A 144,179-nucleotide genomic window follows, 5' to 3' on the forward strand; every position below is an offset into this window, starting at 1 on the left:
TACACAGTAAGGGGAAATTCACCTCATCCACCACTACTGATGTATAGAACCCATCTGGGTGATGCCATGCAGCCATTCTGAGCTAGTGTCATGGAGCTGGTGTCAGTCCATGCCTTATAGGCTGACCTGCCTTATTAAATAGGCCTAAGGGAGTGGTCGAAATTTACACAATTGTCACCTGGAGGAAAATGGAGGGTCATACTTTTTAAATGTCAGTCAAGGAGAGGGTTTAGTATTTTTTTTATTTAGTCCAGAGGTTCGTGATATAATTTGTAATCAATTCACACCTGTACATAGCTCATCTGTAAATAGCCCATCCAACTACCTCATCCCCATACGGTTATTTTATTTTTTGTTTATTGCTCCATTGCACTCCAGTATCTCTACTTGCAGATTCATCTTCTAAACATCTATCACTCCAGTGTTTAATTGCTAAATTGTAATGACATAGCCACTATGGCCTGTTTATTACCTTACCTCCCTTATCTTACCTAATTTGCACACACCGTATATAGACTTTTTCTATTATGTTATTGACTGTATGTTTGTTTATTCCATGTGTAACTCTGTGTTGTTGTTTGTGTCGCACTGCTTTGCTTTATCTTGGCCATGTCGCAGTTGTAAACGAGAACTTGTTCTCAACTAGCCTACCTGGTTAAATAAAGGTGAAATAAAAAACAAAATAAATAAATAAACAAACCTAATGCTGGGTTTTCATGAATAAACCTGTTGTGGGTGTGTCGAGGCTTGGCCCCTCACTGGCCAATCAGAACGTGCTCCATGGCTAAATATGTGGTTGCTTCAAGTTGTGTATTTCTAGTTTTTATGTTGCCTTGGAATCAACTCCAATTCCAATGTTAGTCCTTTATAGTTTGTTAAACAATTTACAAAATGTATACTCATCTTGGCTAAATATGTTAACTTGAACCAGTTTGAAGTCAACATTGTTCTAAGTTTTTGCATGGCTTCAATGTAGAAATATATACAGTACTAGACAAAAGTTTGGACACACCTACTCATTCAACGGTTTTTCTTTATTTTACTATTTTCTAGATTGTAGAATAATAGTGAAATAACACCTATGGAATCATGTAGTAAGCAAAAAAGTGTTAAACGAATCAAAATATTTGTTATATTTTAGATTCTTCAAGGTAGCCAATCTCTGCCTTGACGACAGCTTTGCACACTCTTGGCATTCTCTCAACCAGATTCACCTGGAATGCTTTTCAACAGTCTTGAAGGAGTTCCCACATATGCTGAGCACTTGTTGGCTGCTTTTCTTTCACCTTGCAGTCCAACTCAGCCCAAACCATCTCAATTGGGTTGAGGTCAGGTGATGGTGGAAGCCAGGTCATTTGATGCAGCACTCCATCACTCTCCTTCTTGATCAAATAGCCCTTACATAGCCTGGAGGTGGGTTGGGTCATTGTCCTGTCGAAAAACAAATGATAGTCCCACAAAGCACAAAGCAGATGGGATGGCATATCGCTGCAGAATGATGTGGTAGCCATGCTGGTTAAGTGTGCCTTGAATTCGAAATAAATCACAGACAGTGTCACCAGCAAAGCACCCCCACACATCACACCTCCGCCTCCATGCTTTACGGTGGGAACCACACATGCGGAAATCATCCGTTCACCTACTCTGCGTCTCACAAAGACACGACGGATGGAACCAAAAATCTACAATTTGGACTCATCAGACCAAAGGACAGATTTCCACTGGTCTAATGTCCATTGCTCGTGTTTCTTGGCCAAAACAAGTCTCTTCTTCTTATTGGTGTCATTTAGATGTGGTTTCTTTGCAGCAATTCGACCATGAAGGCCTGATTCACGCAGTCTCCTCTGAACAGTTGATGTTGAGATATGTCTGTTACTTGAACTCTGTGAAGCATTTATTTGGGCTGCAATTTCTGAGGCTGGTAACTCTAATGAACGTATCCTCTGCAGCAGAGATAATTCTGTTTTTTCCTTTCCTGTGGCGGTCCTCATGAGAGCCAGTTTCATCATAGTGCTTGATGGTTTTTGCGACTGCACTTGAAGAAACTAAAAGTTCTTGACATTTTCCAGATTGACTGACCTTCAAGTCTTAAAGAAATTATGGAATGTCGTTTCTCTTTGCTTATTTGAGCTGTTCTTGCCACAATATGGACTTCGTCTTTTACCAAATAGGGCTATCTTCTGTATACCACCCCTACCTTGTCACAACACAACTGATTGGCTCAAACGCATTAAGAAGGAAAGAAATTCCATAAATTAACTTTTAACAAGGCACACTTGTTAATTGAAATACATTCCAGGTGACTGCCTCATGAAGCTGGTTGAGAGAATGCCAAGAGTGTGCAAAGCTGTCATCAAGGCAAAGGGTGGCCACTTTGAACAATCTCAAGTATAAAATATATTTTGATTTGTTTAACACTTTTTTGGTTACTACATGATTCCATATGTGTTATTTAATAGGTTTGATGTCTTCACTATTATTCTACAATGTAGAAAATAGTACAAATAAAGAAAAACCCTTGAATGAGTAGGTGTGTCCAAACTTTTGACTGGTACTGTACATAGCATTCACACTGATATAGGGACTAGGCCTACAGTAAATTGAAATATGGCTGAGCATGGACATGCCAAACATTGTCAATAAACAAGATAACATTCATTATTGATACATTTTTAATCAAATTGTAAACAAAACAACAACTTGTTTTAAATAGGGTATGTCTAACTATACTTAAAGGCATCATAATTTGTGCCTGTGGGCATATAATATGAAAACAATGCAGACAATGGAGGGTTTTACACAACATCCAAACATTTCACAGCAGCTGGACAAAGATCCAATATAAATAGAAAGGGAGAATTTTCCACTTACCATTATACTGCTCCCAAATATAAAGTTTTATATACGTATTGGAACCATCTTACAGATCGCATTCACACTTCTCCAGAAGTTGCAGTCCATGCGTGCCACGAATGTTCTCACCATAAAATCAGGACAGTGTCAATCCTTCTAATAAGTTTGATTTTAATACAATTCTACAACAAACAAGCAATCTGTTTGTTTGTTTCAACAACAACAATAATATAAAAATTTTGTAAAATGTAATGATTTTTATTTTGTTTATTTTATTTCACCTTTATTTAACCAGGTAGACCAATTGAGAACAAGTTCTCATTTACAACTGCGACATGGCCAAGATAAAGCAAAGCAGTGCGACACAAACAACAGAGTTACACATGGAATAAACAAACGTACAGTCAATAACACAATAGAAAAAATCTATATACAGTGTGTGCAAATGAGGTAAGATTACGGAGGTAAGGCAATAAATAGGCCATAGTGGCGAAGTAATTACAATTTAGCATTTAAACACGGGAGTGATAGATGTGCTAGTAGAGATACTGGGGTGCAAAGGAGCAAAAAAATATAACAATATGGGGATGAGGTAGTTGGATGGGCTGTTTACAGATGGGCTATGTACAGGTGCAATGATCTGTGAGCTGCTATGACAGCTGACGCTTAAAGTTGGTGATGGAGATATGAGTCTCCAACTTCAGTGATTTTTGCAATTCGTTCCAGTCATTGGCAGAAGAGAACTGAAAGGAAAGGCGGCCAAAGGAGGAATTGGCTTTGGGGGTGACCAGTGAAATATACCTGCTGGAGCGCTTGCTACGGGTGGGTGCTGCTATGGTGACCAGTGAGCTGAGATAAGGCGGGGCTTTAACTAGCAAAGACTTATAGATGACCTGGAGGCAGTGGGTTTGGAGACAAGTATGAAGCGAGGGCCAGCCAACAAGAGCATACAGGTCGCAGTGGTGGGTAGTATATGGGGCTTTGGTGACAAAACGGGTGGCACTGTGATAGACTGCATCCAATTTGCTGAGTAGTGTTGGAGGCTATTTTGTAAATGGCATCGCCGAAGTCAAGGATCAGTAGGATAGTCAGTTTTACGAGGGTTTGTTTGGCAGCATGAGTGAAGGATGCTTTGTTGCGAAATAGGAAGCTGATTCTAGATTTAATTTTGGATTGGAGATGCTTAATGTGAGTCTGGAAGGAGAGTTTACAGTCTAACCAGACACCTACGTATTTGTATTAATCCACATATTCTAAGTCAGAACCCGGAAGGAGAGTTATGGCTTTGAAGCTCGTCTGGAGGTTAGTTAACACAGTGTCCAAAGAGGGACCAGAAGTATACAGAATGGTGTCGTCTGCATAGAGGTGGATCAGAGAATCACCAGCAGCAAGAGCGCCATCATTGTATACAGAGAAAAGAGTCGACCCGAGAATTTAACCCTGTGGCACCCCCATAGAGACTGCCAGAGGTCCGGACAACAGGCCCTCCGATTTGACACACTGAACTCTGTCTGAGAAGTAGTTGGTGAACCAGGCGAGGCAGTCATTTGAGAAACCAAGGCTGTGGAGTTTGCCGATAAAAATGTGGTGATTGACAGAGTCGAAAGCCTTGGCCAGGTCGATGAATACGGCTGCAAAAACCAGGTTTTGGTTAGTCTTAAATATGCCCATCAGTGAGCACTGGCTTTAACAGGTCGAAATTACAAACTAACGGGGGTTTGACAAAAGTGCTGCCTTAACACCAGCCGGAAATAGAGGCCTGAATGTCATATTGCTCAGTGTTTGAGAATGAGTTGCTTATTATATCTCGATGTTTGCCCGATGCTGCCCCTCATCCCTGGATGCGCAATATCAAGTGCGCCTAGTGTGGTCTCAATCAAACAATCCATTGCCTATACTTAAGCAATAATGCACTAGGAGGTGTGGTATATGGCCAATATACTGTGGCTAAGGGCTGTTCTTAGCACGACGCAATGTCTGATATACCAAGGCTGTCAGCCAATCAGCATTCAGGGTTAATATCAAATCACTTGTCAAAATCAGTGAAAATGCTTAATTACAAACCCTTAACCAACAATGCAGTTTTAAGAAAAATACAAAAAAAAAAAATAAAGAAATAAAAGTAACAAATAATTAAAAAACAGCAGTAAAAGAACAAAATGGAGGCTATATACAGAGTCAATGTGCGGGGGCACAGTTTAGTCGAGGTAATATGTACATGTAGGAAGAGTTATTAAAGTGACTATGCATAGATAATAACAGTCAAATCAGTGTAAGAGGGGTGGGGGGGGGGGCAATGCAAATACAGTGCCTTGCGAAAGTATTCGGCCCCCTTGAACTTTTCGACCTTTTGCCACATTTCAGGCTTCAAACATAAAGATATAAAACTGTAATTTTTTGTGAAGAATCAACAACAAGTGGGACACAATCATGAAGTGGAACAAAATGTATTGTATATTTCAAACTTTTTTAACAAATAAAAAACTGAAAAATTGGGCGTGCAAAATTATTCAGCCCCCTTAAGTTAATACTTTGTAGCGCCACCTTTTGCTGCGATTACAGCTGTAAGTCGCTTGGGGTATGTCTCTATCAGTTTTGCACATCGAGAGACTGAAATTTTTGCCCATTCCTCCTTGCAAAACAGCTCGAGCTCAGTGAGGTTGGATGGAGAGCGTTTGTGAACAGCAGTTTTCAGTTCTTTCCACAGATTCTCGATTGGATTCAGGTCTGGACTTTGACTTGGCCATTCTAACACCTGGATATGTTTATTTGTGAACCATTCCATTGTAGATTTTGCTTTATGTTTTGGATCATTGTCTTGTTGGAAGACAAATCTCTGTCCCAGTCTCAGGTCTTTTGCAGACTCCATCAGGTTTTCTTCCAGAATGGTCCTGTATTTGGCTCCATCCATCTTCCCATCAATTTTAACCATCTTCCCTGCCCCTGCTGAAGAAAAGCAGGCCCAAACCATGATGCTGCCACCACCATGTTTGACATTGGGGATGGTGTGTTCAGGGTGATGAGCTGTGTTGCTTTTACGCCAAACATAACGTTTTGCATTGTTGCCAAAAAGGTCGATTTTGGTTTCATCTGACCAGAGCACCTTCTTCCACATGTTTGGTGTGTCTCCCAGGTGGCTAGTGGCAAACTTTAAACAACACTTTTTATAGATATCTTTAAGAAATGGCTTTCTTCTTGCCACTCTTCCATAAAGGCCAGATTTGTGCAGTATACGACTGATTGTTGTCCTATGGACAGAGTCTCCCACCTCAGCTGTAGATCTCTGCAGTTCATCCAGAGTGATCATGGGCCTCTTGGCTGCATCTCTGATCAGTCTTCTCCTTGTATGAGCTGAAAGTTTAGAGGGACGGCCGGGTCTTCGTAGATTTGCAGTGGTCTGATACTCCTTCCATTTCAATATTATCGCTTGCACAGTGCTCCTTGGGATGTTTAAAGCTTGGGAAATCTTTTTGTATCCAAATCCGGCTTTAAACTTCTCCACAACAGTATCTCGGACCTGCCTGGTGTGTTCCTTGTTCTTCATGATGCTCTCTGCGCTTTAAACGGACCTCTGAGACTATCACAGAGGAGGTGCATTTATACGGAGACTTGATTACAAACAGGTGGATTCTATTTATCATCATTAGTCATTTAGGTCAACATTGGATCATTCAGAGATCCTCACTGAACTTCTGGAGAGAGTTTGCTGCACTGAAAGTAAAGGGGCTGAATAATTTTGCACGGCCAATTTTTCAGTTTTTTATTTGTTAAAAAAGTTTGAAATATCCAATAAATTTCGTTCCACTTCATAATTGTGTCCCACTTGTTGTTGATTCTTCACAAAAAATTACAGTTTTATATCTTTATGTTTGAAGCCTGAAATGTGGCAAAAGGTCGAAAAGTTCAAGGGGGCCGAATACTTTCGCAAGGCACTGTAGTCTGGGTAGCCATTTGACTAGATGTTCAGGAGTCTTATGGCTTGGGGTTAGAAGCTGTTTAGAAGCCTCTTGGACCTAGACCTGGCTTTCCGGAACCCCTTGCCGTGCGGTAGCAGAGAGAACAGTCTATGACTAGGGTGGCTAGAGTCTATGACAATTCTTAGGGCCTTCCTCTGACAACGCCTGGTATAGAGGTCCTGGATGGCAGGAAGCTTGGCCCCTGTGATGTACTGGGCTGTACGCACTACCCTCTGTAGTGCCTTGCGGTCAGAGGCCGAGCAGTTGCTATACCAGGCAGTGATGCAACCCGTCAGGATGCTCTCGATGGTGCAGCTGTAGAACCTTTAGAGGATTTGAGGACCCATGCCAAATATTTTCAGTCTCCTGAGAGGGAAAGGGTTTTGTCATGCCCTCTTCACGACTGTCTTGGTGTGCTTTGACCATGTTAGTTTGTTGGTGATGTGGACACCAAGGAACTTGAAGCTCTCAACCTGCTCCACTACAGCCCCGTCAATGAGAATGGGGGCATGCTTTTCTTGTAGTCCACAATCATCTCCTTTGTCTTGATCACATTGAGGGAGAGGTTGTTGTCCTGGCACCACATGGTCAGGTCTCTGACCTCTTCCCCATAGGCTGTCTCGTCGTTGTTGGTGATCAGGCCTACCACTGCTGTGTCATCTGCAAACTTAATGATGGTGTTGGAGTCGTGCCTGACCGTGCAGTCATGAGTGAACAGGAAGTACGGAGGGGACTGAGCACGCACCCCTGAGGGGACCCCATGTTAAGGATCAGCGGATGTGTTGCTACCTACCCTTACCACCTAGGGAAGGCCCGTCAGGAAGTCCAAGATCCTTCTATTCCAAGATGGCGTAGCAGTCGGACATGTATTTTTGTCTTGTCCCTTCCTGTCCCTTGTAAACATCGTTTTTCCTTGTTTTTTTTCGTATACATATTTAATATTTTAATATCACTTTCTATCTACGGACTGAATATACTCTCCTGCAACCCGCCTCCCCCAATGTGTTACGGATCTGCTATTTTTATACTTAACTCATCAACTCATCAAAAGCTAGCCAGCTAACTGGCTACCAGCTAACTGGCTACTAGTTAGCCACGGCCCGCTAGCTGTCTAAAGTACATCAAACTGTTAGCTTAAGAGGCCCATTGGACAAATTCTTTGGCCACTATACCCACCATAGAGAGCCCTGCTGATCCGTCGTCTAAACTGGAACCCCAACAGAAGCTAGCCAGCTAACTAGCTACTAGTCAGCTAGCGGTCATCAGCCACCTCTAGCACGGACAACTCTCGCCAGCCTGCACAGCGTGACTCAAACCAGAGCAAATCTGTCTTATTTTTCTCCATATCTCCAGATTCCTACCGTTAGCTCTGAACTTTTTTTTCTTCATCTGGATCATCGCAGCTAGCTAGCTGCTATTCGAGTGGCCACTCCTGGCTAACGTCACTGTCCCGAAGCAAGAACCAATTATCCTGGAGCTAGCCTTGCTAGGCCCATCTCCCGGCTAGCCAAAGAGGTCCATCAGCCACTACTTGGGCTACAATACCTATTTTTGCCAACTGCCTTGGACCCCCGCCGCCTCATCACGACTGGACCACCGACGTGATTTGCCCGATGGGGTTTTTCTCAACTGGCTCCGCCGTCGCTTCGTCCCCTGAAATCCCATCCGCTAGCATGCTAGCTGTGGCCTGCTAGCTGTCCAGAGCACATCAGACTGTTAGCTTAAGAGGCCCACCGGACCAATTCTTTGGCCACTATACCTATTCTGCCAATTGGCCTGGTTTACCCCCTCGTGTAATTAGCACGAGGGGGCCACAACAGACTTTCTTCCGTCGTAACGTCTCTCCAAGGCCCTTCTGTTAGCTTGCTAACCCCGGCCCGCAAGCTGCCTGAAGCCACTCACTGGACTCCTATGATCACTCTGCTACTCATGCCTCTCACTAACATCAATATGCCTTGTCCATTGCTGTTTTGGTTAGTATGTATTGCCTTATTTCACTGTAGAGCCTCTAGCCCTGCTCAATACGCCTTAACACTTTAGTTCCACCTACCACACATGCGGTGACATCACCTGGTTTAAATGATATTTCTAAGGACAATATCTCTTTCATCGTCACTCTTGCACAGGTTTACCCTCACTGTATCCACATCCTACCATACCTTTGTCTGTACATTATGCCTTGAATCTATTCTACCGTGCCCAGAAATCTGCTCCTTTTACTCTCTGTTCTGAACGTACTAGACGACCAGTTATTTTAGCCTTTAGCCGTACCCTTATCCTATTCCTCCTCTGGTGATGTGGAGGTTAATCCAGGGCATGCAGTGCCTAGCTCCACACCCGTTCCCCAGGCGCTATCATTTGTTGACTTCTGTAACTGTAAAAGCCTTGGATTCATGCATGTTAACATTAGAAGCCTCCTCCCTAAGTTTGTTTTATTCACTGCCGTAGCACACTTTGCCAACCCAGATGTCCTAGCCGTGTCTGAATCCTGGCTCAGGAAGACCACCAAAAACCCTGAAATTTCCATCCCTAACTATAACATTTTCCGACAAGATAGAACTGCCAAAGGGGGCGGTGTTGCAATCTACTGCAGAGATAGACCTGGATAGTAAGACAGAACTCTGCAGGCTGTACCCAAACAACTTGAGCTTCTACTTTTAGAAATCCACCTTTCCAGAAACAAGTCTCTCACCATTGCCGCTTGCTATAGACCACCCTCTGCCCCCAGCTGTGCCCTGGACACCATATGTGAACTGATTGCCCCCCATCTATCTTGAGAGTTCGTGCTGCTAGGTGACCTAAACTGGGACATGCTTAACACCCCGGCCATCCTACAATCTAAGCTTGATGCCCTCAATCTCTCACAAATTATCAATGAACACACCAGCTACAACCCCAAATCCGTAAACAAGGGCACCCTCATAGATATCATCCTAGCCAACTTGCCCTCCAAATATACCTCTGCTGTTTTCAACCAAGATCTCAGCGATCACTGCCTCATTGCCTGCATCCATAACGGGTCTGCGGTCAAACGACCAACACTCATCACTGTCAAACGCTTCCTAAAACACTTCAGCGAGCAGTCCTTCCTAATCGACCTGGCCCGGGTATCCTGGAAGGATATTGACCTCATTCTGTCTGTAGAGGATGCCTGGTCATGCTTTAAAAGTGCCGTCCTCACCATTTTAAATAAGTATGCCCCTTTCAATTTTTTTTTTTACCAGGAACAGATATAGCCCTTGGTTCACTCCAGACCTGACTGCCCTTGACCAGCACAAAAACATCCTGTGGCATTCTGCATTAGCATCGAATAGCCCCCGTGATATGCAACTTTTCAGGGAAGTTAGGAACAAATATACCCAGGCATTTAGGAAAGCAAAGGCTAGCTTTTTCAAGCAGAAATTTGCATCCTGTAGCACAAACTCCAAAAAGATCTGGGACACTGTAAAGTCCATGGAGAATAAGAGCACCTCCTCCCAGCTGCTCACTGCACTGAGGCTAGGAAACACCACCAATAAATCCACTATAATTGAGAATTTCAATAAGCATTTTTCTACGGCTGGCCATGCTTTCCACCTGGCTACCCCTACCCCGATCAACAGCCCTGCACTCCCCACAGCAACTCGCCCAAGCCTCCCCCATTTCTCGTTCACCCAAATCCAGATAGCTGATCTTCTGAAAGAGTTGCAAAACCTGGACCCCTACAAATCAGCTGGGCTAGACAATCTGGACCCTCTCTTTTTAAAATGATCTGCCGAAATTGTTGCAACCCCTATTACTAGCCTGTTCACCCTCTTTCGTATCGTCTGAGATCCATAAAGATTGGAAAGCTGCCACGGTCATCCCCCTCTTCAAAGGGGGAGACACTCGACCCAAACTGCTACAGACCTATATCTATCCTACCCTGCCTTTCTAAGGTCTTTCGAAAGCCAAGTCAACAAACAGATTACGGACCATTTTGAATCCTACTGTACCTTCTCCGCTATGCAATCTGGTTTCAGAGCTGGTCATGGGTGCACCTCAGCCACGCTCAAGGTCCTAAACGATATCATAACCGCCATCGATAAGAGACATTACTGTGCAGCCGTACTCATCGACCTGGCCAAGGCTTTCGACTCTGTCAATCACCACATACTTATTAGCAGACTCAACAGCCTTGGTTTCTCAAATGATTGCCTTGCCTGGTTCACCAACTGCTTCTCAGACAGAGTTCAGTGTGTCAAATCGGAGGGCCTGTTGTCCGAACCTCTTGCAGTCTCTATGGGGGTGCCACAGGGTTAAATTCTCGGGCCGACTCTTTTCTCTGTATACATCAATGATGTCGCTCTCGCTGCTGGTGTTTCTCTGATCCACCTCTACGCAGATGACACCATTCTGTATACTTCTGGTCCTTCTTTGGACACTGTGTTAACTAACCTCCAGACGAGCTTCAATGCCATACAACTCTCCTTCCGTGGCCTCCAACTGCTCTTAAATGCAAGTAAAACTAAATGCATGATCTTCAACCAATCGCTGCCCGCACCTACCCGCCCGTCCAGCATCACTACTCTGGACGGTTCTGACTTAGAATATGTGGATTGTGGTTTCTGTGGATATGTGGATTGTGGTTTCTGTGGATATGTGGATTGTGGTTTCTGCAGCCAACGACTGGAACGAATTGCAAAAATCACTGAAGCTGGAGACTCATATCTCCCTCACTAGCTTTAAGCACCAGCTGTCAGAGCATTCCACAGATCACTGAACCTGTACATAGCCCACCTGTAAACAGCCCATCCAACTACCTCATCCCCATACTGCATTTATTTATCTTGCTCCTTTGCACCCCAGTATCTCTACTTGCACATTCATCTTCTGCAAATCTACCATTCCAGTGTCTAATTGCTATATTGTAATTACTTCGCCACCATGGCCTATTTATTGCCTTACCTCCCTCATCTTACCTCATTTGCACTCACTGTATATAGATTTTCTACTGTATGTTTGTTTATTGCAATATGTGTTGTGTGTGTCGAACTGCTGTGCTTTATCTTGGCCAGGTCGCAGTTGTAAATGAGAACTTGTTCTCAACTAGCCTACCTGGTTAAACAAAGGTGAAATAAAAAAAGTAAAATCCAGTTGCAGAGGGAGGTGTTTAGTTCCAGGGTCCTTAGCTTAGTGATTAGCTTTGAGGCACTATGGTGTTGAACGCTTAGCTGTGGTCAATGAATAGCATTCTCACATAGGTGTTCCTTTTGTCCAGGTGTGAAAGGGCAGTGTGCAATAGAGATTGCATCATATCTGTTGGGGTGGTATACAAATTGGAGTGGGTCAAGGATTTCTGGGATAATGGTGTTGATGTGAGCCATGACCAGCCTTTCAAAACACTTCATGGCTACAGACGTGAGTGCTACGGGTCAGTAGTCATTTTGGCAGGTTACCTTAATGTTCTTGAGCAGAGGGACTATTGTGGTCTGCTTGAAACATATTACAGACATGGAGAGGTTGAAAATGTCAGTAAAGACACATGCCAGTTGTGGAGTGCATGCTCGGAGTACACATCCTGGTAATCCGTCTGGTCCTGCGTCCTTGTGAATGTTGACCTGTTTATAGGTCTTAATCACATAGGCGTTGGAGAGCATGATCACACAGTCGTCCGGAACTGCTGATGCTCTCATGCATGTTTCAGTGTTACTTGCCTCGAAGCGAACATAGAAGTAATTTAGCTCATCTGGTAGGCTCGTGTCACTGGGCAGCTCGCAGCTGTGCTTCCCTTTGTAGTCTGTAAATGTTTGCAATCCCTGCCACATCCGACGAGCATCGGAGCCAGTGTAGTACGATTCGATCTTAGTCCTGTATTGATGCTTTGCCTGTTTGATGGTTTGTCAGAGGGCATAGCGGGATTTCTTATAAGCTTCCAGGTTCGAGTTCTGCTCCTTGAAAGCGGCAGCTCTACCCTTTAGCTCAGTGCGGATGTTGCCTGTAATCCATGCCTTCTGGTTTGGGTATGTACGTACTGTCACTGTGGGGACGACGTTATCGATGCACTTATTAATGAAACCAATGACTGATGTGGTGTAGTCCTCAGTACCATTGGAAGAATCCCGGAACATATTCTAGTCTGTGCTAGCAAAACAGTCCTGTAGTTTAGCATCTGCTGCATCTGACCACTTTTTTTATGTACCGAATCACTGGTGCTTCCGTCTTTAATTTTTCCTTGTAAGCAGGAATCAGGAGGGTGGAATTATGGTCAGATTTGCCAAATGGAGAGCGAGGTAGCGCTTTGTACGCATCTCTGTGTGTGTGGTAAAGGTGGTCTAGAGTTTTTTTCCCTCTGGTTGCACATTTAACATGCTGGTAGAAATGAGGTAAAACGGATTTAAGTTTCCCTGCATTAAAGTCCCGGCCACTAGGAGCGCCGCCTCTGTATAAGTGTTTTCCTGTTTGCTTATGCCGTATACAGCTCATTGAGTGTGGTCTTAGTGCCAGCATCGGTTTTTGGTGGTAAATAGACAGCTATGAAGAACATAGTTGAAACTCTTTAGGTAGATAGTGTGGTCTACAGTTTATCATGATATACTCTACCTCAGGCTACCAAAATCTTGAGACTTCCTTAGATATCGTGCACCAGATGTTGTTTACAATATACATAGACCGCCACCCCTTGTCTTACGAGAGGCTGCTGTTCTATCCTGCTGATTCAGTATATAACCCGCCAGCTGTATGTTATTCATGTCGTTCAGCCACGACTCGTTGGAACATAAGATATTACAGTTTTTAATGTCCCATTGGTAGGATATGCATGCTTGTAGTTCATCCACTTTATTATCAAGCGATTGTACGTTGGCCAATAATACCGATGGCAAAGGCAGATTAGCCACTCATCGCCGGATCCTCACAAGGCACCCCGATCTCCTTCCGCGACACCTCCGTCTCTTTCTCCTGCGAATGACGGGGATGAGGGCCTGTTCGGGTGTCTGGAGTAAATCCCTTTCGTCCGACTCATTTAAGAAATATTATTTGTCTAGTTCAAGGTGAGTAATCCATGTTCTGATGTCCAGAAGCTCTTTTCGGTTATAAGAGACGGTAGCAGCAACATTATGTACAAGATAAGTTATAAACAATGCGAAAAAACGAACAAAATAGCACTGTTGGTTAAGAGCCCATAAAATGGCAGCCATCTTTTAAAATAATATAGGCTATAGGCCTAGGTGAAGTGCATGCTTGAAGAAGCACAGGGCAAAGTTATATTTCTAAGAGAATGTACTTCAAGAGTTTTTGTACTGCTGGATTTGGTATATAAAACTAAGTTGCACTGCATTACTCACAGCAATGGATAGGCTATCCCAATTATGAACCCTGGCCAAAAATGTAATATCTGTGTGCCCGGACAAGGCCTACTGATGTCCTGTTCAGTTTGAGAGGGAGAGCATGAAGATGAGGACCACCACCAGAGGTGAGCTTACGACTGCTATAACAATATGTTTCGTTGCCCATAATGAATATATTTATCAGTGTTATTGACCTCACAATAAGGCATATTCAAGTAATTTACATAACTATGAATAAAATCAAATGTATTTATAAAGCTCTTTTTACATCAGCCTAAAACCCCAAACAGCAAGCAACGCAGATGTATTAGCATGGTGGCTAGGAGAAACTCCCTGGAATGGCAGAAACCTTGGAAGAAACCTAGAGAGGAACCAAACTCTGAGGGGTGGCCAGTGCTCTTCTGGCTGTGCCGGGTGGAGATAAGAGTAAATGGTCATTAAGGCCAGATCGTTCTTCAAGATGTTAATAGATGACCAGCAGGGTCAAATAATAATCACAGTGGTTGTAGAGGGTGCAACAGGTCAGCACCTCAGGAGTAAATGTCAGTTGGCATTTCATAGCTGAAAATTCAGAGATCGAGACAGCAGGTGCGGTAACGAGAGGGCAAGAGAGCGAGAGAGCGAGACGAAAAACAGCAGGTCCGGAACAAGGTAGCACGTCTGGTGAACAGGTCAGGGTTCGACACACCACCAACTTACTACCCTGAGACAAGGCTGAGTATTGCCCACGATGATCTCCTCCAACGCACAAGACCTGAGGGGGTGCAAAACCGGACGTCAATGACTCAACCCACTCAGGTCGAGTATAGCGGGGGAAAAAAGCCTGGCACGACACGACGCACAACTCCTAGAGACGACATGGAAGAGCACTAGTAAGCCAGTGACTCAGCCCCCGTAACAGGGTCAGAGGCAGAGAATCGAAGTGGACAGAGGGAAGCCGGCAGAGACAGCAAGGGCGGTTCGTCTCTCCAGTGCCTTGCCATTCACCTTCGCACCCCTGGGCCAGACTACACTCAATCATAGGACTTACTGATGAGATGAGTCTTCAGTAAAGACTTAAAGGTCGATACCAAGTCTGCATCTCTCGCATGGATAGGCAGACCATTCCATAAAAATTGAGCTCTTATAGCTCTATGAAGCGGCAGCCACGGAGATGGACAGCGCATGGGTGCTGAAAGTAGGCTAATTTTAGAAGTCCTAACTCATTCAAACAGTCTTCATTTTAATTTGACATTTTGACTTAAAGCTACTAACAACAAGTGGGCTTTGTGTTGGAGCCTATTTATTCCTATTCAAGAAATAAGAGGCATGCCTACCTGTTTGACAGACTAAATTATAGTCTACTGTCGATATTGTCAGTCAATTACTTCAGTCACCATGCACTCCTTAACCCTCCGGCTGTGTTCCGGTTGAATTGGACCAATTTACAAGTTCTCTCTGAAAAATGTAGTTCATTTAATCTGATTGTCATAAGGTTCCATGACTTTGTCCACACAGGGCATCTGAACATTTCATTACATTTTGGGTGTTTTATTTAACTTGTGTACATACACCTGTGGTGTTCCTGTTCAAAAATGACCGGTCATTAGAAATAAATGGGTGAGACTACTATTAGTGTATAAAATTGAGTTCAGGCACATGCCCATTCATCAGATGGACACACTTCGTCTCCCAGACCCCCAAATGCATGCGCGTTTGAGCACACACACCTCACTCCCTTTCTTGGCAACCCCCACGGGAACCTTTCCCCAATAGAATCTTTCCCCCACGGGAACCACACCTGTTGGCATTCTCACAAACAATCGCTACATTGTTTCAGTAATATATAAAACTTATCTTGCAGCTCTGGTATATTAAGATTTTTTGAGACCTTGCTCACAATTCATTCTGTGGCAACACAATGACCAAAGGATATACTGTATGTGAGGCTCTTGATCATATCTTTGATCATGACACTGGTGAGGAGGAGAGTCCTTGTTAAACTTTGACAAAATAGTCTGTGATAAATAGCACAGCATGTTTCATCTGAGTATTTGTTACAGTCAAAATAATCCATACTCAAAAACGAGTTGTATGAGCGCAGGTCAATGAGGCCTACAGGCCATAAATGGCAAATAGAAGTTCAAAACTTGTAATGTTCACAAGAACTTAAGTTGATACAAAGATCTAACACAACATTAGGTGATAATATATGAATTATTGTAGATTGATAATCAGCTAGAATGGACTGGGAACACAATAATTAACATGAAACGAACCAAACAGGATAGTTAAATATCTCAGTGTCAGTGAGCAAATGGCTTGGTGTGTTAAGTTAAAACCAGGGCTAGAAACAAGCTGTAAAATAGCGAGGAAAGACGTGACTCTGATGTGTATGGGATATCTTTGGTTTGTCTCTTTGACATTCAAAGACTGCGCTAAAACCTATAGCTTAGGAGACAAAAAATGTACTTTGCTTGGGAAGTAATGTTTGATTCTGTCACTATTAATTGACGTGCAACATTTCAACAGGTTATTAAACATGCTAACTCTAAATCAGTCAGGAGCAAGCTGGGTAGCCTATGAAGGAACGAAAATAAATTATTTAGGCTATATTATTATTACTATTTCAAGGCTATGCCTGCCATTTATGAAATAAATTGCGACGTGGAACCACTGCTTCCTACACAGGGAGGCATTGGCAACGAAGGACATGGTGCCTGAGCTCCACGCCACTCTCCAGGATGTGATCAAGTGTGTCAACTATATCAAAAAGAGTGCCAGGAAAAGCAGGTGTTTCCAGGCCTTCTGTAGGGATATGGGGAGCGAGCACCAGCATGTGCTTTATCATGCAGAGGACCGCTGGCTTTCCAGGGGTAAAGTGTTGGGTCACATTTATGAGCTTCGAGCTGAGATTGCTGCGTTTCTTTCAGAAAACAAGTCATCTCTGTCCGCACATTTCGATTGTGAGGAATGGTTCACGCAAGTTGCCTACCTGGCAGATATTTTTGATCATCTGAATTTTCTCAATGTGTCAATGCAAGGGAGGTGGCTGTCACGATAATTTTCAATCCCAATGATGATAACTGAACAATCACTTAAGCTTTGACCAATTCCCCGAGGTTGTAAGGCCCGGGTTTAATAGAAGAATTAGACAAAGTCTCAGTCTGCAATAGATCAATACTTTATTCAGAGAGTACTCTGACTTCAAAATGAAAACACTCTTCTTATAACACACACACACACACACACATCAGTAGAAACTCCACCTCTCTTTAGGTGGGCTGTATTTTTCCACAATACTAACACATAGTTTCTCATTATCTTCTGCAAGCCATTTCTAACAGTTACTCCCCTACCTAGATTAGAAGGGCCTCTTTCCTGTTGTCAGTTTTCAGAGTTATAACTAGGTAATCTGTAGTTCAGTTGTCCTTTGTTGTCTCAACTATACATTTCTCACATTGCTACATAGTGACACAATGGCCTAGTCACACACACATTTCATACAATTATATGGTTTCAGGGTGGAATAGTTTAGTCATTACCTTAAACATATAAATTCCTTTATCAGTGGCACAATCGATTTGAACAGAGGGACATGCCTTCAAGATGAAGCTTACCGTTTGGGCAAATTGACATGTTTCCCAATGCTGATTTCGAGATTCAGAATCTGATCAACAAAGCGCACAGCGACACACTGAAAAAACCGTTAAACAGCATCTTGTCGAACTGCAGGGAAAGTTTTGCGACTACTTCCCGGAGGAGAACAGGAGACAAGACGAATGGATACGGGACCCCTTTCAAGTGGAGATGGGAAGTGTCACGTTGCCAAGCAACGAAGAGACTGCTGTTGGAGCTGTCGTTTGATCGCGGACTGAGCATGCGCTTCCCGGAAATGACACTGCCAAAGTTCCGGAGCAGCGTAATGGGAGAGTATCCTGCTCTCGTCTGTCATGCAATCAGAATCATGCTACCGTTCAGAACTACCTATCTGTGTGAAAGTGGCTTCTCTGCTTCTGTGCTGAAAATTAAAAGCAGAAACAAACTGTACAGCCAGCATGACCTTCGAGTTGCCCTGTCAACCAAACGTCAATAAACGTATCAAACTCAAGAAACCCCCCCAGCTTTCCTACTGATAGGCCACACACACACACACAATACATAAACAGGTTCATGAGTTATTGTTCTCTATGTTAATTATTACTGTTAATTAATTCTGACATTCATCTTACATTTTATTGAACTGGTAAAAACGTACACCTTTAAAAACACTTTAAGGTTGTGAAACTATTGCCATGATGATGATTAAGAATTCCTAATGCTTGTTGTTTTTTCAATTTTAAACACTGGTATGTGTTACTATTCATTAACATTATTGGACTGGTTTTGATGTCATGTTCTGAGTCTGATCATTTATTACACCCCACTCCTGAACTGGTCGCCTAATTAAATGGCTTATTCTCTTGAATTGATAACAAATGTTTTCTCAGTTTATATGGCTGTGTAATGACTTTCTTTAATACCATAATTGAGACAGAGTCTATTTTGCAAGTGAAACCTGCCCAAGAAGGCAGCTGCAACACAACAGTATAAAATGTAATCATCAAACAGTCCATAATATTGGGTTGTGACTCAATTGTCATTATCAAATTTGGGTCCCCGGGCAAAACCAGTTGAGAACCACTGACCTAAAAGACTCTCAGACCATGAGAAACAAGATTATCTGGTCTGATAAAACCAAGATTGAACTCTTTGGCATGAATGCCAAGCGTCACATCTAGAGGAAACCTGGCACCATCCCTATGGTGAAGCATGGTGGTGACAGCATCATGCTGTGGAGATGTTTTTCAGTGGCAGGGACTGGGAGACCTGTCAGGATTGAGGGAAAGATGAACGGTGCAAAGTACAGAGAGATCCTTGAAGAAAACCTACTCCAGAGTGCTCAGGACCTCAGACTGGGGCGAAGGTTCCAACAGGACAATGCCTCTAAGCACACAGACAAGACAATGCAGGAGTGGCTTCGGGACAAGTCTCTGAACGTCCTTGAGTGGACCAGCCAGAGCCCGGACTTAAACCCGATTGAACATCTCTGGGGAGACCTGAAAATAGCTTTGCAGCGACGCTCCCCATCCAACCTGACAGAGACGGATAGGATCTGCAGTGAAGAATGGGAGAAACTCCACTAATACAGGTTTACAAAGCTTGTAGCGTCATTCCCAATACGACTTCGAGGCTGTAAGAGCTGCCAAAGTTGCTCCAACAAAGTACTGAGTAAAGGGTCTGAATACTTATGTAAATATGATATTTCAGTTTATTTGCAAAAAATGTATAAAAACCTTTGCTACTTTGTCATTATTGGGTATTGTATGTAGATTGATGAGGGGGAAAAACTATCAATTTTAAAATAAGGCTGTAACATAACAAAATGTAGAAAAAAAACCAAGGGTTCTGAAGACTTTCCCGAATGGACTGTACGTTTTACATACATGGTACTTTTATATGCTGCAATCACATAATACATTACCGAACATAAGCTCTAATCCCACCCCTCAGCCACTCTCAGCCCATCCACCTATCACCATAGATCACACTCATTTGGTTTCCATATGTCATATATTTTTTCGATTGTGCTGTTTTACATAAATGTTGAACCTTTCTAATTGCATAGTATCCACAGATTGTGAGCTAAAGATGAAAACCTTTCCTACGAGTATTATTTGACTGACTATGGCTTTCCAAATCGCCCAACACTGCTACTTATATTCCATTGTCCTAATGGAAGGTGAACCTCCGTCCCAGTCTCAAATCTCTGGAAGACTGAAACAGGTTTCCCCTCAAGAATTTCCCTGTATTTAGCGCCACCCATCATTCCGGCAATTCTGACCAGTTTCCCAGTCCCTGCCGATGAAAACATCCCCACAGCATGATGCTGCCACCACCACGCTTCACTGTGGGAATGGTGTTCACGGGGTGATGAGAGGTGTTGGGTTTGCGCCACATATTGCGTTTTCCTTGATGGCCAAAAAGCTTATTTTTAGTCTCATCTGACCAGAGTACCTTCTTCCATATGTTTGGGAAGTTTCCCACATGCCTTTTGGCAAACGCCAAACGTGTTTGCTTATTTTTTCTCTTTAAGCAATGTTTTTTTTTCTGGTCACTTTTCCATAAAGCCCAGCTTTGTGGAATGTACAGCTTAAAGTGGTCCTATGGACAGATACTCCAATCTCCGCTGTGGAGCTTTGCAGCTCCTTCAGGGTTATCTTTGGTCTCTTTGTTGCCCCTCTGATTAATGCCCTCCTTGCGTGGTCTGTGAGTTTTGGTAGGCGGCACTCTCTTTGCAGATTTGTTGTGGTGCCATATTTTTTCCAGTTTTTAATAATGGATTTAATGGTGCTCCGTGGGATGTTCAAAGTTTCTGATATTTTTTTTATAACCCAACCCTGATCTGTACTGATTCACAACTTTGTCCCTGAGCTGTTTGGAGAGCTCCTTGGTCTTCGTGGTGCTGCTTGCTTGGTGGTGCCCCTTGCTTAATGTTGTTGCAGACTCTGGGGCCTTTCAGAACAGGTGTATACATACTGAGATCATGTGACACTTAGATTGCACACAGGTGGACTTAATTTAACTAATTATGCGATTTGTGGATGGTAATTGGTTGCACCAGATCTTATTTAGGGGCTTCATAGCAAAGGGGTGAATACACATGCATGCACCACTTTTCCATTTATTAAATTCTTTATAATTTTTGGAAAAGTTTTTTTTTCACCAATTTGTACTATTTTGCATATGTACATTACATATAATCCAAATATAAATCAATTTAAATTACATGTTGTAATGCAACAAAATAGGAAAACTGCCAAGGGGGATGAATACTTTTGCAAGGCACTGTACCTGACGAGGCGTTGTGTATATTCCACCCAGGGTAGCTGTGTTCTCCAGGAGGAAGGGTTAGCCGAAGTCACACAGCGTAGGGCAATCCATCTCCTGGTTGGCCCAGTCGGTCTGGACGTTGGTCTGGGGGTGATATCCAGATGAAGGACTAACATTAATTCCAAGTACTGAACAGAAGGATCTCCATACCTAGGATGTAAACTGGGGTCCCCTGTCGGAAACGATGTAAGTGGGAATGCCATGCAGCCGAAACACATGGGATGCCAGCAGGTTCATAGTCTCCCTGGAGGACGGAAGCTTGGAGAGAGGAATGAAGTGAGCCGCTTTGGAAAATCTGTCGCTAATGGTGAGGATGAGTTACCGTTAGATGGGGGAAGGCCCGTGACGAAGTCCAAAGCTATGTATGACCAGGGGCGACCGAGTATGGGAAGAGGGCAAAGCAGACCAGAAGTGGGTTTAGTGGAGGTTGTTCCGGGCAAAGACCGGAGGTGGAGGTGAGAGGTGCTGCCAAATGGCTGTAATTACGGATGAAACGTCTGTAAAAATTGGCAAACCCCAGGAAACACTGTAGCTGCTTAAGATTCAAGGATGCAGGTCACTGACTGCCCTGACCCTGGCAAGGTCCATCTGTAACTGTCCCTGTGCAATGATGTAACCCAGGAAGGACAGAGGAAGCATGAAACTCACATTTCTTAGCTTTAACAAAAAGCTTATTCTCCAATAGCCGTTGGAGAACGTGTTGCTGGTGAGCCTCAGGGTCCTTTTAAAGAAATCAGAATGTCATCCACATAGACAAAAAAAAGTCCAATCACACCCCTCAGAACATCATTAACCAGGCTCTGGAAAACAGCAGGATCGTTAGTGAGACCAAAAGGCATGCCCAAATACACAAGAGCAGACTCAGACGAGGAGATTTGGAAAAGGTATCCAAGGTTATTGATTGAAAAGCAGGGGAAAGATGGGGTGCAGGCCAGAGGAAGCTTGGGTGGGTTGCAGGAAGCCAGGTTCTGAGGCTGATGCTGGAGCAAGGGGAGTTGGGGTTGGGTAAGTACATCCGGAGAAGAATCCAAGGAAGCAGTGGAGTGGGTGTTCTGGGCAGGGTGGCAGAACTGAAGAGACGTGGGGCTGGACACAGGGACCAGAGCGGACGGAACTGTAGCGGAGAGAAAACAGCATCAGGTAAAGGCAACCAGGCTATATGCATGAGCCAATGGCTAAAACGCAGACTAACTGAGCAGAGGCTACGATCTGGCAGCGTGGAAGTGGCAGTATTTGTCGAGGTCTTGATTATGGAACAGGTTGCAGCTGGTGGGGATCTGCTCTGACTCCAGTACACCTGTCTCCGCCAACACAATCACACACACACACAGAGGGAGAGAGCACTGGAGGAGTGTCGGCAGGTCAAGGAGACACAGGATAAGCAGTAGAGGGCGTGGCAAGAGCAGATGTAATAGTAAATGAGAATGTGTTACATTATTTCATTCCTTAAGAAATAGGCCTATTATTTGATGATTGGTTGTAAATGGTATGGTCCTGGTGGGATGTTCCTAGCTATTTAAACATAGTCATTTCTGTCTTGATGAGATAGGGGTAATGCCGCGTTCACATGCTAGTTGGAATTAGGAAACTCTAACATTTTCGACTTGGAAACTCCTTGTAGAAACATGAGCTCAGAGTTTTCCACTTGAAAGTACCAGAATCAACAAATAGGAAGCTTTATGCAAATAACTTACATTAATTTTGACTCTAAGGTTCTGAGTTTCCGATAGCACATGAATGCAGCATAATGCTGCGTTCATGACAATTCAGAAACTCTGAAATTTCTGACTTAGAAATTTGTTGTATCAAGATGAACTCCGAGTTTACCACTTGGAAAATATCAGAATCAACCAACTGGAAGCTCTACACAAAAAACGTACGCACATTTTTACTCTGAGGTTCCGAGTTGTCTTGAAAGCACCATAAGGTTGGCATACTGCTGGTTTAGTTTAGTCATTATTGAGGCCTGCTTATTATGAGCTCAACTTATTATTTGCTTTACTTTCAGTTTACCTGTACAGTCCATATCATGTTTGTTGTGAACTACTGTTCACTGTAAATATACAGTGAACACTTTACCATCTTTCCTGCTTCTCACAGAAACCTTCTCCGCTAAGAGCACCTCCCTGCTTATCAATGAAACCTTCTCCACTAAGAGCACCTCCCTGCTTCTCACAGAAACCTTCTCCGCTAAGAGCACCTCCCTGCTTATCAATGAAACCTTCTCCACTAAGAGCACCTCCCTGCTTATCATTGAAACCTTCTCCGCTAAGAGCACCTCCCTGCTTATCAATGAAACCTTCTCCACTAAGAGCACATCCCTGCTTATCATTGAAACCTTCTCCACTAAGAGCACATCCCTGCTTATCAATGAAACCTTCTCCACTAAGAGCACATCCCTGCTTATCATTGAAACCTTCTCCACTAAGAGCACATCCCTGCTTATCAATGAAACCTTCTCCACTAAGAGCACATCCCTGCTTATCATTGAAACCTTCTCCACTAAGAGCACCTCCTTCACAGCCAGAAAGCTCACCACACATAAGCTATCACAGAGGTGGGGAGTGAATCATGCCAGTAAGGAAGCAGTGGATGATTAGATGGTCAAGACAGAGGTTGCGTTCCAGGCCGACTACATGCATTGCATCAACCAATGGTTATGTGCCACGTTATTGAATGGGTAGTCGGGCCTCAGATTGATATATCATATGTGGTTATCTGATATGTTAAACACCTATCCAGGCGTTGTGAGATCTGGCATGTGTCAGAAAAAAAGTATGAAAATGTAGGCACTCACTACTGTAAGTCGCTCTGGATAAGAGCATCTGACAGAATGACAAACAAATACAAATGTGTCTTCAATGTAGTCAGCTAAGAACGTGACCAGAAAAAGGGGCATGTCTAGTGACTTGCCTAGTTAAATAAAGGTTAAATTAAAAATGAAAAAGAGATTCATCACAACTGAAATATGTTCATGTTTCAGTCGTCATAATTCCTCCTGCAAGCTCGCGTGTACACACAGACACACACATCTGATCCCTGGGTCACACATTGATGTTCACACACTCGCTGGTGACGCATGTTTCTCTCTCTTGTCTGAACACCAGAGGGTGGGGGCGGTAGGCTTCACTGCTTCATTCCCAAACCCAACTCTTCTGATGAAATGCCCTCAACACGTTCCACATATTACGTTGGAAGTAACCTGTGCTATAAATGTTGTTTTATATTGAGCACCATATGCTCATGTGATTTTTCACGTTTTACTGATATTATATAGAAATATATAAGCAGTTTTTTCCATGTTCCAAATGAGGAGCATTTAAGCAAATGTGCAAACGCTACGAAATGTCTGTTGGATTAAATCAGTGACACCATTGCAGCAATTGGCCAAATTAAGACCTAAACAGTGTTTTGGGGGAAAATGGTAAGAATATTAGCGTTGAAACAAATAAAAGTAGAACAGTTAAATGGTGAAATTGCACCACCCCCTGGACAAAACTCCCATGCTGCTACCTGTGGAAGCATCGCTATACCTACAGCCAATTACTGTCTTTTATCCGTATACCTAGGACTATCAGTCTAACACCTTAGCCATTACACCAAGGGTGTTATTGAGTTGTGAATTCAAAGTTATATTTGTAAAAAGGCTTTTGTAGGCTACCCAAATGAAGTCGTACATAAGACACAACACCCCTTACGGACTTTAAACCCCAAAACGCTTCCGTTTTTTTTAGGAAGCTTTATCGTAGGTGTTTGGGTTGAGAATATAACGATTAATTTGTGAATTTAGATCAAATGTGTGGGAATATCCATTACGAGACATCCCCGCGCCAACCAGTATCATTGAATACCACCAGGGGGCATAACCGATAGAACTCCTACTGGGAGCGTAATCAAAACAATCGTGGTGGTGACTACGTTCTCTGTAATTACGGGGTGTGGATTCTCACTCTGGTCTGAAAGACTGTAAAAGCTCTAGGAGTATGTTTACAACCGAGAAAACTTCTCTTTACATTTAGTAGCCTAATTAAAGAAAGAACAATCCACAATCTAGATTAAAGACAACTGACTACTAGACCAACAATACACTAGTGAAGCTGTCATGAACAGCATGTGATTGCATATACATAGAGCCACATCAGTTGTTTGATAGATCAGATATATGTTCCCATATAGATTTTTGTATTTATTTAACTAGGCAAGTCAGTTAAGAACAAATTCTTATTTACAATGACGGCCTACACTGGCCAAACCCAGACGACGATGGGCCAATTGTGTGCCGCCCAATCACGGACAGTTGTGATACAGCCTGGATTCAAACCAGAGTGTCTGTAGTGACACCTCTAGCACTGAGCTGCAGTGCCTTAGACCACTGCGCCACTCGGGAGCCCAAATGTAACCTCTGCTTGAGGATTTGGCTTTGACCCTTCCCTGTTTGACTTTTTTACTCCACTAAACACATGATTGGGATGTGGTTTCAAATTAGGCTACTGTGTATGTGTTATGGGTGGTTTGTTGGTTTGTGGTTTGTATTACAGTTACTGGGGAACTACAGCAAGGAAGGGTAATATCTGATAAGAAACTAAAGACAAAAGCCTCAGTTTCGTAAAGTGTTAATCAGCAGTTGATGCCTGTTTCGGTAAAAAACTGGGGAATGGGGCCGGAGAAATGTAACTACTCTCAAATTCATAGACAGAGCTATGGATGCAAGGACTGACCATCCATGATATCAAACTTATTGTTCTAACCATGTTTTGAGGCTGTATAGTGTTTGTTTACATTTATTTTGTTTACAAACACTGAAGTAAAACAAGGTATATTTGGGGTTCTGATTGGGTACTACAGTTGAACTAAGCTCATGAGGCATTTATATTCTTCAAGAATCAATGGGTACATATCATTCATTTATAAGTAAAACATTTTGATGTAATAACCGGATATTGCCCCTTTAAGCACTTAAACCCCCTGATTTACTCACACACATACACACTGACTTCATTTGAGCTAATAGATTGTGTCATAGGCAACGTAACAAAAACATAGGTGAAGAAATAGTTATTGGCGGGAGGGGCAGGTACTTTCCTACCACAGGGGCAGATTTGACTCATTCTGTTTACAGAAGTATATCTGTTGAGCCACCGTTAACTTTTGGCAATAAAAAAGAAGATATTTGCGTTCCAGCAATGCCGCGAAAAAAGAGAAGCCATGCCCATCATAAAAAGTCACAGGGGGTGAGTTTTCCGTTTAAAATTCTTGTTGCAGGTTAGGCTACTTTTTCAGTCAACTTTTTAAAATAAAGAGACCTAGACCTAGAGGTGGCCATAACTGTGCAATCGACAAAGCAACGTTCCAACATATGCATGTGTTTAGATGTCCGAAGAGTAAGCGCAAGTTTTGCCTCAATTGGCGTCATCTAACTCGTAGCCAGGTAGAGGTCATTGTTACAAAAACTAACTTTGAGAAACGATTGGCTGATATCCTTATGGAAAAGGGAATAGGCTATATTACAAGAATTTGGCTTTGTTTGAGGCTTTTTTTTTTTTTTTTAAACGTGCTTTTGCATTACGCACGAATTGCGCAACCCAAAACACGTATTATGGTTTTGGATGAAAGGCTATGAATACAGTTTAACACTCGACTGTCAATTGGTTATTCGGAAACGATAGACTCATCGGTTAAACTTATCTAAAAAGACAAAGCTATATGCCGTAGAATAGAAACCTAGCAGTCTCTTGACATCACCACAACCGCCCCATATAGACACTTCGTTTAGGGTAAACACTTCGTTATCAGTCAACTGTAACATTGTTTGAACATAAGGGAGTGGTTATGTTCCCGAAACGCATGGGAAATAATTCTGCTTAAAAAAAGACACGGGAAACAGGATAAACTAGAGGCTACACATGTTCGGACAGAGGTATCCGTAGGCTACAGTCGATTCTTCTCATCTTAACTGCTTCTCACCGTTTTTCCCATGGCGTATGCTGCCTATTCAATGAGCCTTGTGAGTACATGGCTATTAGCCAACTATTTGTCATTCAACGTCAAAATTAACATAACATCCTTCAGGCAGTAATATATCTGGGCATGTGTATCTCCATCTGAGGCAGCATTATTTTAGACACTTAAAATAGTTCCACTGTTGGAAACAAAACAGCCATTCCAACTATTGTCTTGGTAAAGTTGATGTATTAGTTTACAATGAGTAGTCGAATACACAAGAAGCCTATTGATGTGAAATAAAGGACATGTTATGTAGCATAAAAAAGGGTTGGGACACATTTCTTGGCAGGCTAGAACATTATTTAGTAGGGTGTGTGACTGTTTAAACATTAGATATGATAAAATACACATTCAGCTGCTGGCACCATTGCTTGGACTTTCAGAGGTATGGAGAGACATTGGTGTTGATCACTTGATTACCTTTAACTCTTATTTGGATAAAACATTACAGCATATCCAGTCTCTGAACATCTCCTGAGTGTGCAAGTTCAAGTTGAGACAGATTCATTATTTGTTATTTACATATTCACTTGCATATATTGGCACATAAGGAGATAATTTGTGTTAATAAAGGTTAAATTAAAAAAATATTTGTGACACCAATATGGCAGTTACATACCACCATCTGAATTTTGATTGAACGTTTTACAGTGTAATTTGACAGGGCTATGTTAGTTGGCTTGAAGTTGGTTGTTATGACAGGTAAATGTCACTCTTAGAATATAATAAATGGGTATAATAATAATAACAATAATAATATTAATAATAAATGGCATTTTGCAGATGCATTTATCCGAAGAGACTTAGTCATGCATACATAGATTTTTCGTACGGGTGGCCCCAGCAGGAATCAAACCGACGATCCTGGCTTTCAAAGAAAATGGAGCATCACTTCATTGGCTTCACAACAATTATGGCTTTACTGAAAGTTAGGGACTTTACTGTAATATCCAAAACAATGCTAGTAACCTATCAGACAACAATAGGTGGAGATGACCACTTCCTTCCCAGACCCAGGTGGTTTTCTGTGGCTGTAACGGAGTGCTCGGGTAGATAGCCAACAACAACAGCAGACCTTAGAACTGCCTTTCTAACCGTGCAGTTAGTTATTGGATTTCAATTTGAATTTCAACAATCTTCATTGAATTGGAATTTAATTGGAATTAAACTGTTTGGACTGTTTGAATGGAATTGTAAAAACATTTAATCTGTGAAATTCAATTGAATTCAATATTTGTACAATTCCCAGTTAATAGAATTAATGCAGTTAGTATCAAAAATGTACTTCAGGGATTTGTTTTAAATAATTTCAACTTGTATTTATATATTTCCAGTATAGCTTTCTGAACAGGGACATGTGTGTGTCTTTTGCAGCAGAGAACAGCTCCTAGTACCACACTTGGAGAGCAGCAGGTGGATGACAGGCCCTATAATACTCAAGCTGCTGCAGCCTCTAAGGCTCAGGTAAGACCCTTCTAAACAATGTTCACATCATGGTGCGGATACACATGCCAATTACCACTGTTAGTGCAGATGTGGTGCACTCAACTACACTAATGTGATGAATAACTGACTGAGAACTAAAGACCTACAGTGTCGTGAAAAAGTTGTCACGCGGAGCGGAACAGGTGAACCCAAGAGCAGACTCAGACGAGGAGACTGGGATGAGGTAACCAAGGTATTTATTGAAACACAGGGCGAAGATTGAGTGCAGGCCAGGGGAAGCTTAGGCGGGTTGCCAGAAACCAGGTGCGGAGGCTGAGGCTGGAGCGAGAGGTGTTGGACCACGGTAAGCAGGTCCGGAGTGGAATCCAAGGGAGCGTAGAGTGGGGAATCCAGGACAGAGTAGCAGGACTGACGAGAAGTCGGACTGGAGACCGGGACCAGAGTCAGAGCGGGCAGAACTGTAGCAGAGCAGAAAACAGCATCAGGCAAGGGAAACCACACACACACACACACACACACACACACACACACACACACACACACACACACACACACACACACACACAGAGTGAGAGAGAGTACTGGGGGAGTGGCGGCAGGTCAAGGAGACACAGGATGAGCAGTAGAGGGCATTGTAGGAGCAGATGTGACAGGACAGTGAAGCATTTTTTGTTCTTTTGGCTGTAAACTTATGGGACCAAATACTTAATTTTTTACTACTTTAATACACATAAATTAATTTGTCCCAATACTTTTGCTCCTCTAAAATGGCGGACCATGAACAAAAAGTGCAACAAATTTGAAGTTTTGGAATGGTTTAGTCAAAGACCAGACCTAATCCTGATTGAGATGTTGTGGCAGGACTTGAAACAAGTATTTCATGCTTGAAAACTCACAACTATCACTGAGTTAAAGCAGTTCTGCATGGATGAGTCAGACAAAATCCTCCACAGCGACGTGAAAGACTGATCAACAACTACAGGAAGCGTTTGGTTGGAGCTAAACGTGGCACAACCAGTTATTGAGTGTAAGGGGGCAATTACTTTTTCACACAGGGGCATTGGGTGTTGCATAACTTTGTTTATGAAATAAATGAAATAATTATGCAATTGTTGTGTTATTTGTTCACTCAGGTTCCCTTTATATTAGGTTTTGGTTGAAGATCTGAATTTCAGTATCAAAAATATGCAAAAGTAGAGAAAATTAGAAAAGGGGCAAATACTTTTTAGCCTGGTAGTCAACAGGCAGACTTTAACTCTGGAGACTTTATCGCCCTCGAGTGGGGTAAAGAGGCATGTGCTCAGTTACAGGAATGAGTGGGGCAACAGGTGGTCATGCAGGCTGCTAATTTCACCATCCACTTGACTGGATCCCTTTCTTTAGCCATCTCAGTGATTTGGTTTCACAAGGCTCTCTGGGACTTTGTTGTTTTGGTTGTTACTTCTGTAAAAGTTGTTAGTCTAAAGCTGTTATCAAAAACTATTATACTGAACACAAATATAAACGCAACATGCAACAATTTTAAAGATTTTGTTGAGTTACAGTTCATATAAGGAAATCAGTCAATCTAAATAAATAAATTGGGCCCTAATCTATGGATTTCACATGAATGGGCATGGGCCAGGCCATGGGTAGGCCTGGGAGGGCATAGGACAACCCACTGGGGAGCTAGGCCCAGCCAATCAGAATTAGTTTCCCCTACAAAAGGGTTTATTACAGACATAAATACTCCTGTATACATCTGTATTCATTTCTAGCTGAAGGGACTTAAGAGGGGACCTGGGGACTTATGACATAGCGTTTGGCAGTGGTTCCAGGTCTGGTGACACGAGCAGTATGGGACTGTGATGAATGACATGTATCTAAATATAGTGAGGAGCCCCACTTCACCCGGGACTCCAGTTACACAGACAGAAACACACAGCCCAGGCCAAGGGAACACAGCCCAGTACAGATGTAGGGTATTAATTTGATCACTCTTTTGTCACAGATAGTTTTCTGCGCATCAGGAAATTCAAATGAGCTTGAAAACCTACAGTTTTCTTTCCGTGCAGGGGCAGTCGAGTCACTCGGATCAGTGCCAGCTGGTAAAAAAAAGCACAAGACAGATTATTAATACATGTTCTACTGCTATTGCTGGCCAATCGGTCATGTTTCAGCAACATTCCAATCAACACAAATGCATCCATACACATTAACATGTGGCGTTTTATATAGCTAAATAACACAAGATAGATAATGGTGTCCACTACGACATACAGGTGTCAAGTGTATCCAAAATGCAGCCGTACAGCAGGCTACACCTAAACTATAGCCTACCGTAGCCTATCAAAACAAATTACACACAGGCCTATAATATCAGATGTAAGATAAGATGACATTGAGAATAGTGAGGTAGCCTACAGAATGGAGCGCAATGCCGCATGAAAGAGTTGCTTTGAAAAATAACAAAATTGACTTGACCTAGTTCCACATTTTAAATATGGACAGTACAGGGATATTTTACCCCCGATCTTGATAAGAAATGACCATACCAGACACTTTTATTTTAAAGACAGTTGTATTTAATGGATAGAATATATAGGAAACAAATAAAATAATAACAGTAGGCTTCACCAACATAGTTTCATTCATACAATGTGTTGGGTAAATTGCCACAGTAGATTTGCCCTGGTAAACAAGGAAATACTTTATTTATATTGTAAGGAATGCTTGTCAAATAGATAAATCATCCTTAGTCTGTTCCAAAATAACTAACTTGTTCCGATGATAATACCAACCAGAGGGCGAACATATCTTGAAAGACTTTTGATGCAAGCAAGACTAACACCGACAGCATCTTGTAGGGATCAGTAATGAGGTGACCAATGATGTTTGCAATTGAGATCAGCTGTGCCGGTGAATTTATCACGTATTGATGGTTTAACAAGACATCAGCTGGCGTTATTCTAGTGCCATCGATGGTTGCAATATCCCCTTTGTTATTAGATCATATCCCAATTCATTCTGTAGGCCAGCCATTAGCCTATCCATTGTCAAACAATGAAAGGTGTGAAAAACAATAATCGGCTACTGTTTGTGATTCCCTGGCCGAGTTGATAAGCTGATTTGGGCAATCAGGTGATTGACTGCTGTACTTTCAGTTTGATGCCGGCATTTGATGTCATCCTTGTGGAATGAAAGCCTGTATTATGAGGCTTTAATAATGCATTTTATAAAGCTGTCAAGATATTTGTGCATTTGAGCTTATCCAAAAACCATTTTGTTGATCTTAGATTGGAACCCATGTCGACTCTGGCATATGTGTGTGCACTGAGGCCACCAATAATGTATTCTGCTTATTGCTTGCCTTAAACATATACTGAAAAGAAATATAAACGCAGCATGTAAAGTGTTAGTCCCATTTTCATGAGCTGAAATAAAAGATCCCAGAAATATTCCATACGCACAAAAAGCATATTTCACTGAAATCTGAAGCTGATTAAACAGCATGATCACTACACAGGTGCACCTTGTGCTGGGGACAATAAAAATCACACAACACAATGTCACAGATGTCTCAAGTTTTGAGGGAGCGTGCAATTGGCATGCAGCCTGCAGGAATGTCCAACAGGGCTGTTGGCAGAGAATTTAATGTTCATTTCTTTTTCATAAGCCGTCTCCAACGTCATTTTAGAGAATTTGGCAGTACATCCACTAGCCTCACAACCACAGACCACATGTAACTAAGCCAGTCCAGGACGTCCACATCTGGCTTTTTCAAGTGTGTGAACGTCTGAGAAGGGGGTGGGGGGTGGGGCTGATTGATATTTCTGTCTGTAATAAAGCCCTTTTGTGGGGAAAAACAAATTCTGATTGGCTGGGCCTGGCTCCCCAGTGGGTGGACCTGGCTCCCAAGTGGATGGGCCTATGCCCTCCCAGACCTACCCATGGCTGCACCCCTGTGAAATCCATAGATTAGGGCCAAATTCATTTATTTTCTATTGACTGATTTCCCTGTAACTCAGTAAAATCTTCGAAATTGTTGCATGTTGTGTTTACATTTTTGTTCAGTATATAAAACAATAATAGAAAAATGCATCTACCCCCTACAAATATGTCAATTTATTATAATCCACATGAGAATTCACACGAGACGGGCAATAGCCTGCATGTAGCCTACATAGGCTACTTGAACTGACGCCCCAGTGGACTTTCTGTCTAAGGTACAATGTAGGAAGCTACGGTACTACATTGTATACAAACACCGCTTCCAACTGCCCCATGGCGGCAATTCAAAATATTTATTCAGATATTCAAGTCCTCCTGCTGCAGGATTATTTTCCTCCTGCGACAAAATGCGTCAAATTGAGAACCGACATCTGTGCTCTCATGAGATGGTTGAACCTGTCACGCCCTGATCTGCTTCACCTGTTCTTGTGATTGTCTCCACCCCCTCCAGGTGTCGCTTATTTTCCCCAGTATATTTATCCCTGTTTCCTGTCTCTCTGTGCTGGTTCGTCTTGTATGTTTTCAAGTCAACCAGTGTGTTTTCCTGTGCTCCTGGTTTCTATTTTCTTTTTCTTGTCTTCCTGGTTTTGACCCTTGCCTGTTTTTTCTGGACTTCGTACCTGCCTGCCTGACCCTTCTGCCTGCCCTGACATCGAGCCTGTCTGCCACTCTTGACCTCTCTGACACAGAATCTGGTTTTGACCTTTTGCCTGTCCACGACCATTCTCTTGCCTACTCCTTTTGGATTATAAATAAACTACAAAGACCCTAACCATCTGCCTCCTGTGTCTGCATCTGGGTCTCGCCTTGTGCCCTTAGTACGAACTGGCCATGACAGACCCAGCAGACTTGGACCAGCTCCGCCATGCTGTCTCACTATTGGGAGACACGAGGAGCTGTTACAGGACCTTCTGGAAGGGCTCCTTCCTTCACGGAACGCCATGACCAAGGGTTTAGGGAGATTATGGAGAAAATCAGGGCGTTAGCTCAGAGGCTGCCTGCTACCTCTGAGAAAGCCCAACCACCCAGTAATTTCTTTTCCCTATTAGTGGTGAGCTTGTACAGCCTACCCCGGCTCCCCGAGAACCCCGCTTACCACCTCCGGAGCGATATTCTGGAGATCCTGGTACCTGCTGGGGTTTTCTTGCTTAGTGCTCTCATATTTTTGAGCTACAGCCATCTTCGTTTCCTTCAGCCCGATCTAAGATAGCGTCTGTTATTACACTAATGTCGGGAAGGACGCTCTCCTGGGTTACGGCAGTTTGGGAGCAACAATCCGCCATTTGTTGTCATCTAGAGAATTTCATGGCAGAAGTGAGGAAGGTATCCGGGAGAGAGGCGGCCAGTGAACTTCTTGTATTACGTCAACTCCCGTAGCGTGGCAGACTACGCAGTTGATTTTCACACGTTGGCCGTCGAAAGTGCCTGGAATCCGGAGTCTCTTTTCCATACCTTTCTTCACGGACTATCTGAGGTGGTGAAAGATGTGCTAGCTGCTCGGAACTACCAGTGGACCTCAATTCCCTCATTGCCCTCACCATTAGAATTGATGGACGCCTAAGGGAACGCAGGAGTGAGAGGTCTGGTCTCGGGCACACTATCAAATCAATCAATCAATCAATCAAATCAATCAATCAATCAATCAATCAAATTTATTTTTATATAGCCCTTCGTACATCAGCTGATATCTCAAAGTGCTGTACAGAAACCCAGCCTAAAACCCCAAACAGCAAGCAAAGCATGTGAAAGAAGCACGGTGGCTAGGAAAAACTCCCTAGGAAAAACTCCCTAGAAAGGCCAAAAACCTAGGAAGAAACCTAGAGAGGAACCAGGCTATGAGGGGTGGCCAGTCCTCTTCTGGCTGTGCAGGGTGGATATTATAACAGAACATGGTCAAGATGTTAAAATGTTCATAAATGACCAGCATGGTCAAATAATAATAATCATAGTAGTTGTCGAGGGTGCAACAAGCACGTCCGGTGAACAGGTCAGGGTTCCATAGCCGCAGGCAGAACAGTTGAAACTGGAGCAGCAGCACGGCCAGGTGGACTGGGGACAGCAAGGAGTCATCATACCAGGTAGTCCTGAGGCATGGTCCTAGGGCTCAGGTCCTCCGAGAGAAAGACAGAAAGAGAGAAAGAGAGAATTAGAGAGAGCATATTTAAATTCACACAGGACACCAGATAAGACAAGAGAAATACTCCAGATGTAACAGACTGACCCTAGCCCCCCGACACATAAACTACTGCAGCATAAATACTGGAGGCTGAGACAGGAGGGATCAGAAGACACTGTGGCCCCATCCGATGATACCCCCGGACAGGGCCAAACAGGCAGGATATAACCCCACCCACTTTGCCAAAGCACAGCCCCCACACCACTAGAGGGATGTCTCCAACCACCAACTTACCGTCCTAAGACAAGGCCGAGTATAGCCCACAACGATCTCCGCCATGGCACAACCCAAGGGGGGGGGCGCCAACCCAGACAGGAAGACCACGTCAGTGACTCAACCCACTCAAGTGACGCACTGTCACGTCCTGGCCAGTATATAAGGTTAATTGTTTTGTAGTTTGGTCAGGGCGTGGCAGGGGGTATTTGTTTTATGTGGTTCGGGGTGTTGTGTTTGTGTAAAGGGTGTTTGATTTAGTATTTCCGGGTTTTGGTTTATGTTTAGTTAATTCTATGGTTAGTCTAGTGTGTGTGTTTCTATGTTTGGTTGATTGGGGTTGGGACTCTCAGTTGAAGGCAGGTGTTGTCTATCTGCCTTTGATTGAGAGTCCCATATATTAGGGTGTGTTTGTATGTGTTATTTGTGGGTGATTGTTCTGTGCTTAGCCGTGTGCCTAGTCAGACTGTTATTGTCGTTCGTTCGTTTTCGTGTTTGTTATTTTGTATGTTCATTTTGAGAGTAATTAAAAATCAAGATGAGCATTCACGTACCTGCTGCGTTTTGGTCTTCCATTTCTACCAATGACAACCGTGACACGCACCCCTCCCATGGACGGCATGGAAGAACACCAGTAAGCCAGTGACTCAGCCCCTGTAAAAGGGTTAGAGGCAGAGAATCCCAGTGGAAAGAGGGGAACCGGCAAGGCAGAGACAGCAAGGGCGGTTCGTTGCTCCAGCCTTTCCGTTCACCTTCACACTCCTGGGCCAGACTATACTTAATCATAGGACCTACTGAAGAGATAAGTCTTCAGTAAAGACTTAAAGGTTGAGACTGAGTCTGCGTCTCTCACATGGGTAGGCAGACCATTCCATAAAAATGGAGCTCTATAGGAGAAAGCCCTACCTCCAGCCGTTTGCTTAGAAATTCTAGGGACAACTAGTTAATCCGCAGTGGCTCGCTCACCTCTGAGGGAACCCGGAAATCCCCGAGGATGGGTGTTTCCGAGAGGATCCGAAGCCACCCAAGCTCCCTCGAGAATCATCGATGACGGTTGAGTCGGATACACCAGAACCTATGCAACTGAGAAGAGCTAGATTATCGCCTAGGGAACATTCACGTAGGCTAAGCTCCAGTCTGTGCTGCGGGGCATTTCATTGCTACCTGTCCAGTGAGGAGACCTAGACCATTAGTAGGTACAAGTACTCTGGTGAGTAAGACTGGGAATTCCCTAATTCCTATTTGGAATATTGCAGCCAAGCGCATTAACTCTAGGCAGACCTGGTGGGCTCTGTTATTCACTAGGTTTAATTGCACCATCTCCTACAGCCCAGGGTTAAAAAATGTGAAGGCGGACACACTTTCCCGTCTGTACAGTTCCGCTGCCACACCCTCGGAATCAGAGACCAATCTCCCTGCCTCATGTTTGGCGGCTGCGTATTGAGGCTCTGTTTCGCAAAGCACAACATTCCCAGCCGGACTCTGGGGAGGCCTGACTAACCGGATGTTCGTTCCTGATTTGGTCCCAAGTCCTGGAATGTGCTCACTCCTCCAGGCTTACCTGTCATCCTGGTGCTCGTCGTACCCTGGCTTTTCTCCGACAGCACTTCTGGGGGCCCACCATGGCTCCTGATGTCTCAGCCTGTGTCGCCGCATGTATGGTGTGTGCCCAAAGCAAGACTCCGCGGCACGCTCCGTCTGGTCTCCGTCAGCCACTTCCTCTTCCTCATTGCCCCTGGTCCCATATTTCCCTGGATTTTGTCACTGGGCTTCCTCTGTCAGTCTGTACGTGTATTTAGTTGTCATGCTAGTGAGGGCCGAGAATCCACTCTCACATAGGTACGTGGTTGCAAAGGGGATCAGTGTCTTAACAGTGCGATTTACCAAGGCAGGATACTCTGAGCGGAGCCCAATCTGGCAGTGGCTTCTGATAAAATTTTCACAGAGCCGCTTGTTGCAATTTCAATGAGGCTCTCTTGTTCAGATATCGGTAAGTGGATTGGAGGCAGGGCATGAAAGGGATAACAAATCCAGTTGTTTGTGTCATCCGTTTTGGGAAAGTACCTGCGTAATTGCACACAACTCACTAAGGTGCTTCGCTTTATCATATTTGACATTGTCTGTAAGGTTGAGTTCATTTGCACACAAAAAAATCATACAATGATGGAAAGACCTGTGTGATGTCCTTGTTAATGCAGACAGAGAAGAGCTCCAACTTCTTAATCATAGCCTCAATTTTGTTCCACACATTGAATATAGTTGCGGAGAGTCCCTGTAATCCTATATTCGGATCATTCAGGCGAGAAAAAACATCACCCAGATAGGCCAGTCGTATGAGAAACTCGTCATCATGCAAGCAGTCAGACAAGTGAAAATCATGGTCAGTAAAAAAAAAAAGTAGGCTCGTCTCTCAATTAAAAAAAACGTGCCAATACTTTGCCACTTGATAACCAGCGCACTTCTGTATGTTGTAAAAGCGTTATGTGGTCACTGCCCATATTGCATAGTGCAGAAAATACACGAGAGTTCAGGGGCCTTGCTTTAACAAAGTTAAACATTTTCACTGTAGTGTCCAAAACGTCTTTCAAGCTGTCAGGCATTCCCTTGGCAGCAAGAGCCTCTCGGTGGATTTGCTTGCACGCGTTACCACTCCACTATGTCTCCTTGTCTTGGTTTTTGCACCATCAGTACAGATACCAACATGAGCAGCAGCTACGTTTGACTACATACAGACCGTTAGTGGAATTCCCGCGAAAGAGTAAAGGTTAATGTAATTGGATGTTAATTATTTGACTAGGCTACCTGTATTTGACATTGTCTTGTTATTTCGCTGAACACTAGATGGTTTAATTTTATTTTTGGCAGTGAAATGAGGCTACTCAGGCAAGAAAAAAACTCACCCAAATGTATAGCCCCGTTGGAAAATATAAATGGACTGTTTGAAAATGTGAAGATTTATTTTTATTTTTTAAATGTTAGAGCTGCAATCTGACTTTGTTGCCGTACAGAAAGCCCTGGTTGGTTTAGAAGTTGTACTTAATGCGGGCAAGACTAAATACATGTTGTTCTGTAATTCTTGCAAAAATGTTTCTGATGGACTACATATTTATTCATTGGATGGTTCTCCCATCGATTGGGTTCCCGCCTATAAATATCTTGGCATTTGGATTGACAAAGATTTTATGTAAAAAATAAAATACAGCTGAGCTAGTTAATAAGCTAAGAATTAAAGTGGGGATTTTTTTTTAAAGAGATCTTGTCTGTCCCTAAATAGCAGGAAGCAAAATTCCTGCTAGTTCTTGACTATAGTGACACCATTTATCAGATTGCAGCAGCCTTAAACCTTTGGAATCCATCTGCCATAGCGCCCTTCACTTTATCACAGGTGACAATTTTAATACTCAACACTGCATCCTGTATTAAAAGGTTGGCTGGTCCTCATTAAAGTCCCGTAGATCACTTCATTATTCCCTTTTTGTTTACAGAGCTCTACTACACAAGCTTCCGACTTACCTAACTTCTCTGTTAAGATATAAAAGATACCAAACCCGTTCACAAGGTTGGTTAACTCTTGAAGTTCCTCGGGTCTCCACTGAACTAGGTAAATCCGTTTTAAAGCACCTCATTTCTGGAACCAACTAAAAAATACATGTTCTGGTACCACTCTGACCATTTAAAATATAGATTGGGGACCTTCTGATTGAGGAATGTAATTTTTTTCGTTGAATATTTATGTTGTGGTGTATTTTAATTGTTTTTATATTGTATTTGTTTTTACATTTTGTATAAGAAATTGTGTAGGCAAGGCTCCCTTGTGAAAGAGACCCTGGTCTCAATGGTGACTCCCTGCTTAAATAAAGGGAAAATAAAGTAAAAACAAAACAGGTTCCAGAATGTCTTTGTTGTTCCCCTAGGTGCAACAGCTGGTTTTACAGGCTTGGTGATCTTACACAACAAATCTTTAAAGGTGTGTCTGAAAGCGTGAGTGTGCTTGATGATGGGTGGATAAGACAAGTCTGGAATGTGTTTGTGTGTCTCAGTGTCTATCTATGTATGTTTGAATATGTAAGCTGTAAGAGTAGTGAGGCCACATTTTGATGCAACTGGTGGCAGAAGTTGGATCTGCAATAGCAACAGGTGCCTCCAGGTTCTAAAATGGTTACTCTGGCTGCATTTAGACAGGCATCCAATTCTGATCTTTCTTTCACTAATTGGTCTTTTGACCAATTAGATCAGCTATGAAAAAGATCTGATGTGAAATTATCTGATGTTATTGGTCAAAAGATCAATTATTGGAGAAAAAAAAAACAATTGTGTATAAATCCCTGGATGACTGACAGGGGGCGCTGTATTGAAGCCACCACAGTGATCTTGGCACTCCTCAATTGTAAAAAATATTTTGGAAGCTATAGAAATGTATTAGAAGTGCTAGAATGCTAGAAGTATTAGAACTGCTCCTAGTAGTTTAATACTGAGACTACACCTAGCGAGTAGTTTAATACTGAGACTACACCCAGCTAGTAGTTTAATATGGAGACTACACCTAGTAGTTCACTTCTGAGGGACGAAGATTACCCAAAGATTACCCACAGGAACATAATGGATTAGGTATATTTCTCTGCGATAAAATGGAGTGAGGGGATTGTTCTGTGCACTCTCAGCAGTTTATAATTACACCACAATCTTGTCTTGCGTTCTGTTTTTGGCATGAGGGAAAGATAATAGATACTAGAACGGATGGCTTCACGTGCAATACCTGCATGCAAGGCCGGTGGATATTTACATTTATGTCTAACTACAGTCCACTCAAAGCACATTGCATTGTATGCGGATGTGTAAGGTGAAAAGGTTCTCTATCTTAACCAGGACTAATCATTGTAGGCAGATGTGTTAGTTAGGTCAAACAGTTCTCTATCTTAACCAAGACTAATCATTGCTGGACTATGGACCATACGAACTATTCACATTTTGTGAATTGGCGTCATATTGAGGACTCACATCAAATTAAAAGTTGTTTGCTTAAGACAAATGAGTCGAATGAAGGCAGGTAAAGGTAACACCCATACTTCCAGTCCTCACAGAGCTATTTGTTGCAGATCTTTGCACACCCAAGAACTAAGCATAGCTACTGAGAAACTGCAATAGAAGCTATGTGACTTCTTTGTTTTGATTCTCCTCCATGGGATTTCAGTGCTAGTCTCCCGACAGTGGAATGCTATCCTCTTCCAGGAGCCTCTAACCATTGGTGGTTATGATAACACAGTCTACAAAGTCAAAGTTGAACTTGGCCACACTTTGATAGAAAAAATGCCCCTGCCTCCTCCTCCACGTAATGAGCTTGTCCTGTTGTTTGCACAACTTATCTCTTGTTGCTCAGTGATTGTGTGAGTTGTATTCCATGTGGAAGAGTGCTTTTCCTCTGTGGATAAGGCTGTTTGCTGTATAGGTTTATGTGTGAATTTATGGTTTTATGGGTTTATTTCCTGTCAGTGCATTTTAGCACAGTGCGTGTATGCATTATGCACATTTGTGTGTTTTGGGTGTGTTCATGTATGTGCATTTTTATTTATTGGTGTATGTGTGTGCTCACACATGTCGGTCTTCTCTGAGAAGGTACTCAGATGTGACCGGTCGTCAGGCAGCTTCACTCCTCTATCAGAGTCTTTCCCTTTATAGCTCAGGCTCTACTGAATGCAGACCTGGGTTCAAATACTATCTGTCATCTTTTAAATACTTTTGAGCGTTTACTTTTGTCTACCTGAGTGCCAGATGGGCAGGGTTTGCAGTCTTTGACTTTTTTCATTGGTTCTTTAAGCCATGCAAGCTAAAAAAAAAAGGATAGAAAAATGATTTGAAATGATTTGAACCCAGGTCTTACTGACTGCTATGTGTGCCTTCCCTTTACCCCTGCTCTGCTCCCTGTCCCTCCCCTTTTCTCCATGTTCCCTCCCCTTCCCCTTACCCCTGCTCTGCTCCCTGTCCCTCCCCTTTTCTCCATGTTCCCTCCCCTTCCCCTTACCCCTGCTCTGCTCCCTGTCCCTGCCCCTTCTCCATGTTCCCTCCCCTTCCCCTTACCCCTGCTCTGCTCCCTGTCCCTGCCCCTTCTCCCTGTTCCTTCCCCTTAACCCTGCTCTGCTCCCTGTCCCTGCCCCTTCTCCCTGTTCCTTCCCCTTAACCCTGCTCTGCTCCCTGTCCCTGCCCCTTCTCCCTGTTCCTTCCCCTTACCCCTGCTCTGCTCCCTGTCCCTGCCCCTTCTCCATGTTCCCTCCCCTTCCCCTTACCCCTGCTCTGCTCCCTGTCCCTGCCCCTTCTCCCTGTTCCCTCCCCTTCCCTGATCAAGGCTGGGAACCATGCTGCAGCTCACAGAGTAGGTACAGAGTAGGAACAGAGTCAGACACATACACTCACACAGACAGACGGTGAACATGGGCCAGTTACTCAGCTCGATCCGAGATCCTCGGGACAATCAGGCCATACAGGATGTGGCCGTGGAACAACAGGTGAGCTTTCATAATGCAACTCTGCTCATAGGTTAGAGAGGAGTGTGTGTGTGTGTGTGTGTGTGTGTGTGTGTGTGTGTGTGTGTGTGTGTGTGTGTGTGTGTGTGTGTGTGTGTGTGTGTGTGTGTGTGTGTGTGTGTGTGTGTGTGTGTGTGTGTGTGTGTGTGTGTGTGTGTGTGTACAAGTTGGAGCGAGTGTGTTTTATGCATAAAGAAAGTTTGCGTCTGTGAAAATGTGTCCATGGATGCGTGTGTGTCTGTATTTGTGAATGTAGTGTGTGTGTATTGTTTTGTATGTTTAGTAGCGGGCTTATAAGGGAAGACAAGTCAGAAAAAAAGGTTTTGTTGGCATTAATCCAAGTCAGAAGTCTTTCTCTTGGGTGTGTTCATTATGCCGATTCTGTTGCAAAATGTTTTGTCTGTAGCAAAACATTTTGCAACAGAAACAGTTTACTCCAAATGGAAAATGTTTTGCAACTAAAACAAGAGTTTCTATTGGATAAATTCTGGTAAGTCCCTTCCCGTTTTGTTACGTTTTCTCTATTTGCTTCCATTTGGTTCTTAAACGGTAAAAGGTTTCCGTTGCAAGACGTAATGAATACACACCCCTGCTCGAGCTTAGAGGAGGGAAGAGAAGTGGCATTGGAATACAGAACAGTCTGTATTATATTAAACTCAGACAAATACAAAAGCTTTGCTGTGCTCTTCACATAGCACCAGCAAAAGTATGTGTTGCTTCCAGTTGTGTCAGTGTGTCTATGTCTGAAGCATTGAAAGTCATGGTAGTTGAAGTCTGTCAACCTCTGAACAGAAGAACAGTACAGTCTGTACTGTTGTCATGGATAGAGGATATTGCACCAAGGTGAAGACAAGGTCTGTGCTCTTCACATGGCCCAGCAAAGTGTGTTGCTTCCAGTTATGTCAATGCGTCAGTCTCTGTAGTTTATTTATTTGCCAAGTTGTGTGTGTGTTGGTTAGGGTATGATACAATCAACCAATCAAATATATTTATAAAACTATTTTTACCATCATTATTATTATTACCTGGTCATACACTAATACCTGGTCACACACTATTACCTGGACATACACTATTACCTGGACATACATTATTACCTGGACATACACTATTACCTGGACATACACTATTACCTGGACATACATTATTACCTGGACATACATTATTACCTGGACATACACTATTACCTGGACATACACTATTACCTGGACATACACTATTACCTGGACATACATTATTACCTGGACATACATTATTACCTGGACATACACTATTACCTGGACATACACTATTACCTGGACATACATTATTACCTGGACATACACTATTACCTGGACATACACTATTACCTGGACATACACTATTACCTGGACATACATTATTACCTGGACATACACTATTACCTGGACATACACTATTACCTGGACATACACTATTACCTGGACATACACTATTACCTGGACATACATTATTACCTGGACATACATTATTATTATTGGGGTGGCAGGTAGCCTAGTGGTTAGGGTGTTGGACTAGTAACCGGAAGGTTGCTAGATCGAATCCCCAAGCTGACAAGGTAGAAATCTGTTGTTCTGCCCCTGAACAAGGCAGTTAACCCACTGTTCCTAGGCTGTCATTGCAAATAAGAATTTGTTCTTAACTGACTTGCCTAGTTAAATAAAGGTCAAATATAAATAAATGACCTGGTTATGCATTATGCATTACCTTGTGACTTAAGGGCCAGTATGAGCAGCTAATGTTATATTCCTTAATGTTTGTTTATTTGTCATGGTGCAACATTGAATAGGTGTTTATGTAAGTACCTGACAATAGACACATTAACCAATAGAAATACATTGAATACATATTTCTGCAGTGGGAAGTGGAAACATAACCAACCCTGTTACATGTGTATAATTCTAATAGTGGAATATGTTCAGGCATGTTTTTGATAATAGTTCCCATGTTTTTATTTTGTTACAGTTGCTTATGAGTTGGGTATGTTTGTATTTGTGCATGTGCATGTGCATGTGTTCTGGTAGTATTTGTATTTCATACCCATCAGTTTTGTGTTATAAATTTGCCCTTGTGACTGAGTAGGCTGCAGTCTTATATCTCTGTTTCTTGTGTTTTGGGGGATATTCTTGGCTCTGCTTTGGGCTAGTTGGGGTACTTTCCCAGACTTCTGTTGTCAACATACTGACTGTGCACTCTGCCATTCAGGCTCAGAATCATCTGCTGCTTTCATCACACACACAGGAAACAGCCACAGGGGAAACGTATCTGTGATACACATACACATACCCAATACATTTCCTAATCACACATTCAGCATGTAACTATATAACTTTAAGCTGTACAGAGCATACTTTTCACAATATATGCTGTATGTATTTAAATCTGTTGCGTCTCTAACATCGAATATATCATAATATATCGACACAGTATTGTTTACATGGATCTCAAGTCATGTTATACAATGAATATAGGAACATATTCACACCAAAAATGTAAAGGCCTATTATAGATCCAGTTAAGTAAAGGTCAGTTTTGTGGCAATGTGTGGACGTGTCTGTAGTATTGACCAGAGCTCTAATGTGTGGAATGTGTACATTATATTGACCAGAGTTCTAATGTGTGGATGTGTCTGTTGTGTTGACCAGAGCTGTAAAGACGGGAGGGATCTGTATTCCAGCATGTGGAAATGTATGTGATATCCTGAGGTGTGTGTGCGTGTGTTTTTGTATTTCCCTTTGAATACATTCAGTACTATGTGTTTCTGTGTGCATCAGAAAGATAGTCCAGCCATTAGATTTCTCGTTCCACTGTCAGTTTGGCTTGAGCCTGACTGATGATCTAATAATGACATGCTCAGTGGCTCTCTCATGCTCTGGTTGTATAAAAGCACCTCTGGGAGGGTTTCCAAGCCTTTGGGCTTACCTGAGAATGTGCTGTTTACCAGGGCGTTGAACAACATGGCATTTGACTATTCGCTTGCTCGTTTGTTCTCCTGTCTATTTCAATCTATTATGGTTGAGGCAAACCCTGGCTCTGTCCCAATACTCTAAGATAACTTCCTTTCCTTGCTTCCTTTTGCATCCTTCCCTTGTACCTTTGCTTCATTGCCACTGATAGGTGATCTTGGCAAAAGGACAGCTCTATTTGCTGGTACCAGATATATTTTAGTTTAACAGGAATGGACAGGCAATGTCCTGAGTAATCACACAAATCACACCCTGCAAAGTGTTGAGGTAATGCAGGTTGGCATTTATTGAAATGACTCATGTACTGGAGGCAGCTCTGTGGAGTGGTCACTAGCTGGCACAGCCACAAAGTCATCAAATCTGATTTTAAACTTAACCACACTGCTAACCCTGAATTCAATTAACCTCTATGGGCTAGGTGGGACGCTTGCGTCCCACCTACTCAACAGCCAGTGTAATCCCGTGGCGCGTTATTCAAATTCCTCAAAAATGCAAAAACTTCAATTTTTCAAACATATGACTATTTTACACCATTTTAAAGACAAGACTCTCGTTAATCTAACCACACTGTCCGATTTCAAAAAGGCTTTACAACGAAAGCAAAACATTAGATTATGTCAGCAGAATACCCAGCCAGAAATAATCAGACACCCATTTTTCAAGCTAGCATATAATGTCACATAAACCCAAACCACAGGTAAATGTAGCACTAACCTTTGATGATCTTCATCAGATGACAACCCTAGGACATTATGTTATACAATACATGCATGTTTTGTTCAATCAAGTTCATATTTATATCAAAAACCAGCTTTTTACATTAGCATGTGACTAGCATGTGACTAGCATTCCCACCGAACACTGCCGGTGAATTTACTAAATTACTCACGATAAACGTTCACAAAAAGCATAACAATTATTTTAAGAATTATAGATACAGAACTCCTCTATGCACTCGATATGTCCGATTTTAAAATAGCTTTTCGGTGAAAGCACATTTTGCAATATTCTCAGTAGATAGCCCGGCATCACAGGGTTAGCTATTTAGACACCCAGCAAGTTTAGCACTCACCAAAGTCAGTTTTACTATAAGAAAAATGTTATTACCTTTGCTGTCTTAGTCAGAATGCACTCCCAGGACTTCTACTTCAATAACAAATGTTGGTTTGGTCCCAAATAATCCATTGTTATATCCAAATAGCGGCGTTTTGTTCGTGCGTTCAAGACACTATCCGAAAGGGTAAATAAGGGTGACGAGCATGGCGCAATTCGTGACAAAAAAAATCTAAATATTCCATTACCGTACTTCGAAGCATGTCAACCGCTGTTTAAAATCAATTTTTATGCAATTTTTCTCATAAAAAAGCGATAATATTCCGACCAGGAATCTGCGTTTAGGTAAACAGACGAAAGAAAATAAAGCATGGGGTCGACTCGTGCACGCGCCTAAGCCCATAGTACTCTGATCGGCCACTTGCCAAACGCGATAAAGTGTTTCAGCCAGAGGCTGCCTCGATATCGTTCAGCTTTTTCCCGGGCTCTGAGAGCCTATGGGAGCCGTAGGAAGTGTCACGTTATAGCAAAGACCCTCAGTCTTCAATAAAAAGAGCCAAGATGAAACACAACTTGTCAGACAGGCCACTTCCTGCACGGAATCTTCTCAGGTTTTGGCCTTCCATATGAGTTCTGTTATACTCACAGACACCATTCAAACAGTTTTAGAAACTTTAGGGTGTTTTCTATCGAAAGCCAATAATTATATGCATATTCTAGTTACTGGGCAGGAGTAGTAACCAGATTAAATCGGGTACGTTTTTTATCCGGCCGTGTCAATACTGCCCCCTAGCCCTAACAGGTTAAGACAGCCACACAGCCAGCGAGAGAGAGAGCGAGAGAGAGACACAGACAGACAGACAGACAGACAGACAGACAGACAGACAGACAGACAGACAGACAGACAGACAGACAGACAGACAGACAGACAGACAGACAGACAGACAGACAGACAGGCAGACGTGGCCCTCTTTGGGTATAGCGAGTACCATCCCCCTCTCTCTCACCACCTCTCTCTTCCCCCTACACCCAGGTTCTGTTATCTCAGGTTGTACATTCCTAGAGGAGACTCTCTCCTCATAGTCAGACAGTATAGAGCGAGAGAGTTTCACAGTAGAACAAAGGAACTTCTTCTACATCACAGAACTTGAGAACTGAACAATATCCATGTTTTGGAGAATGTGTAAACGGTCGGTGGAGAAGCCAGCTACGACCGGTCCGTTTTGTTTCATGTTTGTGACCTTATGAAAGACAATACAGCCACATTACCATAACTCTGTTTATACAGGAGCCTCCGTTATGACGTTTGCATCTAATTATTGTATAAAATGAATGAGTAAAGATGAAACTATTTGTGAAATTATGTAAGGTGATGTTGAACCATTAATGTGAGAGAATTGTATTCCCTTCAAAGTTTAACTAAGTCATTGGCCCGCCCCCGTGAGCACAGACATGATCTGACGTCATGGAACAGCCCTTTCCTACTGTTCCGAATAAAACCCGCACCTGAAGAAATCCTCTTTAGACCATGCATACCCTCGGTCAACTGAGGGAGCGAACAGACAGACAGACAGACAGACAGACAGACAGACAGACAGACAGACAGACAGACAGACAGACAGACAGACAGACAGACAGACAGACAGACAGACAGACAGACAGACAGACAGACAGACAGACAGACAGACAGACAGACAGACAGACAGAGACATTGACACTTGTGTAGCCAGTCAGTCTGCTGTCATATCAGTCAATGCATGTTCAACAGAAGGGGATTTTTCAAGACAATTGTCTTTTGAGTATTCACCTGCATGACAGAACTACACATATGTGTTTTATTTACTTATCAGAGATAAATGACTTGACAGCGGTGGCAACATGTGAATACTGACTAGTGTGTGTACATTTTTAACCTTTATTTAACTAGGCAAGTCAGTTAAGAACAAATTCTTATTTGCAATGACGGCCTAGGAACAGTGGGTTTACTGCTTTGTTCAGGGGCAGAACAACAAATTTGTACCTTGTCAGCTCAGGGATTCAATCTAGCAACCTTTCAGTTACTGGCCCAACGCTCTAATCACTAGGCGACCTGCCGCCCCAACACACATTTGTGTGTTTACATGTGTGTATTCTGTGTTATTATTCAATACAAAATATAAAAAGTATACTTATGTGTACTTATGTGTTTGAAAGTATGTGTGCCCATTGTGAAATTGGGATTCTTTGTGTGTATTTAGGGTGGCACTACCTGACAGGCAACATACTTATTGTTATTTATGGTGTTGCACGTACATGAGCCACATATAGTGGCCTGACTGGCTGTACTGTAGGAGAGGGCTGTAGGACAGCTTGTATCTATTGTTGAACAAGGCTGGTCTCCTGAACAGGTTGAGTAACTTCCAGTTTTCTCTATGAGAAGAATGCTCATCCCTTTGTTCCCAATGAAACACACATTTTGACCTGTAGAGATACATATATTAGATATATTATACATATATGTTGTATTTTATTCTGTGTTTTGTTGTATTTTAATCTGTTTTGTTGTATTTTATTCTGTGTTTAGACCCTCATTGACTGTACTTTGTTCCGGTCCATGATTGTTACGCTGGGGTATAACATTGCTGAGTTCACACTGTTTGCCTAGTGTCTCCCTAGAAACAAAACCTTATCGACTGGACCCTCTCACCTGCACTGATTTGTTCCTGATGCAGGCCAAGTAATCTGATTTGTCTACTCCCCTGGGATGGGTGGGCCATGCTTTGGTTAACCACTCAGTTGTCAACAGAGATAAGGGGTGCATTGGAGAGCATCAATATTGTGCAGTCGCTAATCAGCAACTTTCAATGTGTGTTGCATTATGGGGATAAAAGTTATCGAACTACATCTGCATGAGCGTTACAAGAACCACATGATTGAGGGTCATGCAGTTTTTGATGTTTGCTGCAAGTTTCTGCAGTTGTTCCTCATCAACAGCACCCAGCATCCATCGCCTACATAATGGCCGTGGTCGACGTCGACTGCAGACTGACTCATGTATCCATCATGAATGTTATGCTCTCGAACACAGTCAATGAGAGGCACAATTGTCTCCAATAACTAGGGGGTTTGCTCGACCCATGTGGATGTGACTGAAACAGAGCAAACTTTCTAGCGAGATTTACAAGCTATGACAGATTCAAATAAGAAACCTCTCTCGCCAACCATTGTGATTTCCAGTTTGTTAGTGTGTTAGGATAATATGGAGGTTAGAGAAGAGTTTATTTTGACATTCTAACAAAAAACTCTTAGAAACAATGGAAGCATATTACCACTGCCATGTTGTGAGCCTTGCTGTTAGAATACAACTAACCAGCAACTTTTTGTTTCTCCCTTGACTGCAACAGCCTGCTTTTGACTGCTGTCAATGCTTTAAGAAAGCGCCCAAAGGTTACCAAGAGTTACCGAGTGAGTCGTTCCCACCCGAGTTGTTCCACCCCAGTGTAAGCATGCCACGCCTACACACATGCACGCATGCACACACACTAGTGGAAACGCACAGGCTGTGTACAACGCTAGAGTCAGTAGGGAAGATAAAGATGGAGACGATTTTTCCTCAGATCCCTCAACACAAATAAAACACAAATAAATGCTAAGGGCGGCGACTACATAACAAGTAGAGAGTTCAGTGGTTCGTTCGGTTTTCCTTTTAAGGAAGTTTTTTTTTGAGCCAATCCGGTTGGAGGACTACAGACACAATGCAGAGCCTTCAGATCCAGGACAAACGTCTGGGGAACACTGCATAGATATTACATTATTACATGATGTTATTACATAAAACAAGTGAAAGGCATGGCAACAGCAAACAACTCACCAGGGTGTGAGCTTTACTTGGGTGGAACCTTTCATCAGCTCCCCTGTCTGTAGCTGCGTCATCATAAAACCTCCCAGAGCAACGTGGACCACCCAAAACAAGTTCTGCCTGATCTGTCCATTTTCATCTAGCCCTTTCTATCTTCCATGTTTCATTGTCAACAAACGTTGGCTGAGAACATTTAATGTATTGTACTTTAGATTATATCTTTAAGTGAAAATGCCCGAGAAGCTGGTGTTTGGAGGATATATTGGTCAGATGGAACAGAGTAAATAGGCATTTTAACACCATAGATTTTTTTAGTTGGTGGAAACTTGTGGAATAGACTCTGTCTGGAATGTGGTTTTAACTAATCAGCATTTAGGATTAGACCCACCCATTGTATAATTGTCATTAAAACACCTTCACAGATACAAAGTAACAATCACAAATTAAGCTTGAAGGGATAAGGTGCATTGAAGGGGTGTCACACTACAATGGTTCTGAGGATTTCCCTTTAGAATGAAATAGAATTTGTTCACTTTAAAACACACTCATATCTGTAGTTTACAATAACTTCCACTCATTTTGCCCAGGTGCCATACTGTGTCTGTACACTAGGGGGAGCCCCCCTGCTAGACAGTCTCTACTCAGTTTTACACTTTTACATATAGTGGTTCCTCATCTTAGAAAATACATTGTTTAAGAAGTTGCCTTCTATCTGAGGAGTCAAGCAAACAAGTTTTGCAATATGGAAGTATTAAACAGTTTATTAATCAATTAAATCAAAGCTCATATGACATGGTAGTGTGTAAACATGTTGTTCCACACTCTTACATAAGGCTTGGCTAATATCCCATCGCAGCATTTTCCTGTGTGTTTTCATAGTAGCTACAACAAGGTCTTTGACAATTGTTTTGCATAGAGAGACAGCGTGGCTGTGCTTGTGTTTGGGTCTCCATTATTTTCTATAATTTCCTCTCTCTCATCCCCCCTCCAGTCCCCTTGCTCTCTTTCCCCTTCCTCCCTCCTCCCTCTTTTCCTTAGCATACACTTAGCTCTGCTCTTTCTCTCTCCCCCCAACCATTGCTCCTCTGTAAAAAGGGTGCAGTTTGTGCTAGAGGCTGCATGCGACGCTCCCTCTCTCTCTCTTTCACTTCCTCTTTCTCTCTCATTTTGTCTCGTTCTTTATATCTTTCTGTCTGTATTTATATGCCTCTCTTTTCTCCCTCATCATGTTCTCTCACTTTCTCCCACTTTTCTCACTCTCACTGTTTTTTAGTCACTGCAGTTCAGATTCCTAAGCAGTGAGTGTATCAGACACACCCTACTGCTGCCAGACAGACAGACCTTGCAGCAAACCACCTCCACCCAGACTGCTTTGGCTACACCCATCTCTCGATTACCTTCACTCCACATAGGATTTGGTCCTCTGTAGTTTAGTTGGTAGAGCATGGCCTGGCAACACCAGGGTGTATGAAATATGTATGCATGTAAGACTGCTTTGGATAAAAGTGTCAGCTAAATAGCATATAATATTTTATTACTTGTAGGACTACAGGTCAAAAAAGTATTCACTACTTTATCATCATGGGCAATTCCACAGTAACGGTTCAGATTTTTCACTTTAAAATGTATACCAAACAAAAAACATTGATTTCAAAGTTTAACAAAAGCATACAACTCTACACACAATGACTACTTTTAACAATACACAGAACATTTTACAAAAGCACATTTACTGGAAGAAGTGTTTAGGTGCAAAGTTTGGAAACAGAATTTAGTTCAAATCTCCCTCAGTTTTTTGTGTCCACGTTTTCCAAAAACTTCAATATCTGCTCCGAACTAAGATTCAACGATGTCTGCAGATAGAATGGTGTCAGCTATGACATAACAAATGGACTTTGAAAAAATATATATTGGTCATTGAACTACAGTAAGTGAATTGGATTTACACCCGGTAACAGAATTGCTGTAACGAAATGAGATCATGGGTCCTTGATCTGTACTACGCAGAAATGCATAATTATGCATATGAATGTCATTCTCTTCATGGTGATGTATCCTAAATAGGTACACAAAGGTGTAAATATGCAATATCCTACTTTGTGCATATTTCTGTATTATTCTAAACACTGGCTATTATGTTAATGAGCTCTGTTCCAAACAAGACCAAATTTGGTTGGTCCGGACCAGACCAAATCGGAACCAAGTTTCATAAGTTTGGACATCAAAGTACAGCACAGCACATAACAGTAAAGTAGATTAGAGTTCAGTACAGTAGATTACAGTAGAGTATAGTACAGTAGAGTTCAGTAAAGTACAATACAGTAAAGTAGAGCATAGTTCAGTACAATACAGTACCTTATAGTGTACTCAACTCGTGTGCTCTACTGTGTACAATACTCTACTTTTCCTTACTGTACTCTGCTGTCCAAACTTGTTAACCCAACTGTTGTGATTACTATGATTTCCCATTGTAGCCAATTCAATTGCAGAAATTCCGTTACCTATTTTTGAAAAAAATTGGTTACGAATCTTGAGTTTTAATCAGTTAAAAATTCATAAACAAAATTGATATCAGTAAAAACACTAATGAATTGCTAGGTTTACCTTTACTTGTTACTACTGTGAACCTTCCTTATCCTCCCTCATGAGGGAGAGACATTAGAAAATATCTGTAAGATGTGGGTTTTTGGTAACGGAATTTCAAGGCACAAGACAATGTTTCACTTACAGAAGGCAAAAACATTTATCAAAACTAAATATAAGTGTTGATATTAGTTGGCAGGGGTCTTTCAACATTATTGTTTTTTGATGTATTTCTAAAACCTTTTAAGACTTTTTTTCTGATAACCGCCCCTTTTAAATCTGACCCAAAATCAAAGCCTTTGCTGTTCCTTATTTTTAGGATGGAAAATGGTTGATATATATATGCCTTAATTAGAAAGAAAGAAATAGTCTCTTAGCTCTCATTTGACACCCAATTTGACATGCTCCCATGAACTTCACGTTGCTGCTCATGGGACCTATTACCTGGAAGTGACATCATTACTTGTTTCTACATGTAGGCTGTTGTATCTGGGTGTGTGTGCGCCATATACGCACACACACCCAGTCAGAAGACCCAGCCCAAACTTTCCCTTTCAAATGGAAACTGACGGGTCTTGCTTGTTTTTCCTGGCTAATCAGGTCCAGGCTGCGTCACTTCCTTGTTGGAAAAGGGGGTGGGGATTGAACAGTGTTGACCTGTCGGGTTTATCCTAGTTGGAGGAGCAGAAGTTTTTTTTTCTTTAGTCTGTGTTTTGTGTGTCAGTAGTATACTTAATTCAAAATGTATCTAAATTAACCAAGCCTCGGGACAGTTTGGGATTACCCAGATAAATACAGGATACACTCAAATCTATGGTATGTACCTAAACACAGTTTTTCAGTGTGTGTGTTGTGGTTTTCTCTCTTCGTGCCAGCCCTATCGCTTTAGTTTGAGGGTTTGTGATATCACCGGTTGCAGACACTTCTGATGAGTGACGTTCTAGTTTATCTTTCATGAGCAGACATATCCACCACATATGTTACTTAAATCACTCAGACGAGACCATGGGGCTTCTGATCTGTACATGTCCTTTACATGTTATCGAAGAAACTTGGCAAAGAGCTCAATACAGCTGGACGTGACCTAGGGGAAAATACAGAGATGTAAATGCATTGCTTGGAGGCAAATTGCGTAGGTATTCAATTAAACTCTAGCAGACTTGCTGTCATCAGAGTGCTACTGAAGGTGTAGATATTGTGATCTATTAGTGAGATTTTATTTACACATTTACACTAAAAAAACATTCTCAACATTCACAGATTCTAGAAATTCAGACAGGGCAGAGACAACTGGAGCCTTTGAAACTAAGAGCGAGCATAATTTTATTTATACACACAAATTCAGACTGAGTCAATTACCTTATTGCTGATGTGACATTTTGAAGTACGAGACAATCCATTGTGAAAAATAATATTAATATTAATTATGCTTATGACAACAGGAAGTAGGGTGGTTATAATCTGTGAAACGTTCTAACCGGAATCTGTTCCAAAAACTTCGTAAATAACAAGGTTGCTAACAAACAACGCATACATAGTTGTTTTGCGGCAGAATAAGATACCGGGTGGGCAATTTTGATACGTTTTTCACTCACCACGTTTATTCCGAAAAATGTCTGTCCTCACTCTGGTAGCCTATGGACAAACATTAAGAATTAGTAACGTGGTGAGTTGATGCCTATTCGGCAGCTAGTTAGCTAGGTGAATTGATCATGCTACTTTGTATGCGTTGTTTGTTGGCATCCTTGTTATTTACGAAGTTTTTTGTAACATATTCCTGTTGGAACGTAACACAAATTATACCCATCCAAGGAAGTATGCTGTGTTTGACAGTCAAATATTACTGAATGACATCTTTGCAAGACAAAGCATGCGTCCAGGCAGTCATAAGCTCTCTCATGTTGAATGCATGTGACTATAGGAGTGCATTCTAGCCATTGATGTCTATTTTCCAATTTACTCCACTATTTACATTAGCGTAGCTATAACACCAACCAAATTAGTATATGACACAACTAGACATCATTGTCCCTAAATAGTTTAGCTAGGTCAGTACTTTGTAGCCTACCTGATTAGCCAACTCCTTTGAAATCACTGTAGCAGCTAGCCATGTTGAGATTAGGGTTTGGGTCAATTTCAAAGTAATCACATACATTGTGCCCAGGTTAGCCAACTGCTTTGGGATTAGTGTAAATGTAACCTTTATTTAACTAGGAAAGTCAGTTAAGAACAAATTCTTATTTACAATGACGTCCTACCCCGGACAACGCTGGGCCAATTGTGTGCCGCCCTATGGGACTCCCAATCACGGCCGGATGTGATACAGCCTGGATTTGTACCAGGGACTGTAGTGGCGCTTCTTGCACTGAGACGCAGTGCCTTAGACCGCTGCGCCACTCGGGAGCCCAGCTAGCCGTATTGCTAAAACCAACCCTTTTCACGTGTCGTTCTGTTGGGTGGGGCCCAGTATTAGTAATCAGTTTCATAGCTCAGCTCAGTAGAGCAAAGACAACCTCTTTCAACCCTATTGTTGAATAAGCTCCTATTAAACTCCTAGGAGGAACAAGCCCAACAAATCAGCCGGGCTAGACAATCTGGACCCTCTCTTTCAAAAATGATCTGCCGAAATGTTTGCAACCCCTATTACTAGCCTGTTCAACTTCTCTTTCGTATCGTCTGAGATTCCCAAAGATTGGAAAGCTGCCGCGGTCATCCCCCTCTTGAAAGGGGGTGACACTCTAGACGCAAACTGCTACAGACCTATATCTATCCTACCCTGCCTTTCTAAGGTCTTCGAAAGCCAAGTTAACAAACAGATTACTGACCATTTCGAATCCCACCATACCTTCTCCGCTATGCAATCTGGTTTTAGAGCTGGTCATGGGCGCACCTCACGCTCAAGGTCCTAAACGATATCATAACCGCCATCGCGAAGAGACATTACTGTGCAGCCGTATTCATCGACCTGGCCAAGGCTTTTGACTCTGTCAATCACCACATTCTTATTGGCAGACTCGACAGCCTTGGTTTCTCAAATGATTGCCTCGCCTGGTTTACCAACTACTTCTCTGATAGAGTTCAGTGTGTCAAATCGGAGGGTCTGTTGTCCGGACCTCTGGCATTCTCTATGGGGGTGCCACAGGGTTCAATTCTTGGGCCGACTCTCTTCTCTGTATACATCAATGATGTCGCTTTTGCTGCTGGTGATTCTCTGATCCACCTCTACGCAGACGACACCATTCTGTATACTTCTGGCCCCTCTTTGGACACTGTGTTAACTAACCTCCAGACGAGCTTCAATGCCATACAACTCTCCTTCCGTGGCCTCCAACTGCTCTTAAATGCAAGTAAAACTAAATGCATGCTATTTAATCGATCACTGCCCACACCTGCCCGCCCGTCCAGCATCACTACTCTGGACGGCTCTGACTTAGAATACGTGGACAACTACAAATCCCTAGGTGTCTGGTTAGACTGTAATATCTCACATTAAGCATCTCCAATCCAAAATTAAATCTAGAATCGGCTTCCTATATCGCAACAAAGCATCCTTCACTCATGCTGCCAAACATACTCTCGTAAAACTGACCATCCTACCGATCCTCGACTTCGGCGACTTCATCTATAAAATAGCCTCCAATAATCTACTCAACAAATTGGATGCAGTCTATCACAGTGCCATCTGTTTTACTACCCACCACTGCGACCTGTACGCTCTCGTTGGTTGGCCCTCGCTTCATACTCGTCGCAAAACTCACTGGCTACAGGTTATCTACAAGTCTCTGCTAGGTAAAGCCCCGCCTTATCTCAGCTCACTGGTCACCATAGCAGCACCCACTCGTAGCACTCGCTCCAGCAGGTATATCTCGCTGGTCACCCCCAAAGCCAATTCCTCCTTTGGTCGCCTTTCCTTCCAGTTCTCTGCTGCCAATGACTGGAACAAACAGCAAAAATCACTGAAGCTGGAGATTCATCTCTCCCTCACTAGCTTTAAGCACCAGCTGTCAGAGCAGCTCACAGATCGCTGCACCTGTACATAGCCCATCTGTAAACAGCCCATCTGTAAACAGCCCATCTATCTACCTCATCCCCATACTGTATTTATTTATCTTGCTCCTTTGCACCCCAGTATCTCTACGTGCACATTCATCTTCTGCACATCTACCATTCCAGGGTTTAATTGCCATATTGTAATTACTTCGCCACCATGGCCTATGTATTGCCTTAACTCCCTTATCTTACCTCATTTGCACTCACTGTATATAGACATTTTGTTTTATTTTTTCTACTATATTATTGACTATGTTTTGTTTATTCCATGTGTAACTTTGTGTTGTTGTATGTGTCGAATTGCCATGCTTTATTTTGGCCAGGTCGCAGTTGCAAATAAGATCTTGTTTGGTGGAGGAAAAAAGCCTATTGTTGAATAAGCTCCAATTAAACCACTAGGAGGAACAAACCATAGAGATAGAGCACTCTGGTGCCTGAAAGTCTGTTTTAGCATGGACAGAACCATTGAGGACTTTTACCATTTTGAAGTAGTCAACTGGATAGGACTTCCTATGGGTAAAGGAAGGATCACATAATTCCGGAGGGATCAGCCAATGAATTATACTTGTGAGCAAACATTCCATAACTGCAGGTGGCAGTAAATCGCCAACCTTGCCTTTATACCTGTTCAAACAATACACTCCAGGGGTGTATTCATTAGGAACAAAAATAACCAAACGGAACAAAACGGGGAGGGAGCTACCTGAATTTGTCCAATAGAAACTCTCGTTTCCGTTGCAACCTGACCCACCACCAGGATTTGGTCCAATGTACCAACATTTAAAATTGTGTTTTTTACATTGGATAAAAGTAGAAACTCAGAGCTAGAAAATTGTACATCATACACTGCAGTTGAGGAACAATGGGAAAGTAATTATTCTTTGAAAGTTGATAAACTTGCAACCCCATTTTTGTTTTGGTACACTTACTGGAGAGCTCTTCTTTGTCTACAGTAGGGCTGTTGCGGTGACCATATTACCGCCACACCGGGGGTCACGAGTCATGAAGATAGTGAAATTCCATGTGACCGTTTAGCCACGGTAATTAGGCTTCTTCAAGCGCTGATGCTGTTGATGGTTATTAGTAGCCTACCATACTTGCTAACTGCCTGGTACTCAGCACTCTATTGTCCCTAATCACTCTGACATGAATGGAAATGTTATCAGAAATCTAATTAAACACTTCATGAGCTCATGTTGCACATTTCTATAGGCTATGCAATTGTGCAAGATAACAGAGGGATGGCCTCTATTAAAAAAAAAGGATCCCATCAGCTTTCTATAGGCTAGGCCTAATATATTTATTTCTCAACTGTCCTAATATTAAGCACACTAGGCTAACCTGATGGGTCATGTAATCATCTGGCGAAGTAGAGTCTTTTGTTTAGTCATGTAACTAGCTAGCTAAACAATGAACAGGCATTAACCCAACTCATACTACTACCAATAAATACTGATTGTCAAAGTTGTCGTATGAATCTGTAGGTAGCTAAAGCTAACCAACTAGGTTCAATGTTAGCTAGCTAGCTAACATTAGGCTATAACTAGCAATGCAAATGGATTTCTGATTTGAATAATATTACTACATAGATCATACATGTAATGTTAGCTAGCGAGCAAGCAAACTAACGTTCGCGAGCTAGCTATCAATACACTTTAACTTGCAATGAAAACAACTTTCTGGCAAAATTTGAAATGTATAATGCCCGTATACATGGATGAACGCTTCATGGCAGACTGGAACCATTTAACACAGTTTTGTTTCTAGCTACAGCTTGTTTGGCAAGCATTGTGTCAAGTCACACCGGTTCACACTGACCGTGGCTTGTGCAGAAAGTAGCCCATCACAACTTTTTCCAACTGATTTGTTGTGTTGATAGCACCTGCTAAATTCAGGGCATCAATGTAGTTGAGAAAAGTAGTAAAACCTTTTGTAGTTCTAGATGGCTAACGTTATATCTTTCAAAAAAGCTGCGGTAGAAAGGATTATCAATACATACTGAGCAGCTCACATTATAGACAAAAGCATGCTACATGGCAGATCAATCCAAACTCAGCTCCCTGGATGTCCAGCTCATCCATTATCTCAGCCAATCATGACTAGCGGGAAGGTTCCTGACTTTTTCTGTGGCTAAACCAACTAGGCTCGTAATTTAACAATTGTATTCGTATTTTCAGATTAAATACAAGTTTGTTATTAAGACACATGAAAGTTCAGAGAAGACATTTCTGCCCAAAAATGCCTCTCCTGTGAAGTAGTGACGTGCGACATATGCCTAGCTTCCTGAAATGGGTCACAAATATTTTCAGTTTTGAGTAAATAGTTTCCGTTGCAAACATTTGACTTATGACTACACACCAGGTGGCTGTATGCACCCTTTCAGTTTGTTTACCAAGACCATAGAAGTAGAAGAATAAGAAAATGTACTACTTCAAAATGGAGATGGCCTCAATGTCGCTGCCCAGGCTCTCACACACGCCATAATGGGACCGATACAATGTTACGTCCTATAACTATCTCTATGGAACAACCCTATTTCCTACCAGTTACAGACTGATTACAGACTATATTATTAACTAGGGCCAGGACGACACCAGTATCGCAATAGTTTTTCCATGGCAAAAATGAAAACACGAAGCAGATCACATTCTTTGCTCCTTTAAAAACCTGCTGTATATAAAACATTGTGTGCTATAGCGTGGAAAATAAATCTCTGTGACTCTGGATGACAAGATAATGATGATTGTTTCCAACATTAGGGCTGTTTTCCTAAAGATGTTAAATCCACTTTGTGTTTTGTTTCCTTGCCACGATACTAACGAGTATCTCTACTGGTATCGTCCCGGCCATAATATTACTCTCAGCAGCCCATTGGCTCCTGAGCAGCCCATTGGCTCTTGTGTCATGCTGGCTGCCCCTGTATGCAGCAGTGGTGCCCTCTTAAACATTTCTCTGATGTTTCTGTGCCACCATTTCATATACACTCTCCTTGGGTGTGGCTATGACTCTGACATCGTTTTGAATGGAGGGGTGTGTGTGTGTACGTGCGTATAGATAGGCAACGGTTTAAACTGGTTTCAGGGTAACTGGTCCTTAACACAGCCCCATGTCTATTTTGGCCCATGGTCACGTTTTGGTTGCGGGTGCCGGTAGCTCCCTGGCTTCCCAGAAGCAGTGTCACTGTCACGCTGATATTGGTGTCTAGTTATCAGCTGGAACTGTATGCTTGTTGTTCACTGGTTGCTATCCACAGTAACTATAACCCTTAGCTTTACACTGCGGTTCACTAGTGTGTGTGTGTGTGTGTGTGTGTGTGTGTGTGTGTGTGTGTGTGTGTACTTGTTCATCTGTTTGTTCACCCGCCCGCAATTGCTAATCGCCCGGCTATATGTGATTTAAAGTGAAAATCTGAGGCAGCTAAAATAGAAAATGAGCTGTACAGTCAGATGCGGAACAATTTTTTGACAGGGGGTGTGGGATTATTTCTTTTTTTAAGCCTAATTTAGATAAGACTATGTTTCTGCTCATAATTTCCAGCATTTGGTAGGCTATTTGTTAGTCAACTTGTCTATAATTCGATCACAGGCGGCCGGTGGCACCATAATTTGGGAGGATGGGTGGTTGGAACGGAATAAATGGAATGGTATTGAACACATCAAACACATTGTTTCCAAGTGTTTTTTACCATTCCATTAACTCTATTCCAGCCATTATTATGAGCCGTCCTCCCCTCAGCAGCCTCCTGTGAATTACATACATGCAGCTTCTCTTGTTATTAGCCTACTTATTGCCCTAGAAGAAAAAATAAATCCTTGCTCACCAGAAAATATGTACATCACTGTACATACATCAATATAATTATTGTTTGAATTTAGTTGACACCAATAAAGTTCTTTCATCTCTGCTTCTCTCACACAGCAAAGACGTTTAGGGACCAGGGAGGAAATGCAATAACAAAAAAAACGGAAAGGTTTTCTGTGCAAAAATTCCAGATGGCAGTTTTAAGGGAATTAAAAGCAGTGAAAACGACTCAACATGTTTCTGATAAGATTTCCATTCGGCCTGGATGCATATTTTATGTGGTTGAAATACTATCAGCTTTTATGATGCTGATAAAGATAGCACCGCGATCTTTACATTTGGTCCCTAATCGCGCATTCATTCTCTCATTGATGCTGAAATAAATAAATCATATTTCTCCACTCCTGTTCCCGAGTCATTTCTTTCTGCAAGAAATGCTTAATTCTGCAGGAGTTAATATTAAGGCTATGTGAGACGTTATAGACATACAGTCAGTGTGCATTTGTTAGTTACTGTTCCATTTAACCAATCTGAACATTAGTGTACCATTGACGTCCCATTTTGTGACATCTTTCCCCAACATTAGTCTACTGTTCTGGCCACCTTTTCTTTATTTTCAACTCCATTTCGCAGATTTTCTCTTATTGAATTAAACTCCGACATTGTACTTTTTTGCCTCAGTGCATCAACGTAAATTTTTTCTGCCCAAGTTCCCAAAAGCATTTGGCGTGTATAGTTAGGCCCTAAAGCTTAAGCTTACACACGCCAGATAAAAATAATGAAAGAAAATCTTCAAAGTAGCCTATAGATATGAATTATACACTTATGGATTTTCAATGTATTGTTTTCTCTTTATTCAACCAGGCCGCCAACCGTCCGCCCTTCATTCACACAATATTTCATGACCCTAAACCCGCCCGCGGAGACTCCAGGTTATGAGTCAATCTGCGCATCACTAGTATGTTTGTATGTATGTACGTACACAGTAATTATACATTACCCTCCTGCCCTCAGAACAGTCTAAGTCGTTGGGGCATGGATTCTACAACTGTGGTTCTCAACTGGTTTTGCCTCGGTACCCAAATTTAACCAAGTTGTCTCAGTCTTGATCCAATATTCACAATTTTCTTTATTTGCCAAAATGGAATCTGGAAAATTATGTTTAATGCTATGTTGATAGTAAATTTATCAATTATATGACAAGGGAACAACAGTCCCACCTTTTCATTGTCAATAATAATTACATTTTGCCCATATTCTTGATGAAGAATGTTAAGCGCACTGGTTTGATACCAGAAAATCAACAAAATCCACTAAATAACACTGCTAATAACTCTATATTAAAATACTGTGATTGAAAAAAAGATATATATTATAAAAAAATATAGGTTCATTAACATGTCTACACACGTTCTACCTGATTTTAGTCATTTAAGTTCAGACTGGAGAATCTTTCATTAAAAAAACTTTCTTTTAACTCACACACGCAACCCAGTCAAAACCTCCCGTGACCCACAAGTTGAGTATTGCTGCTCTGCAAAGTGTCGAAAGTATTCCACAGGGATACTGGCCCACGTTGACTCCAGTGATTCCCACAGTTGTCAAGTTGGCTGGATTTCGTTTAGATGGTGGACCATTCTTGATATACACGCAAACTGTTGAGTGTGAAAAACACAACAGCATAGCAGTTCTTGAGAAGAAATCATGGTAAGACTTGAGCATCCAGGTATAATGCATTATGACTTGTCATGACCCCTTTATAATGTCATATAAGCATCTCATAATGACCCGGACAAAATAACAGCCAGTTTGAGACATTTGATCAATTATGACATATACAACCTTGTTATAACACATAACATAATGTTAGTACTTTTATTTGAATGGTAAACTCTTGATTAACTGGGTCAATTAAGATGGCATAGGCCTACTCACAATACAGGTGGATGTATATTCAATAGGAGTGTGTGCAGGTATTGAGTCTATGGTTCGTTGCCAAAAATGGTGCATGTGGTGCAATACTGCACCTTTCTTTTTGAGAATGAGCTAGCTTGCTGCTGATTTCCCCAGCTAGACATTCTGCATTGTGTAGTGCTCAGGTGGCGAGTGGTGGCAGGCATACCAGTAGTTTTGCTATGTAGTGGGCTGATGGATTAGAAAAGGCCAATATCAGCCCGAAAAGGAGCTTGGTCGTTCTCTGACGCAGATAGATAGGTTAACACTGAGACTTTGGGTGAGTCTCAGGTGAGCTGGAGGACCGCTTGATCAGAATCTGGTGAGCAAAATAAACCATGTTTTACCCACAGATAAGGTTACGCAGTTTTGGATTGGTTGGACTTCTAATCAGTAACAGTGTTTTGGTACTGTCTGATTAGCAATGATAGCAGTTTTGCTACTATTTGTTTTGATGGAATAATGTCTGGTTAGCTCATTGCTAATCAATAGTTGTGTTTTTCTACTTTCTGATAAGCAGTAGTACAGAAGTTTTGCCACTTTGGTTATGGTAACAATGTTTGGCCTTTAACATCAATAGTGTTTTAGCAGCAGTAACAACAATGTCTAGTCAGTAAAAAATGTGAATACTGGGTTAGACTAATGAAGTATGCCTACCTTCAATATTTTAGACTCAGTCTCCTATCACAATCAGCAGTAAAAGTGACTGCTACTGGCATTTTATGACACTGTTTAGGTTGGAGTCTGATAGTTGCATTGATGTGGTTGGCTGGTTTCACCTGTACTGTCACGGTTGTCACGGAGACGATGCCTGAGTGCATGCTCTTATGCTGACTGGTACCTGCCCTGTGTTCTCTACCCTCCCAATGCATTGTGTGGTTCTTCATGGGTGTGTGTTGTAAGATTGATTGTTGTTAATCTATCTGCCTCTAATATAGTGTCTGGGTAGTTAGGTAAGCTAAACTAACCTGTCTAGCTAGTAGTTACCCCTCAGAGCCTGGTTCCTCTCTAGGTTTCTTCCTAGGTTCCTAGTTTTTCCTAGCCACTGTGCTTCTACATCTGCATTGCTTGCTGTTTGGGGTTTTAGGCTGGGTTTCTGTATTGTGCTTTGTGACATCTGATGTAAAAAGGGCTTTATAAATACATTTGATTTATTGATAGTCAGCTCACCAGAGGTGAAAATGCATTGATATTGGCCAAGTGTGCAATGTAAATAATAATAATAATCTTGTTTTGTCTTGCGGGAATAAATAAAACTTAAATGCTGTTCATCATTACCGTTGTGTCTTTCACCTGTCTTCACAAATATGTATTTTGAGTTGAGGTCTGGTGTGTACCTTTTGACACTGAATAAAGGGTTTGTGTTACATTAGAAATGAGAAGTGTGGTTTGTTTTTACACACACAAAAAAAACACTTCCTGTGTTGTGTGCTGTTGGTTGAAAGACAAGAGGAGAAAGCTGGCAGTGAGACTGCCATGTTCCTTGACTGCCATGATCAAATGACTTCAAGTGCAGCCAAATGCCTTGTTTTGTGTTTGTTTTCCACCTCAACAAAGTGTTTGTTTTTATCAACCATAGTCTGCAATTCAATTTAAAGGAAACGGGTAATATTTGAACAGCATTTAAATAGAGGTCTCTGGGATATTTTGTCAACATAGAGATAGACACAGATGTAATTAGTATTATCTCTTTGGTTTCCAAAAGATGAGCCAGTCAGTATGCCCTGTGCCACGCCAAGACACCGCCCTTTCTTTGTCTATCCTTTAATTTACATGCAGATTCTGGTGTGTTGCCTAGCGCCCAAATATTTATCCAAAAGGAGGGCATCGTGACTCGTCAGCCTACTTTCCGCCCCTCCCTTGCTACTTCCTCCAAAACCGAGTGGGGACTTGTTCCAATATTTTAAAGATGCTTCCTTCCTTCTTTCTTTCCTTCCTTACCTTCCTTCTTTGATGTTCATTACTGATCATCACTAACTGATCAACACACGATTGGGCTGGTGAAAAACAGCAGGCTGTTAACCATGATTTCACTTATCTAATCCTGAACAAATCAGTGATTGCCTCAAGGAAAAGGAGGGAGGAAAGCATTTATAAGGTATTTGAACTTGGCCTAGGCCTAATTTGGCTTAGTATTTGGCTGAAGGGCAAGGTCACTGCCTTGCTAAAGCTCTTAACTAGGTTTCAACAAGGTTTTTGTCAAGTGTGTCAACACCACTGTCCTCCCACTGGACATAGATTAAGTAATATTGTCAGAGTGAACAACAGTAATCGTCTCCAAGTAGTGTAGTATTGCAAAATAAAGTTTGTCTGAATACTATAGGAGTATACTATTAACATAGTACAGTATTTCACTAGTAAGAATTTAGTATGCAGTTTGACTAGTAAGACCACAACCTCTGTCACACTTACTCTCTGTCTCTCTGTCTGACTGTCTTTATCTCCCAGCCATCTCTCTGTAACATGTACAATTATTCTGAGCCGGCTTGACTGGTTGGTTCGCTCTGAAACTTAAAGATACAGTACTTTTCAGGGCATGACACACTCACACACATTGTTGAGAATAAGAAATACATTCTGCTAGCCAGTATGGGTGGAGAGGGTGTAGGCTTCTTGCCCTGTGGCTCACCACCACTGAAAGGGCACTGTTTAACATACTCCACCTTGTTTCTGCATTTCTCAAACCTGCAATGTTTGTAACTAACTATCACTGCTTCAGTCACAATGTGTACATTCCATATACAAAACACAGTGGGAAATGGGATCCACCTGGTTATGTAATATTATGAGAAACGGCAGTATAGAAGTCCTTAGACAAACTGTTTTGATCAAATTATATGGCACACACACACACACCAGTGTTTCCCCTATATTAATTTAGCAGCGGTGGCCCACCGCTAGTGAATATACGTAGAATCATTGGTCATTTTATCAATGGAACAGGATTGCTACATGTGATGTTTCTCTTGTCATGGAGAATGTGTTTGAGGAAATGGTACTGCATCTTCATTATTTTCTCCAGACATTTGAGCAGCATGGAATGTTGTTTTGTTTTGCTCTGAGTCATTTCAAGCCAGGATTATGCATTATGGTGTCAATGATTCTGACAATGATCAAGTCTGTGTTTTCTGCTATGAGTGACAAACTGTTAATTGTGGGGGTTTTTTTTCTCTCTCCAGTCGCAGCCTAGACAGTACTCACCCACTTCAGTGGCACAGGTTGCTGTGAATCCAGCACAATTTGAGGTAACGTCAACATACACATACACACCTCTTCCTTTGCTCAGTCCATAACCTGCAGTCACCTTTTCTTTGGGATAGGTCTTAGTCCAATCTGGCTTCTAGTCTATTTGACCCCTTCTTTGGGTGATATTTGGTACTGTTAATGTCTTTCCTGTTTCAACAGAGTAGTGTTGCTCAGTGTGGCCTAATCAGGCAAAGGATTGGTCACACCCAAATCTGCAGGGAGTGGAACTAGTGATGCACCGATATTACATTTTTGGCCGATACCAATATCCAATATTTTCCTTGCCAAAAACGATACTGATAACAGATATTACATTTTTTTGTGGCCTTTTAAGCTTTCTAGTACAGTTAAATAGTTAACACACACACATGGACACACAATTGGCACAATTGGCCCAGCATCGTCCGGGTTTGGTCGAGGTAGGCCGTCATTGTAAATAAGAATTTGTTCTTAACTGACTTGCATAGTTAAATAAAGGTTACACACACCACACTGACCAAAAAGTTATTTTGTTGGCATTTACGTATGTCCCCATTACCAGTAAAACATAATCAAAACCGATTTATTTCACTTACTTGCTGTGCTGTTTTGTTTATTTGTTTAGTCGTTTCATTCTCAACCAGGATTTCTATGGACACCGTTTGGGTCTTTGCTATAGAATGCAGTTTGGGTCTTTGCATGTCAAATAACACTTTGATTTCTTTATTTTGCCTTTATTTAACTAGGAAAGTCAGTTAAGAACAAATTCTTAATTACAATGACGGCCTAGGAACAGTGGGTTTAACTGCCTTGTTCAGGGGCAGTACGACAGATTTTTACCTTGTCAGCTTTGGGATTCGATCTAGCAACCTTTCGGTTACTGGCCCAACGCTCTAACCACTAGGCAAGTAACACTATTTCACGTGTCAAATTAGCTTGTTGACCAATCAGGACCTGAATATGACTGCACGTCACATAATAATTTAACTCGTTCATACATTTTTTACGTAGTTATTACACATTGATTACACTATCACTCGTATTTCATATGTCTCAACGATTCATCGATATGTATGCAATGATGCTGGTAAAGTTGTCTCGTGCACCTACAGGGCTGGTCATTAAAAAAAAAGATAGCTAGCTGTACGACAAAAACACCAACAGGGTTACACATAAACATACAGTCAATAACACAAAAGAAAAGAAAAATTGAAAAATCGATGTACGGTGTGTGCAAATGTATAAGAGTAGGGAGGTAGGCAATAAATAGGCCGTAGAGGCGCAAATAATTACAATTTAGTATTGATACTAGAGTGATAGATGTGCAAGTAGAGATACTGGGGTGCAAAAGAGCAAGAGGGTAAGTAATAATATGGTGATGAGGTAATCGGGTGTGCTGGTTACAGATTGGCTGTGTACATGTACAGTGATCGGTAAGCTGCTCTGACAGCTGATGCTTAAAGTTAGAGAGGGAGATATAAGACTCCAGCTTCAGAGATTTTTGCAATTCGTTCCAGTCATTGGCAGCAGAGAACTGGAAGGAAAGGCGGCCAAAGGAGATGTTGGCTTTGGGGATGACCAGTGCAATATACCTGCTGGAGCGTGTGCTACGGGTGGGTGTTGCTATGGTGAACAGTTTGCTGAGATAAGGCGGGGCTTTAGGAAGTCAATTCTAGATTTAATTTTGGATTGAAGATGCTTAATGTTAGTCTGGAAGGAGAGTTTACAGTCTAACCAGACACCTAGGTATTTGTAGTTGTCCACATATTCTGGTCAGAACCGTCCAGAATAGTGATGCTAGTCGGGCGGGAGGGTGCGGGCAGCAATCGGTTGAAGAGCATGCACGTAGTTTTACTAGCATTTTAAAAGCAGTTGGAGGTCACTGAAGGAGTGTTGTATTGCATTGAAGCTCATTTGGAGGTTTGTTAGCACAGTGTCCAAAGAAGGGCCAGATGTATACAGAATGGTGTCGTCTGCGTAGAGGTGGACCAGAGAATCACCAGCAGCAAGGCATGTCGTGAAGCTAATAGCAGTGACGCTATTACTGTGTAACTTCAGTAGGGCAACATCTGAAAAATAGCGCACTTGGTAGTGTGTACCGGTGTTCGACCAGTCGGTAAAAGCCAACATCACCCACGACAGAGAACGGCTGATTGTCAAGGGCAATGAATTCCATTATCTTGGCTTCAATGGATTTCGCCTTTGAGTTGTCTCGCTGAAATGTTCTTACTTTTTCAAATGATTGCTCGACTTGTTGACTGCTCGATCCACACAGCAGACATTGTGGGCTAGTTTAGGAATGCTGTGTTGCACGTGTAGCGCAAAATTTTACATGGCGTCATTACGTCATGTACCTACGTTATATAGGTATGCACGTCAGCTTTGACGTCGGTGTTGCACGTCGGCGTTAAGCTAGACATCAGCCGATACCGATGTTGGCATGTTTAGCTAATATTGTCCAATTCCGATATGTTCACTGATATATCGTGCATCCCTAAGTGGAATAATGGTTTAAGAATTAAATGTTTTATATTCTATACGTTCTATGTTCTTTATGTTCTACACCTTCTATACGTTCTATACGTTCTATAGGTTCAGGAGGCTTGGTAATGTGCCTATAGGCTTGGTATTGTTATGTGCTTGGTTTTATTGAGGGAAAACATGCAGCACTTCCTTGGCTCTATAAAATGTGTTGACCTCCAGACATAGGTTGTTAAGAAATGGGTTGTTAAGAAAAAAATGACATACTGTACAAATCACGAGGTTAATTGCTTTCTTAGTTCTATTATTAGGTCCAGCTTAGATTGACTGTTGTGCGTGTCTATCTGATCCCAACTTCTGTCCGTGCAAAAGCTCCACTCTAAACACTGTAGAACTCTCTGCTAGTTGGTCTTGCTCCAGAAAATAGAAAGATTAAGGACAGAGAACGCCTCTAGTCGGCACACATTCAACTGCACCTTCTTTAACTGGTCTCCAGCCCAATATTTATAATAATAATAATAATAGTGATAATAACAATAATAATATTTATAGGGTCTTAACAGATTGGAGAAACTGTTCTTTTGGTTGAATGTTTTTGTTGTTGTGGTAATTGGGTGGGCTGTGGGAGGACTGAACATATTCTTATAAATGGGTTTTAATCAAAGTGCAACCAACATTTCAACATGGGTTTAGGTGTTCGTTGTGTCGTTGACCACTCAGGACAAAGGGATTGCAGAACTGGTTTCCCCAGAGAAGTTGTCAGTTGCCTGAATCTCTTCCCTGAATTTATTCCAAAAGTCCTCTCTTCTATGCCCAGACAATGCCATGGTGACGGCACAGGGCAGAGATGCCAACCTGTGGTGGCGTATTCATGTGTCGCTCAACTACCCTTTTGGACCTTTTCCATGACAACGCAATATAAAATGTCACTTATTCTGGTTTCTGCCTCTGCGTGTAACCCAGGGAGAGGCTTTGGTTGAACGTGCAAAGCTATTTTTCAAAACAGACAGCTTCAGTGTGGTATGTTATGTCAACATAGTCACATTTAACCATGATAGTTATGTCACCTAAGCTGAAATACAGTATTGAGTGTATGGGATAATGCTGATTGAATAGGGTGTTTTAAGGTTATTTGAGTCGAAGACCATACCCCTAGACTAGAACTTTTATAATTACCCCTTTATAAGAACTTGACCTTGAGGTGCCCTCCTTCTGGTTAAAATTCCTTTGGCATGTGAAGCAGTGAAGCAGTTTGCAGTGAAGGTGTTTGCTACACAGGAGAGCTACACAGGTTTCACTTGTATCATACACAGGCATGCACTGCATACCTATCTACAGATGTAGGATCTTAATTTGATCACCCTGTTGCAGGTTAACTTTCCTGCAATGCAGAACATTTAAGACTTAGTGTATTTGAGGTTTAAAAAGGGTTCTGAAGTTTGTAATTTCTACTTTTACATTTCCGACTTGGTTTTCCCTAACATTTTTCGTATCAACCCCTCCAAAAATGTATTGGAATCCACATTATAATTAAAATGTCCTGTTGCCGCAGGATTATTATCCTGCTGTAGCAAACTGGCTCAAATTAAGATCCTACATCTGTACGCACACGATTATGTATAGTACCGTATGCATCTGTACAGACTTGATGATCAGTCGTTTGTTGTTCGATCACTAGGCACAGAATGAAATAAGGAAGCAATTGGATAAGGCAAGCTGAAAGTAATCAAATGTGACCGAGCCAATCACAATCTTTGTTGCATTACAGAGTGCATCTGCCGCCTCCACCATGGCTACAAAGCCAGGGGCGGTGTCCGTGACAATGGGTGGTGCCACAGCAAGTGGTGCCACAGCGGGAGGAAGTCCTACTACAGCAGGGACAACACAAAGAGGAACGGCCAAAGTGGCGATGCCAGAGGTAGACTGACTTAGCTGGGTCTTTGGAGATTCCTGTGGGACAACCTTGGCATATTCTGATGTTCTTAACCCCCTTCCCTCATTAACATGGGTGTAGTGTACTCTGTTACATGGAATCTCTCTTATCCCTCTCTTCTCTTCATGCTCACTTTCATCCTCTGAAACACTTCATTCACAAAGTCTACAGCTGCTTGGGTTCTCTACCATTGACTTCTTCTCAGCTTTACCTATGGTGCATTCAGATATGCTTACTTCAACCTTCACCATGACCCCAAAGAGCTTATTGATTGATTGTGCTATTTTACATGCTGGAGAATGGGATTAGGGCTCTTCACTGTCCATTGGAATGGTGCATAAGTGTGTTGTTGGCTCGCTTTCTCAACCACATTTCCATATGTTCTGCGCCTGCTTCTTGGTTTGTAGACGGCACTCGTCTCTCCAGCTGGTGCTACTATTATTGACATACCAACACCTGGGACCAAAGGCAGTCCTAAAGACACCCCAAAGGTAACTCAAAACACCCCTCCCCTAAATATAGTTCATGGTTTCATCCTCTGAATCTTGTTGTGTATGTGACTTCTGAATCACTAACACACAGAGGCTGCTGCCTAGATACAGACTTGAATCATTGGCCACTTTAATAAATGGATCACTAGTCACTTTAAATAATGGTACTTTATTAATGTTTACATATCTTACATTACTCATCTTATATGTATATACTGTATTTTATACCATCTATTGCATCTTGCCTATGCCGCTCGGTCATCACTCATCCATATATTTATATGTATATATTCTTATTTCATCCCTTTAGATTTGTGTGCATTAGGTAGTTGTTGTGGAATTGTTAGATTACTTGTTAGATATTACTGCACGGTCGGAACTAGAAGCACAAGCATTTCGCTACACTCTATTAACATTTGCTAACCATGTGTATGTGACCAATAAGATTTGATTTGATTTGAATGGCTGCTGGGTTTTAAGTTACGGGTAGATGTTGCCCGTATACACATATCTAGGATCAGCTTACTCTCCTCACATGCGTAATTTAACCATCACTGCCGGGGGCGAGGGGAAAAATCTGGTGGGAAGTGAGCTGGCAAACTGAGGCGTGTGTGGCAGCTCCCCGCACCTCTCCAAAACCTGTCAAAGCAATCCAAATCAAATACAATTTTATTTGTTGCATGCGCCGAATACAATGGGTGTACCGTGAAATTCTTACTTACGAGCCCTTTCCAAACAATGCAGAGTAAGAAAATGTGCTAAAGAAAAAAGGAAATTGTAGCACAATAAGATAACAATAACGAGGCTATATACAGGGAGTACTGGTACCAAGTTAATGGGCTGGGTTACGAGGTAGTTGAGGTGATTGATGTAATATGTACATGTAGGTAGGGGTAAAAATGACTAGGCAATCAGGAAAGATAAACAGAATCGCAACAGCGTGTGTGAAGATTGTGAAAGTGTGTCTGTGTGAGTGGGTGTGTGTGGCATCAATATACAGTGCCAGTCAAAAGTTTGGACACACCTACTCATTCAAGGATTTTTCTTTATTTTTACTATGTTCTACATTGTAGAATAATAGTGAAGACATCAAAACTATGAAATAACACATGGAGTCATGTAGTAACCAAAACATTATTAAACAAACCAAAAATATATTTGATATTTTAGATTATTCAAAGTCGCCACCCTTTGCCTTGTTGACAGCTTTGGACACACTTGGCATTCTCTCAAACAGCTTCACCTGGAATGCTTTTCCAACAGTCTTGGAGGAGTTCCCACATATGCTGAGCAATTGTTGGCTGCCTTTCCTTCACTCTGTGGTCCAACTCATCCCAAACCATCTCAATTGGATTGAGGTTGGGTGATTTGTGGAGGCCAGGTCATCTGATGCAGCACTCCATCACTCTCCTTCTTGGTCAAATAGCCCTTACACAGCCTGGAGGTGTGTTGGGTCATTGTCCTGTTGAAAAACAAATGATAGTCCCACTAAGCGCAAACCAGATGGGATAGCATATTGCCGCAGAATGCTGTAGTAGCCATACTGGTTAAGTGTATGGCAAAGCACCCCCCACACCATCACACCACCTCCTCCATGCTTCACGGTGGGAACTACACATGCGGAGATCATCTGTTCACCTACTCTGCGTTTCACAAAGACACGGCGGTTGGATCCAAAAATCTCAAATTTGGACTCATCAGACCAAAAGACAGATTTCCACTGGTCTAATGTCCATTGCTCGTGCTTCTTGCCCAAACAAGTCTTCTTATTATTGGTGTCCTTTAGTAGTGGTTTCTTTGCAGCAACTTGAGACTTCCTTAATATTAGAGATTGCACACCAGCTGTTGTTAACCACCCCCGAGCTTACCCGGCGCTGCTGTTCTGTCCTGCCGATGTATAGAAAAACCAGCCAGATTTATATTATCCATGTCCTTGTTCAGCCATGACTCGGTGAAACGTAGGATATTACAGTTCTTCAGATCACATTGATAGGATAGTCTCGAACAGAGCTCATCCAGTTTATTCTCCAGTGATTGCTTGTTCGCCAATAGAACGGATGGTAGAAGCGGTTTATCCAGTTGCCGACGTAGTCTCGTCAAGTATCCCGCACGCCGGCCTCTATAATGCCACCTCTTCCGAGTGTCGGGGATTTGGGCTTGGTCTGGGATGAGCAGTATCTCCTTTGCCTCCTATTAATTGAAGTAGAAAGCCTCATCCAAATCGAGGTTAGTGATCGCTGTTTTGATGTTCAGAAGCTCTTTCGGTAATTGGAAACGATAGTGGAAACATGTACAAAAAAAAGAAAGATAAGCTCAAAAAATTTCTAAATCGCAGAATTGGTCAGGAGCCTGTAAAACGGCTGCTATTCCCTCCAGCACCATTCTTTTGAGGAAAAAAAACTGTATTTGTATGTATGTGTGTCTTTTGGAGGGGTAGGGTTAAAACCAGAAGTCAAATTTCGATTAGACCTTGTGTACAATTGACCAATAAAGTAATCTTAGGAGAAGGAAATGCAAAACTGATCCTAGATCAGGGTCCAGGGCCAACTTGACCCTACTTTACATTTTTACAACCCCTGCACCTCACCCTCACTGGACCCCTTTCACCTTTACATAATAGAATTTAAGGAATGTGTAACAACGGTTAATGTAAGTAATAACACCGGTAAAAAAAAATGTTTTTCATGTAATGAAGCCGGTTAATGTAATAACTTTCTGGATAACGTTTTTTTAATCTAATAAATTATTAGGTTATACGGTGGTTATTACACTGTCAGGTGAGTCAACTTTTTTTAATGAATAACTTAACTTCAATAATCATGTAATAACATACCAAAATCAATGTTTTGATTGTCTTCCCTTAATTCGATGCACAAACCACCAACCACCGGCAATTACAAACACCGACAAACTCATGCACATCATACAGTCACCCTCACAAGCACACATTGAAATGTGCCCACACCACATAGACGTATAGACACACACTACAGTGTGGGACATTTTTTTTTTTTTTTACTTGTTCTATGTGATATACTGAACGTGAAGTTATTACATTAATCAGTGTTATTACGTTAACCGTTGTTCCAGTGTTGAATTCTGTTGAATACATTGAGTTTTAACTCATCCTTGATTGTAGCCGGCACCCATGCACCCGGCCAAAGCTACACCTCCTACCACTGGAGGTGGCATTATTGTAGTGGAGGCAGTACCTCCATGGAAAGCTGAAGTACCAACGCTTCAAGAGTCTCTGAAACAGACAGCCAAGGTAGATGGCAGACAGTCGAGGAGTGTGGGGCCTCTCTCTTTGGATCTTTATTCTTTACCCGACCTGGCTCTCTTTCGCTCACTTCCCCATTCAACACACTCTTCCTGGGTCATTTTTCCATGTGTTATGTCTTCCTCATCTCTCCTGTGATCTTGAGGTTTTAGTCATTCTTCCACCCCTTTAGATGGTATTCTATCTTCCTATTCTCTCTGCCGATATATTTCAAAACATATCTCTGCTTTGGACTTCCTTACTTCTGGCCTAGAGGTGTCGGTGTGTCTAAGTGGGAAGTGGACAGACACTCTTAAGCTTACTCTTAAGAGCCTTCCCAGCATGCCCACACTTGTGGTACGCTCAACACGTCAAGACAAACCATTTCTGTCACATCTGTTGTCACCACAGAAAAGCCACAATATATTTCCACTTTTTCTTCTGGTAGCTTCACACCATATATAGTATTGCTTCTGGGTTTGTTTACCTGGTTTAGGTTGACAGGATTTGTTTACCTGGTTTAGGTTGATGGGCTTTGTTTACCTTCCTATTAGTCTACTAAACTGTGACAACAAATTCTGGTCAGGTACTTCTCTTCTCACTGCGCCTTTCCTTTCCATTACCAATGACTGACAAGCTGCTAACAATCATCCTATCACTCCAGTAAACTGTGACTGTAAGATTATGCCCAGCACTCTGAACTCTTCTCTGCACCTCGTCTAATGGCTTGAACCATATGCGTTTATAGAGTGTGCCCACCACATCAAGCAAAGTTGACATGGCTAAAAAGGATCCTGCTAAGTTGGTTACGGCTGTTGCTGCACCAGCTGCCGCGGCTGGAGCTGCCTCTCTGAAGGGGCCACAGACTAAGGTAGACTCCAGTTTACTTTGGTGTATTAACCACACTACAGTACAAGGCTCTTGAGGGTGGGGCTATCCCTGGGGTTAGGGGGCTATCATTGATCACTTGTTTGTTTCCTTGTCATTCTTTCACTGTTTTCACACAATGTAACCAAGATCATGAATTAACACAGTGACATAGTAACAGGGACTTGGAAACAGTGAAGGATGTCTACTGAACCATTTTACATTTTAGCCATTTAGCAGACGCTCTTATCCAGAGCGACTTAAAGGAGCAATTAGAATAAAGTGCCTTGCTCAAGGGCACATAGACAGATGTTTCACCTAGTCGGCTCAGGGATTCGAATCAGCAACATTTTGTTACTGGCTCAACATTATTAACCGCTAGGCTACCTGCCATCTGCTTTAACAATCTGCAATTGTATTTGACTACAGGAGAATAAAGAAGAAACCTGCATTCTGCTCTGATGAAGGCCTTGAGGCCGATGCGTAAAAGCTTAATAAAGAGCAGTGATACTATGAAGAGCAGTGTGCGAGTTTCTTCTTTTTTCTCATGTTATTCAGTTGTTACAATGCACCTGCAACAAAGATAGCTCAGATGTGCAAGTGCCTTTTGAAATTTGACTACATGAGAAAGAGGGTGCTCTTGTTCCTGCGTGAGTACTACCTATGTGGGTTTGGTTGAATTGAGCCCACAGCCATCCAGAAGCTCAGTTGGGTATAGGAGCTGAGCAGTATCACAGATAGTAGCCTAGTGTTGTATTCACTGACCTCTCCTGCTCTGGGTTACAGGTACAGGTGGAAGTAGTTCCCCCAGGAGCTAAGGCAGCCAAAGAGGTAAATCATCCATATATCTTGTCTCTATGTGGGATTGATATTGCACTAAAATGATTGGCATGGAGTTGCATTGCTCGTGTTTGAGTTTTGTTGCATCATGTGTAGGAGCTTGCTGTGGACCCGTTCGATGCCCTGGCTGATTCCTTACCCTCATCAGAGTCTTTCGCACCTGCAGCCCATGTATACACCGGGCCAGAGGTGATAGAGGTACAGAACCTTCACAGAGTGTGTGTGTGCACAGTGCAAGTTAGATTGGGTTGTATGTGTGCACCCGGTCACCATGTAAAACAGTGTGTTGTTGTATATGTCACACAGCATGGACTGACCTCAAAGAAGGGAGTGATATGTGGGGGGGACGACTGCCCACTGCCCCCAGGATACCGATCTGAAGACATGGTCAGTCTTTAAATCACCCTCCTCCTCCAGTGTTCTTCCTCATCATCATCACTTCTGCATCTTAATCCAACCCTCAGCCTTCTGCTGTTAGAGAGCTTTGAGTTTGCATGTATCTTTAGCATTGTACTGCAGTACTCCCTTTGACATGACACATTTGACTGGAACCCCTTGGTTATCAGGTTTTCCAACAGAGAGATACGCCCCATCCAGAAACAACCCCTAGACCCTGTCCTATCCCCTGGACACTTGTGTTAATCTGAGAGGAATGGATAGGTGTTAGCAATATGGACACATTTTCACCAAGCTGATCAGATGACAAGATGGAGTTACTACCATATCTATCCTTTTCTTTCAGATTTATATGATGGACTAGGGTTTGTTTCTGGACTAGGCCAAAAAAGCCTGTATATAGTTACCAGTCTTTTAACATTCTTTTGCCATTCTTTTGTCATAACATGATCAGATTTTATTTAAATCTAGGCTTATTCAATAAAAAGATGTAATTAATGAGCTTTTATTATATTGAATTACAATGTTAAATTACATTTTCATAGGCCCCAGTTGCAGATGTCAAGCCAAAAGATGTCCCGGTAAGTCATTGTATTTACTGCTAGGGAATACACTGTATGCTGGGGAGAAATATTGAGATATTGACTTTCTCCTCTCAATCTTTCACACATACCCACATACTAATGCATGTGCGCGCACACACACACACACACACACACACACACACACACTAAAGGAACTAAACAAACCATAGACCATCCCATGGTCTCTTCTGACAGTTTTGGGTACCTCTACAGTGTGGAATGTTGATTTGCACTGTGGGGTGTTGGCTCTGCAAACAACATTTGACCCACCTCATCCAGCTGGCTCTAGTTCTGCTAAACCCATCCTTTATAAACACACCCACACACTAACAACAGATAAATAGTCAACACACAATCACTCATTACTCCACACCTATTCACCTATACACACTTGCACACATATTCTCCCTCTGGGCCACACCTTGTTTTGTACTGCAGTTCTCTGTGTAGTATACCTCTGCTTCTAAGAGCTTGTTAGGACAGGAGGCAAAGTCTTTTACCCCTGAGGCATGTTGTCAAAAGTGAGTTGTCTAAAGTTGCACATTTGGTTATAAAGCGTGTTTTTATTACATTTACATTTGAATCCGCTTCAGGGATTCTAACCAGCAACCTTTAAGTTACTGGCCCAATGCTCTTAACCACTAGGCTTCCTGCCAAATCTGATGTTTTGTAAAGAGATTCTGCTCGGAGTCCTTTGCGGAGTGCTTTGTTGTGATTTACATTCTAGGAAATGTGATTGCTGGGTGTGTCGATTCTTTTGCTCCTGGTCTCCTTTAAATGGTTGGAGTTATTTTGACACGCCCTCTAGTGGTGTATTTGAAGACAAAACTGTTACTGTAATGCTTTGTGTATAACTGAGGTTATTTGTTTGCTTGTTTGTTTACTTGTATCAGAAACCCATGAGCACAGATGAGGCTCTGGACTCCCTGTCCTTTGGGTTCACAACCTCTATGGCTCCCATCCCTCAGAAACAGGAGAAGGTGAGACTTTACACTATTAACAGGTTATAATCACTTATAAATCAATTTGAGCCCTGTTCCCTAAAACATGCATAACATTACAGAATGATTATTAGTCCTATGGTCTTTTGGGTGAGACTGAGGTCCTGACCAATGATACTGTAAATAAGAAGTGAGGTGTCATTATAACCCAATGATATTTAATCTGTTGACAGAAAGTGGAAGACTTGGGTGCCATTGATGCCTTGTCTGCTGGCTTCTCAAACTTTGCTCCACCTCCACCCGCTCCCATCAAGGTAAACAAAGACTGATACTATTTTTCTTCATCCCTTCATCGTAAAACTGTCATTAGCATGAGATGGTAAACTGTTATGAGAACCAATGTCAAGTTGTGTCAACTGACATAACACAGTCATAATGACACAGCACAATGTAGGCTACCTTGTTGGACAGCTAACTTCCTAGCCACCTACTGCTTATCATGTCATGACATATTTATGATGCTTACAAGATGACCATGTCATATCATTTTGACAGTGTCAGCTGTAATAGTTTGTCACAACTGTGATGTAATTTTAATGTTCTGTAAAGACAGCTTTCTAGTGAAGGCTTCAAATGAACGTTCCCCTGTTCCTCTTAACTAGAACCTAAGAAACAGTATTTAACAAACCAAATAACCTCTCTTTTCTTCCAGAAAGCTGAAGAGTTTAAGTCTGCGCCTGTGACCAAGTCTCCTGCTCCCCCCATTGACAAGAAAGCTAAGGTGGAAAAGGTAAATAACACCAAAGAAAGCAGGTCCTACATGACTACATAACATAAGCCATGCATAAAACAAAATAAACAGTGACAAACGCTTCTGTCCAGTGTTAAACTGGGATGTCCAATGTTGCAGCTGACGCTGTGCTACTGTTGTGTTGAGTACTTTGTCATCAAAAAAGCTATATCCATGCAAATAGACAACAAACTCTTCAACTATTCTATGTTATATTTATGTCGGGTTGTGAAGCTGTTATCTATTGACTTGTGTTTGTGTTTCAGTTTGCTGATGACTTCTCTCTGATGTCAGGATTGGACTCCCCACTGGACACCAAGCCCAAGACAGCTGAGGTTTGTCATTTGAGGACTACAGTTTCTAGGTTGATGGGATTTGTTTACCTTCCAATTACTCTACTAAACTGTGACAACAAATTCTGGTCAGGTACTTCTCTTCTCACTGCGCCTTTCCTTTCCATTACCAATGACAGACAAGCTGCTAACAATCATCCTATCACTCCAGTAAACTGTGACTGTAAGATTATGCCCAGCACTCTGAACTCTTCTCTGCACCTCATCTAATGGCTTGAACCATATGTGTTTATAGAGTGTTCCCACCACATCAAGCAAAGTTGACATGGCTAAAAAGGATCATGCTAAGTTGGTTACGGCTGTTGCTGCACCAGCTGCGGCGGCTGGAGATGCTTCTCTGAAGGGGCCACAGACTAAGGTAGACTCCAGTTTACTTTGGTGTATTAACCACACTACAGTACAAGGCTCTTGAGGGTGGGGCTATCCCTGGGGTTAGGGGGCTATCATTGATCGCTTGTTTGTGTCATCGTCATTCTTTCGCTGTTTTCACACAATGTATCCAAGATCATGAATTAACAGAGTGGCACAGTAACACAGACTCACAGTGCATTGGACGCAGTGAAGGATGTCTACTGTACCATTTTACATTTTACCATTTTAAATTTGTATGTAAATAAGGTATTTCGGTTTTATTTTTTAGAAGTTTGCAAAAAAAACAAACCTGTTTTCACTTTGTCATTATGGGGTAATGTGTGTAGATTGATAAGGGGGGGGGGGGAATTATGTAATCCATTTTAGAATAAGGCTGTAACGTAACAAACTGTGGAAGAAGGGAAGGGGTCTGAATACTTTCCGAATGCACTGTATATAGTGTATAAGCCTTCCACAACCATAAGACCAACTAATAATTGAATTATTTATCAAAATAGTTTAACCTGATTTTTTGGCTATAATTACTGATCTGGCTTTCAAGTCTGTCTGTGAAAATGCCCTTTTTTTGTTACAAATGTAACTAGAACCAAGCATAATGCACATTCACTAATAATGACTAACTTCTTGTAGTAGGCATTAGGCTATATAAAATTAGCACAGGGCTCAATAGCTAATCTTTAGCTAATCTTTTATATTTCAAGTTTAGCCAGATTGGATATATTTGCTAGGTAACAAGGTTGAACAGTTGAATTGGTATGAACACACCCTTTTGTCTGTCTCCAACTTTTTTTTTAAAGCATGTTAGCCTGTCCACTTTGTTCAGATGTTGAATTCAAGTGGTCTACCGTATTTCTAAGAATGAGAACGAATTACCAATTCCGTATATAATAGTTTTTATGCTTATTGCACATTTATCAAACACTGACGAGACAGCGAGTACAACAGAATTTGGCTAAAATGCTGCTAGCGGTACCCAATGCGCGAGCTCAATCAATTTCTTTCATACTCTAGTTTTAGTTGTGTCGGCTCTGCGCGCAATTTGAGTAGTTGAGACCTAAAAAGGATATCATTAGAAAAGTTGACTTATCCCATATTACAGTAAAATAATGTTTCAATGTGTTTTGGTGTCCATATGACCGATTCTGTTGCACCAAAACTAAAATGCAAATAGCGAGTTGAAACCACTTGTCAGAGAGAAAGATGTGATCTCTCAACTTTGTTGGCGTGAGGGCAGGTGTGTAAATCAGAGGGAGAGGTGAAGCGAAAGGTTTCACTTGCGCTAAAATCTTATCAAAATAAGCCCAATCAATGCGTTTCTATGGGTTTATTTTGGACCTAAGCTTGTTAGGGCGGAGACGTGCATCTCTTAATTGTATATAGACATTTGTGTAAATGGGGAGCTGCACACCGCACAGAAGGAGAGAAAGAGACGAGACCAAAAATACAACACGAGAACAAGCGGAAGTTAACGCTCATAAGAACGATAAATAACAACCTCGATTCTTGTGGGACAGGCATTTGGAATATCACGCAAGAACATCAATTGGAATGAATTCAATATATCGCCCAGCCCTAATGTGAGATGTCATTATAACCCGATAATATTTCATCTGTTGACAGAAAGTTGAGGATTTGGCTGCCATTGATGCCTCGTCTGCTGGCTTTTCCAACTTTGCTCCACCTCCACCCGCTCCCATCAAGGTAAAGAAAGACTGATAATATTGTTCTTCAACCCTTCATCGTAGAACTGTCATTAGCATGAGATGGTAAACTGTTATGAGAACCAATGTCAACTGACATAGCACAGTCATAATGACACAGTACAATGTAGCCTAGCTTGTTGGACAGCTAACTTGCTAGCCACCTACTGCTTATCATGTCATGACATATTTATGATGCTTACAAGATGACCATGTCATATCATTTTGACAGTGTCAGCTGTAATAGTTTGTCACAACTGTGATGTAATTTTAATGTTCTGTAAAGACAGCTTTCTAGTGAAGGCTTCAAATGAACGTTCCCCTGTTCCTCTTAACTAGAACCTAATAAACAGTATTTAACAAACCAAATAACCTCTCTTTTCTTCCAGAAAGCTGAAGAGTTTAAGTCTGCGCCTGTGACCAAGTCTCCTGCTCCCCCCATTGACAAGAAAGCTAAGGTGGAAAAGGTAAATAACACCAAAGAAAGCAGGTCCTACATGACTACATAACATAAGCCATGCATAAAACAAAATAAACAGTGACAAACGCTTCTGTCCAGTGTTAAACTGGGATGTCCAATGTTGCAGCTGACGCTGTGCTACTGTTGTGTTGAGTACTTTGTCATCAAAAAAGCTATATCCATGCAAATAGACAACAAACTCTTCAACTATTCTATGTTATATTTATGTCGGGTTGTGAAGCTGTTATCTATTGACTTGTGTTTGTGTTTCAGTTGGCTGATGACTTCTCTCTGATGTCAGGATTGGACTCCCCACTGGACACCAAGCCCAAGACAGCTGAGGTTTGTCATTTGAGGACTACAGTTTCTAGGTTGATGGGATTTGTTTACCTGGTTTAGGTTGACGGGATTTGTTTACCTGGTTTAGGTTGACGGGGTTTGTTTACCTGGTTTAGGTTGACGGGGTTTGTTTACCTGGTTTAGGTTGACGGGGTTTGTTTACCTGGTTTAGGTTGACGGGGTTTGTTTACCTGGTTTAGGTTGATGGGGTTTGTTTACCTGGTTTAGGTTGACGTGGTTTGTTTACCTGGTTTAGGTTGACGTGGTTTGTTTACCTGGTTTAGGTTGACGGGGTTTGTTTACCTGGTTTAGGTTGACGGGGTTTGTTTACCTGGTTTAGGTTGACGGGGTTTGTTTACCTGGTTTAGGTTGACTGGGTTTGTTTACCTGGTTTAGGTTGACGGGGTTTGTTTACCTGGTTTAGGTTGACGGGGCTTGTTTACCTGGTTTAGGTTGACGGGGTTTGTTTACCTGGTTTATGTTGACGGGGTTTGTTTACCTGGTTTAGGTTGACGGGGTTTGTTTACCTGGTTTAGGTTGACGGGGTTTGTTTACCTGGTTTAGGTTGACGGGGTTTGTTTACCTGGTTTAGGTTGACGGGGTTTGTTTACCTTCCAATTACTCTACTAAACTATGACATCAAATTCTGGTCAGGTACTTCTCTTCTCACTGCGCCTTTCCTTTCCATTACCAATGACTGACAGGCTGCTAACAATCATCCTATCACTCCAGTAAACTGTGACTGTAAGATTATGCCCAGCACTCTGAACTCTTCTCTGCACCTCGTCTAATGGCTTGAACCATATATGTTTAAAGAGTGTGCCCACCACATCAAGCAAAGTTGACATGGCTAAAAAGGATCCTGCTAAGTTGGTTACGGCTGTTGCTGCACCAGCTGCCGCAGCTGGAGATGCTTCTCTGAAGGGGCCACAGACTAAGGTAGACTCCAGTTTACTTTGGTGTATTAACCACACTACAGTACAAGGCTTTTGAGGGTGGGGCTATCCCTGGAGTTTGTGGGGCTATCATTGATCACTTGTTTGTCATTGTCATTCTTTCGCTGTTTTCACACAATGTTAATTCATGATCTTGGATACAGAGTGGCACAGTAACAAAGACTCACAGTGCATTGGACGCAGTGAAGGATGTGTACTGTACCATTTTACATTTTAGCCATTTAGCAGACGCTCTTATCCAGAGCGACTTACAAGAGCAAATAGAGTTAAGTACCTCGCTCAAGGGCACATTGACAGATTGTTCACCTAGTCGGCTCATGGATTCGAATCAGCAACCTTTCGGTTACTGTACGGCTACCTGCCACCTGCTTTACCATTCTGTAATTTTATTTGACTACATGAGAAAGAGGATGCTCTTGTTCCTGCATGAGTACTACCTATGTGGGTTTGGTTGAATTGAGCCCACAGCCATCCAGAAGCTCAGTTGGGTATAGGAGCTGAGCAGTATCACAGATAGTAGCCTAGTGTTGTATTCACTGACCTCTCCTGCTCTGGGTTACAGGTACAGGTGGAAGTAGTTCCCCCAGGAGCTAAGGCAGCCAAAGAGGTAAATCATCTCTCGCTTTTATCTCTATTATTTGTTATTACATTTACCAATTTTATTACATTAAACATGTACATTTATTACATTTAGATAAGTTGTTACATTAACCAGTGTTATTGCATTAACTGTTGTTACAGGGTGTCAATACATTGAATTTGCTCTGTTTCTGTTGTATACATTGAGTATTATCTCATTCTTGATTGTAGCTAGCACCCATGCACCCGGCCAAAGCTACACCTCCTACCACTGGAGGTGGCATTATTGTAGTGGAGGCAGTACCTCCATGGAAAGCTGAAGTACCAACGCTTCAAGAGTCTCTGAAACAGACAGCCAAGGTAGATGGCAGACAGTCGAGGAGTGTGGGGCCTCTCTCTTTGGATCTTTATTCTTTACCCGACCTGGCTCTCTTTACGCTCACTTGCCCATTCAACACACTCTTCCTGGGTCATTTTTCCATGTGTTATGTCTTCCTCATCTCTCCTGTGATCTTGAGGTTTTAGTCATTCTTCCACCCCTTTAGATGGTATTCTATCTTCCTATTCTCTCTGCTGATATATTTCAAAACATATCTCTGCTTTGGACTTCCTTACTTCTGGCCTGGTGGTATCTGTGTGTCTAAGTGGGAAGTGAACAGGCACTCTTACTTTTAAGCTCTATGACTGAGTCTTCCCAGCATGCCCACACTTTGTTGCGCTCAACACGTCAAGACAAACCATGTCTGACACATCTGTTGTCACCACAGAGAAGCCACAATATATTTCCACTTTTACTTTTTCTTCTGGTTGCATCACACCATATCTAGTATTGCTTCTGGGTTTGTTTACCTGGTTTAGGTTGATGTGGTTTGTTTACCTGGTTTAGGTTGACGGGGTTTGTTTACCTGGTTTAGGTTGATGGGGTTTGTTTACCTGGTTTAGTTTGACGGGGTTTGTTTACCTGGTTTAGGTTGACGGGGTTTGTTTACCTGGTTTAGGTTGACGGGGTTTGTTTACCTGGTTTAGGTTGACGGGGTTTGTTTACCTGGTTTAGGTTGACGGGGTTTGTTTACCTGGTTTAGGTTGACGGGGTTTGTTTACCTGGTTTAGGTTGACGGGGTTTGTTTACCTGGTTTAGGTTGACGGGGTTTGTTTACCTGGTTTAGGTTGACGGGGTTTGTTTACCTGGTTTAGGTTGACGGGTTTGTTTACCTGGTTTAGGTTGACGGGGTTTGTTTACCTGGTTTAGGTTGACGGGGTTTGTTTACCTGGTTTAGGTTGACGGGGTTTGTTTACCTGGTTTAGGTTGACGGGGTTTGTTTACCTGGTTTAGGTTGACGGGGTTTGTTTACCTGGTTTAGGTTGACGGGGTTTGTTTACCTGGTTTAGGTTGACGGGGTTTGTTTACCTGGTTTAGGTTGACGGGGTTTGTTTACCTGGTTTAGGTTGACGGGGTTTGTTTACCTGGTTTAGTTTGACGGGGTTTGTTTACCTGGTTTAGGTTGACGGGGTTTGTTTACCTTCCAATTACTCTACTAAACTATGACATCAAATTCTGGTCAGGTGCTTCTCTTCTCACTGCGCCTTTCCTTTCCATTACCAATGACTGACAAGCTGCTAACAATCATCCTATCACTCCAGTAAACTGTGACTGTAAGATTATGCCCAGCACTCTGAACTCTTCTCTGCACCTCGTCTAATGGCTTGAACCATATATATTTATAGAGTGTGCCCACCACATCAAGCAAAGTTGACATGGCTAAAAAGGATCCTGCTAAGTTGGTTACGGCTGTTGCTGCACCAGCTGCCGCAGCTGGAGATGCTTCTCTGAAGGGGCCACAGACTAAGGTAGACTCCAGTTTACTTTGGTGTATTAACCACACTACAGTACAAGGCTTTTGAGGGTGGGGCTATCCCTGGAGTTTGTGGGGCTATCATTGATCACTTGTTTGTCATTGTCATTCTTTCGCTGTTTTCACACAATGTTAATTCATGATCTTGGATACAGAGTGGCACAGTAACAAAGACTCACAGTGCATTGGACGCAGTGAAGGATGTGTACTGTACCATTTTACATTTTAGCCATTTAGCAGACGCTCTTATCCAGAGCGACTTACAAGAGCAAATAGAGTTAAGTACCTCGCTCAAGGGCACATTGACAGATTGTTCACCTAGTCGGCTCATGGATTCGAATCAGCAACCTTTCGGTTACTGTACGGCTACCTGCCACCTGCTTTACCATTCTGTAATTTTATTTGACTACATGAGAAAGAGGATGCTCTTGTTCCTGCATGAGTACTACCTATGTGGGTTTGGTTGAATTGAGCCCACAGCCATCCAGAAGCTCAGTTGGGTATAGGAGCTGAGCAGTATCACAGATAGTAGCCTAGTGTTGTATTCACTGACCTCTCCTGCTCTGGGTTACAGGTACAGGTGGAAGTAGTTCCCCCAGGAGCTAAGGCAGCCAAAGAGGTAAATCATCTCTCGCTTTTATCTCTATTATTTGTTATTACATTTACCAATTTTATTACATTAAACATGTACATTTATTACATTTAGATAAGTTGTTACATTAACCAGTGTTATTGCATTAACTGTTGTTACAGGGTGTCAATACATTGAATTTGCTCTGTTTCTGTTGTATACATTGAGTATTATCTCATTCTTGATTGTAGCTAGCACCCATGCACCCGGCCAAAGCTACACCTCCTACCACTGGAGGTGGCATTATTGTAGTGGAGGCAGTACCTCCATGGAAAGCTGAAGTACCAACGCTTCAAGAGTCTCTGAAACAGACAGCCAAGGTAGATGGCAGACAGTCGAGGAGTGTGGGGCCTCTCTCTTTGGATCTTTATTCTTTACCCGACCTGGCTCTCTTTACGCTCACTTGCCCATTCAACACACTCTTCCTGGGTCATTTTTCCATGTGTTATGTCTTCCTCATCTCTCCTGTGATCTTGAGGTTTTAGTCATTCTTCCACCCCTTTAGATGGTATTCTATCTTCCTATTCTCTCTGCTGATATATTTCAAAACATATCTCTGCTTTGGACTTCCTTACTTCTGGCCTGGTGGTATCTGTGTGTCTAAGTGGGAAGTGAACAGGCACTCTTACTTTTAAGCTCTATGACTGAGTCTTCCCAGCATGCCCACACTTTGTTGCGCTCAACACGTCAAGACAAACCATGTCTGACACATCTGTTGTCACCACAGAGAAGCCACAATATATTTCCACTTTTACTTTTTCTTCTGGTTGCATCACACCATATCTAGTATTGCTTCTGGGTTTGTTTACCTGGTTTAGGTTGATGTGGTTTGTTTACCTGGTTTAGGTTGACGGGGTTTGTTTACCTGGTTTAGGTTGATGGGGTTTGTTTACCTGGTTTAGTTTGACGGGGTTTGTTTACCTGGTTTAGGTTGACGGGGTTTGTTTACCTGGTTTAGGTTGACGGGGTTTGTTTACCTGGTTTAGGTTGACGGGTTTGTTTACCTGGTTTAGGTTGACGGGGTTTGTTTACCTGGTTTAGGTTGACGGGGTTTGTTTACCTGGTTTAGGTTGACGGGGTTTGTTTACCTGGTTTAGGTTGACGGGGTTTGTTTACCTGGTTTAGGTTGACGGGGTTTGTTTACCTGGTTTAGGTTGACGGGGTTTGTTTACCTGGTTTAGGTTGACGGGGTTTGTTTACCTGGTTTAGGTTGACGGGGTTTGTTTACCTGGTTTAGGTTGACGGGGTTTGTTTACCTGGTTTAGGTTGACGGGGTTTGTTTACCTGGTTTAGGTTGACGGGGTTTGTTTACCTGGTTTAGGTTGACGGGGTTTGTTTACCTGGTTTAGTTTGACGGGGTTTGTTTACCTGGTTTAGGTTGACGGGGTTTGTTTACCTGGTTTAGTTTGACGGGGTTTGTTTACCTGGTTTAGGTTGACGGGGTTTGTTTACCTTCCAATTACTCTACTAAACTATGACATCAAATTCTGGTCAGGTACTTCTCTTCTCACTGCGCCTTTCCTTTCCATTACCAATGACTGACAAGCTGCTAACAATCATCCTATCACTCCAGTAAACTGTGACTGTAAGATTATGCCCAGCACTCTGAACTCTTCTCTGCACCTCGTCTAATGGCTTGAACCATATATATTTATAGAGTGTGCCCACCACATCAAGCAAAGTTGACATGGCTAAAAAGGATCCTGCTAAGTTGGTTACGGCTGTTGCTGCACCAGCTGCCGCAGCTGGAGATGCTTCTCTGAAGGGGCCACAGACTAAGGTAGACTCCAGTTTACTTTGGTGTATTAACCACACTACAGTACAAGGCTCTTGAGGGTGGGGCTATCCCTGGGGTTAGGGGGCTATCATTGATCGCTTGTTTGTGTCATCGTCATTCTTTCACTGTTTTCACACAATGTAACCAAGATCATGAATTAACAGAGTGGCACAGTAACAGGGACTTGGAAACAGTGAAGGATGTCTACTGAACCATTTTACATTTTAGCCATTTAGCAGACGCTCTTATCCAGAGCGACTTACAAGAGCAAATAGAGTTAAGTACCTCGCTCAAGGGCACATTGACAGATTGCTCACCTAGTCGGCTCAGGGATTCGAATCGGCAACCTTTCGGTTACTGGCCCAAAGCTCTTAACCACTCGGCTACCTGCCACCTGCTTTACCATTCTGTAATTTTATTTGACTACATGAGAAAGAGGGTGCTCTTGTTCCTGCATGAGTACTACCTATGTGGGTTTGGTTGAATTGAGCCCACAGCCATCCAGAAGCTCAGTTGGGTATAGGAGCTGAGCAGTATCACAGATAGTAGCCTAGTGTTGTATTCACTAACCTCTCCTGCTCTGGGTTACAGGTACAGGTGGAAGTAGTTCCCCCAGGAGCTAAGGCAGCCAAAGAGGTAAATCATCCATATATCTTGTCTCTATGTGGGATTGATATTGCACTAAAATGATTGGCATGGAGTTGCATTGCTCGTGTTTGAGTTTTGTTGCATCATGTGTAGGAGCTTGCTGTGGACCCGTTCGATGCCCTGGCTGATTCCTTACCCTCATCAGAGTCTTTCGCCCCTGCAGCCCATGTATACACCGGGCCAGAGGTGATAGAGGTACAGAACCTTCACAGAGTGTGTGTGTGCACAGTGCAAGTTAGATTGGGTTGTGTGTGTGCACCCGGTCACCATGTAAAACAGTGTGTTGTTGTATATGTCACACAGCATGGACTGACCTCAAAGAAGGGAGTGATATGTGGGGGGGACGACTGCCCACTGCCCCCAGGATACCGATCTGAAGACATGGTCAGTCTTTAAATCACCCTCCTCCTCCAGTGTTCTTCCTCATCATCATCACTTCTGCATCTTAATCCAACCCTCAGCCTTCTGCTGTTAGAGAGCTTTGAGTTTGCATGTATCTTTAGCATTGTACTGCAGTACTCCCTTTGACATGACACATTTGACTGGAACCCCTTGGTTATCAGGTTTTCCAACAGAGAGATACGCCCCATCCAGAAACAACCCCTAGACCCTGTCCTATCCCCTGGACACTTGTGTTAATCTGAGAGGAATGGATAGGTGTTAGCAATATGGACACATTTTCACCAAGCTGATCAGATGACAAGATGGAGTTACTACCATATCTATCCTTTTCTTTCAGATTTATATGATGGACTAGGGTTTGTTTCTGGACTAGGCCAAAAAAGCCTGTATATAGTTACCAGTCTTTTAACATTCTTTTGCCATTCTTTTGTCAGAACATGATCAGGTTTTATTTAAATCTAGGCTTATTCAATTAAAATATGTAATTAATGAACTTTTATTATCTTGAATTACAATGTTAAATTACATTTTCATAGGCCCCAGTTGCAGATGTCAAGCCAAAAGATGTCCCGGTAAGTCATTGTATTTACTGCTAGGGAATACACTGTATGCTGGGGAGAAATATTGAGATATTGACTTTCTCCTCTCAATCTTTCACACATACCCACATACTAATGCATGTGCGCGCACACACACACACACACACACACACACACACACACACACACACACTAAAGGGACTAAACAAACCATAGACCATCACATGGTCTCTTCTGACAGTTTTGGGTACCTCTACAGTGTGGAATGTTGATTTGCACTGTGGGGTGTTGGCTCTGCAAACAACATTTGACCCACCTCATCCAGTTGGCTCTAGTTCTGCTAAACCCATCCTTTATAAACACACCCACACACTAACAACAGATAAATAGTCAACACACAATCACTCATTACTCCACACCTATTCACCTATACACACTTGCACACACATTCTCCCTCTGGGCCACACCTTGTTTTGTACTGCAGTTCTCTGTGTAGTATACCTCTGCTTCTAAGAGCTTGTTAGGACAGGAGGCAAAGTCTTTTACCCCTGAGGCATGTTGTCAAAAGTGAGTTGTCTAAAGTTGCACATTTGGTTATAAAGCGTGTTTTTATTACATTTACATTTGAATCCGCTTCAGTGATTCTAACCAGCAACCTTTAAGTTACTGGCAAAATGCTCTTAACCACTAGGCTTCCTGCCAAATCTGATGTTTTGTAAAGAGATTCTGCTCGGAGTCTTTTGCGGAGTGCTTTGTTGTGATTTACATTCTAGGAAATGTGATTGTTGGGTGTGTCGGTTCTTTTGCTCCTGGTCTCCTTTAAATGGTTGGAGTTATTTTGACACGCCCTCTAGTGGTGTATTTGAAGACAAAACTGTTACTGTAATGCTTTGTGTATAACTGAGGTTATTTGTTTGCTTGTTTGTTTACTTGTATCAGAAACCCATGAGCACAGATGAGGCTCTGGACTCCCTGTCCTTTGGGTTCACAACCTCTATGGCTCCCATCCCTCAGAAACAGGAGAAGGTGAGACTTTTACACTATTAACAGGTTATAATCACTTATAAATCAATTTGAGCCCTGTTCCCTAAAACATGCATAACATTACAGAATGATTATTAGTCCTATGGTCTTTTGGGTGAGACTGAGGTCCTGACCAATGATACTGTAAATAAGAAGTGAGGTGTCATTATAACCCAATGATATTTAATCTGTTGACAGAAAGTGGAAGACTTGGGTGCCATTGATGCCTTGTCTGCTGGCTTCTCAAACTTTGCTTCACCTCCACCCGCTCCCATCAAGGTAAACAAAGACTGATACTATTTTTCTTCATCCCTTCATCGTAAAACTGTCATTAGCATGAGATGGTAAACTGTTATGAGAACCAATGTCAACTGACATAGCACAGTCATAATGACACAGGTCAATGTAGCCTAGCTTGTTAGACAGCTAACTTCCTAGCCACCTACTGCTTATCATGTCATGACATATTTATGATGCTTACAAGATGACCATGTCATATCATTTTGACAGTGTCAGCTGTAATAGTTTGTCACAACTGTGATGTAATTTTAATGTTCTGTAAAGACAGCTTTCTAGTGAAGGCTTCAAATGAACGTTCCCATGTTCCTCTTAACTAGAACCTAAGAAACAGTATTTAACAAACCAAATAACCTCTCTTTTCTTCCAGAAAGCTGAAGAGTTTAAGTCTGCGCCTGTGACCAAGTCTCCTGCTCCCCCCATTGACAAGAAAGCTAAGGTGGAAAAGGTAAATAACACCAAAGAAAGCAGGTCCTACATGACTACATAACATAAGCCATGCATAAAACAAAATAAACAGTGACAAACGCTTCTGTCCAGTGTTAAACTGGGATGTCCAATGTTGCAGCTGACGCTGTGCTACTGTTGTGTTGAGTACTTTGTCATCAAAAAAGCTATATCCATGCAAATAGACAACAAACTCTTCAACTATTCTATGTTATATTTATGTCGGGTTGTGAAGCTGTTATCTATTGACTTGTGTTTGTGTTTCAGTTGGCTGATGACTTCTCTCTGATGTCAGGATTGGACTCCCCACTGGACACCAAGCCCAAGACAGCTGAGGTTTGTCATTTGAGGACTACAGTTTCTAGGTTGATGGGATTTGTTTACCTGGTTTAGATTGATGGGATTTGTTTACCTTCCAATTACTCTACTAAACTGTGACAACAAATTCTGGTCAGGTACTTCTCTTCTCACTGCGCCTTTCCTTTCCATTACCAATGACAGACAAGCTGCTAACAATCATCCTATCACTCCAGTAAACTGTGACTGTAAGATTATGCCCAGCACTCTGAACTCTTCTCTGCACCTCGTCTAATGGCTTGAACCATATGTGTTTATAGATTGTGCCCACCACATCAAGCAAAGTTGACATGGCTAAAAAGGATCCTGCTAAGTTGGTTACGGCTGTTGCTGCACCAGCTGCCGCAGCTGGAGATGCTTCTCTGAAGGGGCCACAGACTAAGGTAGACTCCAGTTTACTTTGGTGTATTAACCACACTACAGTACAAGGCTCTTGAGGGTGGGGCTATCCCTGGGGTTAGGGGGCTATCATTGATCGCTTGTTTGTGTCATCGTCATTCTTTCGCTGTTTTCACACAATGTATCCAAGATCATGAATTAACAGAATGGCACAGTAACACAGACTCACAGTGCATTGGACGCAGTGAAGGATGTCTACTGTACCATTTTACCATTTGAAATTTGTATGTAAATAAGGTATTTCGGTTTTATTTTTTAGAAATTTGCACACAAAAAAAACTGTTTTCACTTTGTCGTTATGGGGTAATGTGTGTAGATTGATAAGGTGGGGAAATTATGTAATCCATTTTAGAATAAGGCTGTAACGTAACAAAGTGTGGAAGAAGTGAAGGGGTCTGAATACTTTCCGAATGCACTGTATATAGTGTATAAGCCTTCCACAACCATAAAACCAACTAATAATTGAATTAATTATCAAAATAGTTTAACCTGCTTTTTTTGCTATAATTACTGATCTGGCTTTCAAGTCTGTCTGTGAAAATGCCCTTTTTTGTTACAAATGTAACTAGAACCAAGCATAATGCACATTCACTAATAATGACTAACTTCTTGTAGTAGGCATTAGGCTATATAAAATTAGCACAGGGCTCAATAGCTAATCTTTAGCTAATCTTTTATATTTCAAGTTTAGCCAGATTGGATATATTTGCTAGGTAACAAGGTTGAACAGTTGAATTGGTATGAACACACCCTTTTGTCTGTCTCCAACTTTTTTTTTAAAGCATGTTAGCCTGTCCACTTTGTTCAGATGTTGAATTCAAGTGGTCTACCGTATTTCTAAGAATGAGAACGAATTGCCAATTCCGTATATAATAGTTTTTTATGCTTATTGCACATTTATCAAACACTGACGAGACAGCGAGTACAACAGAATTTGGCTAAAATGCTGCTAGCGGTACCCAATGCGCGAGCTCAATCAATTTCTTTCATACTCTAGTTTTAGTTGTGTCGGCTCTGCGCGCAATTTGAGTAGTTGAGACAAAAAGGATATCATTAGAAAAGTTGACTTATCCCATATTACAGTAAAATAATGTTTCAATGTGTTTTGGTGTCCATATGACCGATTCTGTTGCACCAAAACTAAAATGCAAATAGCGAGTTGAAACCACTTGTCAGAGAGAAAGATGTGATCTCTCAACTTTGTTGGCGTGAGGGCAGGTGTGTAAATCATAGAGGGAGAGGCGAAGCGAAAGGTTTCACACTCGCTAAAATCTTATCAAAATAAGCCCAATCAATGCGTTTCTATGGGTTTATTTTGGACCTAAGCTTGTTAGGGCGGAGACGTGCATCTCTTAATTGTATATAGACATCTCGTGTAAATGGGGAGCTGCACACCGCACAGAAGGAGCGAAAGAGACGAGACCAAAAATACAACACGAGAACAAGCGGAAGTTAACGCTCATAAGAACGATAAATAACAACCTCGATTCTTGTGGGACAGGCATTTGGAATATCACGCAAGAACATCAATTGGAATGAATTCAATATATCGCCCAGCCCTAATGTGAGATGTCATTATAACCCGATAATATTTCATCTGTCGACAGAAAGTTGAGGATTTGGCTGCCATTGAGGCCTCGTCTGCTGGCTTTTCCAACTTTGCTCCACCTCCACCCGCTCCCATCAAGGTAAAGAAAGACTGATAATATTGTTCTTCAACCCTTCATCGTAGAACTGTCATTAGCATGAGATGGTAAACTGTTATGAGAACCAATGTCAACTGACATAGCACAGTCATAATGACACAGTACAATGTAGCCTAGCTTGTTGGACAGCTAACTTGCTAGCCACCTACTGCTAATGCTAATTACATGTTGTATTTATGATGCATACAAGATGACCATGACATATCATTTTAACACAGTGTCAGCTGTCATTGCTTAAGACAACTGATATGTCATGCTAACGTTCTGTAAAGACAGCTTTCTAGTGAAGGCTTGAAATTAGCTTTCCCCTATTCCTCTCAACTAGAACCTAAGAAACAGTATTTAACAAACCAAATAACCTCTCTTTTCTTCCAGAAAGCTGAAGAGTTTAAGTCTGCGCCTGTGACCAAGTCTCCTGCTCCCCCCATTGACAAGAAAGCTAAGGTGGAAAAGGTAAATAACACCAAAGAAAGCAGGTCCTACATGACTACATAACATAAGCCATGCATAAAACAAAATAAACAGTGACAAACGCTTCTGTCCAGTGTTAAACTGGGATGTCCAATGTTGCAGCTGACGCTGTGCTACTGTTGTGTTGAGTACTTTGTCATCAAAAAAGCTATATCCATGCAAATAGACAACAAACTCTTCAACTATTCTATGTTATATTTATGTCGGGTTGTGAAGCTGTTATCTATTGACTTGTGTTTGTGTTTCAGTTTGCTGATGACTTCTCTCTGATGTCAGGATTGGACTCCCCACTGGACACCAAGCCCAAGACAGCTGAGGTTTGTCATATGAGGACTACAGTTTCTATCTAACTACCAATGAACTACTAGTATTTTACGGAAGACCAGTAGAGATGTATTGCAGTTGTTCTTGTTCTGTGCACCATCCAATGTGCTGTTGATCACATGATCTAATCTCCCTCCCTATGTCCCACTGCCCCCCTCTTTGCCTCTGTGTTCCTTTCTCTGTCTGTCTCCTTCTCTGTGTGTCCCTCTCTCTGTCCTTTCTGTCCTCCTTTGTGTGTGTGTCTCCAGGGTGGCTCCATGTCCCTGGATGCTCTCAGCGCTCTGGGAGACTCTCTGCCTGCTCCAGAACCAGCACCTCAACCTCCCAAGATCAGACATGAGGACATAGTCATGGTATACTCACACTGACTTGTATTCCCTTTCTTTATTCTTTATTTATGGGGCTCATAGCTGAATTGTTTAGGCTGAAGATGACAGCAACTCCTGCTGTGACAGATAGAGTTAATGTGGTATTTCGTATGGCCACAGGTGCGAAACTTGTGTGTGACATTATTTTGTGTTTATTTCTGGTCTTCAGGAGGGCAAACTCACATCGAAGAAGGGAGTGTTTGTGGGTGAGCGAGATGACACACTCCCACCAAAGTACAGGTTCACAGAAAACAAAGTCAAAGACCTGCCTCCTCTGAAGCCAGAGGTGAGTCTCATGTAGGAAAAGCGCAAGTCATTGGGAGATAAGAGGACAAATTCTGTATCACGTAAAAGAACCAGGAGTAACCAGCACTAAAGAGAACCAGGAATTATTGAAGCGAGGGAAAATAATAAAAAACACTTTATACCTTGTGCCAATAAATTATGTGAGGTGGATATAGGGTGTAAGCAAGGCTGTATAAAGTTGTCTTTTCTTCTCAAAGGCAATGGCAGAGGCCAAAGTCCAGGCTGTAGTTAGACCCAAGCAGGTGAGGTTTCTGTCCAATTGTATCTATAATCACACAGATCCGTCATATTCAATGTCATACTGTGTTGAACACAGTGCAACTCATAAAGGTCATGTAAACCAGATGTACAGTACATAAGTGACCATCTTCCTCTCTCTTTACAGCCGTCGATGGATGACAGCGAGGCCCTTGACCTCTTGTCTAGAGACTTGTCTTCCTCAGCTGGTCCAGCTGCAGCCTCAGTAGCCGTGACAACAGAGCAGAGACAGCCTAGACTGGAGGTACTTACCTTCTGCAGACTAACAAACTAACAGACTGCTAAAGTGAGTCTCAGAGTAGGAGGGCTGATTTAGGATCAGTTTAGCCTTTTAGATCATAATGAATAAGATTATATGGACAGGGGTGAGACCTAATCCTAAATCAGCACTCCTACACTGAGACGCTTTTTGAATACAGGCCCTGAGATGTTCTGTTGGTTGTCAGGTTAATGAATTGACTGGTTGTTTGTGTTTCTCTGTCCAGCCCATGTCTGCCCCTGTCCTGGATGACCTGGCAGGCACCCTGCTCCCAGACGCCCCCGTGTTCAAATCTAAGGGAGACAAGCCAAAGGTGAGGAGGGTATCTAGCAGCATCATGGTCTCATTACAATAATTATGTCAAAATAGTAACATTTAACCATTATAGTTGTATGTCTCTGTGGCTGTCATATTAGTTATGTCTCAAAACATTCAGACATTTTTCTAATGTGGACTTCTAGTTTAGGAAAAGCAAACGAAGGCCGGGATTTAATCCAATTGCGGGTTAAAGGCAATTCAGCTTTAAAAGGCAATGTTCCTGCGGTCGCATTCACGGTAAACGCTGCTTATGTCAGCTCAATTGGACATTGCATTTAAATGACATTGCTTATAACTCTTGATTTAATTGAATCCCAGTCTAACCATTGATTCTCTGGTTATAGAGACAGTCGTTGTTGATTGTCTTACAGCGCCCTCTAGTGTTAACCAGACTTCTTACAAGTCTCCCATATCACATATGACCATGGTGCCCCTAAAGTTAAATCCACTCTGACCAAGGTCTCAACTTTGTTTGTTGCAGAGCAAGTCAAGGTCAAAGTCAAAGGTAAGGATACTATAGAAAACATGAATGAAATTAGATCCTAATAATCATTTGAGATACATGCCCATATTCATGTGATTTGATATCAATGTCCTCTAATTAACTTGAACTTTTGCCTCAGAAACAACGGGAAGAGGATCCGTCATCCATAGACCACCTGTCTGGACAGCTGAGTTCAGACGTAGTGTCAGCATCCACAAATAAGGGTGGCAAGAGCTAGACATCTATGTAAGGACTACAAGACTCAACCATCTTTATTGAATTTTCATTTTTTTTTTTTTTTTACCTGTATTTAACTAGGCAAGCCAGTTAAGAACACATTCTTATTTACAATGACGGCCTACACCGGCCAAACTCAGACGACGCTGGGTCAATTGTGCGCTGCCCAATGGGACTCCCAATCACGGCCGGTTGTGATACAGTCTGTATTCGAACCAGGTTGTCTGTAGTGACGCCTCTAGCTGAGATGCAGTGCCTTAGACCACTGCGCCACTTGGAAGACAATGTGACTGTAATGCATGCTTGCATGTCTCTTATTCCCTAAAGTACTAGCATACATACTTTTTAGTCTGAATCTACTGGCATGGCATACTTATTAGTATCTTATGACAGGCTTTTGAGTCTTCTCCTGTGACATTGACTGATGTACTTTGAGATATATTGCAGGTTTCTAGCGCACTACATGTCCCCTGCCACACGGTGGCACCATTCGAGGGAGCTGCTGTGAATGATTCTATTTTTCTAAATGGTGGAGAACATATACTGGATAAAAAACCAACATGACCACACACTTACACACATGCGCATGTACACACACACACACACACACACCACAGTGTGCAACGCCTTTCTTGCTTGGTTTCGCACATGACAGAAGATTGTACTAGTTTTGGTTTCTTTCATTTGACATGAGGAGAGCAAAATAAAGAGGGAGAGCGAGGGAGTTTGGCCTGACTTATTTCCCAGGATTGACAGAGAATCTGTCCAATCCTGTAAGGAAAATAAATCTGGGCTTTGCCCACAAGTGGCCTGACTGTCCATCCTAGCTAACTGTCTGCATTGCCCCAACGTTGCAGTGACGTTGCTGCTACGTTGCTGCAATATTGCTACAGCGTTGGGGGTAATAGTGAGTGTCATGTGTTTCGGAACAGTATATAGGGGTTATGTAGGATTGGGATGTCTGTCCAATCTTGATGTACACAGAAAAGTGAGTTTTCTCTTAAGTGGACACCCACCATAATACACTAGTGTACAGCATAGTCTGCTCAATATTGAAACGTATAAAAGGATTTACAGGAAATCATCTGCTTGATACGGATGCATCTGAGAGCAATTCTATATATTTACTTTCTGTAAAGCAATATCTATTAAGAAGGGTTTGTATATGTGTACTTTGCCTTATAAAAGCATTATTGGTTTCAGAAAGTGGGCACAGAAGTTAACTTAGGCAGTCACTACGTCTGTAAACTGCCTTTGTATACTGTAAAGACTTGCTCTAGATATGAGGACACTGTGTAATTTACACAGTCTAAAGGGCTATCTATCACTTCTAGTCAAAAAGTCCAAAGTTTTGTGGATTATTTCCCCAAGATGGTATCACAGAATTCTACATATTTAGGTGCAGGTCTCAAACTTAAGTTGAGAGATATTTTGGAAATGGGAATTCTAATTAAATAAATACAAATATGTGAATAATCATTGTGTTGTGTGTATTCAGCATTCATGGGTCTGAACTAACTCCTTGTGCCACGCTCAACAACTGAAAACAGAAAAATATTTTTTCTAGCTAACATGGGGTAACCTAAAATGTGCATTGCCAATAAATAAATGAATGCCTATAACAAGACAGTAGTATAATACATTTGTGTAAGAGGGTCTTTCGGTATAGGGAACTTACTGTATATCTGTGTTGCAGTTAAGGGGAAGAAAGTTATAATATTTTAGAAACATTTTCACATGTAATATTAGGACAATCTTTCTGTTGTACAAAGCAGCGCAGTAGTTTTTTATTTTATTTTGTAAAGCTTTACAAAGCTCCTTCTGCCTCTGAGTTTTGGAACGTGTGTTCAACCTCGACTCAAGTCTGACTTTTTTCTTTTTTTTTGTGCAACGGCCTTCGGCGCTTGAGGAGTAGAAGTTGAGTAGATTTCAAGTGTCGTAAACAAAACCTAATAAAAATCTATGTGGTTTCACCATTTCTGTCTTTTCATTCAGATTTATAAGAGGTTACTAATAGAGAGTAACGGAGATAGAGGTTCACTCTAACATGGTCCTACAGTAACAAGAACACACAATTACATACACTATGGTTCAATCATTCAAGCATTCCAAAAATATTGCTTTATATTGCGCATTTCTTCCAAACATTCATAGAAGCCTAGAAAGAAACTGAATATGAGTATCAGGAAGAATTCCAACTATTTGAGTTAGAAAATGTTACCTTGGTTTTATTGAAGTTCCACTGCAAAGCTTTTGTCTTTGGTTTCATTTACAGGCCATGAAAGTCATAAGGAGAAAAGTATCTCATAACATCATTTTAAACTAAGCTATAAGCAATACATATCTCGTCATTAGACTGAGTAACGACATGAATCATCTTCACAAACCTGCCATAAAGCTATTATGTTGATTAAATGAAGAGAGCGAGAATTCTTCTATTTCTACTATTTCAATGGTGTTACGGAGTAAATGTCTCAGTAAAAATGTATATAATAGAACAAACTGAATGGTTGATAGTAGAGACGTCGCACCGTCTTCCGTCTCTCTTTCTCACTCTGAGAAGAATAGACAAACGTAGTAGGCCACATAAATCACCTGTGTTATAAGCATCACTAACTACATGAATGTCATATGTTCAATTGTTATTTTTTTTAAATGTAGTCACTCAAACAATGGGGGGGTTGGGCTGTCTTGTTTTTTACAGGGAGAATTGTAATTACTTTATTATAAACACTAACCAGGATTAGAAAAGTCTTGTTGGCAATAGGATGTTGTTGCCCCCGTGCTGCCATTCTCAGCCTGAATACAATAAAAAAAATAAGAGAAGCTTGTCTTTCTAACTACAAACTCAGTTGGACTTTTAGGGGAGAAAACTCCCAAAAGTGCGGACCTTCTCTTTTTTCAACTACACATTTTCTAGGCTGCATACGTCATAACAGCTTATGTCTGACATATTAAAGGAACATGTCCTGTCTTTTGTAATGTGGGCATCGCTTCGTTCTAAAGCAAAATAATTGTAACGTTTTAAATGAACAAATAAAAATATTGATTTAATATTTTTTATAATACATTTTTCAAATGTAAATATGGAAATGTTTATGAAAATGTTAATACACTATATATACAAAGGTATATGAACACCCCTTCAAATTAGTGGATTTGGCTATTTCAGCCACACCAGTTGCTGACAGGTGTATAAAACCGAGCACACAGCCATGCAATCTCATTTGACAAACATTGGCAGTAGAATGGCATTACTTAAGAGCTCAGTGACTTTCACCATGGCACTGTCATAGGATGCCACCTTTCCAAAAAGTTTGTCACATTTCTGCCCAGCAAGAGCTGCCCCAGTCAAATTTAAGTGCTTTTATTGTGAAGTGGAAACGTCTAGGAGCAACAATGGCTCAGCCGCAAAGTGGTAGGCCACACAAGCTCACGGAACGGGACCGCCGAGTGCTGAAGCGCATACCCCGTATTTCCTCGGTTGCAACACTCACTACCGAGTTCCAAACGGCCTCTGGAAGCAACGTCAGCACAATAAATGTTTGTGGGGAGCTTCCTAAAATGGGTTTCCATGGCCGAGCAGCCACACACAAGCCTAAGATCACCATGCCCAATGCCAAGCAACGGCTGGAGTGGTGTAAATTATATGAAAGCTCGCCACCGCTGGACTTTGGAGCAGTGGAAATGCATGAATCATGTTTAATCATCTGGCAGTCCGCCAGACTAAACTGGGTTTGTCAGATGCCAGGAGAACACTACCTTCCCAAATACATAGTGCCAACTGTAACGTTTGGTGTTGGAGAAATTATGATCTGGGGCTGTTTTTCATGGTTCGGAATAGGCCCCTTAGTTCCAGTGAAGGGTAATCTTAACGCTAAAGCCAGGCCTAATCGCACAACATCAGTGCCTGACCTCACTAATGCTCTTGTGGCTGAATGGTAGCAAGTCCCCGTAGCAATGTTCAAACATCTAGTGGAAAGCCTTCTCAGAAGAGTAGCCGCAAAGGGGGGGACCAACTCCATATTAATCCCCATGATTTTGGAATGAGATGTTCGACGAGCAGGTGTCCACATTCTTTTGGTCATGTAGTGTACATTCAAACAGAAAAATGAAGGCAGCATATTTACATCAGTTGGTTCAACACTCTTGTTTTGTTTGGTGGGTGTTTCATGGATACATGGGGGTATATTGGTGAGTGAATGCAGGACTCACGGTTGCAATGGGATACGGTGATGTTGAGGAGGAAGAGGAGGCCACAGCCAGCAGCCAATGGGGCCCAAACAATCAAATCACAGGAGCACTAGGGTCCACCTTTCCCACTGCAAAAACACAAGTCAAACACGGAAGACATTTGGGATAAATGTTTTACAATCTTCAACCCTATTCGATAATGGAAAATGATTATCCAAATCAACCCTATCAAAGATATGAGGGCATTTATATAATGATAAGAATAATTATGATGATGATGTCAAATATTCTACCTTTGCACGACTTGGCAGTTGTAGAGCTGGTTAGCTCTATGGCTGTGGTCATTGGTGTAGTCGTGGTGGTTGTTGTTGTCGTAGGGGCTAAAAAGTGAGGTGTGTTAGCATGGATAACTTTCAGACTGTTAATAGGCTATAAAGAACATCTGATTTTAAAAAACATTGATGTTTAGAACTGTATTATTCTGATACAATTGATTTATGTAATGTAGCCTAGCTAGCCTACTCACCTGGCCCAGCAAGGTGCATGGTCACCATCCCTTTTCTCTGTTAGATAATTCCGTTGGAGAGTTTCTGATATCGTTTGTGATTTTTTTTTTTGAAGGGAAGAAAGTACAAATTAGAGATTCAACAAATTACTAAATACTTTATTACTTATTGAAGATGTCTTATTAATTTGCATTTGTATATATTATGGATCCCCATTAGCTGCTCCTGGGGTCAAGCAAAATTAAGGCAGTTTATACAATTTTAAAAACATTACAATACATTCACAGACTGTGTGCCCTCAGGCCCCTACTCCACTGCTACTACATATATACAGTACCAAATCCACGTGTACATGTGTACAGTGCATATGTTATCGTGTGTATACATGTGTCTGTGCCTATGTTTGTGTTGCTTCACAGTGTCATTAATTAAAAATGCAATTTCTGAACGTGATATATTTTATGATGGTTTACCAGGCTATAGCCTAAACAATAACTTCTACTTTGAAAATAAACTCTAGACAAAACTACAACACTGAATTAATTTGGACAACAAATAAATTACCATTAAAATGTAAATTAAAATAGAATATAAAATTCTATATGGCAAGCCTATATAAAGACACTGTATGAACCAGGCCTGTGAGAGTTCAAGTATTCTGGCAACATCAAATCGATGACTTTAAAAGGATCCTCTGAAGGGAATAAACGTACTACAGTATAGTAATATGAAAAAGTTTGACTTACCTTGACAGAAGAACAGTAAAACAAGTGTCTCCATCCACTTTTGGACCATTTTCATGTCTTTTTGCACAGCAACACGTTCAAGCTCTTCTTCATGGGATGTAGAAACAGGTGTGATGAGGCGCTCAACACGACCCTAAACCCCGCCCAAAGTCTTCTTTCATCACTGGTAAAAGAGGTCATTGCAGGAGTCTTGCACAGAGCTCGTGCACCCCAAGGTGGTCTGCAAGGCTGCTCGAGCAGAGCCCACCAATCTTGCGACCGACAGGTTTTTCCGTGTAAACCGCACGCGCTCTGAGTACTCACACAGCACAATGTGGCGACATACACTAGGTGAAGACGGTAAATACGAACGCAGTCAACATTTCAAAGGGGGAATTTAATCCAAGAGCAACAGCTCATTACAGACACTTTTGAGGACGTGACTCTGTGCTGACCTGTTGAGAAACATCATATTGCAAGAATAGCCGAATAGTATCAATAGGCCTATAATTATTAAGGCTATTAGATACTTGGCAATACATTTTTTTAAATACAAAATAAATAGTATATTTTAATTTATTTGTTTTATTACTATTATCTTTGCAGCATAATGTATTCATGATGTAGTAGCCTACGCCTATATCATGTCAAACGTAGGCTGTAGATTAGTAAATCACAACCTATGTCAGTAATGTTATGTCAAAGTTTAATAGATAGGCTATAGCAGATTTGAAATATCCCTGGAATAGTTTAACACAGACATACTTGTTCCTAATAAAGGTTTAAACAAACTTGAACCTGGGTGTTTGAAAAAGAGACAGGTATGGCTGGTTTGAAACAAATCTATTTCAGAAAAAAAAAAATTACAATAGAAAAAACAGCAGCACTTGTACAGGAAGGAAACCATATTCCTTATCACAAATTGTGAGTAGGCTTTGCATTAGTAGAGGATTCTCACGAATTTTGTTAGCAGATGGTCAAGAAATAATAGATTGAATATTATGACATGATTTGAGAACACATGCAAATACATGTTTGAGTTTGTTTTAAAGGGTGAGGCTCTGCTCATAAGACAATTTAGGGTTCCTCCCTTGTGCAAATAAAATATAATAATACATTTTGATAACTTCAGGATATATATTTTTTTGTTGTCATTTAGCAGACGCTCTTATCCAGAGCGACTTACAGTAGTGAATGCAAACATTTCATACATTTTTTTTGTGTGTGTGTGTACTGGCCCCCCGTGGGAATCGAACCCACAACCCTGGTGTTGCACACACCATGCTGGCGTTGCAAACACCATGCTCTACCAACTGAGCCACATTTTGATAACATTTCAATAAAAAACTATAAAGGCTAAAAAATAATGAGGAGATATTGAATGATGTGAATAAATGTTTTGTTATATTGCCCCCCAAATGTAAGAAATAGTCTAATCTAATTTTGCAAAAATAGCCAACAGCCTACTTCCATTTATGATTCAAGTCGAGACAATGAAAATGGCTGCACTTCTTGTCAATGACTCAGTGGGGACCTAGGTTTTGACGAGGAAGCGAGTCAAAATAAGCAAGGAAACTCGCCTGCAGAAACCAATGTTTTGTTTTGAGACGTTTACATGTAAAAAAATATATATATAAAAAAAAATTGTAGCCTAGACTCATTGTAGACACATTGACCACCTTTTACGCATGCGACTATATGCCTATCAACATAAATATTACGTCAGTCTTACTGGCATACAGGCTATAGTTATAATGACCTATCTTTTGCCAATTTGTTGGCATAGTCGAATTTGTCGGCCGCATTATATTAGCAGTTTGGCCAACATCTCCAAATGTAAGCAAGGACATTACGTTTCCAGAAAGCTGGACAAGGCCATGACATCGTCCTACTCGGCTGTTTCAGCAAAGCCACTATCCTTTCCCCTAAAACAGTTTGTGGTTGTTCGTTTCTCTTCAGTTAAAATTTTTGATTGGCTAAAACATGTAAAAATAAGCTTCCGTACATTCAATGAAAAGAGCCATCAAAGATAGACTGCCGGAAGAGTGTAGGCTACAGAAACGAACTCAGAAGAACAGCCAAGTGACATCACCTGTGGCGCCATGCTGTAGCCTATAGGCCTACATCCTGTGAAAGGGTGGAAACATAAGTTTAGCTACACAACATATATCATCAATATTATTAAGCAATCTTCTCTTCGTTAGATCTGCCTCAGCTAGCGCATAACGTTCTGAAAACCATGTTTCTTAGAGATTGGTGAGAGCGTGGTTGTCCTAAGGTTATTTTTTATACAACCTTCCCGTGCAGGATAGTTGCTTTGCTTTGGAACATTCTCAGCACATTTAAGAACTTGACAACAAAAATATAATTTATTGGTATTTCACTACTTGAACAAAACGTTTTCCTAAAGGTTCAAACATGGTTACATTTAATTGAAATGTTTGGTATTGTTCTAGGAATTTTATACAACTGGTTTGACATTGGGAAACAACGTTCTTCTATGGGAATTTCAGTACTTCAGCATAATGTTTCCAACAGATTTACTCATGGTTCTATTTAAAGTAATGTTCTCAAATTGTTCAGAGAACGTTAAGAAAACGTAAAAAAAAACACAAGGAAACTTTAGTAAAGTTCAGAGAACATTCTAAGAATGTTTTTTAAAAATGTCCCTTCTCAGCGTCAACAAAATTCTCTCTATCATCTATCTTGTTCAGTGTGTTGGCCGCGCCCACTAATTTGCCAGACCTGATCTTAATGAGTGCTTGTTCCCTTTGAAATGGGCTCTGTTTAAATAGACTAAAATGATCAGCTTTACAATCGTAAAAAAAATATGGCATGCTAGCTCCATCCTGGTAGTGCAATGGACTAATCCATGAATAAAGAATCTCACTGATGCCATGTCACAATTTAAGAAAAAGATGCGTTTATATGATTAATGCCTAAGGAAGTGAATTTCCACGTGTCCTGTCTGTGCTTGGAGTAAAACAATTTTTTAACCCCAAATAAGCTAGCAGTGTTATTAAAAGACTTATTGAAAGACTTATTGAAACATTCAGTGAAAGTTTTAAGGAAGTTATTGAAAACCTCAAAATAACATAGAATTTCTGTTCTCAGAGCATTAATAAAACCTCCCAGGAAAACTTTCAAGGAACCAGAGTAAAACGTTCTCAGAACCTACCTGCAACCTAAAAATAAACATTCCCAGAACAGGCGAAATTGTCATTTCTCAGGACTTTTAAAAAACGCTCTGTTTTACCGGTACTTAAGTAAAAATACTTTAAAGTACTACTTAAGTAGTTTTTTGGGGTATCTGTACTTTACTTGACTATTTATATTCTTGACAACTTTTACTTCACTACATTCCTGAACTAAATGATGTACTTATTACTCCATACATTTTCCCTGACACTCAAAAAGTACTCGTTACATTTTGAATGCTTAGCAGGACAGGAAAATGGTCCAATTCACTCACTTATCAAGAGAACTTACCTGGTCATCCTACTGCCTCTGATCTGGTGGACTCACTAAACACAAATGCTTAATTTGTAAATTATGTCGTTGGAGTGTTCCCCTAGCTATCCGTAAATTTAAAAAACAAGAAAATGTTTCCGTCTGGTTTGCTTAATATAAGGAATTTGAAATTATTTATACTTTTACTATTAATACTTAAGTATATTTTAGCAATTACATGTATTTGTGATACATAAGTATATTTAAATCCAAATACTTTCAGACTTTTACTCAAGTAGTATTTTACTAGGTGACTTTCACTTTTACTTTAGTAATTTTCTATGAAGGTATCTTTACTTTTACTCAAGTATGACAATTGGGTATTTTTTCCACCACTGAGGCTTTGTTCCCTCAACCAATGTGAAATCAAGAACATATGTTCCCACAACTTCCAAGGAACCGAATTTGCTAGCTGGGGCAGCTGTGGGCTTAACAACTGTTCCATTTGAGTTTCCATTTCCATTTAAGTGCTCCTCTCACCTTGTTCATGTTGCAATAATGTCTTGCATCACCTCATGCCCTTCCTTGACATTGGAAAAGGAAAGAGCACTTTTACTTGCTTTAAAGTAGCCTAAAGTAACAAAAAACTGCATGTCATGTTGAATGTCATTGCCTAATACTGTAGGCCTATAAGTGACGTAATAACTCGTAACCACAGGGAGATTGTGCATTGTGTTGGTGGGTCATGTAGTTAGAAGGTGGGTGTCCAGGAAGAGCCAGTCAGACAGTTTCTATTCCTTTGTATTTGTGTTGACTCACCTAACCGTCCATAGTGCTTTCTCTCTACCCCTACCTGGGCTCCCCTGTCTTACTCACAATGAGGGCTCTCCGACCCCAAACAGTGTGTGTGTGTGTGTGTGTGTGTGTGTGTGTGTGTGTGTGTGTGTGTGTGTGTGTGTGTGTGTGTGTGTGTGTGTGTGTGTGTGTGTGTGTGTGTGTGTGTGTGTGTGTGTGTGTGTGTGTGTGTGTGTGTGTGTGTGTGTGTGTGTGTGTGTGTGTGTGTGTGTGTGTGTTGTTTGTGTCTGGAGGGATGACCGGGGGATGCCTGTGTGAGAGAGAGAGAGTTCCTTGAACATTTAGCACTACATTAGACAAACAGAGTGTGTGTGTAACTCGCCATTCAAATGTAGTTAGAAGAAGGCTCCTCTTATTTAAGATGGAACAGCAGCAGTATTAGGATCATTTCCCCTGACCTTATAGGGGCTCAATGCATTGTAGGAAGGGAAGAGACAGAGAAGCGACAGTTGGGTGAACTAATCATACAGTAACAAATAGCAATGGCTGACTAGCTGTCATATAGCTTGCCTTGTCTGTCGTCATTAGAGCTAGATAATCGACACAGACAGACAGACACAGACAGAGACACAGAACACACACACATGTTTTGCTTAATGTTTCGTCTAGCATTGTTTAATGAATTACTTGTGTAAGGTGAACTATATTTCAATGTTTCTTACAGTACTTAACCAATCATAGGGCAGCAAGTAGCCTCGTGGTTAAGAGTGTTGGGCCTTAACATTTGGTTATTTGAAACAAAATATCGTTATTTTTCAAACAAGCCTTAGAAAGTTGGTTGCAATCTCAGTTTAATCAACCTGAAAAGACTCAAATATACTAATTGCTAAAATGTTTAAAAAGGTATAATTTTTGTAAATGATATCTTAAGTTGGACTGGTGGAGTGATGTCACACATGCAGCTAACACAGACATATGGAAATGTCTGCTCTACCCAAAATTACAACCATCTAATTGCAGCATTACCACAAAAATGGAATAGGCAAGTGGAAGGGGGGAAAAGTAAGGAACTTGTCTGTCGGCCCCGCATTAAATACCAAAAATGGTTAAAGAAAATTGTGATGAATAAAAATATATACCAATTTAATTTAAGGACCAAAAGAATTGACAGATGTGCCATATAAATTGCTAAATAGTTGGGAAGAGATTTTCGATGAACCAATAGAATGTTAAATATATGGCGGATACAATCTTCCCAGCTCTGCAGATTTTGCTGTGAGGAGGCAGAGTCATTAGATCATTTATTTTGGTACTGTCCATATGTAGCTCGTTTTTGGTCACAGGTCCAGGAATGGCTGAAGAATTGGAACATTTACCTAGAACTAACGCTGCAGATAGCAATACTGGGTGATTTGAAAAGTCATAGTCAATCAATAATATAATCATTATTTTATCAAAAATGTTTATCTTTAATTTACAATCTGTGAGAATAGAAAGGTTCAGGACTTTTGTGAAGCATCACAGCACAGTTCAAAAATATATGGCAAATAGAAGTCCAAAATGGATGGTGTTAAGAGATAAATGGGAGGGGTTGAATGGAGCTGAAGGGTGGGACTAATAACAACAAGATAACCATTGTAAAACATACGGGGTCTGTAAAATGTATATAGGTTCAGAAATTTGGTGAAATAGCACAGTTACAAATAGAAATCAAACTGGATGGACATCAGAAATAGAGGAAGGACTAAAAACAAACAAAATATAACTATTGTAAAATAGATTGTGTCTGTAAAATGTGTATAATCTGAAGGTAGAAGCCTAAGTGTTATTGTCTATTAGTTTACTCCAATTGGGGGAGGCGGGGAATAATAAAGGTATATTAAAAAAAAATGTGTGTATATGTATGAATATTTATGTATGTGTATATATATATATATATATATATATATATATATATATATATATATATATATATATATATATATACACTGCTCAAAAAAATAAAGGGAACACTTAAACAACACAATGTAACTCCAAGTCAATCACACTTCTGTGAAATCAAACTGTCCACTTAGGAAGCAACACTGATTGACAATAAATTTCACATGCTGTTGTGCAAATGGAATAGAAAACAGGTGGAAATTATAGGCAACTAGCAAGACACCCCCAATAAAGGAGTGGTTCTGCAGGTGGGGACCACAGACCACTTCTCAGTTCCTATGCTTCCTGGCTGACGTTTTGGTCACTTTTGAATGCTGGCGGTGCTTTCACTCTAGTGGTAGCATGAGACGGAGTCTACAACCCACACAAGTGGCTCAGGTAGTGCAGCTCATCCAGGATGGCACATCAATGCGAGCTGTGGCAAGAAAGTTTGCTGTGTCTGTCAGCGTAGTGTCCAGAGCATGGAGGCGCTACCAGGAGACAGGCCAGTACATCAGGAGACGTGGAGGAGGCCGTAGGAGGGCAACAACCCAGCAGCAGGACCGCTACCTCCGCCTTTGTGCAAGGAGGAGCAGGAGAAGCACTGCCAGAGCCCTGCAAAATGACCTCCAGCAGGCCACAAATGTGCATGTGTCTGCTCAAACGGTCAGAAACAGACTCCATGAGGGTGGTATGAGGGCCCGACGTCCACAGGTGGGGGTTGTGCTTACAGCCCAACACCGTGCAGGACATTGGCATTTGCCAGAGAACACCAAGATTGGCAAATTCGCCACTGGCGCCCTGTGCTCTTCACAGATGAAAGCAGGCTCACACTGAGCACGTGACAGACGTGACAGAGTCTGGAGACGCCGTGGAGAACGTTCTGCTGCCTGCAACATCCTCCAGCATGACCGGTTTGGCGGTGGGTCAGTCATGGTGTGGGGTGGCATTTCTTTGGGGGGCCGCACAGCCCTCCATGTGCTCGCCAGAGGTAGCCTGACTGCCATTAGTTACTGAGATGAGATCCTCAGACCTCTTGTGAGACCATATGCTGGTGCGGTTGGCCCTGGGTTCCTCCTAATGCAAGACAATGCTAGACCTCATGTGGCTGGAGTGTGTCAGCAGTTCCTGCAAGAGGAAGGCATTGATGCTATGGACTGGCCCGCCCGTTCCCCAGACCTGAATCCAATTGAGCACATCTGGGACATCATGTCTCGCTCCATCCACCAACGCCACGTTGCACCACAGACTGTCCAGGAGTTGGCGGATGCTTTAGTCCAGGTCTGGGAGGAGATCCCTCAGGAGACCATCCGCCACCTCATCAGGAGCATGCCCAGGCGTTGTAGGGAGGTCATACAGGCACGTGGAGGCCACACACACTACTGAGCCTCATTTTGACTTGTTTTAAGGACATTACATCAAAGTTGGATCAGCCTGTAGTGTGGTTTTCCACTTTAATTTTGAGTGTGACTCCAAATCCAGACCTCCATGGGTTGATAAATTGGATTTCCATTGATTATTTTTGTGTGATTTTGTTGTCAGCACATTCAACTATGTAAAGAAAAAAGTATTTAATAAGATTATTTCTTTCATTCAGATCTAGGATGTGTTGTTTAAGTGTTCCCTTTATTTTTTTGAGCAGTATATATATATGTGGGTATGTGTATGTATATATTACCCCAAAAATATATGGGGGATTGGAAATGATGCAGACAATTACATTGATGGAAGCAACAATCTATCCGCAATATTAAAGCTGATCCACCCCTTAAAAAAAAGAGTATTGGGCCATTAACCGAAATGCCACTGGTTTGAATCCCTGAGCCGACTACATGAAAAATCTGTCGATGTGCCCTTAAGCAAATTGCTCCTGTAAGTCACTTTGTATTAGAGTGTCTGATAAATGTTTTTTTTAAAGTTTGGTCAAGTATTTAACCAAATGTGTGATATAGGGGACTGCTGTGTACAGTATATGATTGACTTTTAATAATTGTTATTTTTCAAAAAGATATTTGTATCAATGTTAAGTTTGGGGAAAATAAAAGAATGACAAATCTAAATAAAAGTGTTTCTTGCCACTGCTGTAGATTGCCTTTTGGTGTAACAATAGTAACAGAAATGGATGAGCCCAAGTTAACAATTATATTGTCAGAAGGAAATATAAATAAATGCAATTATGAGACTACAAATACTACAAATGATGAGAATAGCAGAAATATAAAAAATAATATCTTCAACCATAGTTACATTAGATTTTGTACACAGGATTAACTATACTATATATTATATATGTGTTAAAGTAAATATAGTACTATTGTTCTGATCACAAAATCATTGTTTCATTGTTTCATTCTCTTTTCAAATATCTTTCAAAGCAAATAAAAGATAATAATTTTAGGTGCGCTATTGTGCTAAATGTAATTCTAATATTACATTGATAGACATTACATTGAGTGTTTGTTCAAGTGTATATTTATGAGTGATATAAATTATTTGTACTATGCTCAAACAGAAATCATGGATTAAACGACAGGATTACTTTTCAGTTATAGTTTTCACTGTCAAGTAATATTATGCTCTAGCAACAAGCATTCATATTTCTTGTAAAGTTATTAGTATTCTTAGAATATCTTCAGATTCTATGAAATGTTCAGCACATCTCTCTTCAGGATAACCACTTACCATTCCAGATAGATGCAATGGCTTAGGACTGTTGTGAACGTGTACCAGGACTGTAAAATAAAGTGTTACCCAAGACTGTAAATTAAAGTGTTTCCTATTAATTTAATGACAGGAGTTTAAATAAAGTTTAGGGTTTTGTAATGCCTTTTCACTCTATTTTCCTCTCTCTCTCTCTCTCTCTCTCTCTCTCTCTCTCTCTCTCTCTCTCTCTCTCTCTCTCTCTCTCTCTCTCTCTCTCTCTCTCTCTCTCTCTCTCTCTCTCTCTCTCTCTCTCTCTCTCTCTCTCTCTCTCTCTCTCTCTCTCTCTCTCTCTCTGAGATTGATACAGCAGCAGGAAGATATATTTTATCGTGTTGTGAGAAAAGGGGAAAGGAGAAGAGGAGGAGAGGAAGATGTCATCACAGATTTGTGAAGTTTACACATCAGAACTTGGCAAACTGAAGTCGACACTTTTTTGGTAGTCCTGTAGCACATAAAAAAACAAATTCAGAAAAACAGCAGAGTAACTGTAATTTCTGCCTCCTCCATGTACATAGATATGCCATACAGAATACATACATTTGGATATTGTTGTGCACTTTATTGCCTTTATTTTGTCAAACATGTGAAATGTTGTTTGTGGCTGTTCAGGCCTCTGAGGCTGGGTTCCTAATTTGTTATACATACTTGTAACTTTCACACAAATATTCCTTTGACAACAATGCACAATTTATGCGAAAGTCCAAGTTAAGCATCCGCATCTCAAGTATGTCTTTGGCCCTGTATGACCAGCATCTTTGATAAATGACTATGCTAATTAAAAACAGCACTGGAGCTCATTCCTTGTTGGTTATTTTATATTACTTTATCAGCAGGTAAGGAAGGAGAGAAGAGACTCACTGCTGAAGTAGTACAGTGTGGAGATCAAAGATCTACTACAGAATCAAACAAGTGCAAGATAACCTTTCCACTAAATGTGGTCAACACTGTGTATTATACCTGTGCCAAAGAGCCCGTGGAGTTTCTTTTGAAGATGTTATGTCTATTTATAATGATGATTTAAGAAGTAATGATAGCATCGTAGATTGTTTTGTTAGAAAATATCAAAAGTGTTCAAGTATGTGTCCTTTAAGACCATGTAATCAAGGCGTATGCTCACATCAAATGTTTAAAGAATGTCACAAATGTTAAATTGTATAGTTTTTTCAAATAAAATTTATTGAATTGAATCAAAAGTCATTCAAAATCATTCCAAAGTCTAACCACCCTGAGAGATCAGGATTAGGAAAAGGTCCGGAGACGTTCAGGGGTGTAAATGAGTTATCATCAGCCCTTTCAAACGGTGGAGGTGTTGCTAGAACATCTTTAGGGGTGCTGTAGCTTTGAAGTGTTTTGTTTTAAAGTTTGAATCTGTTGACGAAGCTTATAGTTTGGTACACCCGAGAGTGGAATGTTGAGGATTGCCAGGGCTTTAAGAAACTGAAGTCACCCAGGAGGTCTTCTGTCATCAGCAATCTTGTGGGCTGCTGTGGTACTTTAAGCAAGTTCATCATATGAGAACCCTTGACAACATCCCCCTGAAAGATAAACTCTCCTTTGTCATTCCAAGCAGCGGCCCCCTTTGCGTCTTTTGTCTTGTTCATAATGTATCTAACATTTTTCCTGTTACGTGCCGGAACATGTGTCAACATGTCATGCATAACATTATCTTCTACATGCATTTGATCTTCAACCGGTAAGATCACCGGTCCAGGCATTACAGGGGCATGGCTCTCTCTATGCGCAACATCTTTTAAGGGGTCCGGTAGGGAAAGCGATAAATGGTTGGTCTCTCTCTCACCTTGTTATACCAAGGCCAAATACCTTTGCAAGAGGTTTGTGTATTTTTGGACCTTATCATAGGGGTTCAATCCTTTTCTGTTCAAAATATCCTTCATGGCCATATCCAAATCATTTCCCGCTGTTTGTCTGATATTTTCAGGACCCTGTAATTGCTGTTTAAGTCTATGCAACTCTTGTTGAGGCACCAAGTACATTTTATTTGACATCACACTCTGTGTTCAACCCCCACGTCTGGCAGCAATAATGCTGGTGATAAAGGTCTATACTTAGTAAAGGTAGAAGAAAACTCCCAGACTGTTGTATGGTATGTATTTTCTTTTGAAGACTAGCCCTTTTATTGGCAAAGAGTTTGATCGCGGTCTTTTGTCTCTTTAATTGTTTTAATTGGGTCAGGGTGAGTGGAATGCGGCCTTTGAGAAGATTCAAAGCAATCTCGCATAGTGATAATATGAGATCTGAAGAACAGTGACCCAAGATGGCCTTCCGTTCTTTAGGGGTAGCCCCAACTAGGGTTCTCAAAAGCGGCAGGTTTCTTTTTAAATGCAGAGACATAGCGGTTACTTTTTAGGAACGTAAACTGTCGGCCACTCCCACTGGAACAATCCTGTTCGGAGCCTCAGGTGTTCTGGAGTATTAGATTTTAAATCCACGATTAAATAAGAAAATGGCGCTTTGGTAGCGTCCTCATAGCTTTCCATAAAGTAGGATTTCCTTCCAGGGTACATCTGCTGAGCTAGAGTGTTTATTTGTAGTTTGTCTCTAGGGTTTTTGAACAAAACCATGTAATTAGCGTTCAAACTAATGGTGCGGCTATTTTTACTTTGGTGAAACACATTTTGTACCAAGTAAAGCACGGACAGGTTTCGATGATGAGTATATTGTGTAAAAGCTCAGGCAATTTCAGGATGTTCGCTATCGGCAAATAGCATATTGTCCAAAACCATCAGATGATTTTTATGAGGAGGTAAAAGTTAATCATCAGACAGGGATGCGGGTATTCCTTCAACAAACTTAATTTTTATTTTCTTCAACAACTCATCATACAAAGGTTGATAACATGAATAACACCACACAATATTGTCAGGATTCTGAGATAATACATGTTCAGAATTCTCTAAAATACTTTTTTCAAAACAAGTTTTACCACTATAGGAGGGGCCTGCGATTTAGGCCGAAAATGGTAGTTGCAACATGGGATCAAAACCTTCTACAGCAGCCATTATATCTTAAGGGTTAAGACACACGGGGGGGCTTGTAACCTAAGTCAGTAACCAAAGGGCAAGGTGGTCCCGTCAGGTAAAAGCAATATCTTGTCATAGACTACCCGGAATCTTTCAGTAAGTGGGGCATTCTGTACATGGAACCCCTTTTATCCCTAACAATCTTTTTGTAGGAGTTAAAATTGTCCAATTCACTATTCCGGTCGTTTATGAACCCCTCGACCAAGCGTGTGATTGATTCCAAGTTTACAAGCAGGGCATTTCCATAGTTTTGAGTCACGCCTTTGGCTTTCAACACCACGTGATTGTCTTTAGTCCTAAAAGCATAGCTTTTTGGACCACAGGATGACCACTCTATGATATGGTCACCACCTTCCAGTTCACTCATTAAACCACCCAGATAGTTGCTAAGAGGGGGGTTCCAATCACCCGGTTTGCTTACATAGACCACAGAGTCTGTGTCATGATAAAGAACACGCCTCTGCAACTGCTCCATGAGGGCGTACAGTTCAAGTCGACCATAGGCCGTGGTAAATGCTGCAAGAAACACATTTACATTACCCGGGGGTAGAACCCACTTCTTGTTATGTCTCCATTGCACCAGGGCAATGTCTTGACTCAAGAATGAAAAATGTGAAATTTCATATTGGTCCGAAAAAACAAATTCCATACATTCTTTGGGATCTTTAATGATCAATGTTGTTAGCATTTTGCTTCTCTGGGATAGTTTACCCCAAAGCGAGGTTAAATACAATTTTGACAGATTTCTTTTGGTTTTGTTGACCTCTATTCTGTCAGGGTCAAGACGTATACCTTCTCTGTCGTGATAGTCTTGAATGTACTTGTCTTTCCTCTCTTGATCTGTGACCGATGCAGGACCCCCGAAGCCATTTACTTGCAGCTCAAGAAGGTCTTGATGTACTCTTTAAAAAGAGTGTCTGATTTCCTGGAAAGGTTCCACACTTCAAAGAGTTTTGCCAAACAATACCCCATCTCTAGAGCTTTAGAGAATTCAATGGTGACCCATACACCTGTCAGGGCTCTTTCTTGATCTGAATGATCACAAGGCTTTTCCTGGTTGTTATTTTCACTGCAGGTGCGACAAAGGGGAAAGAAAAGTTTTCCTTGAGGGCCCTTGTAAGGCAACACTGGCAGAAACAAACCCCGGGGAGGGTAAACAGTTGCTTTTATCAGACCAAAATAGTTTTGTGGTAAGTCAAAGTCACAGTGAATAATTTCAGGATGACCCATAGGATAACAAGAGGAACTCATTACATGAGGATAAAGGGATGTAAAATCTACATATCCAATTGTCTCATCGGGTTGCGCTACATACCGTAATGTCAAAGCATTGGTACGACCTCCATACAAGGCCTGTCGGGGTTTCAAAGGTTCTGGTATGTCAAAGCTGGAAAGGAAAGCTCGAACATGAGGATCAGACTTTTTGAGTTCTGTCCACTCATGCTCCCACATCACATTCACTTTCAACCCATAAGTAGCCTGTAAAGATTCAAATTTGTCTTGAAACTCCTGGTACATATCACCAAAAGTATTTTGGGTTAAGACACACATGGCCTGGGGCACAAAGCAAGATTTACAGCCGTGGAAGAAACTCAAACACTGTCTCAACACCGTCAATCTCTGTGTATCCATCTACGTGATACGGGCCAATAGCCTTCTCCCCACTATTCAAAGCATGTTGAATAAAAATGTTTTTATCCTGGGGCCAAGTACTCCAACCATTGAATGGACCCGCTAGAGTATGACTTGAATTGTCGTCTCCCTGTGGCTCAGTTGGTAGAGCATGGTGTTTGCAATGGTGTTTGCAACACCAGAGTTGTGGGTTTGATTCCCACGGGGGGCCAGTACAGAAAAAAATAAATAATAATGTATGAATTGAAATGTATGCATTCACTACTGTAAGTCGCTCTGGATAAGAACGTCTGCTAAATGATTAAAATGTAAAAATGTTGTTGTCAGGTGATGGAATAGCTATAGATGCTGGCGGTAAAAAGTGTGCCGATGCAATAGTTGTACAACTCCAGGGGTCAATGCCGGCATATTTGATTACCTCTTCTCTGAATCTGATGCATCCGTCACGCAGTATAACCACATCATTGTCACAGTATGACTCCATCTCTTTATGGAAGTCAAAGGTATTATGACGTACTGTCTCATACCATGTCATGAATCTCTCTCGCTCTTTGGGAGACATTTGATCATACCCGTACATTTCGGGGCTGGGATAAGATCCAATGTAATGTAGATTCTCCTCAGATGTGAAGAAATTAGGAAACCAACCTTTCACAGAGTTTTCAAAACCCAAAGCCTCAGGCATTTGATCCAATCTCATGGGTAAGAAACTTAAACTGTCAATGTATCTCTGGTTGAAGGCGGGGTCTACAAAACACAAGATTTTACTATCTTGCGCTATGACTCTGGGTGCAACGCCTTGTTGTATCAAGGGGTTCAAAAGAAGATAGGATTCATAGGCTCTAGAATTGTGAGCTATAAACGTGAAGTTTCTGTACTGGGGTTTTCTGAAGTGTTTTAGAAAGAGTAGTGCACAATTGGATCCCTCTGCCAACCACTTTTCACCCTTGAAAGTCATGGTAGATACAACAATAGGCAAATGAACCCCGGATTGCTGATTAGTCTCAAAATCATAAAACACATATTTCTCTGAATGTTCATCTTCAGCCAAGGGCTGAATATAACACTCGTGTGGCACTTCTTGAAACACTTCAGTGTCTCTGCTTTTCAAAGGCCCTTTACAGATTGGGAAATGTATGATCCCACACACGTGAGGTTTAGGGTTGTCTATTTTAAGGTTGTAATTGCAATGGCATTTTGGACATTTCTTGTTAATTGTCACGGTTGTCGTAGGGTAAAGTGGACCAAGACGCAGCGGGGAAATGTGCACTCATCTTCTTTTTATTAAATGGATAAGAAGGTGAACCAAAAACAACACGTACACAAAAAAAACACAACTACTAATAACATGCCGGTAAGGCACAAAGCTATACCCAGCACAATCTCCCACAAATACTAAAACAAACACATACCTATTTATAGAGCCCTCAATCAGAGGCAACGAGAAAACACCTGCCTCCAATTGAGGGTTCAACCCCCAATAAACTAAACATAGAAATACAAAGAACTAGACTAAACATAGAAATACATTAACATAGAACAGTGCCCAAAACCCCGGAATAATAAATCAAACACACCACTAAACACACAACCACCCCGAAACACATAAAACAAATACCCCCTGCCACGTCCTGACCAAACTACAATAACAAATAACCCCTATTACTGGTCAGGATGTGACATTAATGTCACAACTGCTTACAGATTTACAGGCCTTGGGGTGCCATGTTTAAATGTTGTGTTTTTCGTAGCAGTAGGCTGAACAACATGTGCGTTGACAATCCGCACAGGGTGTTAGGTTTAAGGGTCGCATCGGACATTTTTCATCCTGACTTGCTGAACAGTTATAACGACAAGAGTGCCCCTCCTTTCGGGTGTAGCCTGTATGACATGATGGACACACATATGGCGCTCCTACAAAAGCTCTGATGTTGGTAATAGCATAATAATGGGCGTTTTGCACATAAAAGTACAGAATCTGAGGATGAGGTTGTGGGTTGTTCTGAAATTTCAAGAGAGCTGAATTAGCTCTACTATGGTACAAAACCACAATCTTGATGTTCAGAAAATGTTCAAATTTGACTATGTCAGAGAAAGCCACAGCCTCCTGCATACCTAGACCGACGGCATTTTGGAGGGTTGCATAAATGTCATAGGCCTATTGCAAAGCATAACTGATTACCAGGATGGTTAATGTTTATGAGATATTGCTTCTTATTGTTTATGATTGTGTTGAAGATGTTGTGCTCTCATTCATATGGTTGAAGATGTTGTGCTCTCATTCATATGGTTAATTCAGGATACGAGTTCAGGGGGTACCTGTGATAATGGGTGTTCATGTGTCTGGGTTATTGATGGGGATGTTGGCCCTGTCTCATTCATTTGGTTAATTAAGGATATTAGTTATTTTGGTATTCTATAAGTATCCATGTTACATACAGTTTTTAGCGCTTGTTTGGGCGTTTTTTAATCAGATTGTTGTTTAACAAGCGGGGCATTGTTCTATGCCAGAAGGATAGATCTTGACTGTATTGACGCCTTAGTAAAGCAACCATACGTTTGTGTAGCTGAACCTCTCTGGCTTTTAGAGCCCTGTAAAAGGCTGTGAGAAACCTTTCTTGACGATCTATTTCAGGATCTGGGTCCTCATTGAGACTATCTTCAATGAATATTGTTTCTACCTCAGAATTGGCTGTATCAAGCTGTTTGGCCGCTTCATACATCAGCACATCGTCTTCCTCATCATTGGGATTTACAGCGTTGAAATTATCATCAGGTTTAGATGTTTTACTATGTATGTCATGGGTGCCCTCACCCTCCTCGGCCTCTTCCTCTCGACATATTGGGCCTTCTGTGTTGGTATACGCCTGGGAGGAGTCTGAAAGAAAAATATATAGAAAACAGTGTATTAAAAATAAAATATATATATTATATAAAAATTTCAATTTCAAATACATTTCAGATATATTAATATATTAACACAGTTCTCGCTGTTAGGCCTTGGGGTTTAGTTAAATTACCTCTGGTTGTTTGACGCCTGCTTTTCTGAGGAATCCTCGATAACGTGGTTCCTATCCCAATGTCCTCTGGCTTTGTAGATTCTGCATGGTTTGTATAGCTATCGTTGGAGTCTGAAAAAAAACATTATTTGACATTGTTTTAACATATTCTATCAAAAAATGTATAACTAATAAACGTTTTTTTTTATAACTGGTCATACCGTATCCATAGAGAACATGCTCTTGAATCCAAATGTTTTCAGACCAGTCGCCCTTCTCGGGCCGGGGTGATTCTGTGAGGTGTACTTGAGCCTCAGTTCTGTGGTCTTGAAGTATTGTGATGTGCCTTAGGTGCTAGATTATATAGCGCTTGGGTGGAGTTTCCTGGAGGTGTGTAGCTGTGTGTTAAATCTGCGCTTCTTGTGTTGTTTGGAGTTTTGGTAAAAGCCGGGCATACAGAACGGTAGAATATCGTCGGTTTCAGCGCCCCCGAAGTGTGGGCGTAGGGCTGCGTAAAGAAGAACCGGCCTTCGTTTGTTCCTCTGAATCCTCATTATGGATGGTTATAACAGCTGATGTTGGATTATCCAAATCAATTATTCCTGGTAGTAGCTGGGTAAATGTCGGGTATCCTATAGACGTTTTAAATAATATTTAAATATATTGTAACGACCCGGTATTGTGTTCTGTGTTTGTGGGTGTGTTATGGTTCTCATGGCTACTAGCAGGGGTTAAATATGTCAGGACAGAGGGAAAGGCTGGGGGGGTATGATGGGTAATCCCGCGGGATTTGGAAATGATAAATAGGGATTACTGTCTCATCTTCGCTCTCTTTCTGTTCGGGGCCTTGATCTGTTCCTATGGGAGTAAACATTAATTAGACTTGGTATAGTTGTGTACATTCGGCATTTAGCGGCGTGGGCTGTGGCCTGAACAATAGCCCAGTTTAGGAATAAACCTGTGTTCTGACCTGCACACCTAGAGTCCGTCTCTTTTTCCTTTATGACCCAGCCGGGTCATTACATTGGTGTCAGAAGTGCTTTCGAACTACGGGACCAAGACTAGGCGAGTTAGCTGTTTAGTATAGGCTGGGTTAGCTTTAGCGTGACTCGCATCTACGGTCATGATGCTTGGGGCGAGGCGGAAAATTAAGGAAGAGTCGGACAATGTGTCCGTTGTGGGCTCGGGGGTACCCGGTCGGGAGGGTCGGGCGGCGACTGCCGTGGAAGAACTGGAGGGCCACATGGCGGGAGTTAAATTGTCAGTCAGCAAGATGGCAGAACTGGCGGGTTTTCCTTCACGCCGCTCGAGAGCAGACGTCACGGCGACGGGGATATCGACGTCACCAGGTGCGGAAATGGCGGGGCCTGCTTATGTAAACAGAGATGGCAGCGGCCTATTGCCATTAGCCACGGTAGCGGCTAAACTGCCAAAGTTCAATGGACAAGGTAAATGGGAAGTTTTTTTCACTCAATTCGAGTTGTTGGCTAGAGCCGGGAGGTGGTCTGACGAGACGAAAGCGTTACAGCTTGCCCTGAGCCTGACAGAGGAGGCGTCGGAATGCCTGTTAACGCTAGCCCCGGACGAGAGGGGCGACTACGGTGCGCTAGTGGAGGCATTGGGGGGTCGTTTCAGCAGCGACGCGCAGCCCAACATGCTGCGGATTGAACTGAGTAACAAAAAGAGACTTCAGGGGGAATCATTAAAGGCGTTGGCAAGTGGTATTCTGAGCCTGACCAGGCGGGCTTATGCAACTATGCCGATTGGGGTGCAAGACGAGCTGGCACGGGACAGTTTTATTAGAGCGCTCTCTTCCACCGAACTGGGTAAGCATGTTCAGATGGCGGACCCACCATCTCTGCGGGCTGCAGTGGAGATAGCTAGGAAGAGGGAGCTGATCTGGGGTGAGGGAGTGGGAGTGGAAGTCGCCAGTCAACCAGAGGTGAGAGCAGTGGTGGCTGGGGTGCCAGGGGTCACGAAACCAGAGTGGGTCGACGAGTTGGGCGGGCTAGTCAAGACTGCTTCGCTTGTCATGGAGAGGGGCTCCAGGCAGCGTCGCAGTGTCAGCTCAACTCCTATTGTCTGCTGGGGTTGTGGCCAGCCTGGCCACATTCAGCGGGAGTGTGGCAGATTCCTCCGTCACCAGGGAAACGACGGCGGGTTCACGCGCAGGGGGCAGCGCGGACCCACCCCCCCGCCCCCAAACCCACTGTAAGCAAAAGAGGTACCCAGCAGCGCAGACAAGAGGGTGGGGACCTGCTCCCCCAGGGTGTAGCTGCCGCCGTGTTTCCTAGTCCGGTAGTTGTGGTGGGACGTACCACCGTTGGGGACTTCTGCAATGTCATCGTCAAGGTAGAGGGGTGGAATGTTTGGCCCTGGTCGACACGGGCTCTACAGTAACCCTGGTGAGACCAGACATACTACCTGTTGGGGTGCGGGTGGAGCCGACCCTTGTCCAGCTACGGACTGTCACGGGGGAGCTAGCCCCCATGTTAGGGAAGTGTCAGCTATCTGTGACTGTGGGGGGGAGAACTGTGGGGTGTCTGGCGTGGGTAGCAGCGGTGCAGGACCCCTGTATACTGGGAATGGACTTTTGAAAAACTGTGGGGCTCAGTTGGACTTAGCGTCGGGCACTTTGAGGCTGTCGGGGGGGCCCACAGTGGGAATGTCGCCTTCGGGAGAGCCAGCAGGGGGCAGGGCTGTCCCTCCGTCTTCCTCCAAGCTTGCAGAAACTCCACCGGTCATCCCGGCTGCTCCCTTGGTCGTTGTGCCATTCCAGCAGCTGTCTCCGGCGGCGACGGCCTTCACTCCCCATCATGGTGCAAGCACAGGCAGCTCAGTAGCCCAAAACACACTGGCTCCTTCACCCCATCAGCCCGACGGGGGAATGAGGAAGCTATCGACGCCGTCGAGGCTGTGTGGCTGAAGAACTGTCAGGGTCTGGATGACAGACAACAGAGACAGTTAAAGCAGCTGCTGTTGGACTTTAAAGATAGCTTCGCTTGGGGGAAGATGAGGTAGGACAAACGCACCTAGTTCAGCACGAAATAGACACTGGGGACGCCCGACCCATTAAAATTCGGCCCCGTCGTATTCCCCTTGCCAGGAGGGAAGCAGCAGACACAGCTATTGTTGACATGTTGCGGGCTGATTTCATTGAGCCATCAGATAGCCCATGGTCCGCGCCGGTCGTCATGGTGCCTAAGAAAGGGGGTAAACTTAGGTTTTGTGTTGACTACAGGGGCCTAAATTCTGTCACCACTAAAGACTCTTATCCCCTACCGAGGATTGATGAGTCGCTAGACCACGTGAGAGGGTCCTCGTGGTTCTCCTCCCTTGATCTGCGCAGTGGCTACTGGCAGGTGCCCCTCTCACCAGGGGCACGTGAAAAAACGGCCTTCTCCACAGATAGGGGCCATTGGCAGTTCAAGGTGCTGTGCTTCGGGCTCTGTAATGCTCCTGCCACCTTTGAGAGGCTCATGGACAGAGTGCTGGCGGGGGTTCCGAGAGACGAGTGTGTTGTGTACCTAGACGACATATTGGTGCACGGCACATCGTTTGAGGGGGCACTGGGGGCACTTAGGCGAGTGTTAGAGAGGATCTCGGGGGCGGGGCTAAAATTACATCCGGGAAACTGCCATTTCATGCAAAGGGAGGTGGCGTTCCTGGGGCATCAGCTGGGTGGTGAGGGCATCAGTACGATGCCAGACAAAGTAGAGGCTGTGAGGGGGTGGCCAGTTCCAGGGGGGAAAAAAGAGGTTAAGAGCTTCCTGGGGCTGGCATCCTACTATCGTAGGTTTGTGAAGGGGTTTGCGGGGGTAGCGACTCCGTTGAACCACCTTCTCAAGGAGGACACTGTTTTTCAGTGGACCGAAGAGCACCAGCGGGCGTTTGAGGCTCTCAAACGTGCCCTGATGGAGGCCCCTGTCCTGGCCTCACCAGACCCGAACCGTCCGTTCATCCTGGACACCGACGCAAGCAATGAGGGTTTGGGGGCTGTGCTGGCTCAGCGTGGTCCTGATGGGGGAACACGTAGTAGCTTATTACAGCAGGACTTTTGATAAGGCTGAAAAACGCTACTGCGTGACAAGGAGAGAGCTTTTGGCTGTCGTGGCAGCAGTACGCCATTTCAAGTACTACCTGGGGGCCTGCCGTTTGTGGTCCGGACGGATCACTCCGCCCCTGCAGTGGCTTCTCTCCTTCAAGGAGCCAGAGGGTCAGATTGCCCGCTGGCTGGAGGAGCTGCAACCCTAAGACTTCCAGGTGGAGCACAGAGCCGGCCTTCGCCACAGCAATGCAGACGCCTTGTCCCGCCGCCCGTGTGCTGAGGATGGCTGTGGGTACTGCGCCAAACGGGTGGAGCGAGAGAGAGAACTGTGCAGGGAGGAGGGAGTCACCGCCACGGTGAGTCAGCTGAGTGTGACAGAGTGCCGGGAGCTTGAGGCTGTGGACGTTGGGGAGTGGAGGCGTCGCCAGGAGGAGGACGCAGAGCTGCGTCCTGTGCTGCGGTGGGTGGAAGAGAGAAGACGACCGCCATGGGGGAAGTAGCCCCTCTATCACCAGTCACCAAGGGACTGTGGGCTAAATTCACAGTCCTTAGAGTGGCTGAGGGAGTGCTCCAGAGGGGGTGGAAAAAGCCAGCGACTGGAGAAATTACGTGGCAGGTAGTGGTGCCCAAAAGGCTGCAGGGGAGCGTGTTACAGCAGCTTCATGGGGGAGTTGGCGCAGGGCATTTTGGGGTCTCCAAAACGTTAAAGCGCATGCGTAAAGGCTTCTATTGGGCCAGGCACAGGAGGGATGTTGAGGACTTTTGTAGGCAGTGCGACGAGTGTGCTGCTAAAAAGGACCTCCAGGTCAGTCACACGCCCTCCTACAACAATTCCCAGTAGGGGAGCCCATGGAGAGACTGGGGGTAGACATAGTGGGGCCGTTTCCAACCACAGACAGAGGTAACAGGTGGATTCTAACCGCTATGGACTACTTCACCAAGTGGCCGGAGGCTTACGCTCTCCCAGACCAGGAGGCAGAGACAGTAGCTGATGCGTTGGTGGGGGGAATAATCAGTCGGTTTGGGGTGCCACAGTCTATTCACAGCGACCAGGGGAGAAACTTCGAGTCACGGGTGTTCTCAGAGTTGTGTAGACGGTTAGGCGCGGAGAAGACGCGCACTACTCCGCTTCACCCCCAGAGTGATGGGCTGGTGGAAAGATTTAACAGAACGTTAGCACAGCAGCTGGCCATCGTTACCTCAAAACACCAGAGAGATTGGGACACCCCCTTACCGTTTATTCTTATGGCATGTAGGTCGGCTGTTCAAGAATCGACTGCGTGCTCCCCAGCGCTACTAATGTTAGGTCGTGAGTTGCGCACCCCAGCCGAACTGACGTTTGGCCACCCTCCTGATAATGACGACGGGGTTTTGCCTGGCCCGAACTATGTGTGTCGTCTGCAGAACCGGTTAGAAGCGGCTCACACCTTCGCAAGAGAGCAACTCGAGAACGCAGGGGTGCGCCAAAAGCGCCACTACGACTCGCGCTAGGGGGAGGCACTTTGGAGCGGGAGAATGTGTGTGGCTTCACAACCCCACGCGCAAGAAGGGGCGGTGCCCAAAGCTGGACAGTGCATGGGTGGGGCCGTGTCTGGTGATAGAGAGAGTGGGGGAGGTGACGTACCGGGTGGAGGTCCCCCCACGGAGCAGGAAGGTGGTGGTCCACCGGGACCGATTGGCACCCTACATAGGGAGGAAAACGGTAGGAAATGGGAGTGAGGTCTCTGATGTGAGCCCACGGGAACAGTCTAACGAGGAGACTCTAGCGCAACCTGAGCCTGGGATGGGGGCTGCTTCTTCGGAGGGCGCTGGAAATGACATTGGGGCAGATGAGTGTTCTGGGGGTTCACCGGTGAGAGTCACGGGGAGGCCCAAGAGACTGATGCGACCTCCGGGTCGTTTTAAGGATTTTGTTGTGTAACCCTAGGGGCTAGGGTTTAGAAAGGGGGGGCTATGTAACGACCCGGTATTGTGTTCTGTGTTTGTGGGTGTGTTATGGTTCTCATGGCTACTAGCAGGGGTTAAATATGTCAGGACAGAGGGAAAGGCTGGGGGGGTATGATGGGTAATCCCGCGGGATTTGGAAATGATAAATAGGGATTACTGTCTCATCTTCGCTCTCTTTCTGTTCGGGGCCTTGATCTGTTCCTATGGGAGTAAACATTAATTAGACTTGGTATAGTTGTGTACATTCGGCATTTAGCGGCGTGGGCTGTGGCCTGAACAATAGCCCAGTTTAGGAATAAACCTGTGTTCTGACCTGCACACCTAGAGTCCGTCTCTTTTTCCTTTATGACCCAGCCGGGTCATTACAATATTTATACGAAATATATACATTTTAACTTTAAAAAATACATACAATTGACATAAAAACATACCGGAAAATGCAATGTCCTCCCCTTTTAGATAATCTGCAAAAACCCTATATAACAATGGTTTAATATTTGAGGAAACCTTATTAGAGAGAGAGAGAGAGTTCCAACCGTGCCGTAATAGTGACCATGTAATATCAAACATTTCCCAAAAACGACCTAACGCACACAAAATCTAAAATATATATATATATATTATTTTCACATCCTCACCTTCAAAATTCTCCATGTGTAAAGGCTTCTCTTCATGTGTAAAGACTTGAAGCGTTTTCAGAGCAACCTCTGTGTCCTAACTGAGTTAGACCGGGGCATTTGTTTGTTGGTCCCTCCATCCTCAGGAAATAACACCTTTTTTGTTTTGGAGACAACCTATGCGCAAATGACCCCCTAATGTTGAATTGTTTCAAGCACAATTGTCGAGACATAAATACTTACACCCCCCCCCCCACACATCTTTCCCTGAAGCCTTTCTCTGACACACTGAGACAGAGAGAAAAATCTGAGATTCCTTTCGTTAAAAGGTACTAAAGATTTAATTCTAAATTTAATTCTAAATCTTTAGTACAGACCTTTTAAACATGTTATAATTAGTTAAACAATTTTACTATGCTATATTTAACCAAGCCAGAATGTTTTTATACACAATTTTTTTTTATACAACAGATATATACTTTATTAACGCACAGTACTACACTTTAATACCCTCTAAATGCTTATATTTATAATTGTCTGTTGTAGGAAAGACTGTATTCATATAAAAGTCCTTTTGATTATCTTGAAGATTCTCTAGTTGTGGTTGACTGTTGATCCCTCCATCCTCAGGAAATAACACATGCTGTTTTTGGAGACACCCTGTGTGCAAATGACCCCATAATGTTGAATTGTTTCATACACAATTGCAGAGACACACACACACCGCGAAAAAAAACATTGTTTTGAAACACCTTTGCAGAGGTACACACACCCCCGAAAAAAACTTTGTTTTGAAACACACACACACCTCTTTCCCAGAAGCCTTTCTCTGAGACCGAAAGAGAGAGAGAGAGAGAGAGAGAGAGAGAGAGAGAGAGAGAGAGAGAGAGAGAGAGAGAAAAAACGGAGATTCCTTTCGTTAAAGGTGAGATACAATTTTAAAACCCTTTATTTAATTCTAAATCTTTAGTACAGACCTTTTAAACATGTTATAATTAGTTAAACAATTTTACTATTCCTTTCTTACAGAAAAAGGGGAGGCTCTATGGTCAACCATCACATCCATCCGTCTCTAAATCCCCATCTTCAGGGTCTGACCGGTTCAGACAGTGTCTCTTCCCCGCAAGATATCCCACTCCAGCCAGATTCCGTATGTTTTCTTTCCCTGGATAGATCAAACGTCTTGCCTTTAGACCCTGGGTCTGTCTTAAGGATAGAAGCGCCCAGCGGCGTAATTGTTCACGATGTTGGAATTTTTTTTCCAGCTGTTTCATCATGTCCAGGAATGTGTGATAATCCCCCCACCTAAAGCTAAAGACTGGCACAAAATAGTTGACCTCCGACCAGGCTTTTGAAAATACATACGAACTAACTGATTTGGTTGCATTGGAACTATCGAATTGGGCACAAACTAAAATTGTCACTTTGGAGTCTGGACTATACGCAACTGAAGAGATTCTTATGGCTTTTAAATCATCTCGCCCGCAGATTTCCTCTTCCAGGGCGTACCCAGGCAGGGTTGTCCCACTCAGGGCCTGTTCGATCTGGCATAGCGCAAGCGTATCTTAAGCTATTCTCTCATCCGCAGTGCAGGAGAAAAACTCCCTGCTTTTGTTTGAAAAAGGGTGCTGTGGCCGCTGTTTGTGAAAATCTTCACCGTTGAATCGTCTGGTTGGAAAATGTAACCCATATGGCCGTCACTCATATCCAGCACTCAATTAAAACAATCAGGGGCTTACCAAAGAAAGTCTTCGATGGTTTTGTCATTGTGTTCTTGACACGAGGAACACAGTACACCTACAATTTGTCTAGGAGACATGTTTAATTTCCTCTTTAGTGTTCTGGGTTTATTTTAATTTCTTTTTTAGTGTTCTGGGGTTTATCGAGGTCATCGTAGTGTTCACAGATCTTACTTATACTACGGCTGTCCAATACACCCGGACATTACTGTTTCATATACAACAGCCCGGCCCTAAGTTCACTACAACAGGGGGGGCCATACTCTTTGAAATGTTCAAACACATTCCACAGTTCAACGAGGTACCTACACATCAATCTTCATGACAGCTTTAAGCTTTAACATAAATAGATGCACTATCTGGTTAAATAAACACTCACTCGAGAGCGTGAGAACGGAAGGACAGGATGTACATATATGGGCATAAGCACTCACTCATACAGTGAGAATGGAAGGACAGGATGTACATATATGGGCGTAACCACGTGACCCATAAAATAGGTCATAAATCACTGCTTTGACGGATGCTGTCTACTGTATTCTCTCTCTACAATGGATAAATGTTAACCTAAGAGTTGTGCAAAGTTGGTAGAATCTTAATGATAGGGCAAAATGTTGATTTCCGGCTAAATAGACATACCCAAACATAATTGTTTTTCATGAGATGGTCATAAACAATAACTGGTAATGTTGCATAGTTTTAGAAAGATCTGGAACTCACCTTTTTGGTAAAAAATAGTTACAGTGTAAATTGCTGAGGTGTACTCACTTTTTAGGACACAAGCCCAAGCACATGGTACAATGTGAAATTGTGAAAATGTGAAAAATAATATATACATTACCGTTCAAAAGTTTGTGGTCACTTAGAAATGTCCTTGTTTTTGAAAGAAAAGCTATTTTTTGTCCATTAAAATAACATCAAATTGATCAGAAATACAGTGTAGACATTGTTAATGTTGTAAATGACTATTGTAGCTGGAAACGGCAGATTTTTTATGGAATATCTACAAAGGCAAACAGAGCCCATTATCAGCAACCATCACTCCTGTGTTCCAATGGCACATTGTGTTAGCTAATTCAAGTTTATCATTTTAAAAGGCTAATTGATCATTAGAAAACCCTTTTGCAATCATGTTAGCACAGCTGAAAACTGTGGTTCTGATTAAAGAAGCAATAAAACTGGTCTTCTTCAGACAAGCTGAGTATCTGGAGCATCAGCATTTTTGGGTTCGATTACAGGCTCAAAATGGCCAGAAACAAATAACTTTCTTCTGAATCTCATGAGTGTAATCCTGTTCTGAGAAATGGAGGCTATTCCATGCGAGAAATTGCCAAGAAACTGAAGATCTTGTACAACGCTGTGTACTACTCCCTTCACAGAACAGCGCAAACTGGCTCTAACCAGAATAGAAAGAGGAGTGGGAGGCCCCGGTGCACAACTGAGCAAGAGGACAAGTACATTAGTGTCTAGTTTGAGAAACAGACACCTCACAAGTCCTCAACTGGCAGCTTCATTAAATAGTACCCACAAAACACCAGTCTCAACGTCAACAGTGAAGAGGTGACTCCAGGATGCTGGCCTTCGAGGCAGAGTTCCTCTGTCCAGTGTCTGTGTTCTTTTGCCCATCTTAATATTTTCTTTTTATTGGCCAGTCTGAGATATTGATTTTTCTTTGCAACTCTGCCTAGAAGGCAAGCATCCCGGAGTCACCTCTTCACTGTTGACTTTGAGTCTGGTGTTTTGCGGGTAATATTTAATGAAGCTGCCAGTTGAGGACTTGTGAGGCGTGTCCTAACCGACTTGCCAAAACTATAGTTTGTTAACAAGAAATTTGTGGAGTGGTTGAAAAATGAGATTTAATGACTCCAACTTAAGTGTATGTAAACTTCCAACTTCCACTGTAGATAGTCATTTGACATTTTAGTCATTGAGCAGACACTCTTATCCAGAGTGACTTACAGTAGTGAATGCATACATTTCATACATTTTTTCCCCCATACTGGTCCCCCGTGGGAATCGAACCCACAACCCTGGCGTTGCAAACACCATGCTCTACCAACTGAGCCACACGGGACCATTAAGAATCTGCGGTTTCCAGCTACAATAGTCATTTACAACATTAACAATGTCTACACTGTATTTCTGATCAACTTGATGTTATTTTAATGGGGAAAAAATGTGCTTTTCTTTCAAAAACAAGGACATTTCTAAATGACCACAATATTTTGAACGGTAGTGTAAATATTTTCCTATTCAACAAAAGTGGGGAAATAGGGCTTGACATTTCTGAAATGCTTTCTAAATATACTAACAATCATATTATAAACAACTTATTATAAGATTACACATTTCTTATAACTGTAAAATAAACATGATCATTCTTAGTAACAATACAATATTGTCCCTATTTCATATCGCTGGCGACAGATTATTTTCTCCTAAAAGTCCACTGAGTGGCACACAAGCACAATTAAAACGTGTACAGACTCGTTACAACTTCAGCTTTAAGCATAAAGGGATTTTGTCCGTCGGTGACCTATGAGAAAGTGGTATTGTTTCAATTCTATTAAATTATTTAGTATTTGTTCATGTTGAGAACTCGAGAATATCACAGCAATTAATTATATCACAGCGAGATGAAACCACAACTGTCGGATCCGCTAGACTGTCACTGTTCATATGCTGTCTCCCAGGCTGGGATCACTCGCTCAGAGGAAGATAATGTTGATTCTTTCTCTGGAAAGAGCAGACAATTTGGCACGCCACTCCTTATGCAAATGTGGGGTGTGCAACCTGACACTTCAAGTCATTTCATCTGACAGAGTGGAAGGGGAGAGATGGTGCTTTCTGGCATTATAAGGCATGGGCGTTCACTGTGTGCTTTGTACACCAAAATATCAGTCAGAAACGGTCCAGAACTGCTAAAGTCCCCCATGACTGTGTGGTACGTCTCCAATTCAATCATCAAGTTTGCTGACGACACAACAGTGGTAGGCCTGATTACTAACAACTATGCGACAGCCTACTGGGAGGAGGTGAGAGCCCTGGCAGAGTGGTGCAAGGAAAATAACCTCTCCCTCAACGTCAACAAAACGAAGGAGCTGATCGAGGACTACAGGAGATAGCAAAGAGTGCAAGCCCCATCCATATCGACGGGGGCGCAGTGGAGAGGGTCAAAATCTTCAAGTTCCTCAGCGTCCACATCACTGATGACCTGAAATGTTCCTTTTACACAGACAGTGTGGTGAAGAAGGTGCAACAGCACCTCTTTAACCTAAGAAGGATAAAGAAATTCAAATTGGCCCCTAACACCCTCACAAAGTTCTACAGATGCACTATTGAGAGGATCCTGTCAGGTTGTATCACTCCCTGGTACGTCCACAACTGCAGGGCTCTCCAGTGGGTGGTGCGGTCAGCCCAACACATCACTGGGGGCACACTGCCTGCCCTCCAGGACATCTACAGCACCCGATGTCACAGGAAGTCCAAGAAGATCATCAAGGACCTCAGCCACCCCAGGCATGACCTGTTCACCCCACTACCATCTAGAAGGCAGAGACAGTACAGGTGCATCAAAGCTGGGACCGAGAGACTGATGAACAGCTTCTATCTTCAGGCCATCAGACTGTTAAACAGTCACCACTAGCCGGCCTCCACCCAGTACCCTGCCCTGCACCTTAGAGACTGCTGCCATATCTACAGTTGAAGTCGGAAGTTTACATACACTTAGGTTGGAGTCATTAAAACTAGTTTTTCAACTACTCCACAGATTTCTTGTTAAAACCTGTTACGACACCAATCCCGTTAGCAGGTTTGAGTTTGACAATAGCCAGTGAAAAATCAGAGCGCCATATTCAAAACCACAAATCTAATAATTTCTATTTCTCAAACATAGGACTATTTTACACCATTTTATAGATACACTTCTCCTGAATCGAACCACGTTGTCCGATTTCAAAAAGGCTTTACAGCGAAAGCAAAACATTATATTATATTAGGAGAGTACATCGACACAAAAAACCACACAGCCATTTTCATAGCAACTACATGCATCACAAATACCCAAAACACAGCTAAATAAAGCACTAACCTTTGACGATCTTCATCAGATGACACTCCTAGGACATCATGTTACACAATACATGTATGTTTTGTTCGATAAAGTTCATATTTATATATAAAAACTGCATTTTACATTGGCGTGTGACGTTCAGAAAATATTTTCCCTCAAATACTGCCGGTGAATCAGCACCACAATTTACAAAAATACTTGTCACAAAGGTTGATAAAATATTAAAATGTCATTCAAAGAATTATAGATGAACATGTCCTTTATGCTAACGCTGTGAAAGATTCCAAAAAAGCTTCACGAGGAAAGCACTCTTTGCAATAATCTGAGTACTGAGCTCAGAAAAATACACTAGGCAATACAGATAGGCGCCATTTTGGAGTCATCTAAAATCATAAATTGCATTAGAAATATTCCCTTACCTTTGATGATCTTCATCAGAAGGCACTTCCAGGAATTCCAGGTCCACAATAAATGTTGTTTTGTTTGATAAACTCCATAATTTATGTCCAAATAACTCCTTGTTGTTCGCGCGTTCAGTTCAGCTACTCCAAATATAGGAAGCGCGCGGAAAATGTGACGACGAAAAGTTAAAAAAAAGTTGTATTTACGTTCGTTCAAACATGTCAAACGTTGTAAAACATCAATCTTTAGGGCCTTTAGAACGTGAAGATTCAGTAATATTTCAACCGGACCATTCCTGTGTCTTGAAAAGCAAAAATCCTTTGTCCTCTCACTATGGAGAACCGGCCTCAGAACATTAACATGCAATAAATGGACTTTGGGACAATAGGTTTCTTCAGCCACAATGGTGGTAATGACAATAGATGGAATATGAAAATGAATGTCATTTTGTTATGTTATTAAAAGTTAAAGGACCACAATATAACGAAAACCTTGTAACTTTTAGAGTTTTCCTAATATGTGCCCGATGTTTGCATATTGTACGTTGTGTGGAAAATGTCCAGATCAAAGATAATTTTTTTGTAAAGATGAAATGTGAAGTTAGTTGTCTAAATTGGATCTGAGTAAAATCCAGACCTTGCCTCGTAACTTAGTACGCCCAGAGAATTGCCGTAAAGGCGGAAACGCCCATTTCTGACCCGAGGGTATAAAACATGAGAGTTAAGAATTAACATACCAGTTCTAAGTGACCCTGAGCTGCAGCCAAGGTCTGAGTGGTCAGCAAGCGGAACACGAGGTTGAAGAAGACAAAGGAACCTTTTATTAACAACCTATGCTAAGGACGAGTAGCTGTATCTAAAGGGGGTGAATTCAAGCAGGACCACCCGGTCACCACTCTCCAAGGAATCGTGTGGGCTGATTAGCACTCCTCCGAAAACCCCTTTTCAGAGCAAGGGCGAGGAAACAGACCACTAAGAGAAAGGACACTGACATCGTGAGGAGAAACAGAGAATTACACCTGGTAACCGAAGACGGACCGTCATCAGAGAAGTCGGAATCCGGTCCACGCAGAGACAACACAACCCACCTTCAACACGTAATTACATCATTATATTCAGACCCATAAGACCAGCAGTTCGGGACAAGGTTAGGGTTAAAATAAGCATAGCTGACAAATGCACCCAAGTGTTTTTTTTTTCTCTCTCGAAATCCCCATTTTGTGTAACGTGTCATAATGTGCTGGCCCGCTAGGGACCTGTTTTATCGTACTAAGTTCTAATCAATAGCCTAGACTGTGTGTTTGTGTATGTGTATCTTATATTATCATTTTAGCTTGTTAGCAAATAAATAATCAACTCAATTGGTGTAGTTTGGACTTATTTGGTGAGACTCAGGTTAGTGCGGATTTCCGGATTATGCGACTGTTCAGAATGAGACTGTAGAGGAAATTAATTTAATTAGCGACTGGTGTAAAATTGATATTCATTGAATTAATTTGGGAAATAGAAACTCAATAAAGCTAAGACTTTCCCATGGTGCCCCAGGTTAATTAGTTAACAATTGTCTGATTCATTTAATCACGTAATTATAAACCGTTAATCATACGACGAGCAGCAGTCGTCATGTTAATCAATACAACGTCACAACAGTAGGCACAGTTCCTATACCTGTTATCACTAGTTCTGACAACTTGGGGAGATGAGAGTCGAAGGCTGAACCAATTAAAAGATATGGACCTAGAAAGCCTGAGCTTATTCAGTAGTCCCATTGTATTACGACCAGTCGTAGCTTTGTGGTATATGGGAAGTCCCGGAAGGTAAACCCGAACAGGTTGTTACCTGTAGAGGGTAAGTCCTAGCGGGTAAACCCCATGGTAGGTTGGTTCCTGCTAGTACCATAAAGTATAGGGTAAGTCCCGGAATGTAAGCTCGAGCAGGCTGGTACATGCAGAGGGTAAGTCCTTGGGGGTAAATCCCCAGGGGGTTGGTTCCTGTGAGTACTATAGGAAACAGGGTGAGTCCCGGAAGGTAAGCCCGAGCAAGCTGGTACCTGCAAAGGGTAAGTCCTAGGGGGTAAGAACCAGGGTGGGGTTGGTTCTCTGCTAAACCTGTAACGAAAGGGTGAAAGTCTCAGCCGCAGTGACCATGCGGCAGTAGAGTGTGTGTGGATGGATAAAGTGACATGCTTGTGAACTAGGATAAAAAGTTGCCATTCAGGGTTAGAAGAAAATAAATAAGATATTCGAACGCTGCTGGATTTGGGTGTATTAGCAGTAGCAATAAAGAGAGATTGGTTGTATGCCCTGTTGGGGTGATGAACCGTGACAGATTATGTGGAAATAGGAAGACCAGTGTGAATAATTTTGGTGATGTGTGTTATCAACAACAATGATATTTGAGGCGCAGCACTGGAATAAGATGTTAGGTCATCCGTATTCTCCAGTAATACATTTGCAGAAGCTATAGTATTGGTTCTAATACAAGGTATTAAGTGCCGTGACCAATTAATTAATAGGCACAAATACCATAACTATTCTACAGGGAAGTGGGTAGCGCTTCCTTGGAAAATAGTTAATAGAAGGTGTGTATTAGAGACGGGAGTGAAGAAATCTAAACACCCAGGACACCATCGGGAGAGGTTTGGGAATAACAACTATTGATATGGAGACAAACGGCCCCAATTCTCTCCTATAAAGCGGAGCTAGAGGATTTTAATAAACACATGGAGGCGCTGAAAGAAGCGCACAAGAACTCTACCATTTCGGCTCGAATATGGGAAAATTGAGCTAACTGAATAAAATTGGTCAGCATTTCCCAGCTGACGGAAAATTCCAATCTGATAGAAAATTCAGGGAGGCAATTATGACTTGGCACAATGACATAAAACCAGAATCAAAAGCTCAATATACCAGCGTTTTGATGTCAGCATTCTATCAACAAAAAATACAAACTGATAAAGCCGGAAATTAAGATGTACTCAGCTTCAGAAAGACTGGGTACGGGAGTGCATTGATAGAATTTGCACTTCAGCTTTGATGGCAGGTTTGAAACCTGTGATCAAAATGGCAATTGCTGGGGTAATGGATGAAATAGAGCAGGATGCTCTGAGAGTGGAATATAACTCCGCTCACTTTGCAAACGTGTGAGGGGTTAATACAGCCACAGTGAAAGTCCCTAACAGTGGTTCGCAAGAAAAGTTGCGAAAACAACATCAAAGCGTAAGGAGACAGCTCCCTGTTTTAGATATGGGACTATCGGACATTGGAAGAATGAGTGTAAGGTGGTACTGGAACCTGCTGCATTCAAAGGAAATGCCGCTATACAAGCATTTGCATATTTTTCAAAAGAGCAACAACAAATCCTTTTGAGAACAGCAGCACAGAAACATTTTACATAGCAGTGTATGGCTTCCGTTCGATCAAAAGTGGTTCAGAGACAACTTTTTAATAGATGCCAGGGATCAAATATTGCGGATTCCTTATGATGAGAAGTTGGCTAAATTTGCCAAAGGAAAAAGTATTTTGGGTTGAAGAATCTAGGTGAAACGCCAGGGGAATGGATTCTAAAGAGGTACCAAATAAAAATGATCTGGCCAAACACTCCTTGCAAACCCAGAAAACCTTTGAGGGTTTATAATCTCATGAGACATTTTATGTTGTTTTATTATGATTAGATTTACATTTTATGTCATCTTATTCTGAAATTGATTTCTAAAATGGACGAAAGAGTGGAGGGGTCACGAGGAATTAGCATAGGGGTTACCAAACCTAAAGTGAACTTCACGTTTTGTTTTAGTTCATGAACATGGTGGTGCGGTGGTTATGGAGAATCATGGGGAAAAGAGACCAGTGAATCGTTAGACTCGGTGGCGAGATAATGTCACCGTGTCTAAGGGTAGTACATACTAAATAAAGGATGGGTTGGATTAAAACAAAAGTTTAATGATTGGAGTAAGGGCAGTGGATTTACCATTATCATGTTTGGTTTATAATTATGTGTATTGCTGATTTAATGAAAGGATTGTGATATGTGTATTGCTGATTTCATTTTTGTCTTTGTTTTGATACAACTTTCACCAAATGGTGTTGGGATTCTCCAATGTGTTAGGGTGCTAACTCCCTGATCTGGTAACTCTTTGATAAGAGAATTATCTAATAAAGGTAAATGAATCAATAAACCATGATGAATTATTAGTCATACAGCATGGTTAATGAATAATCAATGTAATGATCAATGTAGTGATCGATTAGTCCGATTAGTCTCAGAAAATCTAGTAGAGTCTGTAGAGGGAAAGAAATGTGTGTGAATATTTAGTGGGCCCAAGAGGGCAGGAGCCAGATGGTAAAGGGAGTAGAAACTTCAAGGGGTTCCTAACCTTGAGGGAAAGGAACAGGCTGAGCTGGATAGTGATAAACAGTGTGGGAAGTCAAAGGGGGATGCAGGTCACCAACAGTTTGTGTGTAAATGCATGTGCGTAAGTAAGCAAGTACTATATAATGACTGTTTTATTATCCTGACCTCAGAACGTTCTCTGAATAAAGCTACAGAAACCTTTTGCAGAAAGCTTAGTCCTTGCCTAATTATTTAACCCATTGTCTTACAAACCTTGGGCATTAGTCAAGGTGAATTGATTATTGATTATTATCATCAAGATATCAAATAATTCTATCAATTGGTCCTTCAAGCCGAATCTTAAAAACTGCCGCTGTCGTTCCAAGGAGACACCGAAACCGTGCACGGGCGGATGAAAAATCCGTAAATCAAAGACCTGGCCCTTTACTGTGGGTTCTTTACAGGCCGGTGGCAAACTGGTACGCGACAGAGGTGGTGACGAGATTCAACGAACATTGAAAAACTCAGCTGCAAATAACAAGGTTAGTAAGCTTTATTCATACTTTTGGGGAATAGCACCTGTATGATTACATTAAATAAGGAATGAGTGATATACCTGTATGTCTGCATTGCATGATGAAATGAGTAATACACCTGTATGTCTGCATTACATGATGGAATAAGGGATACAATTGGGTGTTGCCATTAAATGAGGAAACATTGATGTGAGTGAAAGGCAAAACCGATTGATGTGAGAGTGAAAGGCGGGAGCAAGTAGAGGATTTTAATGTACTCTGGGTGTTAGACGCTGAAATTGGTGAATGTTATAGCTGGTGACCTGGCTTCAGGAGTTCGCATGGAGAAAACGGTTTTAAAGGGAATCAAGTATTCTGCGCGAATGGAAGGCAGGAATTAGTTGTAAATTCAAAAACGACGAATTCGAAAACAAAACAGGGTCCGAAACGACCCTGGGCAACTGTGGCCACTGCATAAAACTAAACTAGGGCTTATGGTGAGACCTGATAACGTAGCAAAAGGGTCAACAGACCATAAGGGTATAGTCGATACCTAAAGATCGGGAGTTTATTTAGGTCTGATATCTATGGGAGAAGAGAAACCTAATATGGCGGAGTGAGATACAGATATTATTGTCAACAGTTACATGAAGCAACAGATAAATAGGCTGTTAACTAGGGCTTTACGACCCCTGGAAAATAGTTTATAGTTGCATACGTATGCGACCTAATGTCTGATCAACAGTCCCCTCTATAGATAAAGTTTCGAGAGAGATAGAGTAATTATGCTGGGATGAGTGATTGCGTGTGAGGAGAATTGTGTCAACAATCGCGAGAAAAGACAGGCAGTAAAACCTAAAAATAAAACGGGTTGCAGTGTTTGTCTATGCGTGAGATAATGCGTGAGATATGCGTGTGTCAGGATCGGTGTGGGTGATCATTCTAGCAGAATAACTCTATATTGTGAGAAGGAAATTAATGGGTGTTGATACACATAGAGGATATATTGTTCAAATCAACAGTCGCGAAAAAAGACTGGTTTGTTCTTTTAAGCATGAGATAGAAGCAATGTGTCATGTAGCATGCGAATAATTATTCCCCAAATTCTAGGTTCATACACATAAAGATTAACAACGAGTAGACACTGATTGTATTTGATCCAGAGTTTTTATAAATTAAAGAACATAGAATAAAAGATAGTTTAAGGTTCTTACAAATAATCCTTCTAAAATTCTAGATTGGGAAAAGGAGCAGAATAACTACGATAGTAATTTAACAAACATGGGTAGTAAATCCTCAAAAAAGGTGCAGGAATTTACGGGAGATGAGCGATACCTGGAGTTAAATGTAATAAAATAAATATTTATTTCGGTCCAATGTGGAGAAGGAAGTATGAATTTGATGGAAGTTTGGATGTGGAAAAGTTGGGACTAATGGTAAGAAAGATGCATAAGGTATGTGGGGACAAGACAGGGAAACAGCATGTCGAGGGTTAGACATAGCCAGGGTGTGGCTGTCTGAAGCCCGCAGAAGAAGACAAGTGTAGAAAGAGAGAGAGGCAGAGTCAACAGTCGCAGGAGAAAGGCTTAGATATTTACATTAGGGCTATGTTCTGGAAATTGTATCGATAGTACGTGCCTAATTGTACGACTACAGACATTGATAAATAGGGTTATTTGCGAGGAGTGTCCATCAGTTCAATAGAGCGTTGGTGGTTCTGAGGTAGAAGTCTCGCCTGCCATGCGGGAGACTCGGGTTTGCTTCTCAGCCAATCAATCAGTGCATACAATTTTTAGGTGTTGATTGTTATTCAACTGTTGGTATGTTTTGCCTGGAAAGATACGGTTGTTAGTGGTTGTTTAAGATATAAACCAAACGTTTTGATGGCTTGTTTAGTTTAAATTGAAGAGACAGTTACCGAAATCTAATGAATTATAATGAGCGGATAGGTTTGAAGGGAGTTGTATTAAGTTGTATTAAGTATTTTATACATTTGGCGATTTACATGGTACATTTAAGGTCATAGACATTTCATAAGTGTGAAGCCGAAAGAGAGATACAGTTGTAACATTGGTTTTAATCTTACGATAGAGGTAAGGCAGAACGCTGTTTGAAAAGAGGTAATATTTTTTCCTACGGGTAAAACGAGGAGAGTTGGTTGTGAGCACTGGACTATATGTGGCTGGAATCGATTCTGGTCTGAATAATGTAATCGTAAAAGTTTTGGGATAAATTCTGGTTATTGATTCGTGGTTTGATTGTTTAGTAACACCAGTGAATTGAACGGGAAGTGAATGTATGCTAACATTATAATGTTACCATTGCATGAAACAATGTCAGGTCAGAAAGGTGGATTGCAGGGTGAGTTTATTTTATTTCACAGGAACAGTGCAAATTAATCATAGTTGTGCGTGTGCCTGGCCGGCGTGCGCGTTCCTGTAGGACGTAGAGTCGCAAGCTAACTCGAGGACGCGCTATTTGTAAGGGGGGTGAGTGTAACCGCGGTGGTGCGCGCTAATAGCGTTTCAATCGCTGAGGTGACTCGCTCTGAGCCCTTGAAGTATTGTTTTGGTACCTCTGTAATAAAACAATTTCATATGCTTTGGAAATTAACTAGGTTGCATTTGGTTATTTGAAATACCTTTTTCATTTGCTTTTTAAATGTTGAAAGATTGGAATCAATGGTTAAACAAATAAATTGGGTACCAGGACATGGTGATTTGATAGTAGTGCCCTGGGCAATAGATGGACAATATGTTGACAAAATCACACAGCTGTGTAATAATCTGAGGGACCACTATCACTGACATGCAGATTTCTCTGAGGTTCACGAGTGTAAACAAGCAGACAGTGAGACTATAAGCCAATACCTAGAGAGATTAAAGGACGTGTTCAACACAAATAGTGGGTTAATAGAAACCACGGTAGTGGATGGATTTGATGCCCCGTATTATCAGCAATTGAAATTTGCTTTCCTCAATGGAATGCGTCCCGAGATAAGTCGTGCCATCAAACAGAACCTCGTAGGGTGGGGGCTAGCAGATCTGAGGGAAGTAAGAGAGGCCAGAGAGGGGGTCGAGACAAATACAGAGAGAAGCAGGTCAGGCGCCCACAGCCAGACTCAGAAGAGGAAGGAAAGGCATGTTCAATCACATAAACCATTGAGGAAGTTTAAAACTAATGATTGGGGGGAGTACAATGGAATTATAACTATTATTAGGTTTTGTTTATAGTCAACTTTTGGGTTTTTGAATCAGTGTGGTAGGATGAAACGCTGACCAAGTGGTTATTTTATGGAAAAAGGAGCGCTTAGCTCTCTTTGGGAAAAAATCCTAGGGACAGGATATCTTAAAGGGGTATACACACATGGCATTTTGGAAGTTTGTTTTCTGAGTTTTAATTAAACACGTGAAATTATTTTGATAGGGAATGTTCTGGGATCCTGGGATACAGAATGTAGATAAAATTCTTAGCCTTCATTTGTCTAATGTAGTAAGAAACACGGTTCTGAAAGGGTGGTATGACTTTTGACCCCTTTTGTGGTCTGATCAACCGCATTGAAAAGCCATTTGGATGGTGAATTTAAGGTCATTGGTGATATTGATTTTAAGGGAATTGGTAGAACTGATAATTACGATGGAGTTAAAGTTCTTAGACACAATTGATCATTTGAACCAATGAGAAGATAGAATGACGATAAAGGTACAATGATTTTTCTTTGTGGAGTAATTCAGATTAGTCATTTTGATCTGATTATGTTATTTTAAAATATTTTGACCAGTAGTAGGGGTATTTTTTACATTATCTAGATAAGTATTTTCCCTTAGGAAGTCAGCTGTTGTTGAATTCAGTGGAAGAGATTTAACACAACAAGGCTGTGGAATTGATATAATAGTATTACTATATTTTGTTGTGAATAAGTTTAATAATGGTAGACTTATGTCAACAGGACAGGGATATATGACATCTGTAGGTGATCTAGGATCATTGAGGGTATTGAGATAAATTTAAGTAGATATGCAATATCTAGACAGGTTGATTTCTCTAAAATTCAGGAGTGCAACCAAGGAGACAATGAGACATTTAGTTAATATTTGGAAACAACCCATATTTGATACTGACTGTTATGAGAAAAAGCAGGAGACAGATAGAAGGGCAGACGGAGAAGTCCTCCCCTGCACTGCTGAAACCTTGAGGGTTGGGGAGTAGCAGGAAGAAAGGAGGGGGGCCAGCAGGAGTAGATAGGAAGAGAACCTGTTCACTTAGCTTTAGGATATTAATTCATGGAGAGACTATCGGCTCCGTTGGCAGGCATGTATTTTAGCTTTGATTTTAAGTTAGGTTTGGTAATTTTGTTGAAAGTAGTTGTTAAATCTTAAAGACGATAAGAAACTTGACAGAGAATTGTTAAATGATAGCCAAGGATGAAGGCCCCAGGGAGAATTGGACATGTGGAAAATGAAAGGGGGCATCCTACAAGAGAAGATCTGACATAAGGATAATTTACTTATCCTACCAAAGACATTGTTTGGATATGCAGCAATATTGATACATCGGCTAAGCAATGTATCAATGGGAGGGAAGGATAGTAGAGTAGTTAGGAAAGAGTGATGGCCTAGAGGATAATTACTTAACAACATTTTTTGTAGAATATCCATTCCAACAGTTGGAAATGGACCTTATTGAGATATTCCAAAATGAGGGGAAGATGGGGTGTTTAACAATAATAGATAAGTATAGCAAATGGGTAGAAGCGTTCCCAACTTACTTGGTGGACATGATTATGGTAGCTAAAATATTAAGTCAAGATATGATCATGAGAGTTGGTTTACTAGGAGCCATCTCTTTAAATGTTGGATGACATTTTAGCTAATCAGGTAAAGCCTATAGAATGCCAGAGTTAGGGAGAATAGAGATACCAGAACAGATAGACATAGAAGTTGAAGAAATACTAACAGAACTAGTGAGAAGACTGTTTTTTTAACCAAACCCGTATGTCCAAGATTTTCTGTCCAACAGGTGAATCACAGGAGAAAGGGATTCACTCAGTACAACCAGGAGACTGGGTGTGGATCCAGTCCCTGAGGAGAAAAGACTGGAAGCAGTCCCGTTGGGAAGGCCCATACCAGGTTCTGTTAAACCACTGCCTTTCCCATTAGAAAAGCTGAGAGAGTCACTTGGGTCCACGTTACCCACTGCAAGGAGGTATGTACACATATGAGCACTGCTGATCACACACAGAGTTAGGAGAAGAACCGAGTACCAACAGGGTCCGGGGTTTACCTCCTTAACGAAGATTCCCTATCCCGACCGTTCATCACTGTGTGTGCTCCTAGAGGTGTGAGTATGGTGTGGTACCTAGCAGAAAGACTAAGGGCAGGAGAGGGTTGGCGGTTTTTGGGAAGAGTAGAGACTCTGAGCTGCATCATAGTTTCGGTAACCTTTCTGATACATTCAGATCCACCACCTTCCGGTACTAACCATACGATACCGTTGTCATTGAGAAGAAGTAAAAGATAAACTATATAATACACTGATGAGTGACATACAGAATAAGGAATCAAAGAAGATCAAGATGTAGAATTTAAGGTAAACATTAAACAACTTCCTGGGAAAGCAAATAACTTTACAGGGACTGGGTTGGCCAGATTGAAGTATACAGCCAACCCACCTCGGTTCACCTTAACTCCTGATGAATCCCAGTGATATAGATATAAGAATGGCACCGAGAACTTAGATGATTTTAATGGCTGAAAGGTAATCGTTAATGTGACTGACTTAGGTTTGAAAGATGAATAGAAAATTCTTAACCTCACTGCACCTATAACTGATGTAGGGTGGGCTAGTACCAGTAAAGGACGCATACGACAGAAATTACCACAAAGGGTGGTTAGGAACTTGCGCCCTGGGGTTATAGGTCCAACCAGTTCAAGTTAGTCATCAGAGGCCAGTTATAGGAGGCTAAAGTAGGCACAGGAGGAGTTTTGACCAGGATGGGAGTAGCTTTGTCTAGATGGATGCTATTGGCATCCTCAGGGAAGTTCCAAATGAGTACAAAGCTATGAATCAAATATGTGAAGGCTTTAACACTACATTATTTTGGTGGATTGACAATAAATAAAAATGTGGATTGGATTAATGACATCTTTTATAATTAACAGAGATTCATGAATGAAACCAGGGATGCAGTAAAGAGGGTCTCTGACCAATTATCCGCCACCTCCCTCATGACCTGGTAAAATAGACTGACTCTCGATATGTTATTGGCAGAAGAGGGCAGTGTAGGTAGAATGATTAGGTTCATTGCTGCACGTACATTCCTGATAACATAGCCCAAGTTTGGTAAATGGAAAAGTGTTGTAAGAACTGTATTATGGGCTGCTTTCACCTGTATGAGTGTGTTTGTGTTGTGTGGATGTTGTCTCGTCCCATGTGTGAGAGGTTTAAACACCAGGACTCTAGAGAGATCGATGATGCAGCAGTTGGTGAGATATGGACCGATTCCGAGCTCCGATCAGTGGGATGATGAATGTGGGCCTCCAGGCCAGGAAGATGGCTCCGTTTCTTTTAATCATGAGATGCCAATGTTTGATGAAACAATTTTCAACGTTTAGATTGAATTTTCAATGTTTAGATAGACTGTTGCTTTAATGAAAATGATGATGAAAATCCTGAATCGAAGTGTCATAATTGGAAATAGGCCTAGGACTGTCATTGATGGGTATAGGAGGAATATTCATGTATTGGTTTTGTTTAATCCTTGTATCACAATTGTGTTTACTTATAGTGTGTGATTATTTGTGTTTACATATAGCGTGTGATTATTTGTGATTACATATAGCGTGTGATTAGTAGTGTTCCCATATAGCGTTTAATCATCATGGTGAATTATTTAATCATTTAAGGGTGGAATTGACAAGAGAATTATCTAATAAAGGTAAATGAATCAATAAACCATGATGAATTATTAGTCATACAGCATGGTTAATGAATAATCAATGTAATGATAAATGTAGTGATCGATTAGTCCCAGAAAATCTAGTAGAGGCTGTAGAGGGAAAGAAATGTGTGTGAGTATTTAGTGGGCCCAAGAGGGCAGGAGCCAGATGGTAAAGGGAGTAGAAACTTGAAGGGGTTCCTAACCTTGAGGGAAAGGAACAGGCTGAGCTGGATAGTGATAAACAGTGTGGGAAGTCAAAGGGGGATGCAGGTCACCAACAGTTTGTGTGTAAATGCATGTGCGTAAGTAAGCAAGAACTATATAATGACTGTTTTGTTATCCTGACCTCAGAACGTTCTCTGAATAAAGCTACAGAAACCTTTTGCAGAAAGCTGAGTCCTTGCCTAATTATTTAACCCATTGTCTTACAAACCTTGGGCATTAGTCAAGGCGAATTAATTATTGATTATTATCATCAAGATATCAAATTATTCTATCACTCTTCCAAGAGGTCATCAGTAAAATAAGTATGAACCAAGTTTGAAAATGGTTTCAACAGTAACAGTATGTTGTTATGCTCTTTGACATTTCTTGTAGAGATAATGTTATTAAGACAATTGGGAATGTAATAATTTGTCTTATGCTTGTCTGGATTTTCTGAAACAGAAATTAATTGAACTAAACTGTTGTTCTGATTTGTCCTCTCGAGGTTATCATGGAAGGTGACGTCAGATGGTGTCTTAATGCATGTAGGAATAATTTGGCCACTAACAGTGTGTGTGAACCTCAAAACCCTCCCTAACCGGCTGAAGAAAGAGCGACAAAGGCGTGCAATGCAACAGTGACTTTTAACACTTCTATCTGAGGAGTGAGCGTGGAGAGAGATAACATACAAACTTCTCTCATGCTCCTGGTGTACTGGTGAGAGAAATGGACCAGACAGAATGGTGGTAGCGGCTCAGGTGAGAGACTTGTGTACGTGGGAAAAATGTATGTATTTGGATATTGAAATCGGGACATTACCAAGGGCCATCATATGTGACAGGCAAGAATTACATACGGGCCGTTGGGAAGGAAGAAGTGCTGGGAAGAGGGGGGGTGGTATTGAGAAAGGTCTACACACTGCGAACAATTTAGATAAGAATGCATTGAGATACCGATCTATCATTACCATGCCACACGCGAAAGGAAAACGGGGACAAAGGGGGGTTGTAATGAGAAGAGTTATTACCGGCAATAAAAGGTCCCGTTTAAATATGTACATTCTAACCATGATGATGTGTGCTAGGTTGAGAAGCTTGAATTCGAGGGATAGACTCAAAGTAAAGCACTAAGGACTGTCATTCTAAATTTGGGTTGGATAATTTATAAAATGTTTTAGTTATGATTTGGATACAGCGAGAGAGAGTTGCTCTCAAAAAGTGAGGGGTGGAGGCACTGCTCAAATGTATTATACCTAGGGAGGCTCTAGAAACCTTATCTTTAAGTGTCCTCTGAGAGGGAGGTTATTGGAGAACTCACTGGATGATAGCTTCGGTCAACCATGAAGTTATCTTTTTTTTCTTTTACAGAATTGTAATGTTAAATTGAATCAATACATTGATCGACGATATGGTACAATTAATTGCATACAAGACTCATAGTCTGTGTTTTGCGTTAACACCCAAGGATGAAAATGAAGGAAATGGGCATGGAGACCAGCATCACATGGGCATAGAACGTAACGGATGGACGGTTCTGGCCCCAGTCTTAGCCACATCAAGGGTGGTGTGAAATTATTAAACATGTACTTTTTCTCTTCCCTATTTATGTCAATATGTTTTTAGGTTTTGTGGAACATGAGTGGTCATTGTTCCAGAGGAGGGACTGATGTATACTGCTCAAAAAAATAAAGGGAACACTTAAACAACACAATGTAACTCCAAGTCAATCACACTTCTGTGCATTCAAACTGTTCACTTAGGAAGCAACACTGATTGACAATAAATGTCACATGCTGTTGTGCAAATGCAATAGAAAACAGGTGGAAATTATAGGCAATTAGCAAGACACCCCCAATAAAGGAGTGGTTCTGCAGGTGGGGACCACAGACCACTTCTCAGTTCCTATGCTTCCTGGCTGATGTTTTGGTCACTTTTGAATGCTGGCGGTGCTTTCACTCTAGTGGTAGCATGAGACGGAGTATACAACCCACACAAGTGGCTCAGGTAGTGCAGCTCATCCAGGATGGCACATCAATGCGAACTGTGGCAAGAAGGTTTGCTGTGTCTGTCAGCGTAGTGTCCAGAGCATGGAGG

The 144,179-nt window shown here is 41.9% G+C and overlaps 1 protein-coding gene and 1 long non-coding RNA gene across 38 annotated transcripts; one reads left to right on the forward strand and one right to left on the reverse strand.

Moving 5' to 3' along the window:
• Positions 1-26,031: 26,031 nt before the first annotated feature.
• On the forward strand, positions 26,032-97,282 carry cast (calpastatin). 37 transcript variants are annotated; one of them, XR_006761273.1, is made up of 47 exons: positions 26,032-26,259; positions 28,406-28,495; positions 48,795-48,890; positions 64,816-64,881; positions 69,111-69,260; positions 69,683-69,766; positions 72,906-73,034; positions 73,774-73,896; positions 74,679-74,723; positions 74,829-74,930; positions 75,039-75,119; positions 75,674-75,709; positions 76,606-76,692; positions 76,887-76,967; positions 77,366-77,443; positions 77,710-77,778; positions 78,032-78,154; positions 79,789-79,869; positions 80,258-80,335; positions 80,602-80,670; positions 81,484-81,606; positions 82,186-82,230; positions 82,434-82,562; positions 83,928-84,050; positions 84,630-84,674; positions 84,878-85,006; positions 86,344-86,466; positions 87,055-87,099; positions 87,205-87,306; positions 87,415-87,495; positions 88,050-88,085; positions 88,992-89,078; positions 89,274-89,354; positions 89,743-89,820; positions 90,087-90,155; positions 90,437-90,559; positions 92,183-92,263; positions 92,657-92,734; positions 93,001-93,069; positions 93,325-93,429; positions 93,614-93,730; positions 93,948-93,992; positions 94,136-94,252; positions 94,494-94,580; positions 94,729-94,822; positions 95,067-95,090; positions 95,209-97,282. XR_006761273.1 is itself a non-coding variant. In XM_045705020.1 (46 exons), exons 1-46 carry the CDS (start codon positions 26,212-26,214, stop codon positions 95,305-95,307), a joined length of 3,957 nt encoding a protein of 1,318 aa, XP_045560976.1. In that variant the 5' UTR covers positions 26,032-26,211; the 3' UTR covers positions 95,308-97,282. The 37 variants fall into 37 exon arrangements, 36 of the variants coding, with proteins under 36 accessions (XP_045560976.1, XP_014022962.2, XP_045560978.1 ...); XM_045705020.1 differs by lacking the exon at positions 94,729-94,822; XM_014167462.2 differs by lacking the exons at positions 26,032-26,259; positions 94,729-94,822 and adding an exon at positions 26,988-27,032.
• Positions 97,283-99,463: 2,181 nt separating this feature from the next.
• On the reverse strand, positions 99,464-100,113 carry LOC123729647 (uncharacterized). Its single transcript, XR_006761283.1, has 3 exons — positions 100,027-100,113; positions 99,794-99,880; positions 99,464-99,628 (listed from the first exon to the last, which is right to left on the reverse strand). It is a non-coding gene; the product is annotated as an uncharacterized lncRNA (long non-coding RNA).
• Between the last annotated feature and the right edge of the window lie 44,066 nt (positions 100,114-144,179).

The sequence above is a fragment of the Salmo salar genome, chromosome ssa22 (assembly GCF_905237065.1).
Source record: "Salmo salar chromosome ssa22, Ssal_v3.1, whole genome shotgun sequence".
NCBI classification, from domain to species: Eukaryota; Metazoa; Chordata; class Actinopteri; order Salmoniformes; family Salmonidae; genus Salmo; species Salmo salar.

Bases quoted from the DNA above. Each gene is read 5' to 3' on its own strand.
- cast (XM_045705020.1), top strand. From the start codon at position 26,212: ATGCCGCGAAAAAAGAGAAGCCATGCCCATCATAAAAAGTCACAGGGG. The intron at 69,767-72,905 runs GTAACTCAAAAC...CCTTGATTGTAG, and splicing joins GTCCTAAAGACACCCCAAAG to CCGGCACCCATGCACCCGGC. The intron at 92,735-93,000 runs GTAAATAACACC...TTTGTGTTTCAG, and splicing joins AGAAAGCTAAGGTGGAAAAG to TTTGCTGATGACTTCTCTCT.